The sequence below is a fragment of the Myotis nattereri genome, assembly GCF_964212035.1.
Source record: "Myotis nattereri genome assembly, chromosome: 8".
NCBI classification, from domain to species: Eukaryota; Metazoa; Chordata; class Mammalia; order Chiroptera; family Vespertilionidae; genus Myotis; species Myotis nattereri.
Window position 1 is genome coordinate 69138554 of NC_138083.1, and position 121896 is coordinate 69260449.

The 121896-nt window shown below is 49.0% G+C and overlaps 4 protein-coding genes across 13 annotated transcripts; 1 reads left to right on the forward strand and 3 right to left on the reverse strand.

Annotated features, from left to right (window-relative positions):
• Window positions 1-1127: 1127 nt before the first annotated feature.
• On the reverse strand, window positions 1128-23467 carry CD40 (CD40 molecule). Of its 4 annotated transcripts, none has more exons than XM_081098026.1 (9): window positions 13458-13570; window positions 10281-10356; window positions 9797-9922; window positions 9112-9258; window positions 8688-8781; window positions 4382-4443; window positions 2423-2509; window positions 2272-2297; window positions 1128-1762 (listed from the first exon to the last, which is right to left on the reverse strand). In XM_081098026.1, exons 1-9 carry the CDS (start codon window positions 13506-13508, stop codon window positions 1601-1603), a joined length of 831 nt encoding a protein of 276 aa, XP_080954152.1. In that variant the 5' UTR covers window positions 13509-13570; the 3' UTR covers window positions 1128-1600. The 4 variants fall into 4 exon arrangements, with proteins under 4 accessions (XP_080954152.1, XP_080954154.1, XP_080954155.1 ...); XM_081098028.1 differs by lacking the exon at window positions 13458-13570 and adding an exon at window positions 23347-23467 and having other exon boundaries at window positions 1167-1762; XM_081098029.1 differs by lacking the exon at window positions 13458-13570 and adding an exon at window positions 18938-19043 and having other exon boundaries at window positions 1167-1762.
• Window positions 23468-33236: 9769 nt separating this feature from the next.
• Window positions 33237-60574, forward strand: NCOA5 (nuclear receptor coactivator 5). Of its 7 annotated transcripts, none has more exons than XM_081097482.1 (8): window positions 33237-33359; window positions 43116-43182; window positions 51682-52005; window positions 54328-54464; window positions 55497-55623; window positions 57445-57644; window positions 58939-59259; window positions 59719-60574. In XM_081097482.1, exons 2-8 carry the CDS (start codon window positions 43145-43147, stop codon window positions 60303-60305), a joined length of 1734 nt encoding a protein of 577 aa, XP_080953608.1. In that variant the 5' UTR covers window positions 33237-33359; window positions 43116-43144; the 3' UTR covers window positions 60306-60574. The 7 variants fall into 7 exon arrangements, with proteins under 7 accessions (XP_080953608.1, XP_080953611.1, XP_080953610.1 ...); XM_081097485.1 differs by having other exon boundaries at window positions 33239-33359; window positions 58939-59282; XM_081097481.1 differs by having other exon boundaries at window positions 33258-33359; window positions 51682-52011.
• Window positions 60575-62458: 1884 nt separating this feature from the next.
• On the reverse strand, window positions 62459-92971 carry SLC12A5 (solute carrier family 12 member 5). Its single transcript, XM_081097490.1, has 26 exons — window positions 92717-92971; window positions 86900-86994; window positions 86406-86537; window positions 85920-86066; window positions 85046-85100; window positions 84422-84552; window positions 82065-82306; window positions 81107-81318; window positions 79155-79325; window positions 78764-78862; window positions 78566-78623; window positions 76719-76893; window positions 75967-76085; window positions 75531-75629; window positions 74474-74593; window positions 74063-74167; window positions 72598-72766; window positions 70544-70739; window positions 69485-69654; window positions 69042-69173; window positions 67513-67620; window positions 66143-66265; window positions 65851-66050; window positions 65540-65554; window positions 65166-65299; window positions 62459-64966 (listed from the first exon to the last, which is right to left on the reverse strand). The coding sequence occupies exons 1-26, from the start codon at window positions 92766-92768 to the stop codon at window positions 64875-64877; spliced, it is 3351 nt and encodes a 1116-aa protein (XP_080953616.1). The 5' UTR covers window positions 92769-92971; the 3' UTR covers window positions 62459-64874.
• Window positions 92972-104360: 11389 nt separating this feature from the next.
• On the reverse strand, window positions 104361-112062 carry MMP9 (matrix metallopeptidase 9; the record flags this gene model as incomplete). The annotated part of the gene is made up of 13 exons (XM_081097864.1): window positions 104361-104666; window positions 106536-106639; window positions 106732-106882; window positions 107201-107340; window positions 107463-107793; window positions 108831-108989; window positions 109137-109313; window positions 109645-109818; window positions 110008-110181; window positions 110268-110396; window positions 110686-110834; window positions 111183-111415; window positions 111925-112062. The coding sequence occupies 13 exons, from the start codon at window positions 112060-112062 to the stop codon at window positions 104548-104550; spliced, it is 2178 nt and encodes a 725-aa protein (XP_080953990.1). The 3' UTR covers window positions 104361-104547.
• Window positions 112063-121896: the final 9834 nt, after the last annotated feature.

The following is a 121896-nucleotide window of genomic DNA, read 5'->3' on the forward strand; positions in this document are numbered from 1 at the left end:
GGAGCCCTTCTGGGAAGCCTGCCAAGCCAGGTGCCTCTCTGGATTCCAAGCTGCCCCCACAGCCTTCATCGGGGACAAGCCCTCGCCGCCCCCGCCCTCCAGGCAATAGGACACATTGGGGAAATCAGAGCAGCTTCTTAGGGGGTTGGGGGGCAATCCCTGGGTTAAACCAGCCTGGCCTCATTCACACCATGAATATTAATCTTTGTGCCAGGGCGTTGCATGGCTCATCCTTCTCTTCCTTGCCCTACACCCTTCCTTCCCTCCCTCCGCTCCCCTCCCCTCTGCTCCGACTCCATCTGCTGCTCCTCCTGGCCAGGCTCCCCCTCAGTTGGCACAGCGAGAAAAGAGAACAGGATGGTTATTTTTATCCTAAGATACTGCTGGGGGAAGGGGTGCCATCTGACTGAGAAGCACAGCTCCTGTAGCAGTTGGGAGGTCAGAAGGAGGTGGGAGGCCCAAGATCGCCCTGGGAAGGACCCACAGATTTGGGTTCCAGAGATCAGGCAGGTCTGGGAGAAGCAGTGCAGGACCAGGAGTGGGGAGCTCTGAGCAGCACCACTACAAACTGCTGTGCAACCATCAGCAAGTCACTTGGTGTCTCTGGGCCTGTTTCCACCTGGTAAAGAGGGAGGGGTGCAGGCCCTGCCTGTCCCCCAGGCTGTTTTGTGAACATGAATGAAATGGAGAGAATCCTTTGCAAACTGGTGCCAAATGCGAGCACACAGGGAGGGCTGGCAGCCTGGGGACATTCTTATTCAGCCTCCCAAAGTGCCCTGGTTCTGGGAGCCCGACAGCAAATGTAGCCACTCCTGCCACCCAGCATGTCCACCCCCATTTTTTTCACATGTTTGATGACTTTAGTTACATAAGCAGTATGTGAATTCACTCTCCTTCCCGGGGGGGGGGGGGGGGAATGAAGCCTTATGAAAAAGTCAAATCCAGAGCCTTCTTCCCCAACCCGGGCATGACAACCCCGAGAGCTGCAAGTTTCCTGTGTATCCTCCCAGACCCCGTGTTACACCTACATATACAGCATATGTTATGTCTGTACACGTGCCCACAGGTGATAGATCATATTGATTAGGGGTGTGTGCTTTAAAAAAAAAAAATCCATGCCTGTCATTCTGCAACCTGCTTTTTTCCCATGACAGTGCGTTTGAGATCCTGTTACATAAATATATTACCATTTTATTTAGCCAGTCCCCTGTTGATGGACAGTTAAGTTGCTTCCAATTGTCCCCTGTCACAAACGACACTGCAATGATATTCATGTAGATGTCCCCCTGGGCTCACAGAAACCACGTGGGCACTGAATGGCTGGGCTGGAGGGTTTGATGATGTTACTATATGCCCCCGCCCCCCACCCCACCCCCAAAAAAGTCTTGCCTCCATCTTTAAAAGCAAGTTGGGAGGCTGAACGGCTCCAGGCTGGAGGAGGAGGTTCCCCTGAGTGAACTGTTTCTGAGCCGCAGGGGTGCAGGCAGTGGGGGGCTGTGCCTAGCGCCAGCCCCTCGCCCTCATGTCGCAGCTGCAGCTCCAGGCTCCGCGGCCACGTGCACATTTGTCCAAACTGCCATGCTCCCGGGCACACACAGCCTCACTGTCTCTCCTGCACCGAGATGCGGCTCTCTTTGCCATCCTCCTGCACCACGGGCTGGCACCGGTGTAAGGTCTCCTGCACGGGAGCGGTGTACTCCACCTCCTCAGGATCTGACCGTGCACCCTCTTTGGCCTTCCCGGGGTCCTCAGGGCAGAAGGTCTGGTGAGCCAAGGGGTGAGGTTATGCTCAGCAACACCTCTGAGGAGCCCTCCCACCAAGGGGATGCTCCCCAATCAGGGCGGATTCCATGGGTGCCTCCTGCCCCCTGCTGGCCACACTGAGGGTGTCAAGAAGCTTCCAGTGGGTTTAAGGAGGTGCCCCTCCGGTCTGGCCCTTGGCCTGCACCAAGGCCCCAAAGTGGTTCCCCACGTGTTGGATGCCAGGAAAGAACAGCAGATGACGCCACTGACTTTGACCATGGTGCCAGGGCAGCTCTGTGGAGAAGTGCGCTCTGGGGATAACGAAGGCTGGCGCTGAGGGAGGGGATGGGAGGAGCTCTGGATCCCGGGAATGGGACTGGGGGGTCGGGAGGCAGAGCAGCCAGTTCTGCTGTCACCCCACTGGCCACAGGGCAGACCCTGAATCGGTTTTACTGCCATAAAGGCACCAGTGAGTCCATCTTCTTTGCAGTTTGCCAAGTTCAGAGCCAGTGCCCAGGGGTGACCTACCTTGCGGTTTACCTTGGGCAACTTCCCTAGAGAGAAAAAAATAGAGGGGTGGAGACTTAGTAGTGAGGCCAGATAAGGAAACAGGCAGCTGGTTCTGCTTGACCTTCTCCTCCCTCCCTGCCTTCCTCGTCACCTCCCTGTGGGGACTCACAGAAATACACAGGCACCAGCAGGAGAGCCAACAGGAGGGCTGCGACGAGGGGGATCACCACCAGGGCTCTCTTCCGATGCTCGATACCTGGAGAAACGGAGACTTCAGCGATGGCTCCCCCCCCAGGCCCAGAGCTGCTGGACCTCCCCAGACTCTACAGTCCTCCCAGGCCTGAGCTCATCCCTGACAGGCCTCGAGCAGGTGGCCCTGGTGAGCCGTGGCCAGCAGATGTCTTTAGTGTGACCAGCACATTTTTAAATTATGTTAAACCTTTTCATTTGGGGGCGACTGCAGATTTAAAATCTAGACACCTGGTGTCTCTTAGAAATGTGGAAATCTAGCCCCATTGGACCAGCAGCCCCACCTGGCACTCACTGGCCAGAACCGAGTGCCCGCTCCCCACCGCTCCCCACACTCCCCTCCCTCCCCACTCTGTGCCCGTGCTGAGGTGCTGAGGACCTGCATCGTTTCTGTCCGCACTGTTGCCTTTGTTATAGAAGAATGGAGGGGAAATAAACGTGTTTCTTGTACCTCAGTTTCCATTCCAAACGAGAAAACGAAAGGAAGACTAGGAGGCAGGGCAGGGACTAGGGCAGCGGTTCTCAACCTGTGGGTTGCGACCCCCACCCTTTCACAGGGGTCGCCTAAGGCCATCGGAAAACACATATATAATTACATATTGTTTTTGTGATTAATCACTATGCTTTAATTATGTTCAATTTGTAACAATGAAATTGGGGGTCACCACAACATGAGGAACTGTATTAAAGGGTCGCGGCATTAGGAAGGTTGAGAACCACTGGACTAGGGTAAGGCACACACCTTGGGACAAAATTTAAAGGGATACAAAAAAAACTCAGTAATCAAGGTAATATTTTCATGTCATGTTTTAAAAAAAAATCATATCTATTTTCATGTCATGTTTTTAAAAAAAAAATCATATCATCAAATTATGGCCCACAGGTTGGCTGCCTGTTTTTTTTTCTTAAAGTTTCCAAAATTAGGCTCAGGCAAGTCAGGCAGGGTCATGCAGATGCAAGGTTGGACCATGGCATTAGTTAAAATTTTATATAGTTTGCTCATTATGGATTTTTTTGCATTGACTTTTATTCTTTTTTAAATATTACATCAAGCTGTTGCTTATCTTGCCCTACCTGGTTGGGCTCAATGGATAGAGCATGGATCTGCAGACTGAAGAGTCCCAGGTTTGATTCGGTCAAATACCTCAGTTGCAGGCTCAATCCTTGGCCTCAGTCCAGGTGTGTGCAGGAGGCAACCAATGATACGTCTCTCCCACATTGATGTTTCTCTCTGTGTCTCTCCCCCGCCCTTCTACTCTCTCTAAAAATCAATGGAAAAATACCCTTGAGTGAGGATTAACCAAAAAAAAAAAATGTTATCTTGATTACTGCATTTTTCAGGCACCCCTTTAAATAGTGTGCCCAAGGTAAATGCTTCCCTCACCCAGCCCTGCCAAAAGGAAAATGAATGTTAAAAAAAAAAAAAAAAGCAAAGAGAGTGCGTTTTTCTCACCTCTGACCTTTTTCACTTATTAACATGACCTGCCTAGTCCCTGTAGTTACTTGAGTCTGTGATCTGTGCTGTAGGCCAACCTCCTCGTTCTAAAATCAAAGCTGAGGCCCTGGGAGGAAACCGTGTCACACCACGCTGATCCTTGAAGTGTGAGGGGGGCTGCAGAATAGCTTCGATGAAGCACTTCCAAAGTGCAAGAACCCATGCCAGGCACTTCCACCAACCCACTCAGGGAGGTGCTGTTATCATCCCATTTTATAGATGAAGAAACTGAGGCTCAAGAGGGGAGCTGACTTGCCCGCCCCAACTCCAAACTGCTTCCTCCTCTCACTTCCTCTCCCACTCATTGTTTCTGTATGCCTCAGGCTCCGCTTGTATTTCCCTACTTCCCGAGCCTGCTGCCAGGACCCATTCTCCAGGACTCACCACAGACAGCATCAGTCTTGTTAGTCCCTGCCTGTAGCTCCACCAGGCCTTTGATCTCACAGCTGTGTGGACACACATGTGCACACACATACAGGAAAAGAGAGAGAGAGAGAGAGAGAGAGAGAGAATATTTTAAAATATACAGAATAATTATATAAGCATTTATAAACATAGATTATAAGTGTAAAGAGCCAATCATTTGTAGATTATAACTTTTGAAAACAAGTCCATCAACTCAGACTTCAAAAGCAAGGCTAAATAATGTATGTCATATAATGTATCATATGTTTATTCTAAAAACATTACTGATTTTGCCCTAAAAATAGAAAATTAAAATAAATTATTAAAAAAAAAAAAAAAACCTAGATTCACCGATACAGATACTAGGGCATTGGAAACTAAAGAGAAAATAAACAAATGGGACTACATCAAAATAAAAAGTTTCTGCACAGCAAAAGAAACCATCAACAAAACAACGAGAAAGCCCACTACATGGGAGAATATATTTGCCAATGCTATCACTGATAAGGGTTTAACCTCCAACATTTATAGGGAACTCATACAGCTCAACAAAAGGAAGATAAACAATCCAATCAAAAAATGGGCAAAGGACCTAAATAGACACCTTTTAAAATAGGACATTCAGAAAGTCAAGAGACATATGAAAACATGCTCAAAGTTGCTAATCATCCGAGAGATGCAAATCAAAACAACAATGAGGTACCATCTCACACCTGTCAGAATGGCTATCATCAACAAATCAACAAACAACAAGTGCTGGAGAGGATGTGGAGAAAAAGGAACACTTGTGCACTGCTGGTGGGAATGCAGACTGGTGCAGCCACTATGGAAGACAGTATGGAGTTTCCTCAAAAAACTAAAAATGGAACTCCCATTTGACCCTGTGATCCCACTTCTAGGAATATATCCCAAGAAACCAGAAACACCAATCAGAAAGGATATATGCACCCATATGTTCATAGCAGCACAATTCACCATAGCTAAGATCTGGAAACAGCCTAAGTGCCCATCTGTAGATGAATGGATTAGAAAACTGTGGTACATCTACACGATGGAATACTATGCTGCTTTAAAAAAGAAGGAACTCTTACCATTTGCAACAGCATGGATGGAACTGGAGAGCATTATGCTAAGTGAAATAAGCCAGTCAATGAAGGAAAAATACCACATGATCTCACTCATTTCTGGATAATAAAGACCATTATAAACTTATGAACAAAAATAGATACAGAGGCAGAGCTGCCTCGAACAGATTGTCAAACTACAGCAGGAAGGCCATGGAGGTTGGGAGGGCAGGAGGGGGCGGGGTAAGAGATCAACCGAAGGACTTGTATGCATGCATATAAGCATAACCAATGGATATAAGACACTGGGGGGTAGGGGAGGCCAGGGGATTGTCAAGGGCGGGGGGAAAAAAAGGAGACATATGTAATACTCTTTGTAATACTTTAAGCAATAAATTTAAAAAAAAAACACAACTAGATAGAGAGAGAATGAGACATTAAGTTTGCCAACCATAAGATTTCCAACCCCAGAGGGAGACCATCAACAACCAACAAATCCAGCTTCACTCAGCACATATTTCATGCACCCTCCTGTGCTGGTTACAGTGCAAACTGTTCTTATGGCACTCATGAGTGCAGAGGAAAGATTACTACGCATCTTGAAGGGGTAATAATTGGAGCGTCTCTAATGAGTGCCAAGCCTTGTGATATAGGCTAAAGTGAACTGGGAATTGTCCAGAGAAGAGGAGATGAAATCTGCAATGGCAGGAATGGAGACATGATCCATTTGGTTTAAGACAGGGCTTCTCAACCTCGTCGGCACCACTGACATTTTGGGCCACATAACTCTCTGTAAGGGGGTCTGTCCCATGCACTGTAGGATGTTTAACGGCATTTCTGGCCTCCACCCACTCGATATCAGTGACATCCCCCTTCCCAGTCTCGGCTCCAGATATTGTCAAAATTGCTTAGTTGAGAACCTCTGGTTTAAGAGTCGTCCAGAAAGACTCCCCTGGAGAAGTTAGGTCTGAGTCGGCCCAAAGGACATAAAATTTAGAACCGTGCTACATTCCCACTAAGCAGAACAATGTGATACAGAGATTAGGTGGGTGAGATGCCAGATGCATTATGGAACCATGGAAAAGTTGGGTCTTTAGAACCAGATCACTGATAGAACCCGATCACTGCTAGTCAGCCATGAAGGTTTTAACGGGATTCAGCTGTGAGTCATATCAGCATCCAATCACATGACGTAAGTCGTGGGAGGACTCAGCTGGCCAGAGAGCTCACAGGATGAGAAATCGAGAGAAGTGGCCAGCCAGGAGGCCAATGAAGGAGTCTAGATATAGAAGAGCAGGTCCAACATGGTCCAAGAAGGAGGAGGAGGAATTGTCTGAGAGGCATGTCACAAAGAAAAAAAACATCTAAAGTGGGGGGAGAGGGAGAAACTTCAAAGAAAGCATATACATGAGGAGAGTGTTCATGAGCTTACAAAACACTCCCACCAGTCTTTTCCTCAAGCCTCATGAGACGAAGGTCATCCCCAACTTCCAGATGAGGACACTGAGGCTCAGAGAGATGAGGGTCACACCTGGCACAGGGCCACACCCTTCCTCAGCGGCAGTGAGGTTGGAACCCAGCGCTCTGGTTCTACTGCCCCAACGTGCCACCACTCATCAGTCGACATGGACCAGTAAAATTTATTGAGCACCTACTATGTTCTAGGCCAGGGGTGGGCAAACTTTTTGACTCGAGGGCCACAATGGGTTCTTAAACTGGACCGGAGGGCCGGAACAAAGCATGGATGGAGTGTTTGTGTGAACTAATATAAAGTCAAAGTAAACATCATTACATAAAAGGGTACGGTCTTTTTTTTTTTTAGTTTTATTCATTTCAAACGGGCCGGATCTGGCCCGTGGGCCGTAGTTTGCCCACGGCTGTTCTAGGCACTGGTCTAGGCATAAGGGATGCATAAGTAGGAGGAGGAAAAGAGCCAAGTCTCTACATTTAAGGAGTTTGCAACCTATTAGGAGAAAGGCAGACAGTAAACAAAGGACCAAGTGTCTATGAGATGCTACAATTTGTGTGGACAATAAGTGTTTGCACATGAGCACGTATGTGTTTGTGTGTTTGTCGATGGGAAGACATGTAAGGAAGTGTCTGCTTCCAAGGAGCGCTGGAGGGCTGAGGGAAGGGGTGAAAGGGAGACTAATCACCGTAGGCCCTTTTGTGCCTTCTGTCTGAGGCGCCTGTCTTACCCATTATTTAAAATTAAATGTAAAAAGTTAATGGGGCATGTGTTAAAGTGTAGTCCAGGCAGAAGAGCTTGATGCAAGAGTATGAACAGTGTGTTGAGGAGACTGCAAGTAGCAGGAGGTGGGAAGAGGTCAGGAAGGTCATAGGCCACGCGAGAGAGTCTGGGTTTGACCTAAAGGCCCAGCGAGCCGTGAAGCACTGTAAACAGAGAGTGCTGTGATCTAAAATGGACTGCAGAAAACTCACTTTGGAAGTGAAGGGAGAACCAGATGAAAGGGGGAGACTAGAGGTGAGGAGGTCAATAAGGAGGCTAAGGCACCGTTCAGACCGCGGTGATGAGGCCCAGGCTAAAATGGCATCACTGAGACAGTGAGAGGGAGGAGTCCCAAAGCATCTGGAAGGCAAGGAGGTGACTGATTTGGAGGTGAGGGGGGACTACGGGACAAGTGCCCAGAGGCAGGGCGGTGGCTTCCACCGAGGGTGAGGGGAGCAGGAAGGTGAGCCCATTTGGTGCCTGTGGGTCACTTGCAGGGAGATGTACCCTCGGCCATTGGATTTGACAGTCTGGGATCCAGGAGACAAATCTAGTCAAGAGATGTTGATTGGGAACCACCCGAGAGAGATGGTAGGAGAGATGGTAGCTCGAAGCCATGAACACGGATGAGGTGGTCCAGGGGAGGCAGGCAAAGTGGTTAAAAAGTAGAGCAGAGCAAAGGCCTGAGAAACCAGTTCAGGAGGACCAGGGGCGGAGAAGGAAAGGAGAGGTGTCACCATGTACCCGAGGAAAGGGAGTTTCGCGGAGTTGGAGAGATCAACAGTGTCTCTTACCACCAACAGAGCACAGACAAGAAAATGCTAAAAAGTGCCCATTTGGTCAGTTGTCCAGGAGGTCGCTCTGAGGTTTTACACGGGCATGAGTGTGTGTGGACATGGGAGCCGGGGCTGAAGGGTAGATAGCAGGATCGGATGGAAGCAGACCCCATGCCCCTCTTGGGACAGAAAACACCAGGGATGAGTTCTTATACCTCGTCCAAGGATGACACTTGTCATAAGCAGATGACACATTGGAGAAGAAGCCGACCAGGCAGGGTTCGCAGATGGTGTCAGAAACCCCTGTCGCTGGGAGGGAGAAGGGGGCATTCATCACACAATGGACTACCTGTCTGGCTCCCAGTCTTCCTGCTCTAAGCCCTCCTCCCCGGCGGAGAGCCTCCGCCACTGCTGCAGCCCCTGGGAAGGCTTCTCCCACTGCCCTCCCAAGGCAGATGCCATGGCAAGAGCCGGAATGAGAAGGGTTCATTTCCTGCTCACTCTAGGAGACATCCTGATGTAGGCTGTAGTCTCCATTCCCTCCACCTCTGGGCTGAGTGCCCACTGCCCAGCCCCTTGCCTTTGGCCCTCAACTCCTCCCTCCTGCCTCTAGAGCCGATTCTCAGACAGGCCACTTACCGATCTCCTTGACCCCAAAGCCAGGGGGGCAAGAGCTGTGTGGGGCGCAGTTTTCACAGACCTCGTCGACACAGTGTCGGCCTTCGTCACATGTGCAAGTCGTGTCTGTTTCCAAAGTGCCTTTACTCTGGACCCGGAGTTTTAGGTCTGCGCAGAGATGGGTGGGAAGGATGGGAACCCTTGCTGGGGACTCTCTGAGCCCCACTCCTCACACTTCCTGCTTTTTTTTTTTTTTCTTAGACCCTCTTCCAAGTAGGGATAGCAGTCAAATTATTTAACAACCAGTATAGCCTAGACTCCAATCAATCCAAACAGACCCTGGCTTTCTATTTTTAATAAAAGGGAGGGGAGGGGACGATGGTTAATGGCTGCATTGTCAAGAATGAGTGGAAGCCCTTGCTGGTTTGGCTCAGTGCATAGAGCTCAGTGCATAGAGCATTGACCTGCAGGCTGAAGGGTCCCGGGTTTGATTCCGGTAAAGGACACACGCCCGGGTTGCAGGCTCGATCCCCAGTAGGGTGAGTGCTGGAGGCAGCCAATCAATGATTCTCTCTCATCACTGATGTTTCTATCTCTCCCTCGCCCTTCCTCGCTGAAATCAATAAAAATACATTAATTTTTAAAAAAAGAATGAGCTGGAATATCAGCCCCACTCCCAAGCACCGGTCCCCCGCAGCCCACACACTGGGGTCGCAGTATCTGTGCGGATGGCAGCGCCTCTCATTGCTCCAGGTCCCCAGGAATTCGCCTTCACTGCAAGGGACGCATTCCGTGTCGGTCACCGCCGTGCAGTCATTCATCAGTTTCTGTCCTGGAAAAAGCATCAGGAAATGAGGCAGCTCTGACCAACTCTGGGAGTCAGACATTTACCAAAAACTGAGCAGGCTGGGAGCAGGCTGGGCTTTCGGGCAGAGGATTCAAAGGTGACAGTCTCAGAGCCTTCCAGCCTTCAGAGTCAGGTCATGGGTAGGAGGGTGGGGGGCCAAGGAAGATACAGGAACCTTAGTCCTGAGTAGGCACAGAGGGAACCCACCACTTTCTGACAGCAGGGCAGGGCTGGGCAATCCCAGGGGCCATTTAAGACTCAGGTTTACAGATGACATATGGAGCCTGCATCTGCCAGCAAACCACGAGGGGTCCCACCGTGAGGCTGGAGGGAGGCGTCTCACCTGGCGGGCACAGATTACAGCACTGGCTTTCTGTGGGGTACTGGTTCTCACTGCATGCAGGTGGTTCTGGGTGGACCTAAAGACAGAATTGGGCAATTTGAGGGGATCTGGGAATCTCTGCTGTAGCCTCGTTGGCAGGAAGGTGAAAATCAGCCGGGAGAGTGGTTAGAGCTGAAGCGGAAATCCAAAGCAGAACAGTGGGGCCTGCCTACTACTTGGCTTGGTTATTTTTAACTAAACTGCCAACTGATACAATTGTAAAAGCACCCAGAGAATCGTGCTGGTCTTTTACAAAGCGATTGTGCTTGAACCTCACAATAGTCTCTGAACTAAACAGATCTTCCTTTTGTCGGGACTCCTGACACTTTCTTCTTCACAAAGATTCAAAAGCACGTGAGGACCCCAGGACTGCCCCTGGAGTCCAGAGACTGGCTGCTTCAGCTGGTCCTAGTCCTAGGTTGGGGCTATATTTAGCACCTGGCCTCTTCCTCCTATTATTCTTCTGCTCCCCACCCCTTTCCCTGTCTAAGCCTCACCGTGTTTTTCCCCCCTAAGCCCTCCCTCATAAAATGCCAGAACATTGTGAAGCTGGGAAGATAAAATCCAACACTTTCACTTTACAAATGGTCAGACTAGCCCGGCTCAGTGATTGAGCATTGACCTATGAACCAGGGGGTCACGGGTTCAATTCCTGTTCAGGGAACATGCCCAGGTTTCAGGCTTGATCCTTGATAGGGGGCATGCAGGAGGCAGCCGATGGATGATTCTCATTATTGATGTTTCTGTCTCTCTCTCTCTCTCTCTCTCTCTCTCTCTCTGAAATCACACGGTTTCACAGTGATAGGATCTGAAAGAAAAGACAGGTCTCAGTACTCTCCCTCTCTCCATCAGCTTGGCTCTCACCCTCACTTTTACTACTTCCAGGTACAACGCATGCTATTAATTACTTCTCACTAAATTAAATACATTTCTTTTCCATGTAAACCTTATGTCATTGCCATGAGAACGTCTCATAAATAAAAGGTAACCCTAAAAATAAAATTCAACAGCAACAAAACAACATTATGAAACGCCAGCTGGTTGCTTTGCTTGCCGATGGCCTCTACCCCAGGCCTGCTCTTGATTTTTGTTTTAGAAAGAGGATTAGCAAGCACTTGAGAAGTATTAACTAACTATATTCTAATTCCAGAGACTTCCTCCTTCAAAAAAGTCAAAGGGTTTAAGACAGAACTGCAAAGTGCATCACTGTTGTTTGGTTCTGTGTGCGTGGGCTCCCTACAATCATCCCACGCTTTGGGAACAGCCAGTGAAAAAAGCATAGGTTCGAGAGACAAACAGCTTCAGGCTCTCTGTCTTTGCAGCACTTGACTTTGCAACACTTACTAGCTATTTGCTTCTCTTCCTCTCAGTTTCCACATCTCTAAAATGGGAGTAATAACACCTACCCACAGTTTAGGTTGTAAAGATGAGAACGAACATTTGTGTGTGGCCTGGCACCGTGTCTAGAGCATAGTAGGTGCTCATTAAGTAGCAGTTTGATTATCATACATATGTGAGTATCTGCTTGAATGTCCAGTGTCCTGGCTGACTGGCTGGCTGTTCAGGATCCTGCCTAATGGGTGGCTCTCAGTCAGCCATTGCTTACGGGAAATGTGTCTTACCCCAAATGGGGAAGGAAACAGAAAAGGCGGCTGCCGCCATCATCACATCACATCACAACATTCATCAACCTTCAAAGCCTGTGAAGGTTCTCCCTGCAACACCGCGGACCTTCCCCCCACGTCCCACGGCCATGAAAGTCCTTTATGCCATTTTCAAACACATGAGAAATAGGGTTCCTCCTCTGAAAGTTGGTCCATCCCCAGTTCCCACTCCATAGTTCCAGTCCTTCTGATACCAAGGCTGGGAGGCTCTCACCACCTGAGAGACGGGCTCAGGAGCCAGGCAGATGCAGGTTTATATCCAGGTTTATATCCTAGCTATGAGAATTTTGGCAAGACATTCCTTCTCTCTGAGCCTGTTTCCTCATCTGTATACTGGGGAGTTCAAAGAAACCAGACAGCAAACACATGGAAAGCATTTTCCTCAGGGCCTGACATGCAGGAAGCTCTCGATAAGTAGCAGCTGCCATTGGAGTTGTCACAGCCCAGGTCCACCTGGAGCCAAAATTGGGAGTACGCTCCTGAGAAGCCCAAACCAGCTTCACGCCCTCCCCTGGCTCTGCCCCCTCTCCCTCCTACACGACCTCTCTTCTTTCCAGCTCCGCCCCGGGGAGGTGCTCCTCTCCTCCTGGAGCCCTTGCTTAGAGTGAAAAGGAGAGTTCTGGGAACAAAGTAGCTTCCCTTACCACCCACTGCACGGCTCCATTCCTGCTCAGACCTCATGCCAGAAACTACAGCCCCTGAGAGTCGGGGGAGACCAGAGGGGTTGGGATGAGAGGGTAAGGTACTTGGGGGATTCCCAGCCTCCAGAATGAGGAACTACAAAAATACACTTAAACAAAAAGTGAGACAAGTGTGGGCTTCTGAAAATCCCGGAGACATGCTCGGTCGGGCATGTCTGAGCCCTCTGGTGCCCGGAGAAACCCTTTCTTGGGTCACCTGAACTATTCATCTCCCCCACAGCCCCCCTATGTCATCCTGAACTCAGGATGCGGAGACATGGCCTTGAGCAATCCTCCTAGGTCGGATCACCCCTTGTGCCCACAAGATGCCCTGGAAGAAGGCAGCCCAGCTGGCAAGGAGACGATAACCACTCTAAGAGCTGGCATCTGTCCACATGCGAAGGGACAGGAAACCAGCCAGACCCTCCCCTTCCCTCGGCCTGCCTTCCTTCCCACTGCTGGCCGGCCTTGGAGGCGAACCAGACGCCAGCCTTTCCTGATGAAGGCTTGAGGCTCCCCAAACCGCAACCCCATCCACGCTGTCCTGGCACGTTGCCTGCAGTGCCCCCGCGTCGCACCCTCTGCGGGCTACCTGGAACCCCAACCTGGGAGGAGAGAGAGAGGCAGCCCAGCTAATGCAGCCAGGACCCCAGGGTCCCAGGCCGAGCTTCCACCACCCTTCTGTCCTCAACAAAATCAGGTAGAAGAGCCCTTCCCCGAAGGAAGGCTTCTCTGCCCCTTCCCCTCTCAAATCCCAAACTCCGCCGTCAGGTCGGAGCAAAAATCCAACTCACGGCGGTGAGCCAGCAGCCCAAGAGGAGACACTGCAGAGGCAGGCGGACCATGGCGAGGTCGGAAACAGGCGGCGCGGGAGCGTGCGGGACCCGCTCTGTAGTAGCTCCCGGCCCCCAGCGGTGGCCTCGCCCACTAGAGGGGCGTGGTCTCCGCGGGCCAATCGCGGCCGGCCTCGCTGGGGAGGGCGGGGCTCCCGGCGACTCGCGGGTCTGGGATTTCCCCAGGATATTCCCGGGTTCAGTTTCCCCGGGGAGTTTAAGGACGCGCTGGGAAAGGGGAGTGGAGGGTCCCAGGGAGGGCCCTTCCTCCTTAGCCCCCGGGACTCCAAAGGCCAAGCTGGAGAGAGGAAGGAGCCTGCAGGCTTTCCTGGGGGGCGAAGGAAGGGGAGAGATCCCCACCGGGGCTGGGAAGACACCACAAGGACCCCCACGGTTCTTCCCCCGCCGCCTCCGGGAATCCCAGCAGAACCGAAAGCGTCCCCACCGCGGGTGGAGAGACCTAAGGAAGTTCCCCCTCCCCATCCCCAAAAAACGGGAAGGCCACCGCTGGGGTGTGGGAAGGAGGGCTGGGGAGGCGTTTCAAGGAAGAGAGTTTCCCTCTTAGAGTTTCTCTTTCAAAGGAAATTCCCTTGTATGTGCCCAGCGTCCCTGCCTCCCGTCTGTCCGTCCATCCATCCATCCATCCATCCATCCATCCATCCACGCAACCATGCGCCCCACCACCACCAGATTCTATCCCATCCCAGTTTCCTTCTGTCTCTAAGCACTAGGACCCCTAGAGAATCTCAGGAGACTCCCACCCTCTTGTTCTGCAGAAACACACACACACACACACACACACACACACACACACACACACACACACACCTTTGTGCTCACATTTCTCCAGCCTGGCCCTCCTAGCCTTTCCTGAATCGGTGTTAACAGTCTCTGCTCTGCAGCACACAATAGACACCAGGTTTCCTGGGTTCTGCTCTAGGCTGTGCCTCTGATGGGCCGAGTGCCCTTGAGTGCAGTTTTTCCCCATGAAACCTGGAGAACTAGAACTAGACAGTGGTTGAGGTGATAATTCTCCAAGCTCTGAATTTCTGGGCCAGGCCAAAGACCAGGGTGTGCAGAGCTGGGGGGATGGGAGAGGAGCTGCTAACCCCATTCTCCTGGCTTCTGATGCAAATTGCTCTGTGGATTTTACCTCTGGAAGCCAACCTCTCTTTTCCATCACCTCTGCCACTACCCTAATTCAGAGGCTCATCATCTTTCACCTGGACTGTCCCGACAGCCTCGCCCAGTCAATAAATATGACTGAGCCCCTACTATGTGCTAGGCAACTCTAACAGCTTTTCTCTCTCCCTTTCCCTCCTCCCCCGCCCCCGCTCTGCCTCCCTCTAATTTATACTGCAATTCCCTTTATAAACCCCAGATCTAATCTGATCAGGACACTCCACTGCTTAAAAACTTCTTTGGGCTTGCCCAGCTGGTGTGGCTCCGTGGTTGAGCATCAACCTGTGCACCAAGAGGTCCCTGGTTCAATTCCAGTCAGGACACATGCCCAGGTTATGGGCTGGATCCCCAGTAGGCAGCTTCAGGAGGCAGCCTATAGATGTTTCTGTCTCTCCCTTCTCTCTCTAAGATCAATAAAAACATACTTTTTAAAAACAAAATCAAAAACCCCTTTGGGCTCCCCTATACCCTCAAGATAGTCCAAACTCCTTCTTGCAGAGTAAACCTTCTCCACTTGGCCCCAACCTCTGTCCCCACTCGCCACTCACTCCCTGTCATATCCTCCCATGTATACTGGCTTTAGCCATGCTCACCTCCCAATTTTCCAAACACACAATTGTCTTTTCTTACTGTGTCTTGCTGTTTTCTTCTTCCCCTTCTCCTTCCTGAAGCCAATTTAAATGTTGCCTCCTCTTAAGTCTCCTCTTAACAACCTGAGACACAGGTAGGTACTCTGCTCCACCTTCCCCCTTCCCCTGTGTTCCCACAGCGTTATCGTGCTGGGCTATAACTCCGCCTGCTGCCCACATTTGACTGTGAATTCCTTGAAGACAGGACTAAATCTATCCGAGGCCTGGGCACACAATAGAATACCAATACACAATCACTGAATGAATGAGTGAGTGAGTGAGTGGGCTCAGTAACTTATCATTCTAATCACAGGCTCCATCAGGAAGGAAGTGGAGGCAAGAGCTACAGAGCTGATGGTGGAAGCACAGACCTCAAGCTGGTGGTCAGATGCCAACAGTGGAGAAACACTTGAAATCAGCATCCAGGGGACTTCATGAAGCCACCCAAGCTGGCCCAGAATGAAGAGAACATTAAAATATCTTTTCCCTTTTTAAGCCACTTAAAAAAAACCAGCACACTCTTAATTCCCTTCGGGTGCGGGGGCATCACTATAATAACATCAGCCATTATTTATTCTTTATGTGCTTGATTTCAAAATTGGGCCCTTCACAAAACTGCCTTGGAAAGCAAGCACACAGAATTAAAACATTAATTATATTATATAAAACATATCAGAGCAGCAATTAAAGCAGCTTAAATTAATGTGTGAAAGAATACATAGTAATCTTCGGTTGCCCCATGGGGCGAAGACCAGATAGCATAAAGGGAAGATATTTTAGTATATGTATACCCCGAGGAAACATGTGCTGGCAGGCACAGACCCAAAGAAGGCATAGGATCTACTCGGGCTGGGAAGAGTACGTCGGAGAAGGAAAGAGAGATGATGATTTATGGGGAGGATGGCAATATTTCAGTGTGTATCAAAGAGAACTATGAAGGGTCCAGTGATGGGAGTAGAGCAAAGGGCAGTAAAAGAGTGGGAACCCAGGGTTTTGGAATCACAGAGAAAATGGCCTTCGTATGGGAGTTGGGGGTCATAGGGCCAGGTGAATGGGTAAGAAGTGTGCCTGAGGGTTAAGTCCACAGCACTGCCACAATCTGGTGACCAGATGGTTCTACTATGCAAACCCCATTGTGTTGCTCCCAGATTTGAAACAACTCTCCCAGAGCCCTCACTTCTTAAGCTCACAGGGCCTGAGGCCATGGACTTTCTGGCCTGCATGTCTAATTGTCCTTCCTGCCTTCAACTTGCTGCTCCAGACTGTAGTGTCACCTCTTCCTGTAAAGCTCTTCTCCACTCTCCTTTTGTTGCACCAACTCCTTCTCACCCTTCAAGGCTTCAAGACTCAGCTCAGCTGCCCCTTCTTTGGAAAGTCCTCTCCAACAGCCAACCTCCCTGGGCCCTTTCAGTTTCCTGCGGCTGCTTACCTATGCAAGACACTATATTTCAATTATTCTGTGTACTCGTGAAACCAGTGTACCGAGGCGACTCAACTCGGTGGGGCATAATAATGAAGCTTCCCCCCTAATCTCAGCCTTAGCCCTGTTGTGTTGAATCTCCCTTTTCCATCCCTTAGTGACATCTCCAGCAGATTGCTTTATTTTTGGATCACTTTCTGTTGTTAAACCTTCATCCTTGAAAGCTTTATTTTCAAACTCAATTTAAATCTCATTTTATCTTCTCCCTTACTCATCCAAGGGTTGACTTGAGCCAGGTCCCTGCCTGCTTGGATAAAAGGTTGGGGGGGGAGGGGCATGGCCTGGCTGGGAGACGTGCCCCAGCACCCTCCCCCTTATTGACACTGAGAGGAGGGAGTGGGAGTAGCCCTCTCCCTCTTGTAAACACTGCTTCCCTAGCCAACCCAGAGTGGCAAGTGTCCACATATGGTTTCTCCTGGGGCACATTAAGTTTCTTGGAGGCTTCCCCACTGCCCAGTTCTCTGACAGAGGACATCCAGCGCAGGCTTGAGCTCTCTCTCCTGCCTTGCCTCACTACCTAGGCTCCTGCCACTGGGGAGACCCTTGTGCAGAGCAGTCAGACTGCTTGGTGGAATATCAGAAAGCCCAGCTAACTACTGCAAGTTCCACCTGACCCAGAGACGCTCACGCATCCTGGCCAGCTGCTCCATGGTGACCCCTCTCTCCACCTCTCTTCTCCCCTGCTCAGATAGGCACAGGGGACATCAGCAAGTCAACTACCAAGTAGATCCCACTGGGGAACAGCATCCTAGCATCCTTTCTTGCAGTCACCCCTCAATCACCATGAGAGACTGTTACGGCCAAAGGTGATCCTGAGGGGGCGGGGGGGGGCGGGGTGAAAGGATTGAGAATAGACAGACAAGAGAATGAAAGCTGTGTCTCGGTGGGACGCTGCTCCCTGATGAGGAGACAGCGCCAGCGCCCACAAGCCGTGTCTTTATTTTATAGCAGATGCCACGAGGCAAAGTAGGGGCATGATCACGTTGTTTACAGCATTCTCCTGAGTTTCAACCTCACTTAACTACATGCACCCGAACTCTATCACAAGGCACGTGGGGCCACGTGTTTGGACCATAGGTTCAAGCTTACAACCACAGCCGTTGGCTATGATTGTGCTGGGAGGGCCCTGCCCTTCCAGCTGGGACTTGCAAGTGGCAATGAGAGGACCCTTTCCTTTCATTAGTCCGAGGCTTGAACCTGGCCAAAACACTGTAGCCGCACCCCACAGAGACTCCCAATCAAAGTGGGAAAGATTGTCTACCACCATAATATATATCCCTCAATAAAACCAGAGAACTCCTCCCTCATCAGGATTATTAAATGGGCAAGGAAAAAGAAAGTGATGTTTTGACTAAGATAGAGGTTCAGCTCTGGCCCCTTTAGCAAACATTCGCGGGAAAGTATCTGGCTCCCATTTGGAATGCAGAGTACATAGGACATGTTGGCTTGGCCATGGGCTACAGTGCCAACTTCTAAGTAACAGGAGCTCCCATTCAATAACATCTGGACTGGGCCATCCCTCCTACCTAACTTGATTCCTACAAAGGAAGATCGTTATAGCCTGATGCCCACAAAGAGCCCATGAACATGCTGGATGCTGAACAAGCGTTTGTTGAGTGAAGGTGGGACTATATGAGACTGAAGGGATCCACCTGCGCATTCCATGCTGTCCTGGGTAGCTGCCAATCTTCCCCAGATGACTAGCCTCTCTAACTGGGATTCCCGGGTCCAACTGTGGACAAAAATATTTTCCTTCAGCTCTGCAGAGTAGGGTTGGGATTTATCAGAGGGAACTGAGAAACTCAGGAAATAACCCAACCAGAAATTAGGGAAACCCAAGAGCCAGCAAAACAGATGGGTGGGAAAACAACAGATGGGTGAGTTAACATTAAGTATAGGTCTCTATCTTGATCATGGCCTAATCATGATTTGATTGATCCTGATTCCTAGAGAAGAAAACCCTAGGTCTGGTCCTCAGCCTTCATGGGTTCTAATGTCTGGAACAAGAAATGGCTTTGGTTGGGAGAAGGTAATCCAAATTCTTCCCCATGGCCTCAAGATTCTGGGTGATCTCTGGTTTCTACTGACCTCTCCCTTCACTTGCCCACTTGCTTGCTACACTTTACCCATACAGGCAGCTCTGTTCTCACCTCAAAGCCTTTGTGCTGCTCCCTCTACCTGAAATGCCCCTCCTTCCACTCTTCATCCGCTGACTCTGCCTCACCATTCAGGTCTCCTGGCAAATGGTACCTCCTGGGGAGAAAACAAGATGGTGGCATAGGTAAACACCGAAGTTTGCTGCCTCTCACAACCACTTCAAAAATACAACTAAAAGACGGAACAGACATCATCCAGAACCACAGGGAGGCTGGCTGAGTGGGAATTCTACAACTAGAAGGAAAGAGAAAAGCATACCGAGACTCAGAGGAGGCACAGTGCGGAAGTAAAATACAAAGGTGTGGAGGTGCATGTGGAGCAGGCTGGTGGCTGAGGGTGCGGTTATCGTTTTCAATCGGGAGGGAGTCTCAGGCTCTGAGCTCCAGTCTGGGTGAGTCTCTGGGGACCCAAACTCATACGGGAAAAGCGGGACTGCCTGGCATCGGTCGGAACTCGAGGGCAGCTTTCTCTCCGGGGGCTTGCAGCGATTACTGGGACATTGAGAAGCAGAGCCTCTGAGGGCAGGACTGAGGGCAGCCATAACTGCTAGCCCCACCCTGTTGATCCTGTGGGACCCACCCCGCCCAAGCCCTGCAGGGAGGCTTTTGCTGGATAGCCTCAGGCAAAGGCTAGATTAGCACCTCCCTAGAGATCCAGGAGCCAGGAAACCCAGAGGTCAGAGTGGGACCATCCAGTTTGCAGCTCCGTAGAACCATAAAGGACACACTCAGGGGGCAGACTCAGTGAGCACCAAAGCCCCATTGAAGCAAGGCGTGCCCCAGAGGGGTGTCTCCAGCACAGAAGTTCTCCCACTGCAGACACAGCTGATTCTCACAGCCAATTGGCCTGGAGGTCAATTCCTCTCAGTGATACCTACAACAATCAAGGCTTAACTACAACAAGACTGTGCACAAAGACCACAAGGGGGTGCACCAAGAGTGTCCTCCTCAGGTAACTGGGGAGGCTGAACCACTGGGCCCTAGAGGACACTTAGCACAGAAAACCACTTTATCAACACAGGGAAGCATAAAAAATGCAGAGGCAAAGAAAAAGGACACAAATGACAGAAATGGAGGAAAGCAAACTACTGGATATAGAGTTCAAAACCACACTTTTAAGGTTTTTCAAGAATTTTCTAGAAACTGCCGATAAACTTAATGAGATCTACAAGAAACCTAATGAGACCCTCGATGTTGTGATAAAGGACCAACTAGAAATACATTGCCTGAAATAAAGAATATTATACAGACTCCCAACAGCAGACTAGAGGATTGCAAGAATCAAGTCAATGATTTGAAATGCGAAGAAGCAAAAAACACCCAACCAGAAAAGCAAAATGAAAAGAGAATCTGAAAATACGAAGATAGTGTAAGGAGCCTCTGGGACAGCTTCAAGCGTACCAACATCAGAATTATAGGGGTGCCAGAAGAAGAGAGAGAGCAAGATATTTAAAACCTATTTGAAGAAATAATGACAGAAAACTTCCCCTACCTGGTGAAAGAAATAGACTTACAAGTACAGGCAGCGCAGAGAACCCCAAACAAAAGGAATCCAAAGAGGACCACACCAAGACACATCATAATTAAAATGCCAAGAGCAAAAGACAAAGAGAGAATCTTAAAAGCGGCAAGAGAAAGAAAGTCAGTTACCTACAAGGGAGTACCCATACGACTGTCAGCTGATTTCTCAACAGAAACTTTGCAAGCCAGAAGGGAGTGGCAAGAAATATTCAAAGTGATGAATACCGAGAACCTGCAACCAAGATTACTTTATCCAGCAAAGCTATCATTCAGAATTCAAGGTTAGATAAAGAGCTTCACAGATAAGGAAAAGCTAAAGGAGTTCATCACCACCAAACCAGTATTATATGAAATACTGAAAGGTATCCTTTAAGAAGAGGAAGAAGAAGAAAAAGGTAAAGATATAAATTATGAACAACAAATACACATCTATCAACAAGTGAATCTGAAAATCAAGTGAATAATCTGATGAACAGAATGAACTGGTGGTTATAATAGAATCAGGGGCATAGAAAGTGAGTGGACTGGCTATTCTTGAGGGGGGGGAGGAGTGAGGGGGATAAGGGAAGAGACTGGACAAAAATCGTGCATCTATGGATGAGGACAGTGGGTGGGGAGTGAGGGCGGAGGGTGGGGCGGGAACTGGAAGGAGGGGAGTTATGGGGGGAAAAAAGAAGAACAAATGTAATAATCTGAACAATAAAGATTTAATTTAAAAAAAAAAATGGTACCTCCTGGCCCTCCTGGATCACCTTATCTAAGGTGAAGTTCCTCCACCACCAACCTACCTTCCCCACTGCTGTCTTCTCTCATAGCTCCTGTTCTGGTCAGGGTTGTCATTGCAAGCAAGAAAAGACAGAGCTGGTGAATTTAAATACGAAGAAGAGAACATTATTGAAAAGGATCAGTTGGCTCATAGAATTGAAAGGAAGGTTAAAGAATCAAGTTCAGGCAGGAACCACAGGATGTGGGACATAGACAAGGCCCTGCTACAGAACAAGTCTTACAAACCAACTCTGTGCTAGCCACCCTCCAAGGGGGTCCCCCAGTGAGCCCACCTCCTGGTCTTCACAGGTTTGTGTAGTCCCCTCCGCCATTGTACCAGGGTTGGTCTACGAGTATGTGATCAATGGAAACCCAGAGCAGTAATAGTATCTCATGTCCAAGATTCGGTTGTAAACTACTGAGGCTTCAGTCTTATGTGCTCTGTCACATGTTCTCTGTCTCTCTCTCCTTCCTCCCTCCCACCTTGCCTCTTCTTCTTCCCTCCTTCTCTCTCTCTCTCCCCCTTCCCTCCCCAACCCCCACCCCCCTGCTCCTCATCAGGCCCTCTGGAAAAGCCAGCTGCCTTGTTATGAGGATCCTAATCAGTCTTTAGAGAAACCCACATGGTGAGGAACCGAGGCCTCTGGCCATTAGACATGGATCCTTCAGCCCCAGTGAAGTCTCAGATGACTGCAGCCCCACCTGACAACTTGACCGCAGTCTGATAAAAGACCCCTAATCAAAACCACCCAGCTAAGCTGCTCCTGGATTCCTGACCCACAGAAACTGGGAGATAAATGCTTGTCATTTCAAGTCACTAAATTTTAGGCTAATTTCTTACACAGAAATAGATCATTAATTCAATCTCTCACTGACTATGAACTTGAATATCATTCCCTCAAGGTTCAGAGTCTTGGGAAGGAACATCAGAGTGGCCACACCCCATATTCTGGCAGCCAGGAGGTAGGAAGAACTATCTGCACCCTCTTGGCCTCTTTAATGGGTCCTGTCCACCCCCTCTACTCTTGTCCAGTAAGAAGGATGATCAAAGGCCAAGCAGCCAAAATGATTCATTTGCCCTGCTATATCCCTCAGAACACTTGCCACGGTTTGCAATTCTCTATGTAGGATGGTATTTTTCTCCTTACCTCATCCCTCATTTTCTTCCTAAGTTTGGGCATACACCAAAGTCTAAAACAAAAGGAAGCCAATATTCTCCCAGCCCAATAATATAGGGGAAATATTCTCAAAAGTCAAGTATACTTTTTTTAAAATCCCAAACCCCGGGGAAAGACATAAGAATATGAAAGGTAACTTTTTCTCAGTGAGTTAACGGAAAAAATATATAAAGTTTGGGAATTGGGATCAAGGGATATAATTCTGCATCTGTTCATACAGTCAAAGCACAGTGAGTAATCAAACCTTTCCTGCTCAAGATATATGAAACAGATACTTTATTACACACCAAAAAATTATCCATGGTCCCATTCCCAAATTAAATCAATGTTTTTATTTGTACATGTCATCTTTTTGTCCTTGTTTGTATGTACCTTCAGATTTTTCTTCCCAAATTACCATAGATATATTTTCTGTTTTACATTCTCCTATAACATTATACCATACTAGAGGCCTGGTACACGAAATTCATGCACAGGTAGGGTCCCTAGGCCTGGCCGGCATTCAGGGCTGATCTGTGGGGCAACCAGCAGGGCGATCGGGACCCCCTACTCACACCCGCCTTGGCTGGCCTGGCACTGCCCACTCACCGGCCCCACCCCCCACTGGCTGCCAGTCCTGTGGGCTAGGGGCAGCTCCTGCATTGAGCATCTGCCCCCTAGTGGTCAGTGCACATCATAGTGACCAGTCGTTCCACCAGTCATTCTGCCATTCAGTCAATTTGCAATTAGAATTTTATTATATAGGATTATTTACACTTTTATAAATATTTCTTTTTTTCTTTATCTCTATACCTCCCTCCCCATAACAGCCTGGCAGGTATTCTTATACCTATTTAATTATTCATTTCATAAGAAAAGGCATCTTTATCATTTTTTTGTAGTCACTTTTCTCACTTAACAATATATTATGGAAATCATTCCAGGTTAGTAGACACAGACCTGACACATTCTTTTTCTTTCTTTCTCTCTTTTTCTTTCTTTTCTTTCTTTCTTTCTTTCTTTCTTTCTTTTTTTTTGTTGTTGTTGTTGTTGTTGTTTTTGTTGTTGTTGTTGTTAATCCTCACCCAAGGATATTTTTTCCATTGATTTTTTTTTTTTAGAAAGAGTGGAAGGGAGGGAGAGATAGAAGGGGAAATAAGAAAGAGAGAAACATCAATGTGCGAGAGAGATGGACCAGCTGCCTCCCCCACATGTACCCCTCATAGGGCCGGGAATTGAACCTGCAACCCATTTACCTGTCTTTGACTGAGAATTGAACCTGTGACCCTTTGGTGCTCATGCTAATGCTATAACCCCTGAGCAACACCAGGCAGGGCTGATATCCTTTTTTAATAACTGGTTAATATTCCACTATGCAAACTTGTTACAATTGGTTCAACCATTCTTCTGTTGCTCTATACTCAGTCTACATCCAAGTTTTAACCACTGTGAAGCATGCTGTAACAACATATATCCTTAGGCATTTATACTTTTATTTCTGTAGATTTCTAAAAGTGGAAGTTGTGAGTATATAGTATATTATATATACTAACAGGTATTTTCAAAATACTTTACAAAAAAAAACTTGGAAAATACTCATATATAAAAATACTTTACTTTGCATTCTCTCCATCTCTAGATGCTATAATTCATTTTAATATTTGACAATTGATGACAAGACATAGCTTATTGTTGCTTTAATTTACATTTCCCCAATTATTCCTGAAATTGAATGTCCTATCAAATGTTTATTAACCATTAGGCATTCTTCTTCCATTAAGTAACTTTGCCCATTTTTCTACTGACCTGTCTTTTTCTTTTTTTTTTCTTTTTTTAAAATATATTTTATTGATTTTTTTTTACAGAGAGGAAGGGAGAGGGATAGAGAGTTAGAAACATCGATGAGAGAGAAACATCGATCAGCTGCTTCCTGCACACTCCCTACTGGGTATATGCCCGCATCCAAGGTATATGCCCTTGGCTGGAATCGAACCTGGGACCCTTAAGTCCGCAGGCCGATGCTCTATCCACTGAGCCAAACCGATTAGGACTGAACTGTCTTTTTCTTATCAATTTTATTTATTCAACAAGCATTCATTGAACACTTACTATGTGACACGTGTTGGCATTTTACCATTGACTAGACAAAGTTCGAGCCCTAATGAAGAGCTCTTTATATAATAACTAGAGGCCTGATGCACAAAATTCTTGCAAGAGTAGACCTACCTTCCCCTGGCTGCCGGCACGGCTTCCCTCTGGCACCCAGGACCTGGGGTTTCCCTCCAGCTGCCAGCAGGCACCCAGGACCCGGGCTTCCCTCACAGCCCTGGCCTCAGCCAGAAGATCATCTGGAAGGACGTCCAGTCTAATAGCATATTACACTTTTATTATTATAAATTATATTAACCCTTTACTTTGTCATCCATGTTGAAAATCAGCTCAGATGTCTAATTGTACCTCCAGGCTCTCCAATCCACATTTTCTGTGTGTGTGTGTGTGTGTGTGTGTGTGTGTGTGTGTGTCTGTTTGTTTATTTCACAGAGGAAGGGGGAGAGAGAGAGAGAGAGAGAGAGAGAGAGAGAGAGAGAGAGAGGGAGATATCAATGATAAGAGAGAATCATTGATCAGCTGCCTCCTGCATGCCCCCCGCTAGGGATCAAGCCTGCAACCCGGGCATGTGCCCTTGACCAGAATCAAACCCAAGCCCCTTCAGTCCATAGACCAATGCTCTATCCACTGAGCCAAACCAGCTAGGCCAGCACATATGTTCTTTAATCTCTAGTTCCTCCTCTGTAGCATGGGCCTAATAACTCACATTGTTATTATATAGAGATAAAATTAATCATGCAATTTTCTCATATCCAGTAAAAGGTGGTATCAAGCATTCATATTAGACTGAGTCCTAGGGAGCACAAGTAGCTCATATAAGGTTATATGAGAACCTGGGACTCTTATGTCCCATTTCAGAAGACTCTACTCTTCTGTATTTCCAGGGGCCAAGGATATTACAGCCATAGGCTTCCATTTGTCCTGCACTTGCCGGAGTCCATTTATTGTCTTCACTAGCTGAGTATAGACAGAGACCCCTAAAAGCTAGTAACCTTTGAAGCCCTAACAAAGGTCAGGGCTGTGCACCACCCAGTTAATCTAGGAACCACCCAGTTAATTTAGGTAATGGTAGCTGAAGCATCATCCCCACCTTAGTTCACTTAATTCCTTAGATACTTATGTAAATCTTTGTTGATTATTGTTGATTAGATATTCTGCCTATTTCTGGAAATTGTCTGCTGATGAGCTAATCTGTGTGTCATTGAAACCTCCTTACCCTAAGGGCTACTCCAGATCAATAAAAGATTGGAGCGGCCTAAGCATCGGTGGAAGTCCTTCTGGACTTGCCGGCCTGGTCCCCCAATATTTCAAAATTACCTCGTGTCATTTTTCTCTCATTTGTGTGCGGCTCCTCTTTTCAGATCCCGAGCCCTAATCCAAGCAGGATGTGGAAGGAAACACACACGACATGCACTCTGAACCCTCTGGGACTTAAAGTGGAATTGGATGGTTCTCAGTGCTGCCCAATAGAATTTTCTGTGATGATGACCATGCAAAATGGTAGCCACTAACTTCATGTGCCCATTAAACACTTGAAATGTGGTTAGTGCAATAGGAGAAAGTAGATTTTTTTATTTTATTTACTCGTAATAAATGTAAATAGTCATGTAGAGCTAGTGGCTGCCATATTAGACAGCTCAGGTCTAGAGGATGGAGGTTGAACGAGGGTGCGAAGAATCTCTTAGTTCTTTTCTTCTCCCCCTATTCTCTCTTTCCTCCTGTCACCTCTTTTAGCCCCAGCTCTTTAGCCCCCACTTCATAGCACTCTCTTTTCCTTCCTGGGCTCTGTGGAAGGAAGCATGGGGATTGTGATAACCTTCGTATTTTTACACACCCAACAAGGTAAAACAAACGCTTTTGTGATTCCTGTGTTGAAACATAAGATGAATATCTGGTATAAATGAAGCTGAATAAAGATTCTTTTCTTGGCGGCTTCCATTGTTCCCTGTTCCTTTATGGTATTCATGCTGAGATAATTTCCAGCTTCTCGGATCCACAGTAGTTATAAAACATAACATTACCTCATTTTCATTTCATGAGACTTACAGATCACAAGACTACTTTGATCCTTACCAAGTTCATCATTAATGGTTTCCAATAATGGTTCTTTCCGTTTCAGCATGAGCCCATACAGAACTTCCTACTTCTGTATTCTTTCATCTCCTGCTTCCTACCTTTAACTCTCTGCTGGACAATGACGAATGGAGTTTTCCAAATGCCGGTGTGTATTTCACATCCATGAAGATGCTCCCTGTATCGCTCTATAACCCCACAGCAAAAGCAGCAAAAGTAGTCATTTCTTTCCAAACCATCTAATCCTGGTAGGTGGCATGGAAAGGTCTGCCTGAGTCACATATTTGATCGATCATCAGCTCTTCCAGGCTATATTCCCAAGGCACCTTTAATTAACTTCACAGGGCACAATAGGACACAGGGGCTTTGGAGCCTGACAGACATGGGTTTGAATCCCGACTATGTTGCTTAACAGTGAAAAATAAGTAACATCCTCTTTGAGTCTCGGTTTCCTCATCTGTGAAATGGAGAAATGGGATATGGATATTTACTTTGTGAAATAGTAGAGGGACTACGAGGATTTATATGAGAAGCAGGACATTGAAGTCATTAAAAAGCATGGATTCCGCCGAAACCGGTTTGGCTCAGTGGATAGAGCGTTGGCCTGCGGACTGAAAGGTCCCTGGTTCAATTCCGGTCAAGGGCATGTACCTGGGTTGCGGGCATATCCCCAGTAGGAGATGTGCAGGAGGCAGCTGATTGATGTTTCTCTCTCATCGATGTTTCTAACTCTCTATCTCTCTCCCTTCCTCTCTGTAAAAAATCAATAAAACATATTTAAAAAAAAAAAAAAAGCATGGATTCCACCACTAGTATACTGCTCTGTGACCTTGGGTAACCTGCCCACCATTCTGAGTCTCACTCTTCTCATCTATAAAATGAGTATAGTAATGATACCTACCTCTTAGAACGTTGGGAGGTTATATAAAGTCCTCTCACCTTTTAGCATACCCTGAGAAGAGCTTCGTATCCCAGTTGTTGACTACTTTCTTTAGAGCAGAATTGTTTTTTAACATTGTGAACTCCTCTGAGCATCTGGAGAAGCCTATGGGCCTGCTCAGAAAAAAATACTTGTAAGTGCATAAAATATGATAAGTAGACTTACAAAGAAAACCAATTATAATGAAATACAGTCATCAAAATATTAAAAAGACAAATGTGTGATATAACACTGTGTGTGCTCCTTTGCTAATGGATTAAATAATAAGATCTAGTGGCAAGTCTAAAATTTCCATAATTCCTAAGTAATGATGAGCGCAAACTATAACTCAAGACATCCGATGACTGTAATGTGGTATGAAATATCTGTGCTTCCTATGGGAGACAATGTACCAGGCTCCACTAATGCTCTTGTTTGCTGCCTACATTCATAATTAAAAGAAAGGCTTCATTTCAGTTATAGGTAAATGAAAATAAGGAAGTAGATTTTTCCCATCCAAGTTCATGAACCCCAGGTTTATAACATATTTAGCACTCCTTTATCCTCAGCTGTCACAGATTAAGAGGTAATCTAGAAATTCTCCTCACATCCCATTACATGGCCTTCCATTGGAAAAGTAATTTCAAAACAGTCTTACAAGAGTGTGCAAGAGGTTGACAAACTACTGCTTATTGAGCAGTACATGGAAGGCAGTGGTTTACGTATGTTAACTCAGCACTAGTCACAGTGATCCTTTGACATAGGTCCCATTACTATTTCTGTTTTACAAAGGAGGAAAATGGGGCGCAGAATGCTTAGGTAACCTGCCCAAGGTCACACAGTTTAGTAAATGGTAGAGCCAAGATTTGGACCTAAGTCGTCTGTGCTCCTAGTTGTCATGTTCTACCATCTCTCTACCCAGAATGTGGAGGGAAAGTGAGATTTTTAACTAAAACCTTTGGGACGAATAGGAGTTGATTAAATAGGTGACAGAGAAGGAAAGGGAGTGGGTGAAGATGCAGAGAAGAGTCTGGGATAGTATTTTAAGCAGATGGAATGTTTCAAGGGTGTTACTTGGTGTTGAGATAGCTTAGAGAGAGGGAATCTATTATAATTACCTGTGATCCCATACTTCAAAATCAATTTTAATTGGACTAAACATTTAGTTATTAAAGGGTGAAAAGTAAAACATGATAAAATTAGAAAAGGAAGAGATATATTTATTAAATTTTCTGGAGGGAGGGAAGTAAAAAAATGGATCAGCAAGGCTGTGTTCATTCTGAAGGCTGTAGGGGAAAATCTGTTTTCTTGCTTTTTCCAGCTTCTATAGGCCTCCTGCCTTCCTTGGTTTATGGCCCCATCCTCCAGCAGTGTAGTAACATCTTTTAATTTCTGTCTCTCCACATAAATGGATATCCCCCCGCCCCCCAACTTGCTTCCATCATCACATCTCCTCTGACTCCTACCTCCCTCTTATAAGGACATTGGGCCTACCTGGAAAATCCAAGATTACCACCAACCATCTCAAGGTCCTTAACATAAAGACATCTGAAAAGTTCCTGTCACCATGTAAGGTGATATATTCACAGGTTTCAGAGGCTAGGACATGGACATCTTTGGGGCGGGGGGGGGGGGTGGGTGGGGGGGGGGATCATTATTCTGACTGCCAGAGTTGTACAAAGCTATACGGACATAAGTGGGAATTTACTTATGTCATAGAGGCTGGGCTCCCTGAGGACTGGGAGGAACTTTAGGGTGACCATTCTGCAGTTCCCTGAGCTACTTCTTTAAACATACAACAGAAATTGCCAAGCAGGGCAGTCCTATTCTGATCCACTTTGTTGGCAGAATCTTAATTTGAGGTGCTATTAGCTGTTGGGGCTCACAACAAACTCAATATCATCACAACAAAGTCCCTTCTAACCCCACCCCAATGTCCTGGGACACAAGGACTCACTGTTAATCTTCCAGTGACATTTATTCTATATACCTGTGAACAGAGTAGTCCATGAAAACCCTAGGGGCTCTGTGTTCTAGGGGTGGTCTATTAGCACAAGCATATTTACAGAAAGACAAACCATGCTGTCATAAAATGAACCAAGAGAATATGAGATATATGAGTTAATGGGCAGATGAGACAGACTTGACTCTAAGACCTTTAAGCATGATGTGCACTACCTCATTTAATTTAACTTACTTTACATTGACCTTGGGAAGTACATACTATTCTTATCCCCATTTTACAGATGAAGAAAATGAGGCATGGGGAGGTTAAAACACAAGCTCAAGCTTTCCCAGCTAGAAGTGGGGAGTAGAGTTGTGAACTAGGCCAGTCGGATCTACTGCCTGTGTTCTGATCCACCAAGACTTCATAAGTGGTAAATTCCCCTAGTAGACTTGAGCCAAGAAAGTTGAAGCACCAGAGGTCTGTTGCACTGCGTAAATTTCCAGAACAGCATAGGTAGGTTGTGGGAGTGGGGTATGGGGGTTGGAATTTTGTGAAGCCTGTGAGGTTACGCTACAGGCCCATCTGTCCACACTCTCAATGCCTCTGTCCTCGCCTCTCTCAGATGGTCCTATTGGCCAAGGACTCCACAAAATCCTGAAAATTCTCACCTAGAGTGAGTGAACAAAACAACCTGAGGAAAAGCAAAGGAAAAATTCCTGAGAGAAGTCCCTAATCTGCTTCCAGGGGCTCTCAGCAGAGGTGGAAAAAACCACCCAGCTTCCTTCCCAGGTGCCATGATGTATTATGGTAAGGATCTGAAGGCCGAGCACATCTGCTCATCGGCATTGGACACATCCTGCACTACTCACCAGAAGGAAAGCTAGACAATAGAGTGCACCCCTCTGTCTTTCCTTCAGTATTCACTTGTTTGCAATTACAATTCAAGTGTGATTATTTACCTAATTCTATCTCTCTACTAGACAGTAATCTCCAAGATAGCAGGGATGGGTTTGTACTTGCTCATAATAGTGCCTAGCAAGTAGGTCTATGATAAACATTCCATTTAGTGAGTAAATTAGTGAAGGAGTGGACATATGAGTTAGTGTCAAAGAGATTTGACTTCCCCTAGTGTTCAAATTCCACAGCCACCATTGTTACCTGGCACAAGAGAAAAACTAGACCCCATGGGGTCGAGGCATTTCCTAACTAATAGAACAGCCTCCCTGATTCATACAGTAATAGATGTGCTAAATCGAGTGTATTTACACTGAATTCCATTTCCAGTGACAAATATATTCTACAGATTAAGTAAAAAATACAACATTATACATGCTTCACAGTCAACATTTACATTCTGGGAAATTTATTTTTGGCATTGAATATTCCAAGAAAAATAAATAATTCAAGAAGAGCCTGTGACTATATGACCAGTCTTTTGCCTCTTGTCAGTGAAACGAATAGGGTACATACACAACCTATTTAAATGTGAATCCAAATAAAACATTTTTTCTACTTCTCTGCTCTGTTCCTTGTGATCCGGAGGCTATAGGTTACAAGAATTAGTATCTATATAAAAGGCTAATATGCTAAGTGTCCCACCGTCTGACCGGTCACTATGACACGCACTGACTACCAGGGGGCAGACGCTCAGTGCAGGAGCTGCTGTGAGGCGCACTGGCCATTTACAGAGAAACAGCACTGCGGACAGGGCGCCCACAAAGCAACACTCAGCTTCCCACAAGTGGGACACAGGCCCCACCACCACCCCAGAGCAACACCCCACCAAAACGCAGCCAATGCTGCCAAGACCCCATGGTGCAAAATGTGGCCCACAGCCCAGCCCAGCCCGGAAACGGTGGTGATGGGCACCAGGTAATTATGTCATATAGCAATGCCCAGCTTCCTCTCCCTCGAGACTAGCCTCCTTGCAGTTTCTTCAGCCCAGGAACACAACTTGCTTTATAGCCAGGTGGAAACATTTTACCTTAACCAAATGTCTGTGAAGTGTTTTCCCATGCCTCATCTCATTTGATCCTCACAGAAATCCTGGAGTAGATAGATAGGAGACTCGATGGAATCCTATTTTCATTAGCTGGAAAACAGAGATTTAGAAAGCTTAGAAACGTGACCCAACTGAAAAGAAGTAAGAAATGGTGGACCTTGAAAATGACTTCAGGTTTTCTCACTGTGCAGAATATAGTCAAACACTACTGCAGTTAAATATTTTACCCTTTATTCTCCCAGCGTGATCTACAATAATAATCTGCTTCATGTTGATATTTACTGCTGTGTTGCTGACAATTACCTGAAAGAGATGTTGGGGTGCTTCACTGGGCTGGAAAAAGTTTAGCTAAATCAGAAAGCAGGTCTAATTAAGCAAGTTTATTCTATATATATAAAAGGCTAAGTTGACTCATGCATGCAATACATATACAGCTCTCCCTGGCGCCAATTGCACGCATGGGTTTCTATCTGTCATTATCGATCATGAATTTGGTTGACACTTCTATTATAGAGAAAGGGCGAATAGCGACATCAAAATATTTCTTCTAGTTAATTTCCTTTCCATGTGCACGAATTCGTGCACTGGGCCACTAGTGTGCATACATACACACACACACACACACACACACACACACACACACACACATATATACAATAAGTGGCCAGATTATTATGACCACCCCATCACCATCAGTACTTTGTTTGGCCGCCTTTTGCCTTCAATACTGCGGCAGTTTTTCTTGGCATTGACTCCACGAGATGTTGAAAGGTAATGCGAGGAATCTGACACCATGACTGATGAATAGCACTGTCCAGTTCTGTGAGATTTGATGGTTGTGGAACCAGCTGCCTGATGGCTCTTTTAACTTCGTCCCACAAATGCTCAATTGGATTGAGATCTGGTGATTGTGGGGGCCACCTAAGCAAGGTAAAGTCTCCCTCATGTTCTTGAAACCACTCCTGCACAATACGAGCACCGTGGCATGGCGCATTGTCTTGTTGGAAGAAGCCATCTCCATTGGGATACGCCATCAACATGATAGAATGAACTTGATCAGCAACGATACTTAGGTATGTTGTGCTATTCAGACGTTGTTCCACAGGAATTAAAGGGCCCAAATCATGCCAGGAAAACATGCTCCAAACCATAACACTGCCCCACCAGCTTGAAGGGTTGTACTCATGCATGTGGGGTGCATGCTTTCATGCTGTTTCCGCCAAATTCTCACTCTGCCATCTGCATGATGCAAGTGGAAACATCATTCATTGGACCAAATGACTCTTTTCCAATGCTGGACTGTCCAATCCTTGTGTTCCTGTGCGAATTGGAGACGTTTTATCCTGGTAACTGCAGACAGCAAAGGTGTTCAAACAGGCCTTGGGTGTCCATATCCCAGACGATGCAGTACGGCTAATTTGCCTACAAACGTCAGGCAGTCATAATAATCTAGCCACTCAGTGTATATATACACACACAGACTTCTAAAGTGTTTTGGTTTTCTTTCAGTTTTATGCAAAACTAAATCAAAGTATTTTAGGGTTTATATGATCTATTTTCATAAAGAAAGAAGGCTCTCTGAAAATTAGAAGAATGGCGGAGCCCTTTGGGGTGGGAAGATCCGGCTGGGGACGCCGTTACTAAGCAACCGCTAGCACTCTCAACTGCCCTCAGAGCTGAGGAAATCCAAGTCCCAACTCAGCCCTACCGTAAACCCGCGCGCTTTTGCGACATTGCCGCGCCTGTCGCTGCGTGCGCGCCCTCTGGCCCCCACTCTCCGCCCCAACCGCCATTGCCTCGTGCCCGCGCCGGTCGGTTGGTGGCGCCTTTGTCCTACGGCGGGCAGGTGGGCTGAGGCGGAGGCTGCGGTGGCGGCGGGCCTGAGGCGAAGGAGCATCGGGGAGTCCGCCGTGCTGGTAGCGGTGAGTGCCGGGAAGCGGTGGCCGTCCGCCGCGGCATGGGACTGACGGGCAGGCAGTGGAGGCGGACCCGGGCCGGATGGGGAGGCTGAGCCTGGCGGGCCTGCTTGACGCGCCACCGCGGCCGCGGCTCCCTCTGGGTGCGCGCGGGGCTGCGCATGCCCGGTGCGGGGCGCGGCCTCCGGCGCTCGTGCGGCCCAGGCCCGGCCGTTCCCAGAGGCCCGTGGTGGGCTCCGGTCCCGCGGCGCCGCGCTGCAGCCGCCTGTCTGCGCGCGAATCGCCGACAGTAGCCCCCAGGCTTCTCTGTAGGATAGGGATGCACATCTCGGCCTGCTTCCCAAAATGGTGAAATCGCTCGCCTGCGGGTCATCCGCGAGACGGTGGCGCAGTAGGGATTCGAACCCGGCGTTCTCCGTGGCGTACAGCGCCGGGCGGCGAACCCCGCGGCGCCCGGGATCGCCCGCCTCGCGGCCCCTTGACAGCATCCTCGAGGCGTCTCCTTGTCGTGTGACAGCCCTGTCTGTCTGTCTGATAACGCGGGCCCCGGGCCCCGAGAACCGGGAAAGAAACTATGCCGAGGTGACCCCGGAGGTAGCGGCAGAGCCAGCACCCCAGCCTGCTGACTCTCCTGCCTCGTAACCCATAGCACTTTCCACCCCGGGACCACCCGCCAGGCCTTTTTCTTAGGACGGCGTTCCCCAAATTCCAGGCCCTCGCGTTGCACCTTTATGTCCGGGTACCATCTATACTGCTGTTTATTTTACCAAATGTCAATTTTTTCCCCTTTACACTGACTCTCCTTCTTCCCCCCTTCTTACATATATTTGTTTAGGGTGGAAACGTGTGTCACAACCGTATTATGGAAGTCAGTTCTCTTTCTAATGCTCAAAAAAAAATAAATACCTGTCTATTAAAAGAAACAGTGCGTCCTGTTCCTGCTGCAATTATTCTGCATTCCACGCTTTGGGAAGCGCTGCCCTAGGAGTATGGGGTTAGTTGTTCTGGCCTTTGCTCTGTGCACGGAATGTTCCCCTGAGGCATAGCAGAGTCTGTGAAATGCCTCCAGGACCTTTGGGGATGGTAGTTCATACCATAAACGTGCTGGCTGTGAAGTGTTCTCGCTATTGACTTAAACATGATAGGAGGGATGCAGGAGCCCTCCGCCCAAGTGCGTGCGGTGTGCCTAGTAGCGCGGTGGAGTGGTGGGCACCTGGCAGTTCATAAAAAGCTGTTTCTGCAGACGCTGATGGAGCAGTTTGGGGTATTGACAGCTCAAGATTTCATGTTTTTTTTTAATCGATCAGTCTGGGTGTGAAAACTAACTTTCAGTGGTGACTTTTTCAAACCAGTAAAGCCCAAGCATTGCATTGTGGGTATTGGAGATCGCTTGACTGTGTGCTAAGATCAGATTCTTCCTTCATCCTGGTTTCTTTGCCTTTCTTTTAGCTCCAGATATTCTTTGAAACCTCTGACAGAAGTCTTTTAACCTAAAACATAGAAACAGTGATTCCTGATAGAATGTGCCGGAGAAACCATACTACAAGGCCCAGGGGAAGGAATTTTTCTGGGTGCAGGTTACCCAATGTCCCAAGCCTGTAAACACCCCACGTTTAAGGGAGGCGTTGACAAATTAACAAGCTAACAGTCTGTTCTATTTGTGGCCTGTTCATAACCTCTGTTTTTGTGTGTGAGCGAGCACATTCACTTTAATTTATGAAAGGTTACTCTGAAAAGTCAGCTCAGGCTACTCAAAGATTTTTTCCTTGGGCTGTGTAAAAAAAAATCCATATTTCTTGGGATTACTTTGGTATGAGCACAATGTAGAAATTACATAAGGCTAAGGTAATTTTCTTCACATTTCTAAGCAGCAGTTCTGTGTAGAGAAGAAATGATGATAATTTTTCTTACTTGAGTCAGTTTCAGAACTTCAGCAAATGGAGCCTCATCTACCTGTGCTCAAAAGCTAAGAATAAACATCTTTTGGAAAGGCTTTAGAAGTCTGATGAGAAAGTGCCTGATAGTTTCATTTTAAATAACCATTGCAAGCATTCCTTCTCTATGGCCTGCAGATGGCAGTACCTTTGTATGGCTTGTTACTACTGTGAGAACTACCAAAATTTAGTTGTGCTTTTAAGAATGGAAAACCTTCAGAGGAAATATATTTAATATTTTAATCCCTTCAGCAATTTTTGTTTTTGGCTTCCAGAAAGAATGAAATGTCTATTTCTAAACTCATTATTACTCTTAATCGTAATGATAACATATAACTAGCAGTGCATATGGTTTATGAAGCAGGTTTACAAATACCAACTCATTTGCTCCTGTCAATCATCTTGTGAGATAGGACAAGATGATTATCTTTTTGCATATGAGAAAATAATGTCTCAGAGAGGTTAGATTTCTTGCTTAGATCACATATTGAAGATAAAAGATTTCCTGATCAAGCAAAATTGGGACATGTTGAGGTAAAGTGGTGTCCTTACTCCAGAACTTCTCAGGGGCTTTTAACATGTTAAACATATGCAATGTAGATGTCCAAGAGAGAAAGATACCATGATGCCTTTCACTGTACCCCCAGGAACATCTTGAAGTACCAGTATTTCCCAAAACTTACTCTTTTTGCTACACTTCATTTCCTCTATATAGCTATGGTTTACTAATGATTACTGTGTCTTTGAGACAAGTGTTTTTAAAGTTCAGTTAGCAAAAAAAAAAAAGAAAAAAGTTCAGTTAGTTTTTTTGTGCCAAAAGATTTGCCTTGTGAACAAATACATGTTTTGTCTAGACTATTCAGCTTTTGCAGAGTTAAAGAAACTCAAGAAATTAGTAGAGTAGTACCAATAGAAAGTTACCCCTATGTTAGTTTCATTAATGAGAGACTTTAATGAAAGGATCAGGGTAAGGCCACTGTCTGAAGCAGCAGCACATTAGGGAAATATGAAGTACACTGACAGCTAAATATATAATACCAGCATGCCTGCTGCTTTTTAAATGGTGGTTTTATTGCCGCCAGATATGAATATTTATAAGGAGGGTAATTTTCATTCTTCATCCTATCACTAAAAAAATAAAGATAATAGTCAACTGGACCAATTACTTTTATGATAAGAAAGTAATTCCCCTCCAAGATTTAGAACTTTTTCAGTCCCTGAGACTCTTTTCCTTTATTTCATGTTCAAAACAACATTATTGTTGACCTTTATAAAGAACAACGGCTTTAGGCAAGGATCAGGGCAACTGAAGTTGCATTGGAGAGTAGAGTGTCACACTAACTTTATAAAATATCTTGAGTGGTCCCCTGGTTTTCATCTGGAATGATTGAGTTACTGAAGATTTGGTTGATCCTGCAACAAATGGATGAGCTTTGGAGAACTTTAAATTATAAGTAATTTGGTTTTGCCCAGGCCAGTGTGGCCCAGTTGGATGAGGATAATTCCATGCACCAAACGGTCCCCAGTTTGATTCCTGATCAGGGCACATGCCTGGGTTGTGGGCTTGATCCCCAGTAGGGGGTGTGCAGGAGGAGGCAGTCCGTTGATGTTTCTCCCTCTCTCTCAGATCAATTAAAAATAATAAGTAATTTGGTTTTAAGTGAGTATACTTAATTTTGTAATTGGATCAGAAATGATACAAGAAGTTTATTTTCATTTTTTTATTTTTTTAGTATATTTTATTGATATTTTTACAGAGAGGAAGGGAGAGGGACAGAGAGTTAGAAACATCGATCAGCTGCCTCCTGCACACTCCCCACTGGGGATGCGCCCGCAACCAAGGTACATGCCCTTAACCGGAATCGAACCTGCGACCCTTCAGTCCGTAGGCCAATGCTCTATCCACTGAGCCAAACCGGTCAGGGCAAGAAGTTTATTTTTAAACTCTTCTAGTTCTTTTTGACATCCAAGAGGAAAAAAATAGGAAAAAACGTGATTTTTGTTCATTTTTAAAATTAAGGATTATATGTAACTGAACCTTTTGCAGCCTTTGGGAAACTTATATGAGTACATCTTCAGTCACTTGAACAGCTCAATGGAAATACAGATCCTTAGATACAGCTCCCTACCCCTTACTGGTCTCTGGAGGTGGGGCTAAGGAATCTGTCTTTCAAAACCCAGCCCTGTGATTTTTTATGTACATTAAAGTTTGAGACCCCCTGATTTAGGACTTTAGAATATTAGTTTTCACTGGTATGTAGTTGGGTTTACATTAATAGATTTGTTTTAAACAAGACCTTAATTTAACTATAAAAATGTTTTGGCTTCATAATTTGAGCTAGAGGTAATAAGAATAGTTAGGATTTCTGTTGGTCTTTAATATTTTTAATTCTTTCCATTTAGTAGAATGCTTTCACCTTCTTGAGAACAAAGAAAGCTTTTGAATTCACAGTGTGAATACCAAGAGTCTGTGGTCTGCTTATGAATGTAAAATTATATGTGTGGCCATTTTTCTCTTTTGCAGAGAGTTGCATTTAGATATAACAAAATGCCTCAGAAGTAGATGTTGTGGCCCCTGCCAGCAAAACAATACTGACAGCTCTAGTTTGCCCATGATTAGCCAAAGAAGTGTATAACCTGCTATCAAAAAGTGGCAAGGTTGGTGGCTAATATTTTTTCTGCCATTTTATAGCTAGGTAATTGGAAAAAGAAGCTTAAATTTTCGGGCTTTTAAATGGTCAAATATAATTGAAGAGAAGTTCGGGGGGAGGGGCGACAACTGACCTTAGAATTGGACATTATTGTTACCTTTAGCACTATGGAAACTTGGGCTCATGATTCCATTTCCTTTGGAAGTAGCTGTGTGATTATGCCTTCTGTGCTGTTTGCAGGGATTAAACTTTTTACAGATGTTAGCCATTGTCCTGATATTTTTGTAACAGATTGAGTTATTCCTCCTTGAACACAGGAGTTTAGAGAGATTTGTGAATGGAGGATCCAAGTATATATGTTATTGGTATATTAGTATGCACTAAAGGGATAAATAGATAATAGAGTAGTAATTCCCAAATACCTGCCAAGAATCATCTGAGAAACTTGTTAGAATACAGATTTTTAGGCTTCTTTGTCAGATTCTAAAAGTTTGAGATGGGGTCTGAGAATCTGATTTTTAATCATCTTACCAGTAATGCTGATATATCTTCATTAAAGAAATGTGGAGAATGAAGAGAATCTCTCTCTATATAAAAGGCTAATATGCAAAGTGTTCCCTTGGGAGAACAGTTCAATCGCTCACTATAACGTGCGTTGACCACCAGGGGCGGCACAGAATGAAGGATGGCCCTGGCTGGCAGCTGGAAGGCCCCAGTCAGCCCTGATCTCCAGCCAGGCCTAGGGACCCTACCTGTGCACAAATTTCGTGCACCGGGCCTCTAGTATGTATATAAATAAGGATAGGGGAATGGGGAGTTGTCTAATGAGTATAGAGTGTTTTAGTTTTGCAAGATGAAAAGTTCTGGAGATCTGTTGCACAACAGTGTGAATATACTTAACCCTACTGAACTGTATGTTTAAAAATGGTTGTTGGGCCAGTGTTGCTCAGTGGTTGTGCGTCAGCCCATGAACCAAGAGGTCACGGTTCAATTCCAGCTCGGTTTTATTCCATTCTGGTTTGATTCCCGGTAAGGGCATATGCCTGGGTTGCGGGCTTGATCCCAAGTAGGGGATGTGCAGAGGCAGCCGATTAATGATTCTTTCACATCATTGATTTTCTATCTCTCTGTCTCCCTCTCTCCCTCTCTCTCTCTCTCTGAAATCAATGAAAACATATTAATGAAGCAAAGCATTCTCTTATCCCTGATAGTTACAGTATAGCTCATTATAATATCCCTGATGTTACAATATACCATCAAAGTCATCTTCATAAATATAGTTTGAGAAGTCATTATGGTTTTTCAAGTGGCATTTTTATCCATTTAGTAGTATCTGGTTTTCAACTAAGCCTTTTAGGGAGTTTTATTTAATTTGTAATTACTTATTGAAATTGTATACGTTTCTGGATTCATTCAACAGCCAATAGTAGTACTGTCACTACGTGCTGTGATTGTGATTCATACTGCACTTGTTCAGAATAGTTTACATTGCATTGGTGTGGAGTATAAAAATTGGTTTTAAGGTAAAAAGAGTTATTTTATGATGGCACAATTAAAAAATAGAGCAAAGCAATTCTTGGTGCTGTGAATGAAACGTGTATTTATTTATAGCATCCAAGGACCATGGTGTGAACCTTGTCTGGCATATTAGTCTAAATTAAAATTGTAGATTAGGCATTGTGTCTTTCTTTGGTAGTTCTTTACCCCATTCTTTTATGCCTTAAAACAGCTCTGTCATTTCCCGTATAACACCATGTTTTCTAAATTATTTTTAGGATTTTTTCTTTTATGTAAATCCCTTTAGTTGGTACTGTTTTTCTTGTATAAAAATCCTTATTTGAAAGGTGCTTTTAACTGTTTTAAGAAGGGCACTTGGAAATTATAGATATTCTGGCCAAGGTTAAGCACCTTGTGGTAATGGTGATTTTAAATGGCATCCGCATTGCTGATATAACTAACAAAGTAGCAGCCAAGCTGCGGTGGAAGAGACACTGAGACTGACTTTTGGTCTTAAGAGTATGTGGCTGGGATAAAATATGGCAGGAGGAGAAAAAAAGCACTATTTCTTCTCTTTTTTGTGAGAAGGAGGATCATTCTACCTATCCTTGAAGAGTCCCACATTGCCACTAACTTCTTGATTAAATTCTCTCCAATTATGGCTCCCCATCTAATGTTCAGAAAGGTCTCTTCTCCTTTACATTAACATTATTTCTATTTCTTTGGTGATATATATATTAGGGGAAAAATAATCTTATTCAAGAATTAACATAAAAGCTCTCTTCACCAGTTCTAATATTTGCATTTCCAAAGAGAAAACTTGTTGAAATGAACTTCCAACCTCCAATGGATGAGTTTTCAAATTGTATGACAAAAAAATTAGAATGGAGCGCCTGACCGGCATGGCTCAGTGGTTGAGTGTAGACCTAATGAACCAGGAGGTCACGGTTTGATTCCTGGTCAGGGCACATGCCTGGGTTGCAGGCTCAATCTCCAGTAGGATTGATGATTCTCATTGTTGATATTTCTCTCTCTCCCTCTCCCTTCCTCTTTGAAATCATTAAAAATATATTTTAAAAAAATTAGGATGGGGCAAGGTATTTTTTCTTGACTCTAAATCTTTACTACACTGTGATCAGCACCCTGAAGTTATTTATACTTTTGATTGTTTCTCTATTATTCCTGGATTATTGAACTAACAGGTTTTCCAAAAGTTCTGTGTGCACGTATGTTAGGATTTTTTATGTGTGGGGATTGGTGGTGGTGACAGTTTTGCTTTCCTAACTCTCACTGAAAATTCCCACAACCCTATCCTAACCTGAGTAATCCTCTTGGATGGCAATGAGATTATAAAAAATTTCCAGGTCTCATTTTATCCATATCTCACCCAAGATGGAACTTTAAAGAACTCTTAAATGGGGGTGAATAAACAAACACTTGGCACACCATACTAAAATTTTACTAACTCCTAAACTTTAAAAAAATGATCTAAGAGAGCTCTTTTGGCAGAAGAAACATAAGCCACACCATCCAAGTAGAACTGCTTTGGACTACTCAATGAAAATAGTTATAGGAGGCACATTACAATGAAAATGGTTTAAAGATATAATCTTGAATTTTTAAATAATATTGCAAATAATTTCCCCAACTTCAAAGTAAAATACTTACCTCCTTCATTCTAACTGGAACCAGTTTTGCCCCAAAGATATATAATGTATGACTACTTTTATCTCCCCAGTCTTATGTGTAGGCACTCACAGAACTAGATATAATTATACAGTGCAATAATCCTTTTCATATGATGAGGGCAAATTATAATATAGCATTAATAGAAACTTACCAACTAAAGTAATGCCACATGTTCTGTGTTCTCACCTAAAAGTTAGTTAGGTCAGGTCAGAGTTTAGATGAGTATTCTTTATTCACAAGACTATTTAATAATGTTAGGAACTCTGCTAGAAAATGTGGTACTTATTTAAAAGAGATTTTTACACCACCACTACCCCCGGTGTATTCCAGAGGTACTTTGAAAACTACTTAAATAATCAAAGGCATCACATTTCTCTGAATCACAGTCACCCTATATTAGAAAGCAGTACAAAGTAAATGAGCGCACTAGGTCAGTAGGCCCTTCTAAACCTGAATTGATATTCTTCACAATTATATATAAAAGAATTGGGTATTTTCTATAAGGACTATCATTTGTTACATGTAATTCAGATGTTAATGAACCTGTAAATTGTGAAAGTGCCACATGCAGTACCAAAGCCATGGTTAGATATTACTGGCATGTCCTACATAGAAAATATTTTTTGATTTTTTAAAAATAGAGAGATTATAACTTGTGTCTGCATAATTGAAAACAAGAGGCAATTTAGAATATGCTTCTCTGGCTATTTAGATTTATGTTACCTTCAGTTTTGTTCAAAGCTATTCTAGGCATAGTGGAAAGAGAATTCTGGTTTAAAATGGAATTGAAGATTGTTCTCACTGGAACAGGAACTCAGAAGGCAGTAGAGCAGGGTAAAGTCTATACCAGCCCTCTTAAGTTCGTTTGTGTGTTGTGTTTTGTTATTGTTGGTCTTTCATGTGATAGGACTCTGGTTGGAATTTTGAAAATACATAATTATTATTTTTAAGCACTCTATATGAGTGCTTAATAGCATTTAATGTCATTAAATATAATATCAATTGCTTAATATGAAACAAGCAACAAAACTACACTGCAGCAGGAAGCAGTTTTATTTCTCTCTCAACTAAAGTACGAAGTTTTAATGCATTTATGTATATTTAAGTTATAAAATTGTCAGGTTATCTTTTGGGTATATGGTAGGTTGGTACATTTCTTTAGAAATTTCATGAGTTCTTATTTGTACATGGTGTTTTACTCTTTACTTCAATTTTTACAAAGCTAGTTTGTTTTGTTTTTAGTAACCAGGCTTTAACTGCACAAATTGGCTTTTCTATAAGTTTGTATGATTCTCTCCCCAACCTAGATGTATATGTCAGGCTTCTCTAATGAAAACTTCTTATGAGGAGTGTTTTATTACCTAACACTTCTATACCAAATGCCAGTTCTTACTCTCAGGTCCTTATCTATGAGGGTCATAGATGTGAACATGTCAGATACTTTGTTTAGAAAAAAATTAATCCATTTCTTTCCCACATCTCATTCTGGAAGAGTCTATCCAATGGAATACAACACAAGGCATGCTAAAAGGAGGCCCCGCTTCATGGAATATTGGAAGTTTCAAGACAATGGAGTTCAGCTCGTACCATAAAATGGAACTATTTGCCTTTACTCTTTTTGTTTTGTTTTGTTAACACTCTCCTTATTTTTCTCCCACCCTTCTCCCCTCAAAAAACAATCGTCCCCTTTGGAGGTGGAGAAAGGGGGAAGGGTTAGGTTTAGGACCTGGCAAAGTGTTCAAACATTGACGTAATCAGTTCTACACAAATTGTGTGTTCGCTAGAAAACTGAGGACACCCCTTACCAAACCGTGACAATGTACTGCCATCCTTAATAAAAACTGCCCAGTGACAGTGTGTCTTCTGAATGGATTTTCTTACACCATCTGGTTGTCATTGTTGTTCTTTTGTTATTGCTTTCATTTGAAATATGCTGATGATCTTGTTTTTATTCCGTAGCATTGAACAGATGGGTTGATTATTCTTTTCAGATATTAATAAGGCAGCGGAAAGAAGAAATATGAATACGGCTCCATCAAGACCCAGCCCCACACGAAGGTAAAGTACCCTGAAGCAGTGAGTTACCTTGGGAGAGTTGGGCTCTGGGGAGTTAAGCCCAACTTCGTACATCAAGGGTCTTTTCTTCCCCCCAACAAATCAGAAACACTCAAGCAAATAATAAGAACATGAACCATGTGTGAGGGGCCTTGCTGCTTTTTTTAAACATGCATCAGGAGATACCGAGGAAGCTTTGTGTTTTCGGTGGCAAACCCAGCAAGTTCAGCTTGCAACATGAGTTGCAGGCGATTGGAAGAGGATAAACCTCTGTTTGTCCCCAGCTCACGTGTCAGTGGGAGCCTCCACAGCAGGAGTGCCCCAGGGTCGTTGGTGTGTGCCACGCTGCTGCAGCGGGCAGCAGAGATTCAACACTTCATTCCACATGCCTGCCGGTCCAGATGTTAACCCGGGTTACGGAAAGTGCTGCTTGAGAGATGGCTGCTGTACCTGTGCTGCACATCACCCGTATGCCCACATGTTTGGGGTACCCACTGAGGAGAAATAAAAAGGCATAAACACTCCTCCTCTCAAAAGTCTCCCTTTTTCTTAGCTTTCCTGGAAATAAAAGGCATTTTCCCCAAAATAGTCTTTCTTCCAGCATATACAAAAGAGATAGTCCTGATGTGTACCCTGGAGATAGGCATTAAATTGGCTCTTCTGGCAAAGAAGAGCCTTATTAATGTTACCATTTACCCCAGGATGAGTATATTGTGTCCAAAAGTGTCACCTTGCAAGCGGATGTTATCTGGTGTCTCTTCATGGCTCAAGTGGATACTTAATATGGATTTTTGCCTTTGTCCCTAAGTAAAAATGCCAACTTTCTACTATAAACGACATATCAAAACTACATGCCACAGTAAACTATATTTCCTACAATGAATTGAACACTGCTGAGTACAATGAATCCTAGTCTACTGGTAGCTCCATAGGTCACCTGGGGATATACCCAACCGAGCATTTACACATAACATACAGCTGTCCTGCTTTGGGACAAAACTTTTTCTTTTTTTTTTTTTAACCTACTTATAGGAAAGAATGGCTGCTGTATGTTTGGTGTATATGCTCCCACTTGGATATGAAGGGTGGATATTTTCTAAGCTACCAGGAATAGATCGCACATGTCTGCTACAGAGTTTAAGCAGACCCGCGGTTAATGCTGCCAACTTCAGTTGGATTCTATGAGCACTCTGCCAGGCAGAGGAGTTGAATCTGATACCACAACTACCGCTGTCAGGTGGATGCCCTGGTCTCACTGCAGAAATGAGCATATACATTGCTATTTTCTCTGTTCTTCTAACACTATAAGGAGTACCTGCAGCTTATAGGAAATACTTTGTTGATTGATTTTGTGAGTATGTATAAGTATTCTAAAAAAACATAAATCCTGCAGAACTTCAACAGTTCCATATAATTGTTTCCATTATGCTGCATCTAACCGTGCTTCAGATTTGGGGCAGTTCCATCTGTGTTGCATCTCATTGCCCCAATAAACGTGGAATACTGATGGCTAAGAACTTGCATCTATCTAGTGATTAGAACTGTGGGACTCCCATTGGAAGCTGTGGTTGCCAAATGGCTTGAAAGGAGACCTAATGCGTATCCATTTTCAAGGAGCTCTAATGTGTGTGTTGCTAAAATAGGTAGCTTACCAGAAGGTGTGTGGAATTGGCAAATATAAAGACACTGACTCCACTAGTAAAGTCTTCCCCCACTCTGTTGTCCCCATGATGTTTATGATTTCTGGATAATATCTGTGTGTTTCTGCAGACAAAAAAAGGTGGGTGAGGGAGAGGCACATTGCAGAGTACAGTGTAACTTCTGTTTGTGCTATAAATTATGAACATTTTATGTCATATTAATGATAGTCAAATGCTTTAAACATTATCAGTTGATAATGTTTGTAGCTTTCAACAAACATTGTCAATGTTGGGGAAATAACCAACTCCCCTGGTTGGAATCCAATATAGCCATTGCCAGTACATTAAATTTAAAAAACTAATTTTATACCAAGCTAAAATGTAATTCCATAATTTCATCTTTATTGGAAGCAGTATCTTTATGCCTTTTTAAAAAACTATTCCCCCCTCAAAAAAAAAAAAAAAAAAAAAGCAAAAAAAAAAAAAACAGACAACATTGTAGGGAGCCTTTTAAAATGTTCTTACTAGATATATAAATATGTCACTTTTATATACCTTTTAAAATATCACCTTCCTCAGAAATAAATTTTAAAATTAGGTTATTTAGATATGGATAGGGCCGTGGCTTCCTCCTTTATTTATAATCAATAGAAGGGACAGCTAGGCTAATTTAAATTTTACTAGGACTGTCTTCCCCCTGGTGATATGCCTCTAACTGGGTTCCTCAGCATGTTATTTAACATGCTAAAGTTTCATACAGTCATGTTTAATAAGGTTCAGGGAAGAGGGATGTTCACATTTAGTAAAACCTACTCTGAGCCCCATCTAAAACCTGAGCAACGAGTTCCTGTTTTTTACCATTAAAAAGAATTTTAAAGCCCTAAAACCAAACAAATTGTATACATTGTATTTAAAATAAAACATTAACATTTTAATCATTGCTTTGATCATATCATGCATTATCTCTTAAGATATATCAATAGGGCAGAAATAAAATGCAATAAGTAGGCAAGATGGGTGAGTGGTTAGCCTGGAAGGAGCTGATCATTTCTCTGAGGGTGAACACTTGATATCACATCACCCTTTAGGTACATGCCTCTAGTCAAAGCCTTGAATTACAAATGTACCAGTATGTTTACAGCAACCATACTGCCTTCATTTGACATCCCTAATTTTTTTATGTGCCCCCAGCCATGAGGAATGCATTGTTCATGGGAGGGGGGAATCACTATACGACAAATATTTCCCTTAAGTTGTTCATGTGTTCAGTGCTGCTACTTTTAAATTGTGTAAGCATGCTGGTAAGACCTTTGTAACACCTTGTTTTGCTGGACTTTAACCTTGAGTGTCAAAACGCCTAGGTATCTTTGGGAATTTTCACAGGATTATCACCTCTTCAAATGTCTCTGCAAGGCACAGTTCTGCTGGCATTGCTCTCAGTTCAGTAATGTGCCTCCCTAATGATTCCAACTGTCAGTATGTAATTCTGACAATATTGGCCCAGCCAAGCACAGTACTTTGCATCGGAAATCCCTGCTCTGGATCCAATTTCAGCTTGAATTCTCATCATTTAACCCTTGGACCACTTCACTTGACTTCTTTGAATATACTACATAGTTCCCGTGCAAATTGCCTGGCATTAGTGCTGGGCATTAGGCCTTCTTCAAAAACTGGACCATGATTCTAGTTGTGCCTCCGATGTTCTCAGTTTCCATCTGTAGCTCAACACCTTGATAATCCAGGTCTTGAAACATACCCCTACGCAGATGTGACTTCCAAGTGGACTCTAGTTCCTCATCCTTTCCATATGACCCGAAGAAAAGCAAATAGAATTAATTCATCTACATCTACATCAAATGTTCTGCAGAGAGTTTTCCTCATATTTTTAAGGATTTTAGGCCTGATGCCTCTTCAGTGAAAGTAATCAAGGGCTCGGTTCATCCAAAATAACCTAGCTGTAGACAAGTTTCTTATATGGCCTAAGGTGGTTTCTACCTATCCACAATGTTAATTCCTTTGATAACTGCTTGCTCTTTGGATGTGAGACAGCCCTAGCTTAAGGTGGGCCTCACAATTAAAGATTCCAGGCTGCAATTAACCCTGTACTGACGCTTAAGAAGAACCATCAGTTCTCAGCAAGTGCCATCTCTACCATCAGAAAAGTCCTATTTGTGCTTGAGAAAATCATCAGAGTGCTTCCTAGGGAGAAACATGGGAACTTGCGAAACTTGAATCTGTGAGGTATATCTCACTGTGCGCCATTTCCTACCTAATGGCAAAATTCTGCTCAAGTCCTTTGTCTTCATTTCTGACAGCATGGAACCATTGTCGTGGGGGGTCAACATCACACAGCAGCCAGCCATTTAGATGCTTATGTTTGTGGACAGTATCTGTGACAGAATAGAAGTATGAAGAGCTGGTGAAGGATTTTTTCAGGAGGGGAAAAAGGCTGGACCTCCCAAGGAAAATATTACAGTAAACAAAAAGACGTTGACAAAGAAAAGGACAAAGGCCTTCCTCCCTGACCTTCGGTACACCAAGGCCAAAGCAAAACATCCTGAGCTTGAGGTTTCAGCCTCTGGCTGAAGACAAGTTCAAAGTCCCTCACCGTCTTCAAGGTGATCAGCTATCAGTTCTTACTCTGTAGACTCTCAAATGAACAGTAGTCGACACTACCCCTACATTGCCCAGGAAGAAAAGCAATTCTACCAGAAGCATATCACTTAATATCTGAGCCATGCATGGCTTTTCCCTTCACCCACTCCTCACCTCTCAAATGTTTCCAAATGATGGCCATATTTCTCTTGAGGCAAAGAGCATTTGGCTACCAGTATTTTCCCCCTGCTGAATAGATAAGGAATATTTACCAGAATTTTAGTAGTGTTTATCACCTGCCTTCAGTTGTGGACTCAAGTGCTGAAATTTATTTAACCACTTTTTAGTTTCATTTTAGCTTCTAGTGACCTGGTACCTGAGGGTACACTGCATTTGGTCTCCATTTAAACACCTCTCATGCGGTGGGAAGATATTTTGAACCTTATTATGCTCCAGAAACTTGCTCCTAACCCACTGGCTATCTTTGGTCAAGCATCTTATTCAGCAGGCTTCCTCCTTGCGGCACTCTGAATCCTGTACACTGTACACCCTTCTGATAGCTGGTCTTACTTTGAGAAAGATGTTGGGGCCGGCAGCTGGAGTCCTGGAAGCCCTTTTGTCTCCGGGAAGTTCTTTGTTTGGGTCCCAAAGTGACCCTAAAGGGGTTTTGGTTTTTGTCTTCAGAGGAATAGCAGTCTGCCATACTGCTCAACTTGTGAGAAAGGAAAAAAGCCTTGCCTTTTCATTTTAGAGATTTACTATCTTCTCTATCTCTACTTCCACCACACTTTGGTTCTTTTTCCCCCTTGTGAATGAATATCACCTCTTCTACATTTTTACCCAGAAAGCAATTGAGGGGGGATTTGTAGTTGTGTTGCACATGAACTTCAAATTCATTGAGGGGTGGGGGAGTGCTTGCCTTCTCAAACTGGTAGCGTGAACCCAAGCTTTGGGAATTTAGGATTATGGTCAACCTCCAGGGATGAACTCTGACAGGTAAGTAAGGTATTTCAATGGGTTTAAAAGAATGAGAACCAAATATGGCATTTATAATTATCCTAAGGCCGCGAATAATGTGCTGTTCCACCAGCCCAAAGCTTTATGTGTAGTCTGTGGTCTGTCAAGCTTATGATCTCTCTCAGTCCTGATTGCCAAGAACACTTGAAACCTGATTCCACCTCTAATGACTACTTGTAACTGCTCCCCAAGGCAGCTTTATCTAGCGATCATTAATCCAAAAAGACTTTACAGTTGTCCCTTCTCATTAAATTCTGGGTGTTTGCCCACATTATATACTATATCAGATGTTATACATATTAGGAGGATTATATGACATAAGGAAAATTGAAGTAAGAATATTGGTTAGTCTCTACTTTATTCTAATAGGAAAAAAAAGTTTAGCTGTCCTCATTTAAATCCCCTGGTCTCCCATATGTTCCCACAAATTAGGGGTTCTTGTGAGCCTTAAAATATATGACAAGGATTTTTCATAGAAGCAAAGTTGTCATTTAAATTGTTTTTGCTATGCCCTGTAGATGAAGTGAAATTGGGGTTTTCTACCAAGCTGATGGCATCATGATGAATGCTTAATATGTGTAATCATGGTAGATGACAAAAGTGTCAACAAAACATGGCTCCTGCTCTTGAAAAGCTTATAGTTTAGTTGAACAATTCATTAAACATTTCCTACACTTCGTCCTGTGTCCTAGGAATGCAAAGCCTTCTGTTTAGTAGGGAGGCCCTGTAGACAAATAATTACAGAACCGTGTGATAAATGCAGTAATAGAAATATGTTCTAGAGCAAGATTCATTCAATGTGTTTGTGGATCATCTGCATTGCAGAAACAGTGACATTTATAGTGGAGAGCTTCTGATAGCCCTTGCCCTCATGGACTTGCAGTTTAGGAGAGTGGACAGACAAGTAAAAAAGTACTGTGAGAAGATGTGGCCAGGATTTAGAGGAAGAAGATAAACTTTTAAACTAACAAAATGAGGGAATAAGATATTTATGCTGAGACCTAGAAAATAAGTGTGCATTCCTGTCTGCTGCTCAAGTAAAGGCATCAGGAAAAATGTTGACTAGTTATAGCTGAAAGGCCAGCATGGCAAGAGAGTGGTAAACTAGGGAGAGGATGAGATGAAGTTGCGGGAGACAGGAGCCAAGACCACTCAGGATCTTATTAGCACTAGAGATTTTGGATTAAATCCTAAATACTGTGGGAAACCAGTACAGGATTTTACATATTTAAAAGATCACTAGAGTAATCTGGAGAAAGACTAGAAGAGACGAGAGTAGACATGGGGAAACTAGAAGGCCTTTGCTGTGGTTTTATGGAGAGATGATTATGGGTTGACTTTCAGTGATGCCAATGGAAGTAAAGAAATGTGGACAGAATTTCAGAGAAAGGACGAATGAAATTTGGAAATGTGATTGGTAGAGTAGATGACATCCAGTTTCCTGGCTTGAGTAACTGGTGTGGCCTTTATTGAGATAGATAGGACTAGAGAAGCCTATTTGTTGGGGAAGATCGAGTTCAGGGCAGGTTTTATGGAGGAGGTAATACTTAATGTGGGCCAAACAAAAATACCTTGTAAAAAGGTAAATACCAGACCTAGCCAGTTTTCCTCAGTGGATAGAGCATTGGCCTGAGGACTGAAGGGTCTCAGTTCAAGGGCACATGCCCAGGTTGTGGGCTCGATCCCCAGTATGGGATGTACAGGAGGCAGTCAATTAATGATTCTCTGTCATCGTTGATGTTTCTATCTCTCCCTCTCCCTTCCTCTCTGAAACCAATAAAAAAAATTTATGAAAAAAAAAGTAAATACCAGATCAAAATGAGTAATAGAAATAGCCAGTGCTCTAAGAGTTGAGCAGGAGATGATTAGCAGTTTCTAGGGAGATTAATCTGAGGTTTCTTCCAAGACATGGGACATGAATTTTCCTGTGAGGATTGGTTGATACTTGGATTAGTGCAGGAAAAATATTCCAGGTTGAAAAGCCAAAAGAACAGAAATATTGTGATAGATGTCATGTAAGTTAAGTCTTAAGAACAGCTTAAGTAAAACTGAGGAAGTTGAATTGGGAAATAGAGGAAAGGTAGCAGTTGGAAGGGGCCAGATTTGTTAGGGAGGGTGGCCAGAAGTGCGATAGTGAAGCTGCAATTGGTATTAGGTTGTAATTTGGGTAGTTAATCTGGTCTTTATGTGTTGAGTGAATTGAAGTGAACTGGAAGGTTGGTTTTTGTTTTGTTTAGTTTTTGGAAATTTATTGGTGCCAGCATAAGGGTTTGGATTGAATTCATAAATCTAGTGAAGGGGGAAAACAAACAGCATCCAAGTGACTTAATGGAGATAGGAAAGGAAGAATCAGTCAACTTTCAAGAATTTAAACCTTGGTAACTGGGAAGATTATTTTCGTCAAAAGTGAAAATTTCAGGAATGGGACTGAGTGGGTTGAATAAGAAGTTTATTAGATATGTTGAGGTTAAGTTTCCAGTGGAGTAGACTGTCTCCTGAAGAATATTGAATCAGAGCAGGCCAAACAAATCTGTGACTTCACACACTTTAAAAAACAAACCTTGGCAACAAAGGAACTAGATTCTTCATAAACCTCAAATTGAGAGAGACCACTACTCATTAACTATGTTGAGAAGACAGTGTGTGCTTATACTTTACTATGTGTATCTATTGTAATTTTTCTTTTTTCCCCATAATTTAATTATCCTGCTAGATATTTTAAGTGAAGTTTTCTGCACTTCCAGGACAACTCCTTTGATCACCATTACTTTGTATGAAATTGTGCATTTGCTCTTTTTTTCTTCGTGAGTCTTGCTCCTTACTGTGTCTCCCCAACTTTGTCCCCCTTTTAAAGTCTCTTTCAAACAGGTCTGGTAGGAGAAAATAGGTTCTTGGAGAAAGACACTTTTACCTTGAAAACCTATTGAGATTGAGATGCTAGATTGGCATGCATAAGGAATGCCGAATTACTACTTACTCCCTGAAGCCTGATAAGTACTATGACCTCAGTCAAAACCTTTGTCTTTGGGTCATACATTCTTTGTCCTGATCTTTTGAGATTGTAGAACCTATTAGTCTTTATTTGCTGAACAGATGGTGACTGTTCTTAAAATTTTAGTCATGTGCTCACTGTTTTGCTACTGTTTTTTTGGGGGGGAGTGGTTGGAGGGGAGACTTCCTCTAATAAAGAGCTGAAGGGTTAGCTGCCTTCGATTTCTTTGTCTTAGCATCTTCTTGCTACCTCCCACAGAGATCCATATGGCTTTGGAGACAGTCGAGATTCAAGACGTGATCGATCCCCAATTCGAGGAAGTCCAAGGAGAGAGCCCAGGGATGGAAGAAATGGTCGTGATACCCGGGATAGCAGAGACATGCGAGACCCCCGAGACTTGCGGGACCACAGAGATAGAGACGTTCGGGATCACAGAGACAGCAGAAGTATGCGTGATGCTCGGGACATGAGGGATCTTAGAGACTTCCGTGATCTAAGAGACTCTAGGGATTTTCGAGATCACCGAGATCCCATGTATGACAGATACAGAGATATGAGAGACTCCCGAGATCCCATGTACAGGTACAGGTACATGTACAGCTATTCTGCTTGGGGTGTTTTTTGGTAACAGTATTTTTTATGTGTGTTCTAAACTAATTGAAAGCTCTGAAGGGCATGATTTTATATTTCTGTTGTCTATCAAATGGTAGATATGCTGCTCAGTAAATATTTTAGCAAATGAATTTTGGTCTCTCCCCATGGCCTATGAAAGGCAACATTGTGCAAATGGAAAAAAGATGAAGTGCAAATTGTTTTTGGCAGTGCAAAAGCACAGGGCAGATACACTTCATGGGAAATGCACTTCATACCTACTAGGGTGGTTATAATTTATTTTTTAAAAACACACACAGAGCTCTAGCTGGGTTGGCTCAGTGGATAGAGTGTCAGCCTGCAGACTAAAGGGTCTCCCGGGTTCAATTCCAGTCAAGGGCACATGCCTAGGTTGCTTGCAGACTCAATCCCATTAGGGGGCGTGCAGGAGTCAATCAATGATTCTCATCATTGATGTTTCTCTCTCTCCCTTTCCCTTCCTCTCTGAAATAAATAAAAATGTATTAAAACACACACACACACACAAAAATATAGCAATTGCTGGTAAGGTGTGGAGAAATTGGAACAATATTTTACATTGTTGGTAAGAATGTAAAGTAATGTGGCAACTATGGAAAACAGTTTGGAAGTTTCTCAGAAAGTTATAAATGTAGTAGAATTACTATGATCGATTCCACTCCTGACTATACCCAAAAGAATTGGAAAGAGGTAAACAGACACTTGTACATGAATGTGCACAGCAGCATTATTCACAGTAACTGAAAGATAGCTACAACCCAAAGTCCATCAGTAGATGGATAAAAAATGTGATGTATTCATGCAATAGAATAGTATTCAGCCATAAAAAGGAAGATAATGCTGAAACCTGCTGCAACATGGATGGACCTTGAAAACATGCTGAGTGGCCTTTTTCTCAGTGGTTAGAGCAGCCGTGGGCAAACTACGGCCCCCGGCCCGTTTGAAATGAATAAAACTAAAAAAGAAAAAGGCCGTACCCTTTTATGTAACGATGTTTACTTTGAATTTATATTAGTTCACACAAACACTCCATCCATGCTTTTGTTCCGGCCCTCAGGTCCAGTTTAAGAACCCATTGTGGCCCTCGAGTCAAAAAGTTTGCCCACCCCTGGGTTAGAGCATCAACCCGAGCACCTATGGGTCTCTGATTCAATTCCCAATCAAGGGCATGTACCTCGGTTGTGGGTTTGATACCTAGCCCTGGTCTGGGCACTTGTAGGAGGCAACCAATCGATGTTCTCTCTCCCCCGCCTCCTCTATCCCTCCCTCTCTCTCTGAAAATCAATGGAAAAAATATCGTTCAGTGAGGATTTAAAAAAAAAAATACATTATGCTAAGTGAAATAAGCCAAACAGACACAAAAGACAAATGTCATATAATTCCATTTATATGAAGTGTCTAAAAAAGGCAAATTCATCGGCAGAAGTATCTTTTCATGCCCCATTCCCTTCTTTAATGGGTAGAGTTTCAGTTCAGAGTGTTGTTTAGAGTGATGAAAAATTGTGTGTGTGTGTGTGTGTGTGTGTGTGTGTATACATACACATGGAACAGTTCCTCAAAACTAGTATCAGTAATTATCACAGGCCCTTGCCAGTGTGGTGTAGATCAGTGGTTAGTGTTGGCCTGCACACCCAAGGGTTGCAGGTTGCTTCCGGTCAAGATGGCACTACCCAGGTTGCACGTTCAATCCCAGTTCTAATCAGGCCAGTGCCAGAGGCAATCCGTGTGTCTTTCTCACAGGTGTCTCTCCCTCAGCCGCTCCCCCTTCTTTTTTCTCCCCTCCCTCCCTGCCTTCCACTAAAAACCAATGGAAAAATATCCTAAGGTGACGATTAACAAAAAATAATAACAATAATTACTACCAGTTCTTTTGTGTTTGCTTTATGCCAGGGACTATACTGAGAACTTTCTGTGAATCCAGGACTTTGGCAAGGCAGGTTGACTCATTTGCAGCCACAGAGGTAATAAGCAGTGAGTCCCAGATGCAGGCAGACCTCGTTTATTGTATTTTACAAATTGAAGGCAAGACCCTCTCTACCAGCAGAAAGGTTACAACTCACTTTATTGCCATACTTGCTTTATTGCAGTGGTCTTGAACCAAACCCACAATATTTTCCAGGTATGCCTGTAGAAACCTCATTGTCTAATCCCAAAGTCCTATGCCTTACTATGTTTATTTCCTCACAGGGGACTGGGTCTTAAAGAATTCTTTGTATCTGATTTTTTTCAGGATAGGACAGTTTTAATTTTGTGATGATTTCTTTAACTTTACAGGAGAGAGAGCTCTTATGACCGATACCTGCGAATGGATGACTATGGCAGGAGAAAGGATGACTCTTACTTTGACCGTTACAGAGATAGCTTTGATGGAAGAGGCCCTCCAGGCCCAGAAAGTCAGTCTCGTGCAAAAGGTAAAGTAGCAGAAACAGTTTATTCCTATTACTGATGGAACACTTGACCAAAAAAGAGGAAACTAATAGCCAACTGAAGGGGGCAGATGATGTGGCTAAGCAGCTCACAAAAGGAAAAAATACAAATAGCCTATTGATATGTAGAGAACATTTTTAAATGCAAATTAGTATTATCTGGTTTAGTCATCTAAGAAGAAGAAATAAATATGAAATTTCATCAATAAGAAATAAACTAAGATTGGAGCTAAAGAGGTTGCTTGCTCTTTGCCCATTTTACAAATAACTACAGCTGCATTATCTGTGAAGCATGGGGTTTGTGGGCTTGTTTGTTTGTTTTATAATTTTTACCTAACAGCATCTCTTTAAAAAGACAAACATGCTTTTTTAAAAGTGTGGTTTTCTCAACACATCTTTTAAAGGTTTTTAAATTGCTTCATGTCTAGTTGAGCAATAGCACGAGGTGATTCCCCCCTGTGGGTAAATAAATTAATTAATAAGAGCCTTTCTAGAGGACAGTGTGGCAGTGTGTATCAGATGAAGCATTAGAATGACCATGCCCTTAAATCCAACTATTTCAATGAATTTTTATATTAAAAAATAATACTAATGGTTATTTTTTTCCACACACACCCCACACATCCACACACTCCCCTTTCACTCACTCACTCACACTCTCTCCCTCACTCCTAATGATTATTTTTAGGAGATAGTCTAGAACAGTGGTCGACAAACTGCGGCTCACGAGCCACATGCGGCTCTTTGGCCTCTTGAGTGTGGCCACGAAGTTTCAATCTCACTGTGCGTGCGCGCCCGCACATGGTATTTTGTGGAAGAGCCACACTCAAGGGGCCGCAGTTTGCCGACCACTGGTCTAGAAGAGAGAGAGAGAGAGAGAGAGAGAGAGAGAGAGAGTGTTTGTGTTACGATCTTTGCCTGCGGGTAGTTCAGGATTCAAAGTAAGGCTTGTGCCTTATTTTTATAGAAAAAATAAGCACAATTCATATTTTAGTTTTCCCTGGTGGTATCTTGCAGAGCGTTTGAAACGGGAAGAACGGCGTAGAGAAGAGCTTTATCGTCAGTATTTTGAAGAAATCCAGAGACGCTTTGATGCTGAGAGGCCTGTTGATTGTTCTGTGATTGTGGTCAACAAGCAGACTAAGTAAGAACCCTTTGGATATTTCTCCTGAGTATGGGGAAGGGTCCGAATTGAAACTCAGGCTCCCTCTTGGCAGCTCTACCCACTGAACGTGGCCTGTGTATTCTGGCATTGCTATGCTGTCTTAGCCAGAGTTCTTTCAATTGTAAGAGACAGAAAACCCATTACAAGCTGGGTTGGGCCTCAAAGGGAAATTTTTAGTTTGCTTGGCTTGCAAGTTCAGGTATGGCCACATCCAGGGTCAAACCATGTTACCGATTTTGGGTCTCTGTGTTGCCTTCATTCTTAGACAGGCATTCTCCTTGAAAAGGCAGAATGGCACTGTCCCTAGACATGTATCTTCCTGGCTTAGCAAATGCAATGGAAAGAGAGCTTCTCCTTCCTAGTGCTTCCACCTAAAGTCCTGGAATTGTTTTTCATTAGACTAACCTGGCTCACTTTCCCATTGCTGGACTAGTCACTTAGCCAACAGTGCTGGGATGCCCTCATTGGCCAGGGCTAGGTCATGTGCCCATCCATCCCTAGAGCTTAAGGTGACTTTGTCCTGTGGAGCCATGTGAACTGAGTTAGGGAGAGGTGCCTTCCCAAAGGAAAATCGAAGCGAAAATATATGCTGGTCATCCAAAGCAGTAGAGGCCCCCCTCCAAGGGACAACCCCAAATCCCCAGTACTTTGGGAGGCACGTCTCCGCATTTGTCAGCCAAGCATGAAGTCTTTCTTTGTGAAGTGCCATGGCCTTGCAGAACTGTTAGGTGACCATGCTAGTCAATCCAGAGTTCACAGCACTGTTTTACTCCACCTCTGCTTTACATTCTTTCCTTCAAGAGGCAGAGCGGAGAAGCAGAAGGGAGTATAGCGGCTTGCTGGCTTGGCAGTAGCTATGTGTTCTTTCCCTTGGTGATTAGTAAATAACTTCATGTATTTCTAACAGTTTGGGGTTAAAGAGCCAATTTCAAGGCAGAACCTAGGGAAACAGGTGTTGAGACACTAAGCAGCAGAAGAGTTCACAGGCTCTGGGCTGCCTTGTTTAGAAGTAGATGCCGCTTTAACTGTAGAAATGGGGTTTTTGTTTGTTTTGTTTGTTTTCTGTCATTTTCTAAGCACCTATTCTGTACTACCCCTGTGCTAGGCACGTTATGTATAATATTTTTACTCTTCACAGTAATCATGGTACATGTGTATTCATTCAGGTTTTATGTGTGGATGGCAGATGCTAGGTCCTGGAGCTATAATGGTAAACACACACAGCAGCCCCTTCTTATGGAGCTTACACCCTAGTTGAGCAGATGTATTGGCGATAGGACCTATGAGGAGAAATACATCAAGGATCTAATTTAGATTGGAGAGAAGGTCAAGGAGATGACATAGGAGCTGAGCCGTATCATTCCTGTTTTATTAGTAAAGAAACAGATTTGTAAGAGGTAAAGGGATCTGCTCAGAGCTTGACAACTTTGCATGTCAGTGTTAGGGCTGGGATCCAAACCCGTCTTTCTAGATGAAAGTCCATGCTTTTCCCATGATCATGCAGCCTCCCCAAAGACAAGTCTGTTTAGGCAGTGAGACGGAATAAGAAAGGACTGCTGTGCTAGAGAATCAGGAGAAGGACCTGGCTACTAACTACTGTGCTGCCAGCAACTTCATATAGAACCATTCGGAGCCAGTGTAAAGAGAAGGCAATCTTCTAGCTCCTTGGAGTCTGAAGAGGCACTGGGGAGACCCTGGGTTGAACTCTCCAAAGGAGCACCCACAGCTGGCTGAAGGCAGCAGTGTGCGGATGGTGAGGTGGGCGGGCAGTGCTCATCTGGATTCTGTTTGTTTCTACAGAGATTATGCTGAATCTGTGGGGCGGAAGGTGCGAGACCTAGGCATGGTAGTGGACTTGATCTTCCTCAACACAGAGGTCTCACTGTCACAAGCCCTGGAGGATGTTAGCAGGGGAGGGTCTCCTTTTGCTATTGTCATCACCCAGCAACACCAGATTCACCGTTCCTGTACGGTCAACATCATGTTTGGAACCCCACAAGGTACGGAGGCCCAGGTGAATTCCAGAGGTAGTCACTTGGTCCATTAATTCTTTCATGCCAAAATCAGAACAACCAGAGTTGGGGCAAATGACTCATATTTTCAGCTCAAATATGGTAGGGCCCTTTGATGAGTGCACTGGTGGAGATTTACATGGTCATTTATTCATCTGATATTCTTGTAGTGGATACAGTTCTATATAAGACGTTATGTTTTTCCCTTAGGTATGTACAGGGGTGTGCTGGCAAATGTTCACCAACTAGTTCCGGGTGAGGAAATGAGGGCAGTGTGGTCTGTAGCATTTGCTGATTTTTGTGGTGCACATGCTCTGTGTCCTAGTTCAGACCACCCATGTGAAGTCACTTGAGGGAGAGTTGGGAAGCGATGCGCAGTCAGCTCTCGCCAGTGGGAAGAGCTGGTGCATACTACATGAGTGTGATAGAATCCTTGCCTCCACCAAACTTTCTAATGGGAGACAGTGCAACAGGCAGTTGGGATGCTGTTTGTAAGTGTGCTGAGCAGAGGGACTGTGAGAACGGAGAGGGCCTTGACCTCCTAGAGGTCCAGGGGAGGTTCTTTGAAGTCCTTCCCTGAAGTGACTTTTAGTACTTTGCACCCAGAATATTGAGACTCAGCCAATTGATGCCCTGCTCATAGTTCTTTCAACGCACACGAGATCTCTGTTTGTCTGACTGGTTACCTCATAACCATAAAATGCATAAGGCTCGCCTGTGTGTCATTTGTCTCTGAGGAATAGTCCTCAAGATATGTGAGTTCATTTATATAAAGTTTTGAGAAGTCTTCTCACCACCCTGTAAATCGTGTTGCCCAAGGAGAGGAGGTTACTTAGGGTCACAACTTGATCTGAATCCATTACCTTTGAACTTATGAATTCAAAAACAGCAGGCCAGCTCTATCCCGAGAAGCACAGCGGAGAGCCCGGCTCTACAGACGGGCTTTTTGACCCCCTGCAGCCGGCCCTCCACGGTTATTCCCCACGAAGTCTTTTTGAATCTGTGAGAGGCTATCATGTTTCTTTGATTTTTACTACCAGTCTGTGATCTTGGAATTCTGAAAAGAAGCAGCTCTGTACAAAGAGGTGTATTCCCCACCAAAGAAATCCATTCACCTGTCTTCCCAGCTTCATCTCCTTTCCCTCCCTTCCCCATCCCAAGGCTTTTTGTTACTGGTTTTCTTGCTGGTTTGAGGTTAGGAAAGGCTTGGTAGACAGAGGTCAGGAGATGGGCACTGAAATCTCTCGTGGGAGAAAATAACCCGTGTCATTCCCTCCTGCAGAGCACCGCAACATGCCCCAGGCAGACGCCATGGTGCTGGTGGCCAGAAATTATGAGCGCTACAAGAATGAGTGCCGGGAAAAGGAACGCGAGGAGATTGCCAGACAGGCAGCCAAGATGGCCAATGAAGCCATTCTACAGGAAAGAGAGCGAGGAGGCCCCGATGAAGGAGTACGCGGGGGCCATCCTCCAGCCATCCAAAGCCTCATCAACCTGCTGGCAGACAACAGGTACCTCACTGCCGAAGAGACTGACAAGATCATCAACTACCTGCGAGAGAGGAAGGAGCGGCTGATGAGGAGCAGCACCGACTCTCTGCCTGGTGAGCTACGTGGCAGGGCCGAGGTGAAGTTCTGACTCTGCATTTCTCTAATTCCCAGGCTCTGTTGGGAGGGTGGGAGGCCCATGGCTTTTTGGGGTGGGGAAGGGAATGAGCCCACCCCTGTATTTCCTCATGGGCCTTTATACTGATAAAATGATAACTTAATATTTGGGCACAGACTTCTGATTCCTGTAGTTAATCTGGTAATGGGTAGACTAGTATTACTGACTCCCTGGTAACCAAGGTGGATGCCCTTTTTTCTTTAATTAATTCTCTGGGGAACTAGGCTGTCTTCTGGAGACAGCTCATACCAAGGAGTGACCCCTTTGGGAAATTGATGTTATAGTCTATGTACTGTGTGATTGATGTGATCAGTGATTGTTGTTCTTCCCTGGGCTGCCAAGCCTCCTGCCCATGGAGGGTACTTTCAACCAGCTGCCTCCTCCTTCTGTCTTGTAGGCCCGATTTCCCGCCAACCACTCGGGGCGACCTCGGGTGCCTCGCTGAAGACACAGCCAAGCTCCCAACCGCTCCAGAGCAGCCAAGTGCTCCCCTCTGCTACACCCACTCCAGCTGCGCCCCCCACCTCCCAGCAAGAGCTTCAGGCCAAAATCCTCAGCCTCTTCAATAGTGGCACGGTTGTGGCCAATAGCTCTGCATCTCCCTCAGTCGCTGCCGGAAACACCCAGAACCAGAATTTTTCCACAGCCGTAAACAGCCAGCCTCAGCAAAGATCACAGGCCTCTGGTAATCAGCCTCCAAACATTTTGGGACAGGCAGGATCTGCTCAGAACATGGGCCCCAGGCCTGGGGCTCCTTCCCAGGGCCTCTTTGTCCAGCCTTCCAATCGCCTGGCACCTGCCAGCAACATAGCTAGCCAGAGGCCGGTACCTTCCACAGGTATCAACTTTGACAATCCAAGTGTACAGAAGGCTCTGGACACCCTGATCCAGAGTGGCACTGCTCTCTCGCACCTGGTTAGCCAAACCACAGCACAGGTGGGACGGCCCCAGGCGCCCATGGGATCTTACCAGAGGCATTACTGAGGCTCAATCTCAGCTATTCCCAGCTCCCTCGCCCCGGCCGCCTCCCATCTGTTGTGTTCTGAGTAGTTATTTGGAGGATGTTCCGTGAGCCTGTCCCGGTCACATCAAATGTCACAGGTTCTGCCCTCCGCTCTCCTGCCCGAGGCTGTGTTGCTTATTCCTTCCAGAGTCAGAGTTTGTACTGCATTTGGGGTTGTGTATTTTTTGTTGTTGTTGTTTCTGTTTTTTTGTAGAAAATAAATATTTCTGGGGTCACTTGGGTGGCAGTATAGGTGTCTGGGCTCCGTTGATATTTTATGGGTTTCAAACATGAGTTTCTCTGGTCTCTCCGTCACCTGGATTTGGGGGGTGGGGAAGAAGAAACCAAGCCCCAGTTGGCTGAGTTTGGAATGGCATTTTCATGTCAAGAGCCTCGGGTTGTTTTCCAGCCGCACAGGCCCATCAGCTCCGGCGCCTATCTGCAGCTCCTGCCCAGGGCTCCACAGCAGACCAGGCTCAGCGGCATGGTGTCATTGTGCCCCACCCCTGTGTTGAGGGGTCTGCTCAAGGATGTGTAATTCAGCTACTCTGGAGTTTAGGAGTGTCCGTGGCAGCCACACAAACAATATACTCTTCTGCCTGACCCAGTATTGTTGGTTTTGGGTTTTCTCATTTTTCTCTTTTGCTCTCATTTCATTGGAGGATCTCCAGTGGACTGAACAATTCCAGTCACCAGCAGTTTAACACAAACTGTGAATCTAGGCCCCAACCATTCTTACCCCCCTAACGTTTCCATCAACCTCTCCTTCTCCAGGGGTAGTTGGATGGAATCAGTTCTGCAAAGGCAACTCTAGACTCTGGCATTGAACACCCATTTTTTCAGTGGTTTGAGTTTTGGGCTTAAAAATCAATCTCTTATTTTCTGAATAGCAGGAGGTAGGGACCATTTTGATGTCAGACTTTTGGTAGCTGGACATGGAGGATCTTGATACAGGTGGCTGTTCATAACTTTTGAGCCAGAGTGAAATTATTGGAGGGAGGACTTCTGGCTGCTGCTCTAAGTGGAGCCAAAGGAAGCTGCCCTCTCCCTAGGGATGGTGCTCATTAGAGCCCTGTGCATCACAGTCTCAAGGGGCCTCTGGCAGAGACGAGGGAGAACAGTGACTTCAGCTGAGTCCTGCCAGTGGCTAAGCAAACAATGGTTTAAAAAACTCAAGGTCCCAGATGGCAGCATTTTATGTTTTGATCTGTTTGTGTTATATAGTGTTTTTCCCTCTTTGGAACTTGTGTTGTTGATAAGATGATTACTTTTTAATTAAAATGAAAAAGGAAATGTGTCGTCTTTTTGGAGTGTGACTACCTGTAGGACCTCTTGGGGGCATTCCCTCTGAGGGTTGGAACGTGAGGGTCCCTGGAAGCACTGACTAGTTTCAGTCTGCTGTGAGGCCTGCTCCTCCTTGTCCTCAACCTGTGCTCAGGCCTCGAAACCTCTTTTAACCCTAGCTTCTTGTCAGCTCACCTAGTTAGCAGCTTTAATAACAGTTCGGAGCAGAAGCCTGCTGGCTAATTATAATGCTGTTAAACATCCTTGTTTGTGGTAGACTTTCTGTGTGTCAGCAGGCTTGTCCTCTTATCCTAGGAAAGGAAAATAGGACCATGAGGAGGCCATTTCTGGCAACTGGCCAGTGGAGTGGGTTACTCTCCTGTTTTGGTTTCATCTCAGTTGCCACCCTCTGTTCTGCCCATGATGCAGGGAGTTGGGAGAACCATAGAGTTACAGAATCTGTAGGGGCCTTCAAGAGCATTTAATAGTAGCCGGCCCACCAGGCAACGGTGTGGGTGTGTGAAGTGACTGGCACAAGGCCTCCAGTGGGTTAGGGGCCAAAATACAGACAGCACTGAACCTGACTGATCCCTACTCACTAGCTCACGGGGTGATGTTCGTGCAGTGTTCTCACTGCCCCGGCTGCCAGTTCCTCGTCCCTTGAGGACAGGGCCTCAAACTGTCAGTAGCTAACGAGGCACCCAGACCTGGGGGCTCCGCCCATCCCTCCTCTCAGAGAAGGTCAGTGTTTCTGATAGTCCTCCTGGAGAGCCACGCTGAGTAATCCTCTTCCCAACTACTAATTCTTCCCTCGTATGTCCAACCAGCACACCTCAGGCTGTGAAGGGTATAATAAAATTATTTTTATTGCATTTTGTGCAGACAGGAGTCTAAAAAATACAGTAAAAGCTGTAAAGCAGTAAATGGGAGCATTCAACAGTAAAGGAAAGACCAACCCTCTCCTTTTCATATTGGCACAAAAAAACACAAGGTCAGTACTGAGGCAGAATGCGGAATACTGAAACACTGAAAATTAATGGCAGGCCTAATAATAGTAATAAATACTCTTGATTTGGTTTGCAATCTCTCCTATTTACAAGGGTTTTCAACTTCATTGCATTGCCCTGCACGTAGATCGTCTGAAAACAAAAGCAACACTAGTTATCACTACAAGGCTATTGAAATATTGCACTCAGAATAAAAGTCACTTGGACATGAAACATCTAGCTACAATGATTATAAAGATAATTTGATGAATGACATGATAACATTCATAACAAATATTGCACATGTAGCACAGAAAACTTGGGTTTTTGTTGTGGGATGTTTGTTTTCATCCATGGAAACTGCTCTTTGCCAACCTGACAGTCTGGGCCCAGATAATGCAACTTTGGTTCCCTAATTGGTGTTGATACAACCCCTCCCCCTTCTGCCCAGCCCACCGCTTCAGCCTGACTGCTCAGGCCCTCACAAGGCTAGACCAGGTTGTGGTTCTCGGAGGTCTTGTGGAGGGAGGGGGCAGGGGAGCTGGTGTCTAATATCTCCAACTTTCTGATTACTACCTGGAAGAGTCTATCCAGCCCCCTCATCAAGTCTCAGATGGGCCTTGGCCTGTCAGACATCCAGACCTACCTCCAGCCACACCTGACCCAGTCAGCCTGCACCAGCTCCAGTTCTTTGCCTACAGCTCAAAGGAAAGGAGGTGGTGAGGTCAGGAGTACCTAGTAGCCCCAGCTCTGGGCGCGGGGCCGGATGTCTAGGTGTGAAGGTCAGGGCCCTGGCGCTGGAGGTACTGGACCCAGTCAGTCCCAGAGGGCACTGGAAGGAGCATGCAGTGCCTGTCCCCCTTAGAAATGTGCCCTGGGAGAAGGGAACCCGGCCAATGCGCCGCCTCTACGGAGCAGAAGTGCCAAGGACTGCAGTTGGAGGAGCCAAAGGCCTCGGGTCCTAGATGGAGGAGGGCAGACAGGCGCTAGGTCAGGAACAAAGCACACCGGACCGCAGGCCCCGCGCAGCTAGAGGCCTCTGCCAAACAGCGAGGGCCCGCCCCGGGACGCCGGGAAAGGCGGCTAGGTACCCGAGGCTGGAGCTGCCGAATGGGATGGGGGAGGGGGGCGGACTTCAGGGGCAGCGCTGGGACCTCCCGGTGGGTACGCACCTACACGGAAATCGCCCCCTCCTCCCTCACCAGTCCCAGAAAGAAAACTCCGGGTAGGGAACGCCCTCCAGCTCCCAGATTTGTCTTTGGCGAGGAACCGTGGGATAGGGGAGCAGCCGACTGTGGAGAGGCGCCTGCTCCCAGCGAAGGCACCGGGACGGGGCTTCCTGGGTGGGGCGCGGCCTCTCCTCCTGCCCTGAGAAGCACCCCCTCCGCTATCCTGGCCCCAGCTTGCATAAACGCCGAGAAGAGGCTGCACGCGCCTCGGCAGCCGCAGTGGAAGCTCACGTCCGCGGGGAGGCGAATCCAAGAAGAGCTGGACGTTCGTCTCACCTCCAAAAGGAACCAGAGGGAAGGATCGGAAGCCAAGGGCGCGCGGACAGGGCGAGGCGAGAGCGGGGCGGGGTGTGGAGGGACCGGGACCAGGACTCCCGCCTGGGCCTAAAGCACTTGTGCTCGCAAGCGCTCGGATTCCAGGAAAAGCCAGCCCCCGAGGCGCCGCCGCCGCCGGGCAGCCCGGCAGGGGAGCTCGACGGTGGCGAGAGGAGTCCGTTGCGCTTCTAGTCACGGAAGATGGGGACGTTAAAAACACACGCGATGTCTCCTGTACACTATGTATAGGCTCGGCGGCCCACGCTGGAGGCGCCGCCAGGAGGGGCGGCGGCGAAGGCCGAGCGTGGCCACCCCGCCCCGCGCCCCGCGCCCGCCGCAGCCAGGAGCTGGGCGGAGGGCAGAGCCGGACCGAGCCGGGCGGGGCGTGGGGAAAGGAGGGGCCACGCGGACGACCGGGGTCCTCCAGGCGCCAGCTCCTCGCCGCGCCTCCTCCCGACCTTGATGGCAGCGTCTCCTCCTCCGGCGGGGAAGAGGGCAGCCGGCCGCCGCCGGGGAGGCGGAGCGGAGCGGCGCGCCCGCCGGGCTCTGCGCTCCACGTGGAGGCGGCCCCTCCGAGTCAGTCCCGACGGACGTGGCCTCCGGGCGGCAGGCGGCGGGGAGAGGGCCAGGGCGCGGGCACGGGGGCTGTATGTAAACGGTGGCGGTGGCGGGGGGCGCGGCGGGGGCTCCGGGCCGCGGGCCGGGCGCGCTCGGCCCGGGGGGCAGGTCCCGGCTCTCAGGAGTAGATAGTGATGACTTCGCGGCCGCCGCCGCGGACCAGCATCACCCGATCCAGGTGCTCGGTGAGGACCTCGAGGAACTCCATGTCTGAGCGCCGGTCAAGGACCAAGACCCGACCCCTCGCCTCCTCCGGATGGAATTGGACACCGTGGGCCTCCGCCCTGACCGAGGAGCTGGCCCTGAAGCAGGACCGGGTCCGTCTTCCGTCCCAGGGCCAGGACCCAGGTTCCCTGACGTCCACCTCCCTCTTCCCCCCCCCTTCCCCCCAATTTAAAGTCCAGGATACAATTTTCATCACCGTTGCGGTTGCGGGGAGGCCCAGGCATGTTGAGCAACACGAGCTTGGCGTCCCGGGATTTCTTCACAATGACCTCGTTCAGCCGCACGGCCGTGTGCATGCGCCGCACGTTGGACTGGTTCCTGCGGGGGGAAGGTGGGAGGAGGGCACCCTGAGCCTGAAGAGCGGGAGTTGGATCCAGGCCAGTGGGCTGCTGAGCCCCAGTTCTTGCAACCAGGAGCCACCAACCCCAGACCCCTCCAACCTGGGCTCTTCCGAGGGCCCAGAGGTCAGGGGCATGAGTTGAGGGGTCATGACATAGTGAGGAGAGTAGGGACTCTGGCCAGCGCAGCAAAGAGAATAAAAAATTCTGAAGCACTTACAAGTTCTCCCACTCCCTTCAGGAAACACAAGAGAAGCAAAGAGGAAGAAAAGAGAGGGGTCAGACAAAGCGGGGAGGCCAGGGACCTGAGCCACCATCACCCACCCTGACTGCACCTTTCCACTGCCCGTCCCTGGGAGTTCTGACCCTCAGCAATCAGGCCCGACCCCCGAGTCCTCAGATGGGGAGACCAAGACAAGGTGTGGGCTGGGTCTTCCAACTGCCAGCCCAGGACGCGCGCTGCATGCTGCGCTGCCGTGGGGAGCACAGACCCTGTGGGTTCACCCCAGCCCTCAGCCCCCGGGCCCGTACGGCTTCATGCTGAAGAAGTCCTTGATGCCCTCGGACGAGACAGGACTGGGGCCCTTATTCTTCTCTGCCACGGACTTGTCCTTGGTCCAGGTGAGATGCACCTTGTCGGGATCTGCCTCTCCCTCCCCCTCAGGCTCCTCCCCCGGGGATGGTGTGCTGCTGGGGCAGCTGGGAGCACTCTGGTCATGGATCAGCTGCACCTGAGGGATGAACAAAGGGATAGCACGTGGCTCCTTTGGAGGCCAAAGGTTCTGCTCCCACTGGATGGGGCCAAACCACCCTGGTTGCATACCTCCTCTTCGGGCTTCTCCTCACTGTCACCAGCTGTCTCTTCTGGGACGTTGAGGCGGAGCCGAGTGTTGGCTGGATTCTTTCTCCGGATTGAGCCACGAGATTCGTCTGTGATGCTCTGGATCTAGGGAGCAACAAAGGTTGGTGCCAGCTCTGCTGTGAGTTACCATCGCCCATGCCCTGCAAAGAGCTACCACCAGAGCTGATATTCAGGCAGGGTGCATGCTTTCGGGAACTGTACTGGCGTTCGGGTACTGCTTCCATAGCAAACAGCTGCTGCCCACTGACCTGCCATTGCAACTCCTCTCCGGAGCCCCTGACCGCCCCGCCACCCAGCAACTAAAGGGTTAACACCTGGGCCTGCAGGGCTCCACCATAGCACTGTGGTCAGTGTCAGCTCCGATTGGTCAGTGCACAGTACTATTTTTTTTAAATATGTATTTCTTTATTGATTTCAGAGAGGAAGGGAGGAAAGAAAGATAGAAACATCAATGATGAGAGAGGATCATTGATCGGCTGTCTCCTGCACACCCCCTACTGGGGATGGAGCCCGCAACCCAGGCATGTGCCCTTGGTCAGAATCGAACCTGGAACCCTTCAGTCCACAGGCTGATGCTCTATCCACTGAGCCAAGCCCGCTAAGGCCACATGTACTATTTTTACTATCACCCCTGGTTAACATTCTTGGGGGTTCATCCTTCCCAGCTCAAATAAGTACCCATCACTCATTCCCCTGAGGAGCCTTCAACCACTATCTGAGAAATACATTATCCACACCTGGGAGACCCTTCAACCATGGCCTGTCCTCCTGGCCTATAGGGTCTGCCACCCGTTCCCCAGGCAACCTGTCACCTACCGCTGAGAGCTTTCCTGTCCCCAGCTCCTGGGTACTGTCTTTCATTTCCCCAAGTATCCTTCTCCCTGGGGTGGGACTAGTGGCCCCACATTACCCCCACCAGGAGATCTTACACCCATACCCCATACAGGCTTATCGTTAACCCTGTGAACCCATCCACCACACTCTAAATATCCATCTGTTACCCGCTCTCTGAGGGGCTATCACATGACCCCTCACACTGGCAGCCTGTCCACCATCCGTATTTAAGACCCACTATTCTCCCGTTGGCCCCAGAAGTCACAGACAGAGAGCTAAGTCTGTCACCCATGCCACAGCCCCTCTGCATCTTGGCTGAAAGGCTTGGTAGGTGCAGCTGCAGTGTGTAACTCCAATGCTGGGGAGCCCAGTGATGGGAGGAATAAGGGTGATGAGTAATGCTCTGAAGCATGCCAGCCCTGAGCCATTCCAGACCTGTGCAGACCCAGAACTGGCAGCAGCTTGAGGCTCTGAGAGCCCATCCAGGGCAACCTCACCTCCCGCTCCCGCTCGTTCTTGGTTAAATGCATCTGTTTGAGGATCTGGGAACGCTGCTCCATCACCAAAGTCTTCTCGTAGGTGTAAGCGGAGATGTCGCTCTCATGCTGTGGGCAGTCAAGGTGGGGGCGGGGTGGTGAGGGAAAAAAGCATGAGCTATAAGCTCAGGTACAAGGCCAAGGGACAGGAGGCAGGCCCCTTCCTTCTGCCAGCTTGGAGCTTCCCTATCAAATGACCTAATTTAACCAACAGTTGTGGGAGGCAAGAACGATGCTCTTTGAAGACAATGCAGCTTATTCCCTCCTCAGTCCAGCACAGGACCAGGCACGTGAACTGGTGAATGAATGAATGTGTGGATTAATTAATTATCCAGGTGAATGGAAAAGGGGAAGAAATAAAAAAGGAACAAAGGAATGAATGGATACACAAAGTGAATGAATGGATGGGTGAATAAATGAATACATTAATGAATATATGGGTAGATGAATGAATACACAGAAGGATGGGTAGATAGATAAGTAAACTGAGAATGGATGGATGTGAGGCTGTATAGTGTAATCCTAGAGCCAGCCTGCCTGGGTTCAAATCCTGGCTCTGCCACTAGTGAGCATTGTTGGGCAAATTACATAACCTTTCTTTGCCTTGACTCTCTAATCCATAAAATGGAAATGCTGATGATTGTATCTGTTTCATTGGTTGCTATGAGAACCAATATATGTAAAGTACATAAAACTGTGCCTTACATATCATGAGCACTATTAAACATAGCTCTTTCTTTCTTTCTTTCTTTCTTTCTTTCTTTCTTTCTTTCTTTCTTCTTTTTTGTTAATCCTCACCTGAGGATATCTTTCCATTGATTTTTTTTTTTTTTTTGAGAGAGAGAGAGAGAGAGAGTGGAAGGGATGGGGAGAGAAACATCAATGTTAGAGAGACACATAAATTGGTTGCCTCCCATACTCGCCTGACTGGGCCTGGGGATCGATCCTCCAAATGAAGGTACATGCCCTTGACCAGAATCCAACCCGTGACCCTTCAGTCTGTTCTATCTACTGAGCCAAACCAACTTGGGTGACATGGCTATTCTTTTTTTAAAAATATATTTTTATTGGTTTCAGAGAGGAAGGGAGGGAGAGAGAGATAGAAACACCAATGATGAGAATCATTGATCGGCTGCCTCCTGCAAGCTCCCCACTGGGGAACGAGCCTGCAACCTGGGTATGTGCCCTTGACCAGAATTGAACCTGAGACCCTTCAGTCCGCAGGCCAACGCTCTATCCACTGAGCCAAACCAGCTAGGGCTGGCATGGATATTCTTATATAGAAGAGAGGGAGGGAGGGAGGGAAGGAAGGAGGGAGGGAGGGAAGGACTCTTGGATGAATATGTGAGAGGTCAAGAAGCAAATGGGGGGAGGAATCCAGCATCATAAGATGATTGTTGTTGGGGTTTCCCTACTGGTGCTGGGCCAAGAGGAAAGAGGGCCCAGGGGGTGGAACTCCAAAACTTCAGGGGTGACTCCTGGGGACTCACCATTTCCACCACCTCGACCTCCGCAGTGATACGTAAATGGTACAGAAATGTGGTCAGGTCCTTCTTCATCTGGATGCTATTGTCATCCATCTGGGCCACAGTGAAGATACGCATCTTGCACTTCCGCCAGACCTGGAGGGGGGAAGGGGACCCAGAAAGGTCCAGCCCACATGTAGTGAGGAGACCCAGGGCCAGAACCTAGAGAGGACCCTGGCCTCACCCTTCCCACCCACCTTGCCACACAGACATGCAGACCCGAATCGTTAGCTCAGCGACCACTCCCTACAAAAGGCCCCTGCTTAGGTGTGGGTCCCCAGTTCCTAACACCTCGGAACGAAGGAGGCGATCACACCCCTTCCCAGGAGCTCACACGGAGGCTGGCCCTGGCCAGAGCCCATGAGCCTCGCCGACGAGTGTACACACGTGCACACGCCCGTGCTCACCTTGTGGTGCCGCAGCAGGAAGGGCAGCAGCATAAGCATGCCTCCGTCGTGCACAATCCACCAGACGTCGATGCTGCCCTCCGAGAAGCGCTCGGGGTTCCCGGGAAACATGGACACGTTCTTGGTGACCAACAAGGCCAGGTGGCCAGCTGTGGTTTCCCGGACCAGCTCTGGGGGAGGCCAAGGAGAGGGCCAGATGGGAAACAGTGACCCTGGTCCCATCCTGCACCAGCAGCAGCCACAGGGGCTCCCAGCACCCAGCACCCCACCCCGCCCCACCCGCTCCACCTTGGCCTTGGGCTGAGTAGTCAGAAAACCAGCAACTACCTGGGCCTCATCACGTATTTGCTGTTTGAATTTGGGAAAGCCTCTCAACCTCTCTGGGCCTGTTCCCCCAACTGCCCTTTCTGATTATTAAGCCCTCTACCATGCATGGCCTCATTTAATCCTCCCAACCACCTTGTAACTATGATCTACCTATGAAGGAGACAGAATAGCCTGGAGTTAAGAGTTCAGTCTCTTGGCTTACCAGCTGTGTGACCTGGAGCAAACTCCTTAATCCCTCTGTGCCTCAGTTTCACACCCCACAAATGGAGATAGCAGTGCCCTGCCCTCACGGGACTGCTGGGAGAATTAGGCTTAGAGAAAGCCTCAGCTTGTCTGGCACACAGAACACAGTCTGTAAATGTTAGTTACTATATTCCTGTGACCAAGGACTCTGATGCTCAGAGAGGGTGAGTTACTTGTGAACAATCACACAGCCAGGAAGGACCAGAAGTGAGATTTAGGCCCGGGCTTCTGTGGCTTCAAAGCCGTAGCTCTTACCCCTGCCCCGCACTGACTTCCTCCCAGCGCTGTGAGCCCACAGGAGTCAAGACTGTCTGCTTCACACCTGAGTCCCCAGCACCCAGCACAGTCCCCAGCACATCGCCAGCTTTGAACACTGTCCCCTGATACGCAGAACCCACATCTGTCACACCTGGAAAACTACCCCAAAGGAGGAGAGAGAACCCACAGCCTCCCACCCAACCCACCACTGCCCCGCCCTCCCTGCCTTACCAATGAAGTTCCTCCACGTCTGGTGATCCTCCTTCTGCCGCCAGTTGCGAGGCCAGCCCACCAGCACGGTGTTGTGCTGCAGCCCCCCGAGGCCCCCGGACTGAATCAGATGGGACACACCATCACGCAGGTTGGAGGAAATCACGACCTGGCAGAAGCCTTTCACTTTCTCCGCCTCCATCAGACGCCGGATGGACTGGGGGTGGGGAGGGGACATCAGTTAAGGACCAGCCTCAGGCCTCCCTGGCCCGCCCGGCTCCTTGCAGCCTCCCTTCCTCCATGGTTCCCACTTTCTGCAGCTCAGCTCTGAGAACATCAGCTCTGGTGCCAGCGTTGTGCATGGCTCCCCATCACCTATGGCCCCCATTCCTTGTTGATCAGTCAAAGCTCTTCATGATGGAACCCCACACCTCCCACCACCCAGCCATTGCTCATACCTCTCAAAGCTGCAGCTCTCACCACTGCCTGCCACTGACTTCCTGCCAGGGCTGTGAGCCCTGCAGGAGTCAAGACTGCTAGCTCTCCACCGCCACCCAGACCCCTCCCCACTGCCCGGCCCAAGTCAAATGTCACTTTCTTCAGGTATCACCCCCACCCCCCACCCCACCCCCAGACCAGAGTGAAACCGGGCTCCTCTGCACGGCCAATTTGTTTAACAGTTTTTTAAAGTTAGCATAATGATATGTATTTTAAATGCACATTCAATCTGCATTGAGGAAAGATTTATTACACTCATTTTACAGATGAGGAAATTGAGGCTTAGAGAAATTAAGACTTGCTTTAGGCCATACAGCTAACAGAGGCTATCATAGGGGTTCAACTGCAGGGCTCTGACCCCATCCACTGCCCTAACGTCCAACAGAAAGGCTTCGATTCCTACCTCTGCCGCCTCCTGCTGTGTGACCCGGGCAAACTGCCTAACCTCCATGAGCCTCAGTTTTGTCATCTGTCAAATGGGGACTGTGGGAGCTACCTCACTTAGGAATAAGGAGACTGACATGACATGATGGGGGTGTACTGCCTGACAGGTGTAAACACTCAGCATTTTCTGTGCCTCTTGCTATTAGCTCTAGCATAGCACCTGTCACATCAGATGGGGTGAGTGCCCTCTGTGAATGTTCCATCACCTCACCCGCCTATGACCACCCTGGGGGCTGGGGTTTGGCCTTGTACACCTCCATACCCCGTGTGCCTAGCCCAGTGTCTAGTGCACAGCATATTCTCACTGAATAAAAGTGACCAGCGGGAGCCTCCAGCTCTGGGCCCTGACAGATGGGTGTGAATGGCCCAGAGAGGCAGAAACAGCAACTATCACAAGCCATTGGGGTGCCCCTCCCCAGCTCACCTGGCCTTCCGCAGGCTCCCTTTGCTGTCTGGTCACAGCCCAAGGGAAGAGAGGCCTGAATCGCAAACAGAACCCACTTCCTCTGCTGCCCACAGGTTCTGACACCTCTTAGTGCCTCTTAATGCCCCAGGCCACATCTGGCTCTGTAAGCTGCTCTGTGGGCATAGACCAGTGGACAGGGACAAGAGCAAACAGCATGGGGACAAGAGCAAGCAGCATGGAGCCAGGGACCTGGGTTCAAATCCTGCCTATGCTTCCAGCCAGCTTTGTGACTTTCAGTGAGTTGCTTCCCTTTTGTGCATCAGTTTCTTCCTGTTCCAAACATGGATACTCATCCTGCTGACTCCACTCCGTAAGGGGATAGAAAGAATCCATGGATGTGAAAACACTTTGGAAGGTTTGACTTCAGCAGGAAGAAGTATGGGGTAGCAGTCCAGCAGTTCTAGTTTTTCTGTCTTTAGACAAGTGATCTGACTTCTCTACCCCTCGGTTTCCTCATCCATGAAATGGGCCCTTCTGGCTCAGATGGTCTTTGGTTCCATGAGTTGGATTCACACCCTGAGCCCTTAGACCCGCCTTCTAAGAAAGAGGACAGCAAAGTCTGAGCCCCCACTGATCCCAAAGGTGGAAGGAAAGAAGCGTGAAGCGGCAAGGACTGTCTTCCTGAATGCCCTGTCCTTCCTCCCTCCCCACCAGGGCCTCCGCTCACCTCCTCTGCCCGCTGGGCCTGTGGGTGGTTCTCCAGAAAGGTGCCCTCAAGGACAGAGCCCACAATGGTCAGGCCTTTCCCTGCCTTGAGCTGGGAGGTCAGTGAGAGCAGCTGCGGGTGTACCACATTCTGGTCTTGGTCCACACGCACCAGCACCAGCAGCTGTGGCCTGAAGAGGATGCAAGGTCACATGATCCATCCACCACCCACCCATCACCACCCCCCATACACCCATACAACCACACACCATACACCAGTGAGTTCACTAGCCATTTGTCCTCTGTACCCCCATCCATTTCCTCACCTATATCCCCACCGCCCATCCATCCATCCATCCATTTCCTTGAGTATCAACCCATTTAACCATCCACCCACCCATCCATCTCTCCATCTACCTCGCTCATCCATACATCCATTCAATCACCCACCCCTCTATTTTATCTTTCAGTCATCCATCATCCACTTCCATCCAAATTAATTTACCTATACATGCATTGTTCACTTAATTACCCTCACATACTACCACCATTCGTTCGCAAATCTACCTATGCAGCCAACCACCGTCATATGTATGCTTATCCACCTGTGTATTTACCCACCTATTTATCTGTTCATTTATTTATTTCCTTTAGCGGTCTCATCCATCCAGCCACCCATGAGTTTAACAGCATTCTCTAAGAACCTACTCTGGCCAGACCCTCTGCTAAGCTTTGAGAACTCAGACAAATAACACGAAGGTCTGGTCTGTGGGAGCCCCGGGTTAGCAGACAGCGTCAAGGACAAGCCAAGGTGTCAGGGCACAGTGCAGAGTTCCAGGCTTTGCTCTTGGCAAAGGGAGCTGAGGGGGTGAGAGGCGGGCGGGCTTGCTGAGCAGGCGCTTAGAGAGTACCAGGGGCTGCAGTGGGCGGGAAGGTGCCGGCTCCAGCTCCGCCTTCCATGGCCTCTGAGACCCTCTCTGGCCCCTGACTTTCACATGAACAAGACGGAGATATTGTTATGAATCTAGAGGTTTCCAAACGCCCTATCACTCTCAGAGTGGATGGGTCCTCCTCTCCCAGAGCACATGCTACGTGACGTTATGTTCATCTGTCTCTGGATGTGCCTTCTCCGTGGAACTGTGAGCTCACTGTGTCCCCAGAGACCTGAAGAGGGCTTGGCACATAGCATGCATTCAGACATTTAAAAAAATAATAGTGGAATAAATGAATAGATGAATGAGTGGATGAAGAGATGGTCAGGAGGCTGGCATGGGAGTCGGTTTTGGAGAACAAATGTCTGGCACGCGGCCCAGCCCTGGTGCTGTAGGTGGGAAGGTTTCAGACGAGGCGGAGCTGGGGGGGAGGAGTTGAGGACACACCAACGTGGTGAGAACACCACTCAGCAGAACAAAGCAGGTGAGGCAGGTCAGGGCCTGCTCCCTCCCTCTCCCTCCCTGAGCCTTCACACCTGTGCTCCCACCGCTCACCTCCAGTTCTTGGTGTGAGGGGGCCCTTCCTCCAGGCGTAAGAGGGCATAGCGAGCAGCGCTGAGAGACAGGCCTCGGATCCCGTCACCCCACTCCTTCTCCGCCCTGGAAGCCAGGGCGTGTCAGGGAGGACAGTCCACACTGAAGTGGCCAGTCCCCCGGGCAGAGTCCTCTATCACAGGCTCAGAAAGGACTTGCACATCACTCCTGCCACCTCCACTTCTCAAAGCTTCGGCCCTCCTTCTGCTCTTGTCCCCTATCTCCCAATCCCACCCCATGCCACCCCTCCTCCACTCTACCCCCACTTCCTGCCTCACCCCCAGCCCCCATCATCCCATCACCAGCACTCCTACCCCTCCTCACCCCTCCATCCCTCAGTCTCTCCCAGCCCTCCCCTCCTCCTGCACTTACCCACGGTACTCGATATACTTGTAGATGAGCCCAGCAATGAGCATGGCCACCAGGGCATAATACCAGGAGCAGATGAACATGAGGGCCAGGCAGAGGCTCATGCCCAGGAAGGAGAGTGTCCTAGACAGTGGGAGAGAGACCTAGCCTCTGAGCTCTGGCGGGGCCATCACTGGTGCCAAGGCTCAAACAGCAAGACTCACATGGGGCAGGGCCTGGGCAGGACCTGGAGACCATGCCCAGGTCTAGAGGAACTCACACCGTCATCCCCATGAGCACCACAGGGATATGGGACCTTCTGAATGAGTGAGCAGCCACAGACAGGGCACCAGCCCATGCCCCACCCAACTCCTGAGTCGCCCCTCCCTGTCCCAGTGCCTTAGCCTCTGCCAGACCGCCTCACCAGATGGGCTCTGAGGCAGGTTTCTCTGGGAAGAGTTGGAGGCAGGATCTCCCAGGACGGGTGTGCCCCTAGCAAGAGGCACTGGCAAAGCAGGAGCCCTGAGATAGGAGTCAGGCAGCCTGGGTTCTAGTCCAGATACGCCATAGCCTTGCTGAGAGGCCTTGGGCCAGTCCCTTCTCCTGTGTAAGCAAGCCGCATGCTCCTTTTGGTAGAACAAGCATGACATTCCTGCCCTGTCTCATGGGCCTATTGTGAGAATGAATAGAATTAAAATAAAATGATCAGAAGAACCCCAGGCTGCACATAAGGAGCATCTTCTGGGCACCAAGCACTGCACTGTTCACAAGGGGCCTAGGCGATGGGAACAGTTGCTATCCCATTCCACAGCTCAGGAAACTGAGGTTTCCTCATCCAGATGGTAAGCTGGTGAGCAATATGCACAGGACGGGGTTACAGCTGAGACCACTTATGACTGTGATATATTATTATTTGTGATTATGCAGAAACCCTCTCTAGGACCTTTCTCATGCTAGTTGGGCTACAAAAGCTGGAGTTTGGGCTGCTTAGACCTGGAGGGGATGGACTAGGATGAGGTGGACATTAGGATGGAGATGAGAGGGGATTCTGTGGGGTGGGCAGGGGGAACGAGGCACCCACCAGTGGTAATATCGAAAGCGTGGCCTCCAGTTGGGCGTCCTCAGCAGCGTCTGTACCGCACAGGCCAGGTTCACGAACATGTAGCACATCAGGAAGAACCTAGAACAGAGAAAGGCCCGGGACAGACAGAGATTCAAGGAGGGGCAGAAACAGAAAGAGAAACAGAAGGGAAGAGAGGGAGAAAGGGCAGAAGAAATTGGGGAGGTGTCCGAATCCTGTCCTGGTGTTTAGGAAGGGGTTCAAAGGCCAAACCCCGTTACAACACAGCCTGCTGCGTGCGGGGGTAAATCTCTATATAACGAAAGACGGTTTCTATGACGGTGGGGAACCTCCTGGGGTTGTTAAAGTGTCTGGGTGGGCTGCTCAGGGTCACAGCTGCTGGATCCAGGTAGAGAGACACCCGAGCTGGTGGGGAGGGCAAGAGGCCAGCACGCACATGGAGAGGATGGGGGCGACCTCATCGAGGGACGCAATGAGGATGCCGATCTCGCAGATGCAGGCCGTCAGGAGCAAGGCCCATGTTGGCTCTCCGTTGGCTTTGCCGTGGCCAAAGACCTGGGGACAGAGTAACCATCATGGGAGCCTGAGACCTTAAGGACTTCTTGTGTCTCCTCCAGTCTTGGGGACCAGTGCAGTAGAGGCAGAATCCCCTCATCAATGAGGAGGTAGGGACAGGACGCTGTATGTCTCATCCTTTAGCAATACCCAAGGGGATGCCGGGCTTTTGTTGTATCTCACCCACACTGACATTGGCGCCCAAGTGCAATGAAGTTCAAATGCTCCCTTAAGGGGGAAAAACAAATGGGAGAAGAACTACAGGAGGCCAGCAAGAGGCCATGACTGTGCGCGCCATAAATCTTTTTTTTAGCATCATGGAGAGAGCTGCCCCCTTCTTGCCCTTTGGCTGCCTCCTTGAATCCCTGCCTGATCACTAGGCCAAAGGAGGGCCATTTATTTTTCCCCTAAGAGCAGACAACTCTGTCCAAAAAGATGGCATTGACCATGGGCCAAATCCCAAATAAGGCACAACCATTCTTCTTAGTGGCAGCACAGAGCAGAAGGGCCCCAGAAGGCAGTTCAAGGCTTGCTGTGGCCCTGGCTCGCCCTGTAGCCTCCCTGGGCAGGGGTCTGGCCGACTGGGATAGGGAGGGACTGTTCTCTCCACACTCTGCCCCTGCCCCCACTGACCTGCAGGAAGGGCACTATGCCATCACGAGAGATGGCCTGCAGCAGGCGGGGGGCCCCTGTGAGGCTCTGCAGCCCAGCCCCACAGGTGGAGAAGAAGGATCCGATGACGATAACCCAGGGGGAGGGCCAGGCCAGTGTGCCCACCACCAGGTTGCCACTCACAGCTTCACCGAACCTGGAATGAAGCAGCGACAGGACAGGAGATACTGGGTGAGCGATGCCACCTGGATTTCCAGGGCAGGTCTCCCTCGCCAACTTCAGAACCAACTCTGTGCCCACGGCAGAGCTCGGCTCAGTAGGGGCAAAGGGAGAGACAAAGCCCCTAATGTCCTGGGCACCTTCTGTCTGCATGACCTTGGGTAAGTCACTTCACCTCTCCTTGCCCCACTTTCCTCACCTTGTAAGACAAGAATCGTTAACAATCCGTCTCATACAACAGGTGAGAGGATAGGAGATAACACATGTAAAATACTTAGCACCGTGCCTGGAACATGGCAGTGATAGTGATTCCAGTAAAGGTCAGCTGTGAAAGCTTATGTTATCCTGGGCAAACTTCTTAACCTGTTAGAACCTCTCCATCTGAAAAGTGGGGGTTCTAGCCTCATCATCTGGTGATGGTATGTGATGTGAGAATCAAAGAAAAGCATTTTCTAACAACGATATTGTCTAAAAATGGAAGATGCTGCCTCAGTAGGTGCAGAGCCCTGTCCCTGAAATGTGCAAGCAGAGGTACGCTCAGATGGGCCGCTGCTGAAGGACTTTAAGAATCAGATGATGGGTTATACTGATGACCTGCGGAATCCCTTGCAATCTGTGGGGGGTGTCCAATTAAATAAAGTGAGATAAGTGGAGGTTAAGTTGCCCTAAACGCTAATAGGTGCAATATGTGCAAATCGTCCATTTGGCCAGGTCACTCCTCTACTTAAAACCCTCCAGAGTTTCCTCCATTTTTTGTAAAATAAAGCTCCAATTTACTGGTACCAAAAGCCAGGCCTCCAGGACTGGGTCCATCGTAAGTCTCCAGCCTCACGTCCCCCATTCCCCACCTTACAGAAGCCAGGATGGGAATGCAGAAACGACTTCTGGGACAGGGCTGCCACCTGCCCTCCTGGTGTGTATGCACCCGCCCTTCAGAAGGGAATGCTCCTGAAGCTCTAACTGCTCACAGCTACAGGCACCCGAGGGTGCAAACATGCGCGCGCACGCGTGCGCACACACACATGCAGCTGTTTCTCTCCTCCACCTTTACTCATGCTGATCTCCCTGCCTGGAATGCCTCCCCCCCGCCCTGCCCCTCTGCCCCCCAGCCATCTAAGCAATCTCTGCTCGACATTTAAAGTGGGAAGGATAAATGAGAAAATGCGTATAAGGCATTTCTAGAATCACCTCCTCCTCCTGCCCTCTGAGGACTGGATCGCAGCCCCAGAGCTGCGTGCTGTATTTTCTCACCACCCCTACTGCTCTGCATCCCAAGTCTGTCGGAAGTACAGCTACCATCCCCAAAGAGCTCCTTCAGGGCGGAAATCCTGGCTTATATATCTTTGTTAGCCCCGGAACCCTGGACAGTGACCAACACATAGACATCCAGGAAACATTAAATGAATGAATAGATTTTAAAGAAAAAGAAAAGGAAAGTGTCATTATCCTAAAGGAAATGAGGCACCATTCAAGCTCCTTGAGCTGGAGTGACATGAGAAAGATAAAATACAGTGTAAGTTGGCAAGCAATTGCCCTTGACCTCCCTCCCACAAGGCCCCTTGCACAGGTTCAGTGCCGCTGTCAGGTCTGTTTCCCAGAACTGGGCCCTGTACTCACGCCCCAGCATCAGTCCTGATTCCCTTACTTACTTGTCCCGCAGGACGACCCCCTCAATGCAGGCTCCAAACAGAATAACGGAGCTGATGTCTGCAGCAGAGAATGAAGGAGAATTCCCAGCGTGGCATCCCCCTTCATCACCACCGCTCCTGAGCCAGCGATGAACCAGCAACCGCCCCCTCTCCAGCCCTCCCGGCCCACGGTGGCCCCAGCCCAGCAGCACAGGATACAGACAGCGGAGGTGGTGGCAATGGCCAGGATGGTGCCCGTAGGAATTGACTTCTGGGCATCCCGCAGGTCCCCGGAGCGATTAGAACCAGCCATGATTCCTGTGAACAGAGCAGCTAGGACAGGAGACCAGACAGACTGGGAAGAAATTACCCCAGCCTCGGAGTCAGGAAGCCTGGGATCTGGGCTTGGCACATGGATTTGCATGAGGACTTGGGCAGTATACTCGGCTTTCCATGGCCTTAATACCCTGATCTGTCCAATGGGAACTGAATTGTGACTTCTGCCTGTGTGATGGGGGCTTTAGACTAAGAAATTCCCCCACGTTATCGTTGACCGTCCCCTACACACCCATTCCCAGGCACAGTCCTCCTTCTCCAAGCTCCCCTTCACCTGTGACTGAGGGGAAGTAGATTCCAACCAGCAGAGTGAAGTAGGAGGTCATATCACTGAAGACATAAGGATGGTCCATGTTGATAAGGGCGCCATCAGCCAGGCCCACTGAAGGCATCCCATGCTTCTCCACAATCACCCCCTTGGTCAGGTAGGAGCTCCAGAGGTTCTCTGTGGGGGAGACAGGATGCTCAGGAAAGACCAGAAGTCAGAGTGTCACAACTTTGGGGCCAGGAGGTGGGGTGGGCCAAGGTCAATCACCTCTCATTCCCCTTGGCTCTGTTTTATTTCTACTAACATTTCCTAAGCTCCTGATTTGGACCAGGCCACATGCAGGGGCTTTGCACCTGCGTCAGATTTGGTCCTTTCTCTCAAATAGCACTGTCTACTGGGGCAAAAAGACACACCTATCTCAGACTGATTCAATATCCCAAACTGGCCGAACCGGTTTGGCTCAGTGGATAGAGCGTCGGCCTGCGGATTCAAGGGTCCCGGGTTCGATTCCGGTCAAGGGCATGTACCTTGGTTGCAGGCACGTCCCCACTGTGGGGCGTGCAGGAGGCAGCTGATCGATCTCTCTCATCGATGTTTCTGACTTTCTATCCCTCTCCCTTCTTCTCTGTAAAAAATCAATAAAATATATTTTTTAAAAAAAATATCCCAAACTGATCTCACACCCACCCACCCCAAACCAGCTCCTTTCCTGGATCCCTTAGCTGGGTCAGTGGCACTAGCATCAATTCAGACACCTTGGCATTGCCCTCAACTGCTCCCTCTCCCCATCTCCATTTCAAACCCCTCACCAACTCCGGCCCATGACTCCTCCTAAATATTTCTCAAATATACCATTTCTCTTCTTTCCAGGATTCCTCCACTTTGGCACTATTGGGACCAGTTAATTCTTGGTTATGGAGGGCTGTCCTATAGCATTGTAGGATGTTTAGCAACATCCTGAGTCTACACATTAGATGCCGATAATAAGCCTCCAGTTGTGACCAGAACTGTCTCCAGACATTGCTACATGTCTCCTTGGTGCGCAGAACAGACTTGGGGAAAACCGCTACTCCATTCCAGACATCCCTCCATCACTCTAGGTCAGAAAACCATCGTCTCTCACCTGGACTCAGTGTAGCCTCCTCTTGGATTCCCTGCCTCTGGTATCTCCCCATTTTAGCCCATCCACATTAGCAGCCAGAGTGAACCTTCAGAAATGACAAGGTGGCCATGTTCCTCACTTACTCCAAACCATTTGATGGCTCTTCATTGCCCTCAGGACATAGTCCAAACTCTTTGACATAGCTTCTGAGACCCACCACAGTCTGGCTCATGCTGGCTTCTCTGACATCATTTCTTGCCCCTCCTTCTTTTTCACTTTATGTCCCAGTCATTCCAAATTACTTGTGGTTGGAAGGACACAATATGCTCTTCTGTGTCTGCACGCTTTTAGGCTAGCTGTTCTTCTGCCTGTGATATCTTTATTCCTCTAATATCACTGAAAATCTCTTATTTGTCCTTCAAAAGCTTTCTCAGATGAGTCCAGGAAGCCTTATCTTACCACCTTATACATACAACCACTCCCTCTCCTGGGAGATCTCTGTTCATTGAATGCGCATCTATGCATATTTGCTAATACATCTGTGTCTGCCTTTAGATTCCTTGAGGCCAAGGCCTGTGACTTATTGATGTTGCATTCCTGGTGCTTAGCACAGTGCTAGGCACTTGGTAGGTGCTTGTTAAATCGATGGCTTTCTTTTCTATTAAGTGATGGGCTACTCAAAGGCTTCTTTTCATCTCTACCCCTTCCTGGTTCCAAGGAACATGACCCAGAGTAGGAGATCAATTAAAACTGATTGAATTTAACTGAATCCCAAGTAGAGTCTCTTAATCCTAACTTTTTAACCCACAATCCCTGCAGCGTTCCCTGGACACCAGCCCTCTTCCGTCCCCCAGACCTTTGATGAGGCCACTAGCAGCGCCAGGAATGCCCTGGATCTCCGTGACGTTGTTTTGGGTGAAGTACTCATCACAGGTGGCATTGAGAAAGCGAGAGGAACAGAAAAGGCCCCAGAGCTGTGTGGTCACCGTCTCATTTCCTTCCCAAGCCAGCTTGGCGCAGACATCAAAGCCATGGTGAGACAGTGTGCGGTTCCCCAGGAGGCAGATCCTAGGGAGAGAGACAAGGAAGGACAGTGGGGAGGGACAGAACCTTGCTCTGGCTTCACAGCCGAATGGCCAGGGGAACTCTAAAAACACAGATGCTGGGGCCCAATATCCAGAGATTCTGATTTTATTGGGATGGAGCCCAGAATCGGCTTTTTTTTTAAGACCCCCACTCTTCCCCCCACCCAGCCCCCCCAAATGATTCTAATAGCAGCCAGAGAGCAAACCACCTTAGCGCAATGCTGCGTTTCAGCACCATGGACAGCAGTCTCCGCGCCGCCCTTCTGGGCAGTGGATGTAGGGGAACCTGTCCTAGTAAAGAGGCAGGACCAACAGAGATCTGAGCTCCCTAGACCTTCCCTTCTGTGTACTTTCCCATGACGGAGAAGGTATTTAACACTAAGTGGTTGCCCCATTCCAGGAGCTTGTCCCCACCCATAAAATGTTTCCCCAACACAGTGTTTATCCCTCCAGAAATCATTCCACTTGATTCTTTCTGTTCATCCCCACAGCAAGCATTTGACTCTCATAAGGGAAACTGTGCCCAACTCCAGAAATATCATGCCACTCTGAATAGACTTCCCCCAAACTAGAAGGTATTTTCCCTCTCAAGGGAGATTGCTCTAAATTCACAACTACTCTGATTCTGAGAGATGGGAACAAAGGGTTGGCATAGGGTGGTGTGCAGACCATGAAACTGGGCCATGGAGGAGGAGGACGATGCCTTAGGCTCAGAGTAGCAGCACTTACGGGAAGTAGGGCGGGTCAAAGGCAGATTTGATGACCCCAGCATAGATGGCCAGGATGGAGAGGATGACACAACCCAGGAAGACAAGGGCAAACTTGTTGACATACTTGACACCCACAAATACCACAGTGGCCATACAGGTGAGCACACAGGTGCCATATACACGCATATTGTTCAACATGGCTGAGGCCTCCCCGCTGGCATCTTCTGCCTTAAAAATGGCCATAGCTGGGAAGAGGTAAGCCTGTGAGAAAGGGGCAAGGAGGTCAGGCAACTAACCCAGTAAGAACCAACTGAGAATCACCCCAAGAAAATAACCTGATGTGCAGTCAGAGATTTGGAGAAAAGATTCCAGTCACAGCAAATTTACAGTATGCAAGACTAGAATGGCATCCACTGATAAGGGAATGGTTAAGAAAATCATAGGCTAGCCTGCAAGGTTTATTACACAGTCATTAGAAATGATATTGCAGCCCAGCTGGTGTCTCAGTGGTTGACCTATGAATCAGGAAGTGACAGTGCAATTCCCTGTCGATGCACATGCCCAGCTTTTGGGCTCCATTCCCAACAGGGGGATGCAGGAGGCAGTCAATCAATGATTCTCATCACTTATGTTTCTATCTTTCTCTCCCTCTCCCTTCCTCTCTGAAATCAATTTAAAAATATATTTTTAAGTGATATTATGAAAATGTTGGCAGTAATTTTAATTTCTATTATTTTGTGATCAAGTATAAGTCTTAATAATTATATATTGTTTTTATTATTTCTAATAGAAAGGCAGAAACAAATTAGGTAGTCATCATTAGGATATTGGGTGAATAAATTACGATATTCCCACATACACTATGGTGCTATTAAAAAGGATAAATGGGTTTATATAACTGACTCAAAAAGCTATTCATGTTATATTAGGTACAAACAATCAAGTTTTAGAAAATGTGTTTATGATCTCATTTTTGTAAATACATATATGTACTCGTACCTAAACATATAAATATATGCATAATAATGTATGTATGTGTAGATACAGCAAAATATTAACAGTAGTTTTCCCTGAATGGTGAAAATGTGGAGAATCTTTATTTTTTTTGCACATCTGTATTTTCTATAATTTCTGTACTAAATATTAATGTTTATATTCTTACAAAAGTTATTTTCATTTGCAAATTATATGTACAAAGAGAGTTTTGAGTTATTTAGGAAAATCTGTACAGAATACAATATCACATAGAAAAAAACTGAAAAAAATACACCCAAATGTTAATGATTTTCTTTGGGCGATTGTTATTTCCTTTTTTACATTCTTTGATATTTTTCCAATTTATGCAAGTGGCAGAATTGCTTTGATAATAATTTGCAAATTATTTAGTTTTGTAAAAGTCATCATTCTCTCATCATGTGGCTCCTCAGGTCTTTCGCTCTCCATTCTGCCCCCAAACCAGAAGCTGCGACTACTTTTAGCCCTAGTTCTCCAAGACGGTGTGGTAGAGTGAACAATCACTGGTGTGAGGGTCAGAAAGACACAGGTTCACACCTTCCACACGTTCATATCCCTTCCTTAAACTCTCTGAGCCTTGCTTTCTTCATCTGTAAAATGGGGACAACTTCTAACTCATAGGAGAGTCAGGGATAAAATAAAATGATACATCGCAGGCCATGGGGCCTGGATAAAGTGGGAGCTTGGGAAGTGTCAGCCCCACTGTCTATATACCAAGGAACCCTCTTCAGCTCCCAACTCCTCCAGAAGGGGCAGGAAGAACGGAGACCAAAGTCAGCAGCCGTCTCCTTTAGACACTGCCCAGCAACCTGACTTCTCTTCACTACTCCAGATAGATGTCTTTACTCGGCTCCCTCTTAGCCTTCCTCCCTTTTGCAATTGACTAGCCATCAGCCCTCCATAATGAACATTCATAGGGGACTTAGCACAGCCCCTGGCACATGGTCAGCAGCCACTAAATAGTCAACTATTGTGTGACATGACTATCACTATTTCTGCCTTGATTTTACTTTTATCCACCTACCTCTGCCACTTGGTTGCTGAGTGACCTTGAGCAAGTCATTTCGTTTCTCTGAGCTTCTCATTTGTAAATGGGCGTAATGATACTTAAATTTCATGAGGGTTCAAGATAATGACTGTGAAGTACTTGGAACTCTGCTGAGAGCACAGTGGGTGCCTGATAAACGGCAGCTGTTCGTGTTACATAATTATTGCATCTTGTCTCCCCAACTAGACCGTGAACTCTTCACAAAGAGAAGCACATCTGATTTCCCTTTGGCCTCACTGAGCGGCCTCTAGGAGGTGTCCAGGGAGCACTGGTTAAAGCCTGGGGCCCCACACCTCCTCCTTGGCCCCTCTCACCAGCAGGATTTCGATGGTGCCCAAGATGTACATGGCCCCAGCAAAGGTAGTGCCCAGGTAGAAGCAGAGGCCCACGGCGCCCCCAAACTCTGGACCCAGAGACCTGGAAATCATGTAGTAGGAGCCGCCAGCTGCAGAAAAAGACCTAGTATCAGTGAGAGGTTCAAGAGCACTGGGCTATCGTTGCGGGTAAGGAGGACGTAGGAACAGAGGCGGGAAGGTGATTGCTCTGAGCCTCATGGGCCTTACAGACTGGAGTCCTAGGACTGGTGGGAGACCCAGCTAGCCACTCTGAAAAGATTTTGCAGCACTAATTACCACGTTGCTAACGACCCCTCTAAGGAGGTCATGGCTCAGAACGTAGGGTGATGGAGAAGAGAGTCTCAGGCAAAGGGAGAGCTTGCATTGCCCTGCCCAGCACCATAAATGGCCTCCCTTGCCCCCCCTTAATGAGATTGCCCCAGGCTGCCCCACAAACATCATAGCCCAGTCCCCGTTCGGCAGTATGGCCTGTCTTGGGTCCTGATAGCCCCAAAGCCCAAGGCACTATCCTTCCTTCCAACTATCCAGGCCCCTCTTCCAACCATTCAGGCCCATCCCCTGTAAGAAACCCCAATTACATACCAGGCACCACACCATTGGTTGCAATTGCGCTCATGGAGATGGCTGTGAGCATCGTCTGTGAGGAGAGAGATCATCAGAGTGGCGGCTGGAAGGGGGGCCGCAGTGGCCTGGGTGGGGGCCAAACCTTATGCCCCATAAACATTGCCAAACCCACAAGTCCTCTTCCACTGAGCTTCTCCCTGGTCCCATTCCAACTTCTACTCCTGCCAAGTCCTTCTTGTCAAGAAAAGCTCTTATTCACCATTCAATGGGCCTACCACAAGCTACAGCACCAGAGAGCTCTGGAAATCCCAGCCTGGCCTCTGACCAGCTGTCTGGCCGGGGACAAGTCACTTCACTCTCGAAGCCTCAGTTTCTTCATCTACAAAATAGGGTACTCGCTTTAGCACTGACTGCCTCACAGGCAAAGGTGGCTCAAAGGTCACATGTAGAGAAACGGAAATGTGATGTATATGTCTAGTGAATAGTTGATGTTTTAGAGAGGGTAGGAAGAATTCTGTTACAAAACTGTGACACAGAATCCCATTTCTTGTGAGTCTAGACTCTAGACCTACCAAAATGTTAACTAGTGTGTGATTATAGGTGAATTTTATTTCTTTCTGGACATCTATCTTTTTCATCAATGAATTGGCATTACTTGTGTAATTACACACATACACACACAAGACACATCCAGGTGAAACCTGGTTAAGAGCCATCAGGGACTAGCCTGTGAGAGGCAGGAAGGACCAGTCAGACCTAATTTACTCTCAAAGATCATATGCAGTGGTTCCTATAAAAAGCTCAGGTCTCATGCTTCCCCGCTCCCTCTCCCACCCCAAGGCCCTGCTCAGCCCAGCTGCCAGGGAGTGGGAGAGGGGAGGGTGTCACTCACACAGGAGCAGCAGAGGAGGACCATACAAAAGGACTCCATGATGCCTGCAATGCCCACCACCCAAGTGAGTCGCAGGAAGAGGATGACACCAAAGATGTTCTGCAGGCACGGTAGGTACACACCCATGAAGGTGCCCATGCGTGGGGCCTGCCAGGGAAGCCAGTGTCAGTTTCTGTAGCCCCTAATCACCCCCAAACCCACAAGCCCACTCCTCCTCCCTTTGTCCTTCATCCCCCACTTTCTTATTCTCTCCATCTCCACCCCTTCATCTCTCTTCCCCCTGATTCCTCTTCCCATTTCCCAGCCTTCATGCCTGCATCACCCCTCCTTCAAACCAACCCACCCTCCTCCCTTCTATCGCTATCCCTCATCTCCCTTCCCTCCGCCCCCAAATCCTATCCCTTCATCCGAATCTGTTTTCCTTCCCCAATCTTTTCTCCCTTCCATCCGGCCTTCCTCTCTCTTTGTTCTTCCCAAGGCCCTCACCTGTACCGGCTTCTTTTTTCCACCCTCATTGTTTTCTGCTTCTTCATGCTCCCTACTTCCTTGGGGTAGGTTGGTGTAGTTGGCCAGGCCACTAAGCAGGGAGGACACCATGGGGCTGGTGTCCATCTCCTCCTGTGGTGGGAGGTGGCAGCGTTAGGACGCTAGAGCCTCAGGGAGGGGAGGAGGGTGAGCTGGATGGGAGGAGGCAGAGAGATATGGGGACAAGGAAGGCAAACCTTGGAGGATGAGATAAGATGAAAAGGGAGGAGGAGGGGGCAAGGAGAACAGGGAAGAGGATGATAGGATGGGGATAAAGAGTAGCAGAGGTACAGGGAAGGAGAAGGAGCTGAGGGAGGCTCAAGAAAGAAGACGGACCGACAGAGAGATGGAGAGGAGGGAGGGAGGGAGGGAGGGAGGGAGGGAGGGAGGGAGGGAGGATCTGATACATATGGAGATGAACTGTGGGTGGAGGCCCAAGACCCCTGGCAACCCACCTCAAACAGGGCCATGTTCTTGCCATCGTACTCCTTTCCCTTCTCCGTGTCGGTGCTGTTGATGAAGGGGCTGCTCTCCTTGGGGTTGCCATCACCTGAGAAGGCAGAGGAGTCAGTGGTCTGGCACCAACTGGTGGTCATCCATCTGCCTGGGCCAATGCAGCCGTATGGCCACTTTACCTCTCTCGCCCTCGGTGTGCACATGGGAGACATGGAGCTAATACTACCTCCCTTGAAGATTTTATTTTATTTATTTTACAAATATTTTTTATTGATTTCAGAGAGGAAGGGAGAGGAAGAGAGAGATAGAAACATCAATGATCGGAGAGAATCATTGATTGACTGCCTCTTGCACATCCCACACTGGGGATGGAGCCCACAATCCAGGCATGTGCCCTGACCAGGAACCAAACCCTGACTTCCTGGTTCCTAGATCAATGCTCAACCACTGGGCCACACCGGCTGGGCCTCCCTTGACGAATTTTAGTTGACAGCATGTTTAAAGAGCCTAGTGCACTCCTTGGCACATACTAGGTATTTAATGAAAGGGTGAATGCTTCCTTGCTCTTGGGGGTCCTGTCTCATTCATCAGGGTATCCTAGATTCTCCAGGGCCCCTCCTTGACCATAACTGGGCCCATCAGGTGTTTTGGGGTAGAAGCATGCTTTTTCCTGGAGAAAAAACTACAGCCTGAGGCCCCAAGGATACTCTACCTCTTGGGCACCTCCTATGCCCCTCATTCATCTTCAGTCAACATGTATTTGCTGGATATCTGCCATGTGCCAATATCAGCACCGGGATGGAGGAAAAGTAAAAGGCAGAATAAGACACCACTCCTGCCCTCAGGGAACCCAAGAGCAGGGGAGATGAACCAGTAACCAGAAATTTCCAACCCAGAGTGGTAAGTTCTGTGATAGAAGATGAATAGGGACTGTAGGAACACAGGAGAGGCTTTCAGCCCAGCCTGGGAGGTCAGGGAAGACTTCCCAGAGGAAGTGACGTGTTGGCTGAGAACTGAAGGATGAGTAAGAGTTAGAATGGGAGGGAGGCAGGAGGGTGTTCCAGGCAGACAGAAGAGCAGAACAGCATGTTCGGTGGCCCAGAGGCGAGAGTGAACAGAGTGGGTTAGAGGAGCTGAAAGAAGTTTGATCTGGCTGGAGTCTGAAGAAAGAGCACGGGGGAGGGAGGGGAGAGACGGACCTGAAGGATGGGGAGTGCATAGGAAAAGATGAGCCTGGTATAATACATGTGGGCTGGGGCCTTACACAATTAGCAGGCCCTGTTACAGATTTTGGACCTCACCCAGAGAACAATGGAAAGTCATTGAAGGCAAAGAAGTGCCATGAACAGACCTGTATTTTAGAGCAATCACTCTGGCCTTTAGATGAAGAATACAGATGCTAGTTAGGGACTTCAGTAATCTAGGCGAGGGCTGATGACACAGACCCGAGCAACGCAGGGCAATGGACAGACTCAAGAATGATTGGCACATATCTCTACGCCAGATGTCTGGGAATGGAAGAAGGAATCTAGAGTAACGCCTGGGGTTTCTAGCATGGATAAATGGTTGGATCATGGTGCTATTTACTAATGGGAAAGGGGGAGATGAGGGGTGGAGAAGATGCTGGATTTGATTGAGAGTGAGGCACTGTGGGACACTCAACTGAATAAGTCTAGAAGCCACTTGGATATGCCATCAGTCTGAGACCCGGGAAAGAGGCTGGGCAGGAGAAAGAGGTGGGGGTAACTCATCAGAAAAACATATAAATATAAATAAATAAATACGTGTGTAGGAAGTGTGTGAAAACAAGGGCCTGGATGAAATCACCCAAGGAGAAAGTCGCTTCGGCATCAAGGAGAGGGAGGGCCCTTTCAACGAGATATAAGGGACCCTAAAGGCACAGTCCTTTAGCTCCAGCCATGCCCCTTTCTCAGGGCGCGGGCTGAGTCCCAGTAGCAGATTCCCCTCTGGACCTGCAGAAAGTCCCCATTGACCAAAGTCCAAGTGAAGCTGAGGCCCTCCATATTCGGAATCGCCTGTCCCTCTCTCCTGACCCGCCCCCTCTCTTCCTCTCACTTTCCTTCTCCGGCTCCCTCTGTCCAAATCCTCCCCATCCTCCTTACCTCCTAGAAACCTTACTTAGTCTCCCGGTCAGGGTCCTTCCCCAGAGAATGACCTGTTATAACTCCAGTCTCATCCTGACTCCACGTTGTAAAAGGGGAAAGAGGCGATGCCCACTATCTCCTGCCACCACCTCATTCATCAAGCCAGGTACGACTCCTGGTCCCCAAACGGGGGCCACCACCTACTCTTCCTTTTCCTCACATATGTGAGTTCCTGGGAATAGCAGGCCGGCCTCCCAGTGGAAGCCTGGGACGTAACAGTTGCTCAGGAAGAAGTCTTGGGAAGTAAATTTCACCAGGCTCCCTTCCTGACTCCAGGGTTTCAGAAGAGCTGCCTGGGGCCAGAGAACAGGAGAAATAAGAGTGAAGTGCGTTCCTCCTCCTTTGAAAATGCTGACAAGGGGCCTCATGTTCTCGCCTCGACATGGTAGGAGCTGGTGGGTTTGAGGGGGATGAGAGAGAACAAATTCCTTAGTGGTGAAGCAAGCAGGCTGGAGTCAAAATTTAGGTTTCAGTCGCAGCTTCACTAGCTGTGCTGAGACAGCTGAGCAAGTCGCTTACACTCTAAGCCTCAGTTTCCCCCTTTGAGGCTTAACCGAAAGGACTGCTGGGCTTAAGTGCAATAATGTCTGTAATGCGTGCCTGGCACATCCTGGAGCTATTACAGTCACGGCTATTACTGGTACACGTGGAGCCCGCCCTGCCCGGACTCCCCGTCCCACACTCTGCCCGGCGGCAAGAGGCAGGGCCGTCTCCGGCGGGGCTGGGTTCCTCTTCGAGCAGCGACTGCTCCTCGGGCCAGGCAGCTAGACGCGAGAGCCCCTCCTCTCTGCCTTTCACGCCCCTGCATCCCCCAGCCTCTTCCTTCGTGGGGACCCGAGGCGCGCGCGGGGCAGGAAGGGGGGCGTCCTGACTGGAGCCTGCAACTAGGTAGCCCGGTACCAGTTTCCAAGGCGACCGCGCGGGCCGAGAGCGCCGCGCAGAGCCGGCCACGCGCCCGCAGCCGCTTATGTAAGCGACGCGCAGCGCGGAGCCAGACTCCAGGCAGGATCGCAGCCAGGAAATGAGAGCAGGGGAGGGGGCGGCTCAGGAGGCTGGCTCTGGGTCCTGCCTTTCCACCCGCCGACCGGACGGGACGCCAGGCCCCCGGCCGCCCCTGCCAGAGCTGACTGCCCCTCCCTGGAACCAGGCGCACTGGTTGGGGGCGGTGTGGGGCGGGTGAGCTTCAGGAGTTCTCCAGGGGGCAGGACTGCGAAGGGGGAACTCGTCCAGATTCCCCAGAGCCGGGAGTCAGGACGGTGGGGGAGTGCCTAGTGGAGCGTGCGAGGGAGGCAGGGCCAGACTGAGGCTGAGCCCTCTCCGCCCCCGCCCCCTGGGAGCTCTCAACCCGAATCGGCTTTCAATTAAGCTGCCGCGGCCAGAGCTCCCGGGGAGGAAACCGGCGAGCGCGGCGGGCTAAGGAACCTCCTCCCTATGGGCCTGGGGCCAGGCCTGGGGGAATTCCCAAAGGAGATTGGGGTAGTGGGGGAGCGCGTCAGCCCCCCAGGAGAAAGGAGACCCGGAGGCCAGAGATAATAAATACCTTGGGTTCTTCTTCAGTCCAGAGAAGCCCTTTTACTCGGACCATTCCCATCTACCTGAGGTCAGCACCCGGGTTTCCCCCACCCACATCCCCAAGAACTTTGGATCACAGATGCCAGGGGCTCTCGCCTGAGGGTCCCTCTTCCCACAACCTCAACAGGTCCTTAAAACCGCCAACCATCTTCTCCAGCTGCCTCTGAGAGGCCTTCTCTCTCTGGGACCCAAAACGCCTGACCCAGGTTTGGAACACCCTAGTTCCAGGTCCTGGCCACTGTATGGAGAGAATGTGTCTCCAGATGGGCCTACCACATTCAGAGTCTAGAAACTGATGGGGAGGGTGTGGAGCTGAAGGGAGTGACTAGTTCCACTCCTGCTCTGCACACATAGGCCTCCTGAGACCCCATGGAAACCCCACGGCCCAGTAGGGCACCAACCACGGGGCTCAGGCCGTACCCGTTGTCTGGGGGAGCAGAGAGATGATCTCTCAGGTTCAGTTCCTGTCCTCAGAGTGGAGACATCCGAAGGGAGTCCCAGACCGGAATGGGCTCCCTTCGTTCCCTGCGCACAGCGTGGCGATGCCTGATTCTGCCGCAGACTCCACTTAACCAAACCCCTCCCCCTCCCCCCCCCCCACACAGTCTCAGCCTGTTGGGGAAGGGGGCGGCTTAGAGATGAGGCCGCCCTAATGTGACGGGGAGGTAGATGAGATGGCCAGCCACTAGTTTAGACCCCTGTAGACCACTCAGACCCAGGGAGGAAGAGGGTCTCAGACAAAGGATGGATACCCTGGTGTCCACAGCCTTCCCAAGCGGCCACTTGGCTCTGCCTCCTTTTCCGGATCTGAAGGACTTCAAGTCCAGGCTGCCAGTCCTGGGAGGACCCCCGCTCTTTCAGTCCTTGGGACCCTCGGCCACCCCCTGGGGAGGTCTTCAAGAGTCCTGGCCCAGAGGGTCAAGCTATGCCCAGGGGAGCGTTTGTAGGCGCTGAGCGCAGACAGCTGGAGCGGGAGGCGCGCTAGTGCGCGAGGGACGCAGCGCCGCTGGAGGGTGGGGGTGGGGGCGGCTGACAACCGTGATGGATGGCTGAGACCGCTGGGGGGCGGCGGGGGCCTGGGAGCCCAAGGGGGTGGCTGGCCCCTAAGACCTCGGAGCAGGGACACCGCGGAGGAGGGCGGGGGAGAGCCGAAGCAGCAGAAGGACTTGTTCCAAACCCTTGGGCTCCTAGCGAGTCTCCGCACCCACCGCAGCGCGTCCGCAGTGTCCGCGCCGCGGCGGCGCCGGGATTCAGCAGCTGGAACCCCATTCCCGGGGCCTTCCTGAGGCGGCTAGCAGAACTGGCTAGAAAGACTCCCCCCGGCCCCGACCTGGAGCCCTCACTGCCATCCCAGGGTACCGAGGGGAAGGGGAAAGAGGGAAGAAAGGAGAGAGATCTTGCTTCCCGTCCTGAATAGGAACCCACGGGCACGCAAGAGGGAAAGGCAGATTCCGCAAAGTAGAGCTGACAATCTTCGGGGGAGGCACGCTCCATTCTGAGGTTGGATCTCGGGCAGCTTTGGGGGAGGGGGCCCGGATTGCACCAAGTGCCCTCTTAAGGAGACACCGCAGCCCGGACGGGGCCGTCATGTGGCTCCAGCCCCTCATAAGTACCTTCCCCTTATCTTTCAGCCGGAAGTCTCAGAGAGAGGGACTGCAGCAGACTGTGCCCTCCCCCCGCCCCCACGACACCAGTCAACACTCTGCGCCAGGACGCCAGGGTCCCTTATGGGGGAAAGGAGCCCTCCTTCCGCCCGTCGAGCTCCACGTCAGCCCATTCTAGCTCTTCCATGGCCTTCCCACCGCCTCCCCCGCTCGGTTAACCTACGTCTGCCTCCCGGGCGGTGGGCAATGGCAACCCCTCGGCCCCCAGCCCGGCCCCAGGAGGAGCGCATTCCAACACCTCGGACAGCGCCTGGCGCATTCCAATGGAACAAGGCTGCAGGCCGCCCGGGGTGCCCACCGCCCCGGTCATTCCCAGCCTCTTCTCTGAAGGAGGCGGCCCCCACTCTGCCTCTAACCCCAGAGCTGCCTCCTCTCCTCGCTGCCCCCACCTCGCCGCCCCCGGGCCGCTGCTTACCGGGGTTGGCTCCCCCATCGCCGTCCTCGCAGTCCGTCAGGTTGTTTAGCATGGTGGCAGCGCCGCGCCGGGCCCGGGGATGGCTGCGCTGCCTCGCCCGCGCCCCTCTGCCCGCCTTCTCCGCTCTCTCGCTCGCTCTAGCTCTCGCTCGCCCTCCGCTCCACGGAGGAAGAAGCTGCAGTGCCCGCCCGCCCGGCGCACACACACTCGCACACGGACACACGCTCACACCCGCGCGCGCCCCCTCTCAGCGGCGGCGCTGCTCACCTCATCCCGTATGCAGGAGGCGTGAGCCACTGGCGGGGTTGGGGGGGGGAGCGCGGGAGGGGGGCAGAAGAGGGGAGGGCAGAGCTGGCCTGGGGGCCCCCTCGGACTAAAACTGAGGGCTTGCCCGGGTGGGATCGAGAGGGTGCTGCAGGGGACAGGGGCCTCGCCTCCCTGCCGCAGACACAGCTCAGCCCGCCCCCCACTCTCGGGCGCAGGCGGGGCCGGCACGTGGGCAGGTGCCATCCCGCGCCCTAAAAATAACGGCAGGGAACTAGGTCGCGGCCGTGGGGAAGCGGCCCCGCAGCGGCTGCCTGGCTGGGGGTCTGGGGCGACCCCTAGGGGGAAGATGAGATGCCAAGGGTGGGGCACCAGGGACTACGGGTCCCTGGAGAGCCTGTCTGCAAAGCTGGGGAGGCCAGGCCGGAAGAGGGGTGGGGAAACAGACCCTTTCCCATCTCGCTGTTCCAGAGGTTGGCTGAGGATGTGGAAAGACCAGAGGCCGTAACTGAAGTCCTGTGCTGCCCCCATGGGGGGACTCAGGCTCTACCTGGCCATCCAGCCGTAAGACTGGGGGAGTGGAGCCTGAGGAGTTGCAATGAACCCTCTCACTGTGCTTGGCTGACAAGAGTCATAGCATCTCACCCCCAAGACAAATCCCTGGAGTCCACAGACAGGGGCCCTCTGACTGTGCAGTGACCCTGGGAAGGAGACATGGTGGAGAGGAGAGAACGCAGCAGTGAGGTTCTAGGGAGCATAGCTCCCCATCAGCGAGGTGCGGGCCCTAGGAAAGGCAGGCCAGCCAGAGGCGGGCCAGGGACAGCGTGGGGGAGGGGGAATGGGGCCGCCTGTCGGTTGGGACCAGATTTTCTCCCGGGGCAGGAGTGTCTAATCCCCTAATCCAGGATTGCTTTCTGAGGATTCCAGAGCTGACAGGCCGTCTGTGCTCCTCTCCCTCACCTGACACAGGTCCCCTAGAAGCTTGATTGTCCAGGGACCCCTCAGCACACCTAGATCCAGGCTGGAGCCTGTGGTGGAGACATCTCAGAAAGCAGCATCAGAGGCTTGGACCCTCTGAGTCTCTGGAAGATCTAAACATCAAAGGGTGAGAACAGATGAAGGGGAAATGACTTTCAGACTCACCCTGGCTAGCCACCAACACTAGCCCGCTAAGTTCCAGAAGAGTTCTGGGGTTGGAAGGGATGGCATCAATCATCTTATCTAATGCATGGCTTTCATTTGGCAGATGAGAAAGTTAAGGCCCGAAGAGGAGAAATAAATGGCTGTGTGTGAACACAATGCCAGTAAATGGCAGAACGCGGTCTAGGAGCCAGGTTGCTTTATTCCAGTTTAGGGCTCTGCTCCTCAGCACAACCTCTTTTTAAACTGCCCTGCCTCCTACAGAAAGGACCTCTGATTCTTGGCTTCTAACAAAGAAACAGGGACTGGGTCTGAGCTACGCTTTCTCCCTTTTCTTGTGCTCGGATTTCCGAGTCACCAGACTGGAGTGCCCTCCTGCCTTGGAAGTGAAGGTGGACCCAGAAGACCGTCAGGTCTTCTTTTAGACCTTCCTAAAAGCCATCCATGTGACTGACTGGAGACCTGATTCTAGGATGTGGCCTTCAGAACCATGGACAGGGCCCGCGGTTCAGATTCCCCTGTACCCATTTGTCCGTGATGGTTCACATTGAGTCAGCCAGAGAGTCTTCGGCAGCTGACTGAAAGGGGACTCTGAGGGACCCACCAATAAGGTATCAGAGCCACTGGGTTCTGTGGATGCTGGAAGGACTCTAGAGTGAAGAGCTAGCTATTCAGACAGGTGTGAAAATTGGACTTGGCTTTCCCAGAGGAAAAAAAATACCCCCCAAAAATTAAATAAGTTTGAATTGGTGACAGGGGTTAAAAGGAGAGCAGTAGGGTAGGCTAGTGTGCAAGAGCTCCTAAGCACTCCACTACACACACCACCAGCAGCAACAGCATTATGGTTTTGCATGACTCTGTAGAGACAGGTAACAGAGTAAAACAGGCAGTAGGCTTGCCTGGGATATGCTGTGAAATAAATTAAATGCTGAGTTTTTTGGGTTTTTTTTTCAACAAACCCAGGTCTGGGATGGTCTCCTGGGGGTATTTCCCTTCATTTGTAGGCCAGAGCCTTAGCCACTCAGGTACTGAGCCCGTCCGTGGGGGAAACCTAGATCCTAAGGGAGTTCAGGTGAAGATAGTAGGAGTGACTCCTCTTCCCCTCGGTGTCCCGTATGTCCACCCTCACCACAGCTCCCATCTCATGAGGCATCTGGGATTCAGGAAATAATGCTGCCATCCTGTCTTCTGCCCCAAAATTCTGCATAGCCGTGGGCAAGACTAAGGTCCTCTCTCAGGGATTCAGTATCTCCATCTTGAAACTGAAAGGGTGAGGCTACATCATCCATGGAACTTCTTCCCTCTCTGAAAACTCCTAATGTTCTCTCCATTTATCTCAGACTAACATCATGGAGCCCAGACCAAGTGAAGTCGGAGTCCCAAGGGTAGACCCCAGACCTTCAATTCACACACCCCACCTTTCAAGGAGACTGGTCCCTATTCTGGCCTCAGGCAAATGCTCTGCAGTGAGGCTTTGAGAAAACACATTGCAGGCATCTTGTGCACTGCCAGCTTGGCCTTGGCCAGATGACCAGCAAGATGTCCCTCAGCTCTGAGCCCAGGAATATGGCTTCCAGTTCAGCACCCCATCCCCACCCAGAGCCCCCGGAAGATCTAGCTAGAGAGGAACCCTCTCAGGAAAGCACACAAGATGCAGAGCTGAGCAGGGCCCTATTTTTGAATTCTGAGTCTCTAAAACTGATTCCCTCTCCCACCTTGTACTTCTCAGAGAGAAAAATATTCAGAGAAGCTGCCTCCTAAGTATCAGGATTGAGACTTGTATAATTTACCTTTTATCACTCCCCATTTATGGGGAAGTTGGTTTAGAAATGGAAAGATGCAATTTTCTTCATGGGGTGAACCTGTGGCAGATCTGGGCTAGTATCCAGATTCCTGATCTCCAGTCCAGAGCTCCATCCACTGAACCAGAATTGGAGGAAGCTGGAGCCACCTGATTGGTTCCTCCTTCCATGGGAGGCAGACATAGTGTTCCTCCTCGTGACTCAATCTCTATCCATCCTTATGCCCACATCATTACCCCAGGACCTAACCCACCCACCCCAGTTCTGACCTCATGGAGTCAAAGCCCTGAACTCCCTCCTTCACTCTTCTCTCCCCACCTGCAATCCCCATTCTCCAGACCCAAAATCCTCGCAGTGAATTGATGAGTCCAGCGCACAGCACACCCCACACACAGGGCTCACTGCAGAGCATGTCAACCACCATCGTCTCCGTGGCAACCAGGGGCTTAATTAACAGGCTGCAGCCCCATCACCATGACAATGGCACCCCAACAGTCCCCCATTCCCCTACAGATTCAGACCATCTTCCCTCTTTCTCAATCTGGACCCCCTTCTCACTGTACCCACCCCCCACCCCCATCCCACCTGGAGAGCTGAGGCCCAAAGATCTCTCTGGTTCATTGAGAAGAGGGGAGGGGAGATGAGGGGGATGAGAGAGAGAGAAAGAGAGAGAGAGAGGCCTGTCACTATGGCAACTGCAGCCACGTTCATAACCAGTTTGTTGCCATGGAGATTCCCAGGGCTCACCTTGGGCTGAGGTACTGGGCAGTGAGGTTCTGAGCCCTGGCTTAAAGATGGGGTGACTGGAGAACTCCTTGGACAGTTTGGAGATCTATAGATCTGATATTTACAGCAATAATCCAGTGTCATTCTTCCCAATTTATAGGCAGACTGAAACATGAGGTTTGGGTATGGGAAAAGCAGAGAACGTCACCCTTCTAGATCAAGGATCTTAGCCTGTTTGTGGCTAGAAAAACCCTCATAAAGTTTCTTGGTCAACTCCTTTACACTATAGATGAGAGAATTGGGGTCCAGAGAGGGGAAGCAAGGCCACCCACAGAATCTGAGCTAGAGTGTGGGTGGGCTACCTTGTGATCTTGCTCTATCCCCCTAGCATCAGTTGGCTCTCTCTCACTCCATGGGGACACATCCCAATTCCTGTTAGTCTTAGCCCAGGCTCAGGGCTCTTTCTACTACCCTGCCTTCCTCCTTGATAACTGAGGCACAGCAGGGAATGGTATAAAGGGATGAGGGAGTAGTTCAGAGTTGTTACAACTGGTCAGGTCCACTTCCATCCAGCCAACTCGCCATCCATCTTCCCATGGTACAGATGAGACAACTGAGGCATGGGGGCTACAGTGCAGGGTTACTGGTAGATTAGAGACTTGCTTCTTTCACCCCTGTATGCCATGTTCCCACCTGTACTGACCCCCTGGCAGCAGGAAGCACCTCCAGGAACAAACTCCACTCCCTTAGTCCAGAATGAAAGGCAATGCTCATATGCAAGTGGCCTGCAAACCCTCCCCTAAGCCTTCCCCCGCCTTACACGTGCTGTCACCACTCCCTGTGGGCCTGGGTGGGGATAGGAGGTGGGGAGAGTACCTCCCTGGGGCCAGAGGGCTGCACAGGAACAGCTGTGGGAAAGGTGCCATCAGATGTTTGGTCTCCCTAGGGAGCCCTTATCCACTTCCCCAGGCAGCGACCTATCAAGGAGGAGGCACCAGCCCTAGAGCAGCCAGTTTGGTTCAGTGAATAGAGCATTGGCCTGCAGACTGAAGGGTCTCAGGTTCGATTCTGAGTCAGGGTACATGCCCGGGCTGTGGGCTAGATCCCCAGTTTGGGGCATGCAGGAGGCAGCCGGTCAATAATTCCCTCTCATCATTGATGCTTCTCTCTCTCTTTCTCCCTCTCCCTTTCTCTCTGAAATCAATAAAAATATATTTTTTTTTAAAAAAAAAAAAGGAAGAAGAAAGGAGGAGGTACTGGAGGCTATTACAGGTCCTTCACCCAAATTATTCTCCAGATGGAACTTCCAATGAACTCAGCACAAGTACCCACCCCACAGATAGACACAGAAATACACACATCAACATGCCCATCAACACTCTGTCATATAGTGACACACATACGTACTGACTCATTGACCACCCCACAGGTCATTAGAGTTGGCACAGGATGCTGCTCCCTCAAGAAACACAAAGACATAGACACACTGCCTCTGCCACAGGCACACAGCTTTCCAGATTCACATACAGTTTGCACAGACACCTGCACACCCAACCCTGAAAGCTGAGATGAGAGAGAGGACCATCTTATTCTCAGGCCAGGGGGTGAGGAATGGGAAGGGAGGAGGCACGGGGAGGAGAAGCAGGAGCCTACAGCCCTTCCCCCTCTCATCTGATGAGCATTAAGTCACTGCTAAGTGCCAGCTTGTGGGTTCGGCACTCAGAACACAAAGATAAAACAATATGGTCCCTGCTTAATCATAAAATGAATGAAATCTTGCCACTGATGACAACATGGATGGGGCTAGAGAGTATTACGCTAAGTGAAACAAGGTAGACAGAGAAAGATAAATACCGTATGATTTCACTTATATGTGAAATCCAAAAAAATAAAACAAATGAACCAACAAAACCAGACAGAAACAGACTCATAAATACAGAGAACAAACTGATGGTTACCAGAGGGGAGGAGATGGAAGGACTGGTGAACAAAGTGAAGGGGATTAAGAGGTTCAAACTCCCAGTTACAAAATAAGTAAGTCACCAGGATTACATGAACAGCACAGGGAATATGGTCAGTAATATAATAACTTTGTATGTTGACAGATGGTTACTAGACTTACCACTGTGATCACTTTATAAATCACATTATGTTGTATACCTGAAACTAACATAATATTGTATGTCAACTATACTGCAAAAATAAATAATAAATACATGAAATAAAAATAATAAAAACAAATTTTTAGAAAAGGATATGATCCCTGCCCTGGAGATGCAGGAGACACACAAGTAAGTAACCTCCACCCACTAGGACACGTGCTCTAATGATGCAGTGGCTGGGCAGGAGCGGAATGACTGCCTCCGCTTCGAAGCCAAGGAAAGTGAAAAAGTTTTTCAGAAGTTAAATGAGCTATAACTTACAGGGTGAGTAGGCGTTTCCCTGGCTACTGGAGGTGGAGAGCTGAACACAGACAGTGTACCAGGAGTCCAGGAGGGAAATGTTTGAATGACGGTTTGGCCTTTATCCTAAAGCAATGGGGAGCATGTTGGAGTGGCGTTAGGATAGGATTGGAGGTAGGCAGACCAGGGAGGAGGCTATGGTGGTGGCCATGTGACAGGTGATGAGGGTATGGACTAGGGTAATGTGGACAGGAGGGGAGATGTGGTCAGATTCGGGAGTTTTGGAGGTGGAGTGGTCAAGACGTGAGGACCCCCTCATTGGAAAGAGAAAAGGAGGCGTTGAGAATGGCTCCTGAAGTTCTGGCTTTTGAATCTGGAAGGATGATAAGGCTATTTATGAAAATTAGAAAGCAGACAGACAAACTATGGAAAAGATGAAGAGTGGAAGGAGTCCAAGAAATCTGAGTGGCCACTTCCAGTAAGCTTTTGGTTCATGGACGGGAGCCCTGTGGAACTCCAGGTCTCAGTTTGGTTGGTCATCTATACAATGAGGGGATTCGCCAAAGAAACCCCTGAAGTATCCCTCTAGGCTAGGGTTTGGGGTGCTTGGTGTTGCTGGAGTCAGGGTGAGCTCACCTGCAGCTCAGCAGCGACCCCTGGCGGCCGTGGGAGGCTCTTCCGTCTCCCGCCGCGGGGCCACTCCAGGCTGATTTGCCACGTTCCTTCCAGACCCGAGTGGCACAGAGCCAGGGAAGGAACCCCCGACAAGGGCCCCCTGCGGAGTGTGTGCATCCAGGATTCTTCACCGAAGGCTAGTAGGATCCTGCCTCTCCTCTCTCTTCTATACCCGGCCTGTGACTTCCATTACAAGACTACTGGCCTGGGCCCTCGAAGAAGACGCCCCCAATCCCTCCTGCACTGGCTCCACCCAACCCTTCTGGCCCTGGAGTCCTCACAGCATCCTCCCAGGATCTGGCTGTCCGGGGTCCAAACTAACTTCTCTTTCTCCCATCCCCTTCCCGGGCTACCCAGTGCTGTCCACGATGCCTCCTGGGAGGCCGAAGACGGGAGGGTCTGCCAGGCAACAATGACCGAGGGACCCAGCACCTGCCTAGGGACCCTGACTCATTTTCCCTCCCACCCCCACCCTGACCTCTCTCCTATGTCCTGGCCCAACCCCTTTCCCTCTGGCTCCGCCCTTATCTAGCCCCAAACCCAGCTAGTCCTACCTCCTCCCATTGGCTCGGTACCCAGCCCTTAATCACACCGCCCTCCGCCTTCCCTGGTTCCACCTTCCCCCGTCTGGTCCCGTCTCCTATCCGGAAAGACCTCGCCCCTTGAGTGCCCAGCAGCCCAGTCCCCTAAACGCAACCCCTTCATCACAAGGTTCGCCCCTTTGCCTCAGGCTCCCCTCTCTTCCCGTGGCCACGCCCACCTCGATCTGGCCCCTCCCTTCACCATTTCCCCTCCCACTTCCCTGCATCCCTAGGTCTCAGCTCCTCTCGCCCTCGGGCTTTCGCTGGGAACCCCTGCCCCTGACAACAGAAGACCCGCCCACCGTGGCCCCGCCCCTTATCTCGCCCCGCCCCCCTCCTTCAGGCCCCGCCCCTGCGGCCTCTACCTTTGGCGTCTTCCCCTGAGAGGTGGCGGCTATCGGCGGCCGGATGCCTGTGGGGCTCTCGGTCAGGGGTCCCCGCGTGCCCCGCGGGAGGCAGCGAGGTGACGGTGAACCTGCGGCTCATGGTGCCGACAGGGGCCGGGCGGCCGCGGTGCGGCCCGGATCGCACAAGTGGCCGCAGCCCGGCTCCAGGAGGCAGAAAGAGCGGATCCCCCCAACCCCCGCCGGACGCGGCGCCGCGCGGGGTCCTAGTGCCCGCTGTGCTGCCTACTTGAGACATTTTTGGTTGTCACAGCGGAAGAGAGGGTGGTGCTGGCATTTGGGGGTAGAAGCACCTGTCACCATCTAGGCTCGTACCAAGGCTGTCTGACCGTGGGCCACAGGTTTGCCACGAGTCCTCTGCATAGCAGCCCACCCCACGTTGAGGCCCGGGTGTGGGGAGGAGGACTGACTCTGAGTGGGTCTGGCATCTGTCCATGGGTCCTGCTGCCTTCTGGAGGAGGACACCAAGCATTTTACAACCCCGCACACGGAACTCTCTGGCCCGAGGCAGTGCCAAAGTTGAGATTCTTTGTACCCGAACAAGGAGTTCAACAGATTTCTAGGTCTTAGGACGGACCAGGTTTTAGGTATGATTGAGGGCAAAGGATGTCTTTTACTAAGGTGGGGAAGCATGTGTGGAAGATGGAGCCCAAGAGTTCGGTTGGGCCTGTTAGGTTGGGATGCCTGTTTGTCATGTAAGGATCACACAGAGTCAGCAGTTGAACATACGAGTCTGGAGCTTGGGGGAGAGGCTAAGGCTGGGGATACAATTTTGGAGATGCTACTTGTGGGGCTAGACGAGATCCCAGGGGATGAGTGCGCAGTGAGAAGAAGCCCAAGGGTTGAGCACAAGGGCACACTATCATTTAGAGCAGAGGTTCTCAACCTGTGGGTCGCGACCCTTTTGGGGTCGAACGACCCTTTCACGGAGGTCGCCTAAGACCATCGGAAAATACATATATAATTACATATTGTTTCTGTGATGAATCACTATGCTTTAATTGTGTTCAATTTGTAACCATGAAAATACATCCTGCATATCAGATATTTACATTACGATTCATAACAGCAGCAAAATTACAGTTATGAAGTAGCAACGAAAATAATTTTATGGTTGGGGGTCACCACAACATGAGGAACTGTATTACAGGGTCGCGGCATTAGGAAGGTTGAGAACCACTGATTTAGAGCTTGGGAAGAGGAAAATCCAACCAATAAGGTGAGAGGAGAAACAGAAGGAATAAGGATTCGAGAGACCAAGTGAAGAAAATTTTCAGGAAGAAGGGATTGATTGACTGTCAAAGAACCTGAGAGATGGTTTAGGATGGGCTCCCTGTTGCTTCTGGCTACAGCAGTGGTTCTCAGCCTTGGCTGCACATTAGAATCACCCGGGAATCTTTTTAAAATCCTGATTTCTGGGCCTCATCCTCCGGAAATTCTGTTTCTTTCTTATGGGGTGGGGCCACAACATTAGTAACAAAGAAACAGAATTTCCCGAGATGAGGCCCAGAAATCAGGATTTTAAAAAGATTCCCAGGTGATTCTAATGTGCAGCCAAGGTTGAGAACCAGTGGGCTACAGGAAGATGGTAAGTGGCTTTGAAGAGAGTGATTTCAGGGGTGTGGTGGGCCCTCTGTGGTGGGAGCCAGGCTGGAAGCAGTTGAGAGATTGGGAGTTGAGGAAGTGGAGACTGAGTAGAAATCCACGCTTTGAGGAAGTTCTATTATGGATGGGGATGAGGAATAGAGAAATGGAACAGTCTCTAGAGAGAGTCAGGGATCCAGAGGAATTTTAAACAGGTCATAATAAGGAATGTGTATCTCATGGAAGTGGGTCATTCCTGAACAAGAAATGGATGTTAGAAGAGAGGACCTCCACCCAGAGGGGAGAAGTCCTCTGACCCCCTCCTTAAACTCCCCATTTGAACCTCAGGTCCAGGAGATTATCAAATCTGATCAAGCCCATTACCTCCGCTCATCTGCCCCATCCTCAGTCAAGTCCCTATGTCATCCTTTAAGGTCAAGTGCATACTCCTCAACCTGGCATTTAGACCTTCTCTTATCTAGTCCAGACCACCATTCCTGTCATTCCAGAATCTTCTCTACTCCCCTCTCATCCACCTGCTAAAACCACACATTCAAGTTCTGAGCCATTTGTAGTTCCCCAACACTGCCTGCTTTTCTCCCAGCGTTTGCACCAAGAGCACACAATTACCGCTCACCAGCTATGAGACCAGGTAAGCTGTGCCTCAGTTTCCTCATTTGTAAAATGGGTGGGGGTGCTGACAATAATAACAATACCTATAAGGTAAGAGTGGCATCAAGCCAGGAGAACAGCAAACTAGCGCTCAAAATCCAAACTCCTTGATGGCTTTAAAAGGTTTTTAAAGGCAAAGATTGAGCACTGGGGTTTAGGGGTCATGGGTGAAGCTGATTGGCTAGCTCTTGTGCAAGCCTCAGCAGTTTCCCTTCGTCTGATTAATTTAGTTTCTACGTCCTCTTGTCTGGTGTCTTTGTCACTGTAGTCAGGTGATCTAACCAGGTTGCAGAATCAAGATTCTGCAAAATATTTCATAACTGTGCATCAGTAATGTCATCTTTAAAGCAAAAGGCTAAACATCTTGTGACCTTTGTCATTGTTTAAGTTGTTTTGTGCTTAACTAGCTACATTAATCTATTATCTCAAGCAAATTGTGCTTTTAAACATTTTTTCCTGAAACTTGCTTTCCAGGCAGGTCTCTAGGAATAACTAACATTTTCTTAATCTTTGACTATAAGCTACATGACAACCAAAGCAATTGAAACACTTAGTTAAAGCCTCTATTATCTAACACCTAAACATGTTTACTGTTAACTGTCAGTTTCACTACCATCCGGCATATAATCCATATTTTATTTATCCACTGCCTTACCCCTGGGTACTTAGGTTGTTGCCTGTACAAATAATGCTGCAATCAACATCCTTCTAGGTGTTGTTGTATGGGAGGGTTAGAGAGCAAGCTCCTTTAGGTTCTTGGTAAATAACTCTCCTAGAAGACAGTCCTACTTTTCCAAGAAGCTCTTGTTCATTCTTCCAGATTCAGCACAAGCTCAGATGTCATCTTGGCTGGGCAACATGCCCTGACTTTAAGCATAATACGCACAATCACACACACACACACACACACACACACACACACATACACACACACACAATCTTTAGGATAACAGGTCACACACTGCAGACTCTCCAAGTGTGATCGCATCCCTACTGGCCACAGAATCACTCTTATAACTAACTTAGACTCTTTGGGGGCAGACCCTGGCGTCTGCATGTTAAGCAAGTTCTAATGGTACTCGTATGCACCCCAAAGTTGAGGATCCTGAGGGGTCCTTGAGGACAGAAACATAGCCCGTTTCATCTCTCTATCCCCAGTGCCCAGCACAGGGCCTGGCTCATGTAAGGGCTCAATAAATATTTTATGAACAATTGGCCATGTCCTCGGCTGTAAAACAGGAATAATCACATTATACTTTCCTAATAGGAAGAATTGAATATGTTAATATTTATGAAGTGCTTAGAACATTGTCTGGCACATAGTAACCACTCACTTGGTTACATACATACATGCATATGTTCTTGCATGCACACATACATACAAAAATAAACTCAAGGTTAGAGAATCCAAGTTTATTAAACACATTCCAACAAAAAAGGAAGGTGGGACAAGAGGGCCCAGCCCACCTCCACTCATCCTTTGTCCTTCAGAACAGACCCACCGGTTTGTATCCAGCAAACTGGCTCCTTCTCTCCATCAAGGTGGGGACCCACACTGCGGTGCTGAAGCAGGGGGGTGCCCTAGGTCTCAGGGCACTGCAGGAGATCATAGGTCACATAGCCCACTTCATCCACCTGGTTCACCTCATTCTGGAAATTCACGCGCCAGTAAAAGCGGTCCTGGCAGAAGTAAGCTTTATCTGCAGAGGAGAGGCAGGTACAAGAGAGGTGATTCCAAACCTCCCACATATACATAACAGAAACAAAAGCAAGATCTTAGCAATCATCCCTCCTGTCCTTTCTAGATCTTTCCAAGGTTTTCATATGGCACCTTCATCTCCCCCACAGATATACTGGAGGGCACAGACCCTGATGTCCAAAGCACTGGCACAGAGTGTAGCACACAGTAGGTGCTCAGGACCATTCATTCAACATTCATTCATTCAACAAATCCTTTCATTCATTTATTCATTCAACAAATATTTATCATGCCAAGTACTGTTAGAAGCACTGAGGAGCCCCACCAGCGTGGCTCAGCAGTTGAGCATTGACTGATGAACCGGGAGATCATGGCTCGATTCTCAGTCAGGGCATATGCCTGGGTTGTGGGCTTGATCCCCAGTGTGGGGCATGCAGGAGGCAGAGGATCGATGATTCTCTCTAATCATTGATGTTTTATATCTCTCTCCCTCTCTCTCCTTTCCTCTCTGAAATCAAATTTTTAAAAAATTTTTTTAAAGAAGCACTGAGGATAGAGCAGAGAAAAGCTGCAGGCATGATCTCAGTTCTTTGGGTGCTTACACTCTAGTGCAGTGATTTTCACCCATTGTGCCGCAAGATTTTTTAAAACAGGCAATTCCTGACTATTTAGTCGGGGGCACTGACCTCTTTTCCCTTAGACTGGCATATTAAAAAAATGACAACAGCTATTACAACAATAGCTGTCCGGTGTCGGTGAATCAAAATTATACCTATTGTTTTTTGTCAGATCGGCAAAAATATGTATATTTTTTTGGTGTGCTGCAGAATTTCAGTAATTAGTTTATGTGTGCCATGAGATGAAAAAGGTTGAAAATCGCTGCTCTAGTGGGGTAAGACAGATGAGTAACAAGCAACTGTGTAAATAAATGAGATTGGTTTTGAAAGTGGAAAGGAAACAAAAGCAAGTAAGTGAATAGGTAATGAGGGTCAGAGAGGCCTCTTTGAAAAGGTGGCTCTAGCGCTGAGACCTGAAGGGTAAGAGGGAGGCAGCACAGTGACAATCTGGGGAAAAACCTTCCAGGCAGAGGGAACAACTGGCACAAAAGCCCTAAGCGAGGACCGACCTTGATGTGTGCAAAGAGCAGCCAGAAGGCCAGTGTGGGTGGAGTGAGCAGAGGGAATGGCAGAAGTAGTGGGAGGGGTGAGGGGGTCTGATCATGTTAGTTCCTTTGACCTTGGACTAGGTCTGGAGTCACTCCCAAACTATTGTCTCCATTCCTAACCACTCCCTACTCCCAGAGAATGACCGTTTTGGACAACCAGGATGGCTTGGAGTGGGGTGTTTGCAAAGGAGATAGTGAAAGTAAATATTTCAGCAATAAAACCAACAGCACTTGTCAACTGATTGGATGTGAGTGGTGAAAAAGAGAAAGCAAGTATAATTCCAGCTAGCCTCCCAGTTTTCCAGACGGGGAAACTGAGGCTCTGAGAGTAGCAGTGACTTGCCCAAAGACACACAGCTATGAATCGCCTTGTGTATCACTATATTCCTGGTGGCAGCACAGGATCTGGCACATTGTAGGTACTTTGACAAATACTGTATAATAATGCATGCGCCTTCGTGCAAACCATGTGTCCTGCATTGTTGGGAAAGAGCTTGCAGCTGGGAAGGCAGGAAACCAGGATCCCAGTCCTGGTTGCACCCCTGTATGATCTGGGGAAGGTCCCTGCCTCTCTAACTGCCATGGGGACATTTGCCTCAATCGCCAGGACCTTGTCCTTTCTCGCTCAGAAGCTGACCAGGCTCTAGCATGGGAAGAGGTGTCTCGGAGAGGGACCCTCCCCTGAGCCCCGTCTGCAGCCGTCACCTCGGTACTGGAAGATGTCGTGCATGTTCAAGGGCACCCCGGGGAACATCTGGTCCACAGGGCTGGCACTCTTGGGATCTACCATCTGCGACTTGGCGTCAAACCTGCAGGAAGGCGGAGAGGAGACAGGTGCTGAGCGGACGGACAGGCGGGTGGCGCCCGGGCTCCCCCTGCCGGCGGCCCTCGCGGCTCTCACCTCCAGAAGTTCTGTCTGCCGAACAGCAGCACCTTCCCCCCGCCGCGTGGGAGGGCCCCGGTGACTTGGGCCACCTCCGGGCCGAAGCCCAGCTTGTCCAGACGCCTCGGGCCTAGCACCGACGCGCCCGTGTAGACCCACACCTGGCGCCCTGCAGGAGAGAAGGTCGCATCAGCCTGGGGGCAGGGAGGAGGCACACATTCTCCTTAAGCGTCAGAAGGGGAAACCCAGCGAGCTCTTTCGGAGCCTGGCGCGCCCGCAGTCTCTCTGCCCGCAAGCAGGGCCGCTCGGTATGATCGTGAGGGTTCGGTGAAGCGGGGAGCTGGAACTCAGCCCCTGCTAAACGGCACCCGCCAGGAGGGGGCGCGTCTCCTTAAGTCCGCACATGCCCTGGTACGGGTTATCCCGGCTCTCTGTCCTCCTAGATTGCGAAGATGGCGAGGAGGGAAGGAGAGAGGAGGAAACGAACCAGCGAAGAAGAACATCTTCTTGGTTAGCGGCTCCTCAAAGGCGGAATCCAGCTTGGGAGGTAGCGCAGGCCACGTGTCCCTGATACGGAAGGGGCCCTGCACCCGGCGCCCCTGGGCCTCAGAGAATCGCCAGTACCTCCTGGGAACATGAAAAGGGACAGGCAGGGCAATGAACCTTGAACCAAAGTGGGCGGGGGCGGGGTTGGGGGGGGAGGTCCCTCCTCCAAACCCCCTCCCTCACCGCACATCCCTGCGCCTCACCCATCCTTGAAAAAATGCAGGTAACCCCCCATCTCCGCGATGGCGTCGAAGATGTCCACGTTGCAAACATTCTCCGCTGGATCCAAAGACGCTGTAGGGGCCACAGAAGGGCCAGCAGTGGGGGCACGGGTGGGGGTATCCGTGGGGCCAGCAGTGGGGGCACCGGTGGGGCCAGCAGTGGGGGTATCTGTGGGGCCAGCTGAAGGGGGGCCTGTGGGGCCAGTAGTGGGGCCCTCTGAGGGGCGGACAGTGGTGCAGACCGTCGGGGGAGCGGTGGGCTGGTTTGCAGGTGTAGTAGTTGGAGGCCGTGGTTCAGGTTTAGGGCGTGGGCCTAGAAAGAACACCGGATGAGATGCCCTATCCTGCATACCTCTGTGCCTGTGGAATATCTCTCCCCAAAGCCTATCAGTGCCCGTCCCCCCCACCCCCCTCACTCCCCTCACTTTAGATGCTGGAGCCTGCCTTCCCCCAAGCACAGGAAGGCCCCATCCTTTTCTACACTAACCTTTCATTCAAGCCATGTTTATCCTATTGAGGGTCAGGCCCCCCAGCTGGGCCCTATGAACATAAGACACGCAGGAACATCCCCAATCCCAACCCCAACCCCGCAGAGGGGAGAGAAGTGTTTTTTGAGCACTCAGACTGAGTGCCAAACAGTGCTAAAAGCTCTATAAACGCACACGTAGCTTGTGTGATCTAAAAAACAGAGAAACCTAGCCCTAACCGGTTTGGCTCAGTGGATAGAGCATCGGCCTGCGGACTCAAGGGTCCCAGGTTTGATTCCGGTCAAGGGCATGTACCTTGGTTGCAGGCACATCCCCAGTAGGGGGTGTGCAGGAGGCACATGATTGATGTTTCTCTCTCATTGATGTTTCTAACTCTCTATTCCTCTCTGTAAAAAATCAATAAAATATATTTTTTTTTTAAAATTCCCCCCCAAAAATAAAAAACAAAGAAACCTATGCAATAGATTCTTTAATACCCCCATTTCTTAAATGAGGAAATGATACTAATGATAAGTGATAATGGCAATAAAAATATCAAACACTTGTATGTGCTTACTATATGCTAGGCAGTATTCTAACTCATTTAACCCTCTTAAGAACCCCCTGAGGCAGTTACTATTATTAGCCCCACTTTACAGATGAGGAAGTAATCTATCCCACTTCCTGGATGGACTGGCTTTTGAACCCACCACAGTCTCATTCTAGAGTCTGGGCTCTTTATCACCAGCCCCAAGCACTGACCCCGCAGCAATTACACCCGTGGGGCCCAGGCTCCCCCACAGGTAGGTGTTGAGGTCCCAACTCCTCCCACCCCATTCTCCACCTTCCCTTCCCTCCCACGGTCCCTGCCACGGAACCTCACCGCCATACAGGTGCTGGATGCCCTTCACGTCGTCCTCATGCAGGGGCGGCTGCTCAGTGTAGCTGTACATGGGGTACATGAGCGCCTCTGGCACGTCGGTGTGATCTAAGCCCAGTGCATGGCCGAACTCGTGCGCAGCCACAAGGAACAGGCTGTATCCTGAAGGAAAAAGGGGGCCTGAGACTTGAGCCCTGGGCTTCACTCCCAGCTTCGGCCTCCACCCCCCACACCCCTCCACCCACCCCCCCCCCCCCCCCCACACACACACACACTACCCCAGCCCTAGAACCTTGGAACCCTGCACACCTTGGTCGGGGCAGAAACCCCACTTCCTGTCGCTGTCGAAGTTCGACGTGGTGGCACACCAGAGGTGCCCATCATTGCGGCCCTCCCGGGTACAGGTCGAGTACTCCTTGCCCAGGAAGATGAAGGGGAAGACGCACAGCTCCCCCGCTGAGTTGCCCCCGGTCACCGTCGAGTCCACTGAAGAGACCCAGGGCCTTGGGTGAGCAGGTGGGTGGGTCCAATAAGGGGCCCAGGGGCGGGCCAAACGGGGAGCTAGAGAATCTGGGTGCCATTGTTAAAGCCTAGGGGGCGATGCAGGGCGCCGCTGAGCCCCGGGTGAGCCTGGGGAGGGGAGGCCCAGGAGAGGCCGCAGGCTGTGCATGGGGCGGGGGCCAGTGGAAGGCAGAGGGAGGGGCTGGGTGAGGCTGGGCAGAGTGCCCGGGGTCCTGCAGACCAGTGACAAGTGCAGAGACACTGATGGGTGGAGGAGGCGCGTTTAGAGGACCAGTGGCAGGCGGGGCACACGCACCTCGGGTCGGGCAGAAGCCGTAAAGCTTGTCCTGGTCGTAGTTGGCGGTGGTGGCGCACCAGCGGTAGCCGTCGGAGCGGCCGTCGGTGGTGCAGGCGGAGTAGGAGCGGCCCTCGAAGGTGAAGGGAAACACGCAGGGCTTGCCGTCGGAATTGCCGTGCTGGGTGTAGAGTCCTGGGGAGGCCCACACGTCACCCCGAGTTCACTAACCCACAGGCCACCGCTCCTGCGCCCCCCTCTCCTCATGTCAGGGGCAAGTCAACTGGGCCCAGAGGACAGGAGAACGGCCTGCAGACCCCACCACACGAGTGGCCGCGCTGGGGTGGCAATCCAGGGTCCCGGGCTCCGCGGCCCCGAACTCACTCTCGCTGGGGCAGAAGCCGAACCGACGGTCCGTGTCAAAGTCCGCCGTGGTGCTGCACCAGAGCTGGTCGTCGGAGCGGCCGTCCGTGGTGCAGGCGGAGTAGGAGCGGCCCTCGAAGGTGAAGGGGAAGTGGCAGGGGGCGCCGTCCGCGTTTCCAAAGAAGGTCGGGACCACTGCAGGGGGAGGGGGCCAGGGTCAGGGCGGCTGGGGACGGGGTGAGGAGAAGAGGGGAGGGGGCTTCGGCGGCTCGAGATCTCACCCACGCCCTTGCCCAGCGACCACAACTCCTCATCGTCGAAGTGGGCGTCTCCCTGGATGCCCGGGCCCGGAGGAAAGGCGTGTGCCAGGAGCCCGTCCTTCCCATCGAAGGGGTACCCGTCTCCGTGCTCTGGAGAAGCAGATGGGAAGAGAGTTAGCTGGGCGCAGGGGTGCGGGTGGTGCAGGCTCTGCGCCACCCAGGGGCGCGGGGCTGAGTGCGGGAGCGGCTCCCCAGCCCGTGCGCCCCCGCGCTGTGCGCCGCGCAGAGGAGGCGCCCGAAGGACGAGCGGCGGCCGAGGCAGCGGCCACGGGCCACCGGCCAGAGCAAGCGGGTCCAGCGCCCCCTCTGCCCGCTCCGCGGTCCTGCCTCCCCTGTCCCCGTCCCAGCCCCTCTTGGCTTTTCCCTCTCGCGCTCTCACCCCGAACACCAAACTGGATGACGATATCGGCCTCCTGGCCGTACACGCGAGTGAAGGTGAGCGGCGTCACGGCGCTCCAGACCGCGAAGGCGCGGGCAAAGGCGTCGTCGATCACGTCGCGCGGCAAGTCTTCCGAGTAGTTTTGGATCCTGTAGGGAAGAGCCGGGGGACAGGGTCCCGGGGAGTAAGAGGCGGGAGCCGGGCGGCAGGCACCCCCTGTGCCTCGGCGACCTCGGCTCCAGGCTTTCATCAGTAAAGCGCGGTCCGATGCATTTTCCTCTTTGGACACACACTGGCCCTGGCAGGAGGACCCGGGCTGGGAGGCCCGCTTCCCCAAAGGGCGAACGGGGGCTCAGTGGGGGAGCCACTTCCCCCAGGCTGCGCGTTTTGTGAAACCCAAGGAGGGTCAGACAGGACGCGTTCCACCGCGGAGCGCGCACGCGGAGACCGGCCTCCTCACCCCACCCGCTCCGACCCCGCGGGACCCCGCCACGCACCAGTACGTGATGTTTTCGTGGTGCCACTTGAGGTCGCCCTCAAAGGTCTGGAATCTGCCCAGGTCTGGGACGCCACAGCGCGGGGCGCGCATAGCCTCCAGGGTGGTGCTGTCCAGCTCCCCGGTCTCGGGTAGAGACAGGCGTCTCTGGAGGACCCGCAGCGCCCGACTCAGGGCCTGATCGTCGTCGCTCAGCTCGGCGACTTGTGTGTAGCCATAGCGGTACAGGTACTCCTGTGGACGGAGGGGCAGGGACATCCAGGGCACTGACTCCCTTTCTCTGCCCTCCTGGGTCAGAACTCCATCCCCCCAGGAGCTCAGGACCAGCAACAAGGCGTTGATGGTACCCAGGACTTGGTACCCTGGACATCAGTACTTGTGCCCACCCAATCATCTCCCCTCCCTGCAGACATCCTTAGTTCCTTCCCAGCCCTGGATGCTCCTGGCCATACCGACCTCAGGGGCCCCTAAGGTTCCCCCCTGTTCACCCCCAGCCCATGCACACCCCAGAACCCTCCAATGCTCCCCCACTGCTATATTATTCCCATTGCCCACCTAGGAAACTCATGAACCCATTCTTGACCATCGCTGCCCAGAGCCTCCGCAGGATGCCCCCTTCCCAGTGCCTGATCCTAGACACCTCTGTCCCTAGACGTCCCCATTACCCCCAGTGTGGCCCAAAGCATCTCCTGAGAGCCATGCCCTCCCTGCGATTCCAACTCTAGGCTGAGATGTTTGCTTACCTCTGCCAGCTGCTTGTTGGTGAGAGTTGTTCCCAGGTCTCCTGGGAAGACCACAACAGTGGGCTGGTGTGGTCTGGGGGCCGCAGAGCAACAGCCCAGCACCAGGAGAGCTAGGACCAGGGACAGCCAGGGGCTCATGGTGAGAGGAGCAGTGTCTGGCTGCAGCTGCCCTGGTGGGGGCTTTAAGGAGTCAGTGTTAACTGAATCAGTGACCCCGCCCCTCACCGCCAGGCTGACTCAGGGGATGGGGTGTATGCATGTGTGTGCATGTGTGTAGGTGTGTGTGTTGGCAGCCCCAGTATGAGAAGGCGAAGAAAGGGCTTACACCACCTCCTCCTCTCCTTGCTGCCCACAGTCCCTACTGCTGAGTCAGGCAGGACCCTAGACCCACAGAGACCCACAGGAAACCACAGGCCCATTGGGGAAGGTTGGGTTTTGCAAACTGCACAGCTTGTGAGAACTTCATGAAAAAAGGGAGGAGCCCCCCATCTGAAGGCCCCAAGTGCTCAGCCAAAGGGAAGAAGATGAGGCCTTTTTCTGAACCTAGTGATCCCACTTCCTGGTCAGACCCCCTCTGTAGGCCCCACCCCACACTCCCAGGCTCTGCCCACTTTTCTCTTCCCTGGAAGCCTTCCTGGACTCAGCTTCCTCTCCCTGCTCCACCTGGCCTGAAATGAGTGGCCTCTGCTAGGCTGGAGTTGGGGAATTCCACCGGGGCAAGCCCCTATCTTCAGGGGCTGACTCCTTCAGGGTAGTGGAGGGGGAGTTTGTTGCATCTGGAAGCCAGCAGACATGGCTTTCCTCTCTTCCTACAGTGCCTTGGGCAAATGTCCTCACCACTCTGAATGTGTTTCTGCAGCTGTAAAAAGGGGCTCTTTGTCCCTGAATTGATGTGAGGATAAAATGAGATCCAACGCATAAAATGCTTAATACAGTGTATGTTGCAAGTCCTCAACAGATCAGCTGAGATTGCTTTTAATTATTTGGGCCAAGATCATGATTCCAACTTGGAATCAGGAGACTGGGGTCTTGGGCTCTAACCTGCTGTGTGACCTAGAGTAAACGCCTTCCCCTTTCTGGGCTTTGGACTCAACTATAAAATGGGGGGAGGGGTTTATCTCCAGGAGCCCTTTCAGTTCTCTAGCCCTGCTTCACCCATGCAAGCTCCAGCTCCAGTGATGACCACTTATGCCAATAAACCAACAGCTTCCTTCCTATCCTTCTCCCCAGCCAGCCAGGGTGGGGCAGGATCCACTATTGCCTTCTTCAAGGCATTATTTAGGAAGAACAACAATAAAAATTAAATAAGCTGTATTTAAAGGACTTACGCAGCGCCAGGCACTTTATATGTTTATCTAATAAATGAGTCTGTGAGATAGAGACAACTAGCTTCCCTTGTAGGAAAGGGGAAACTTTAGAGTTCACTAATTAATGAGTCACACAGTCCTGGTTTTCAGTCCCAGCTCTGCCATTTCCCAGCTATGTGACCTTGGGCAAGTCACTTCACCTCTGAGCCCTAATAATCATGCATTTTTTGAGATTTACTGTGGAGTACTGTGATGAGTCCCCTATAAGCATCTCCTCTCATCCTCACCACCATCTGGGGAGCAGGTTTGAGTATCCCTCCCATTTTCAGGGGAGGAAACTGAGGCTCAGAGCAATTAAGGAACATGCCTTAATCACCCAGTGAGTTAATGCACAAAACCAGAATTCAAGCCTAGGGCTGCCTAGTTCTGAAGTTTTTAATGTTTATGGCATTTACAGGGAACTGAGATAACTAGGGGTTGGAGAGGAGTTGGAGGATGGGATGGGGGGAAGACTTAAAACCTGGACCCATTTCCCCTAATCCCTTGCACCCACTGAATATCAAAGGGGGGGCCTAGGCTTTGGGGAATCAGAGGCTAGGACAAGGGACCCAAGGGGGCTATAGTCCAGACTTGAGAGTGTGGGGTCAGAGCAATATGATTTTAGAGATGGAAACAAAGAGACCCTTTAATCCAGAGGGTCTTCATCTGGAGGCAGACATGGACTTTAAGAGAATCCATGAACCACCTCCTAACTTGCCATCAATTGTACAAAATATGTCATATCTATGTATATATGCCACATTTCTCAAATTTAGCACTACTGACGTTTGGGCCAGATAATTCTTTGTTGTGGGGGCCATCCATCTGTTGTAGGATGTTTTGTAGCATCCCCAGCCTCCACCCACTAGATGCCAGTGGCACCTCCCCCTGCCAGTTGTGTCAACCAGAAATGTTGCCAAACATTGCCAAATGTCCCCTGGGTGCGAGGGGCCAAGTCACTCCCACTGGCATATGTTGGTTTTCTTAGGTAAAGGGTCCAGAACTTTCATCATATACTCGGACCATTGATGATGATCTTCAAACCTTTAAAGACCACTTACTCAACAAATATTGGTTAAGTTTTTACAGGCTAATCATTGTGATAAGAATTGGGAAGCCTTAGCCTGTTTGGCTCAGAGGATAGAGCATCGGCCTATGGACTGAAGGGTCCTGAGATCAATTCCAGTCAAGGGTACATGCCCGGGTTACAGCTTGATCCCCAGTGGACATTTCCTCAGGGGGGCATGCAGGAGGCAACCAATCAATGATTCTCTCACATCATTGATGTTTCTATCTCTCCCTCTTCCTTCCTCTCTGAAATCAATAAAAATATTTTTTTAAAAAAAGAATTGGGAATATACGCCCTGCCAGTGTGGCTCAGTGATTGAGAGTTGACCCATGAACCAGGAGGTCACAGTTTGATTCCTGTTCAGGGCACATGCCTGGGTTGCAGACTCAGTCCCCAGTAGGAGGTGTGCAGGAGGTAGCTGATTGATGATTCTCTCTCATCATTGATGTTTCTATTTCTCCCTCTCCTTTCCTCTCTCTGTAATCAATAATTTAAAAAAACATATTTTTTAAAAGAATTTGGAATACAGTAGTGACCAAGATAGCTATTGTCTGTGCTCATGGATTTGAGAGTCCAGTAAGGGAGAAATCAAATGAGTGATTTATTACCAGAAAGACCAGCATCACAAGAGGGAGGCATACTTATCTATTGCAACTGCCCCCATCATGCAGATGAGGAAACTGAGGCAGGCCCAGAGTGGAGAATTTTCCTCTCTTAGGTCACAGAGCAAGTCAGGGACTGAGTGTGGGGGACAAGAAGGAATGGTAGCTAAGAGTCTGCACTGTAGAGCCAAGCTGCTTTGGTTCAAAGCTCAGCTCTGGCATGGACCTGCTGTGGGATCTGAGTAGTTGGCATAATTGGTCAATGCCTCAGTTTCCCCATTTGTAAGGTGAGGTTAACAATAGTGCTTACCTCATGGGGTTATAAGGGTCAAGTGAGTTAGCAGATGTCAAGTGCCTGACACATAAGAAGTGTTTGGGGCTACTCTAGTTATGATTGCTTCTGGACCAGCTGGCTGTTTTTACCAATTGGCAAGCAGGGAAAGAACACCCCACCAGGAACCCTGGAAATTGATTCCTGGAGTCAATTCAAGCAAGCAGTCTCCTTTCCTCACTCCCGCCCAACTTCCTCCTTTACCCCCTGGCTCCCCAACCCTCATCAAGAGCAACTGGGGAGAGCTTGGTTTTCAACACAGCAATGGCAGGAAGTGGTTCTGGTTACCACATCCCCTTCCCCACTTCCCCAGCCCTCCTTCCACTACCACAACACAGTTTAGCCAAGACCCTGGGAGAGGAGGCAGGAAGCAGGATATACCCCCAGGTGGGCTCCCTCTAAGCCTGACCAGAGTCATAGCTTGGACTCTAAGCCCCTCAACCCGGTGGAGGCCCCATCAGGATGGGAAGGGGCTGATCCTGGAGCCCTGAGTCACCAGCTGGATGACACAGCCCTGCGGGCTGCTATTAGTAACTCCAGGCCCCTAGACCGGGGTCAGCCTCACGAGATGAGGAATCTCTCCCCCATGTAGGAGGGGGAACTCCAATCCTGTTTCTCCAAAACCTGCCAGAGAGGGGAGGGGCAGCCAGGCCTGAGAGGCCCCGGCAGGATGTTGAGAAGACACTTGTGTCTAGGGTGAAGCAGAAAGGTGTGTATATTGCAAGACATTTCCTCAGGGGAGATCATCACTCATGTACCCATCCCCACCCGCAAACACACCTGCCAGCCCCAGCCTCAGGGCGGTGACAATTCCCAGGCTGACTCTTAGAGGCCCTAAGAATAATATTGCCATGCCTCCCACTTACCTGTACTGAGCTCCTTCAACAGGAAGCCATAGAGTGTAGGCTTTGGAGTAGCTTCTATTCCTTCTGACTGTTTGACCTTAGACAAGTCACTTTGGCTCTCTACGCCTCCACTTCCTTGTCTGTAAAATGAGGAGGGAACAGTCCTCACTCAAAGGGTTGTGGGGGTATTAAATGAGATTGCACATTATATGTGCCCTGCCTAGGAATCAAACCGGCAACCCTTCAGTGCATGGGATGACGCCCAACCAACTGAGCCACACCAGCCAGGGCAGCAAACCTTCTTAACATATTTGAATCTGAGCTTTAGAACTCTTTGGCATTCACAGAAGGCAGGCACTATAAACCATTTTCATAGTGATGGACCCAAGGCCCAGAGAAGGGCTTCAGTCTGCTCACTGTCACACAGCTGATGAGTGACAGCGCTCCTGCCCAGGCCTTCTGACTCTGAATCCCGTGCTAATATCAGGTCACTGGATCTGACAAGAAGGAAGTCACTGGGGGAAGCAGCCTGGGGCAGTAGTGGGGCCCAGAAGTCAGGCTGGAGGGGGAGTCAGGAACAACAGAGAGAACAGGATTGGGGTGTTTGGTCGGGTGAATAAAAGAGGGAAAATTAAAGGGGCTGGAAGGGGCAGAGAACAGTCAAGGGGCGTTTCCTTGAAGGCGAGAGCTCCATGCCCACAAGAAGGGATAGTGCTTGGAGGGAGAGACATGCAAATTGAGGGGGAAAGAGGATGAGCCCAGGACCAGTTCCTTTGGCATCACGCTGCCCACTGGCAGGTAAGGTTATGCTTGGGGTCCCAGCAAAGCAGGTGCAGCCCCAAAACACACATTTTAAAACTTATTTGCTTTTTTTTTTATTATTAAGACATTTTTAGAGTAGGTTTAGGTTCACAGCAAAATTGCAAGGAAAGTACAGATTTCCCACATACTCCCTGCCCCTCACATGCAGATCCTACCCATGATCAATATCCCTCACTCGAGTGGTACCTTTGTCACAATTGATGACACTTCGTTGACACATCGTAATCACCCAAAGTCCATGGTTTATGGGTCACTCTTGGTGTTGTACATGCTATGGGTTTGGACAAATGCATAATGACATGTGTCCCTCATTGTGCTATCATACAGCGTCATTTCACTGCCCTGAACGTCTGTCCTCTGCGCTCTGCTCATTCATCCCTTGCCACCACAAAGATGGTGTTTTGCAAGAATTCCTTAAAGCAGCCAACATGGGGAAAATCAGGTCCCTGTTGGACTTCCTCTTACAGTCATTTCAGGGTTCAGTGTTGTTTTCCTTTGGATGACAGATGGGGAAGACACCATGTTCTCAGTGATCACGGCCCTGAGGGTCTGAATCTGGGCCTGTTCACAATGGGAAGAGGTGGAGGGGCCTGAATCCTCGGAAATCACATGTTAAACATTTAGTGGTCACTCGGTTCATGCTGGTTGGAGCTGCAGGGAGATGTCCACACAGCACACAGGGCAACTGGCAACTTCTTTGCCCCTTTTACAAACCTAGGTTGCACCCCCATTCTTGGCCGGCACACTTTCTCAGGCATGTTCTAGTTCGGGTGCTTCTCGAAGTGTAGTCCCAGGCCCAGGAGTTCAGCACCACCTGGGAACTGTTAGAAATGCAGATCCTCACCCCAAAACTATAGAATCAGCACCTCTGGGTGGGGCCCAGCCATCTTTGTTTTAACAAGCCTGCCAAGTGATGCTGGTGCACGCTCAAGTTTGAGCCCTCTGCTCTAGTCAAGCTTCAACCCAACACTAAGGCGGGGGGGGGGGGGGGCAGGAAAGATGCTTCTGACACCATTTCCAGATGAGGAAACTGAAGCTCAAAGAGATAAAGCCACTTGCCCAAGGTCACACAGCTAGTACCCAAATCTGGCCTTGCTGGCTATAGAGCTGATGCTCCTCCCCACAGTATTACAGCCAGGGCTGACAATCAAATATTAACAACCAGGAGGACTTCATGAACCCCCAGCAATCAGAACTCATTCAGTCCGAGGAGATGGGGGAGGCAGGTTGTGTGGATCATGAACCCTTCCACTCCTGGATCCGCAGTCCTAGGGGCCTGGGGGAAGAGGCTAGGGCTCTGGGCCACTTAGATGGGTCAAAGCAGCGCCTGTTACCAATGGGCAGGGAAATATTTCAATATTTAACAACTGGTGCTTCTGTACCAGTTGCACACCAGCTGAACATGAGCCCTGACAACAGTCCCCTCCCTAAAAGACCAGGTGGAGGGCGTGGAGCTAAATATAGCTCCAGCGAGGACACAGGTACAACGCTCCTCTGTGAGAACACTACCTGTTCAGCAGTGCTGCTCAAATGTGGCTGCGCACTGGCATCACGAGGATTTTCTTTTGAATAGTGATGCCTCGGTTTCACCCCCACACACACTCACCCTCGAGATTCTGACTTAGTTAGTCTGGGGGACAGCCTGAGCACTGGGACTTTTTCCTATGCAGCCGGGTTGAAAACACTGCTCTACAGGGCCCCTGAAACCTGTAAGAGACGAGATTAAGAACCCCTGGTTTGCATCAGTATTTCCCAAGGCTGGGGACTTAAAAAAAAAATACAGATTCTCAAGAGATCTGATTCACTAATCAGTCAGGCCTGGAAATGGATGTTAGCAAGCTCCCCTGGTTTAGAAATCAGTGGCAGAGACAGCCCCTGAGGTCCGAAGGGCTCAGAGATTCTACCCCCTCCCGCAGCCCACCCCCAACATAGTTGAAGCAATTGCGAACATTTTGCCAGGAAGCATCCAGAACCGATTTCTGCAGCTCTTCCTTCCCCTGTGCGTTGGAGACATTGCTTCAAAGAACACGCTCTGAAACACGGCCCAAGATACCCTCCCGGGAGAGCCATTTTCAAGCGAATTGCTGCAGAGCCTCAGGCCTGCTCTGATTGCCTTTTCTTCCCATTAATCCTGGGACACCCTCATTTAGATGCGATCTGCATACATTTGCATATTGAGTTCCAGGGCCCCCTCCTCCCGCCTCCCCACCCCTGTGGCATGTTAGGGGACAATAAAACTAATGTATTCACAAAGCCTGCTGAGATGTGTTTGAACCTCATGCAGGGCTGAGGCTGATACACCTGAAGCCAGGCGCCGGGTGAAGGGAGGATGGCACAGGCCTGGCGTGGATGCTGCGGGAAGGCTGCAGAGAGGATGCTCTGGAAGCCTCCGGAGCTCTGGAAGCAGCAGTTTTAGCCCTGCTCCTGATGAGAGGCAATCTGGGATTTCCCCGGTGGGAAAAGATGGGGAGCACCAGTAGATGGGGTGAGGGAGCTCCCCCTTTCAGGGGGGTGTGCGAGATGCCTTCCCAATCTTAGAAGGGGCCTGGCTTGGGGACCACTTGGAAGCTCTCCAAGGGCCAGCCATGGGGCTCCGTGAAGAACCTCCCAGGTGACAGCGGGTGCAGTGGGAGGAGCTGGGTGCTGGAATCCAACAGACCTGGTTTGAACGGTATGACCCAGGGTAAATGGCTTTCTCCCTGAACCTCAGCTTCCTCATCTTTGTAACGGGATCGTCAGCTCATTACCTGGTGATGGGAGCCATGCCTTTATTTGGTTTCCCAGTAGTGGAATATCTTTCCTAGGCTCCTTCTGAGGCTGGGAAGGAATCTGCTAATGGATGCAAGTGGGATGTGGCACTGGGAGCCCAGCAGCCCTGAGAGTGCACATGGGCTGTCCCTGTGGCATGGTTCTGGCCACTTCCCTTGCCTCCTACTCTGGCATCGAGCCCTCACATCACTGCTGGGAGCCTCCAGAAACCTTCTCAATATCCTTTTGGCTTAAGTTAGCCCAAAGCAGTTCTGAGTGCTTGCAATCAAGGCCCCCAATTGCCACAAGGACCATTCCGTTCCTTCTCCTCAACCACTTAAGAGTCTGGCTGTGACCGCAAACACCACCAGCCCCATTGCCAAAAGCCTCCTGAAGGTCCCAGGGCACTTCCAGTGCAACCTGGTCCAGATCTACTCCTCTCCACCCCTGCTCCTCCCTCCAGGCAAACTCTCCTGCCTCTATTCATGGCACTCTCTCCTCCCTGGCCTTACTAATTTCCAAACCATCTATCTGGATATAATCCTATAGTGCGCCCCCTTCCCCCATGTCATCCAAACAGTTGACAACCTGGTTAATCCTCTTAAATCCATCCCCTCAGTATTAGTCTGCTAGGGCTTCCATCACAAAGTACCACAGACTAGGGGGCTTAAGCAACAGAAATTTATTTTCTCACACTTCTGGAGTCTGGAAGTTTAAGATCAAGGTGAGGACCGGGTTGGCCTGTGTCCCTGGTTTGTAAATGGTTGTCTTCTCCCTGTATCTTCACGTGGTCTTCCCTCTGTGTGTCTGTGTCCTAATTTCTTCTTCTTATAAAGAGACCAGTCATACTGGATTAGGATCTGCTCTCATGACCTTGTTTTAACCTAATTGCCTCTCTAAAGACCCTATCTCCAAATACCGTCAATTCTGAGGTGCTTCTGGATAGGATTTCAACAAATGAATGGGGTGGGGCAATTCAGTCCATAACACCCTCCATCCTCTGCATTCTCACTGACACTGCTTGAGCTTCAGCCCTCCCACTTGTCGTCTGGTGGTAAATAGCTTGGCCCTCCAGTACCCAGCACCCATGCTCCAGATGCACATCTTGGTCAGCAATCCCTGACCATGATCAGAAAGCTTCCATAGCTCCCTACTATCTCCAGAATGAAGACCAAACTACCTAGCCTGGTATCCGAGGCCCTACAAAACCTGGCTCCACCTGCTTTCACAATCACCACTGCAATTAGGGCCAGGGAAAAAGGCAACGTTGGCTAGCACCTTGCTATTCCAAGTATAATTCACGGACCTATAGCATCTGTACCACCTCCTTTGTATGCATCCAGGAGTTTGAAAGTTCATCCACAGAGGGACTCATAGGAGCAGGACCTGTGGTCACCTGGTTGGCTCAGAACTTGACTTTCTCCCAACAGAACTATTCAATTCACAGGATTCTGGGATGCACAGCAGATGACAATTCTGAACTAACAAATGAACTTGACTTCCCAAGGCTATTAAGAATGCCTAACTCACAAGTACTAGTATAATCAAATGAAAAGGTTGCTGGAGCCAGTGCTCTACTGGGAAAGGCAATGTTCTCCTCTTTCATTTCCCTTTGGCAAACATGTATTGAAGCTTTGAAGAGTGCCAGGCTGGGTGCTCGGTGGGTGTTGGGCATGTGGAAAGAAAGGAGACATGAGTTTGTCCTGCAAAAGCTCTCAAAACATGAAAGGAGATTCCCGTCAACACAAGGGACAGGAGGAGGTGGGAAATTCTGTGCTTCTGAGAGAACCAAGATGGCGGCATAGGTAAACACCGGAAATTGCTGCCTCGCACAACCACTTCAAAAATACAACTAAAAGACAAAACGGACATCATCCAGAACCACAGGAAGGCTGGCCAAGTGGAAATTCTACAACTAGAAGGAAAGAGAAAAGCACACTGAGACTCAGGAGGTGCGGAAGTAAAGTGCAGAGGTACAGAGGCGCACGTGGAAAGGACCAGTTCTGGGCGAGTCTCTGGGGACCCAGACTCATACAGGGAGAAACTGGACTGTCTGGCATCGGGCGGAACTCAAGGACGGCTTTCTCTCAGAGGTGCTTGCAGAGATTACCGAGGAACAGTGAGACCTAGAGCAGCCTCTTAGGGCAGGGCTGAGGATCAGCCATAGCTGTTTGCTCCGGCCTGTTGATTCCCTGACCCCCCCCACAAG

Bases quoted from the DNA above. Each gene is read 5' to 3' on its own strand.
- CD40 (XM_081098026.1), bottom strand. From the start codon at position 13,508: ATGGTCCGCCTGCCTCTGCAGTGTCTCCTCTTGGGCTGCTGGCTCACC. The intron at 8,782-9,111 runs GTAAGTGGCCTG...TCTCCCTCCCAG, and splicing joins CTTTGGGGTCAAGGAGATCG to CGACAGGGGTTTCTGACACC. The intron at 1,763-2,271 runs GTAGGTCACCCC...TTGGCTCACCAG, and splicing joins TGCCCAAGGTAAACCGCAAG to ACCTTCTGCCCTGAGGACCC.
- NCOA5 (XM_081097481.1), top strand. From the start codon at position 43,145: ATGAATACGGCTCCATCAAGACCCAGCCCCACACGAAG. The intron at 57,645-58,938 runs GTACGGAGGCCC...TCCCTCCTGCAG, and splicing joins CATGTTTGGAACCCCACAAG to AGCACCGCAACATGCCCCAG. The intron at 59,260-59,718 runs GTGAGCTACGTG...TCTGTCTTGTAG, and splicing joins CAGCACCGACTCTCTGCCTG to GCCCGATTTCCCGCCAACCA.
- SLC12A5 (XM_081097490.1), bottom strand. From the start codon at position 92,768: ATGCTAAACAACCTGACGGACTGCGAGGACGGCGATGGGGGAGCCAAC. The intron at 85,101-85,919 runs GTGAGTGACACC...CTCTCCTCACAG, and splicing joins TCCTCCTCTGCTGCTCCTGT to ACGATGCTCACAGCCATCTC. The intron at 82,307-84,421 runs GTGAGAGGGGCC...CCTTTCTCACAG, and splicing joins GCACCATCGAAATCCTGCTG to GCTTACCTCTTCCCAGCTAT.